This window comes from Lytechinus variegatus, chromosome 2, assembly GCF_018143015.1.
Source record: "Lytechinus variegatus isolate NC3 chromosome 2, Lvar_3.0, whole genome shotgun sequence".
Taxonomy (NCBI): domain Eukaryota; kingdom Metazoa; phylum Echinodermata; class Echinoidea; order Temnopleuroida; family Toxopneustidae; genus Lytechinus; species Lytechinus variegatus.
Genome location: NC_054741.1, coordinates 34,255,972 through 34,400,150, shown reverse-complemented (window position 1 = coordinate 34,400,150; position 144,179 = coordinate 34,255,972). Strand labels below are relative to the sequence as shown.

General features: G+C 36.9%; 2 protein-coding genes across 4 annotated transcripts in view; one reads left to right on the top strand and one right to left on the bottom strand.

Moving 5' to 3' along the window:
• Nucleotides 1-4,580, bottom strand: part of LOC121407928 (uncharacterized aarF domain-containing protein kinase 5-like) — a 15,870-nt gene extending 11,290 nt beyond the window's left edge. The window contains exons 1-4 of one of the 2 annotated variants that reach the window (XM_041599179.1): nt 4,419-4,580; nt 2,167-2,497; nt 1,542-1,671; nt 342-476 (exon numbers count right to left, since the gene is read on the bottom strand). In XM_041599179.1, the coding sequence (XP_041455113.1) occupies nt 342-476; nt 1,542-1,671; nt 2,167-2,399 (498 nt within the window). In that variant the 5' untranslated portion in view covers nt 2,400-2,497; nt 4,419-4,580. The remainder of the gene's footprint in view (nt 1-341; nt 477-1,541; nt 1,672-2,166; nt 2,498-4,418) is intronic. The other variant, XM_041599177.1, reaches the window with a different exon arrangement.
• A 60,956-nt stretch (nt 4,581-65,536) lies between these two features.
• LOC121407927 (protein phosphatase 1 regulatory inhibitor subunit 16B-like) lies at nt 65,537-131,000 on the top strand. 2 transcript variants are annotated; one of them, XM_041599176.1, is made up of 11 exons: nt 65,540-65,606; nt 71,240-71,385; nt 81,223-81,326; nt 82,522-82,646; nt 83,485-83,610; nt 100,123-100,198; nt 100,775-100,895; nt 102,993-103,086; nt 112,408-113,047; nt 126,255-126,361; nt 130,024-130,113. In XM_041599176.1, the coding sequence occupies exons 1-10, from the start codon at nt 65,571-65,573 to the stop codon at nt 126,329-126,331; spliced, it is 1,545 nt and encodes a 514-aa protein (XP_041455110.1). In that variant the 5' UTR covers nt 65,540-65,570; the 3' UTR covers nt 126,332-126,361; nt 130,024-130,113. The 2 variants fall into 2 exon arrangements, with proteins under 2 accessions (XP_041455109.1, XP_041455110.1); XM_041599175.1 differs by lacking the exon at nt 126,255-126,361 and having other exon boundaries at nt 65,537-65,606; nt 130,024-131,000.
• The last annotated feature ends 13,179 nt before the right edge of the window (nt 131,001-144,179 follow it).

The following is a 144,179-nucleotide window of genomic DNA, read 5'->3' as shown; positions in this document are numbered from 1 at the left end:
TGAAAGATTTTCTGAAATAAGAAGAAATTCATGTTCAATCTTAACTAAAATTGTTAGGTGCGCAGACTTGGGGCCCACCATCATACAGAGAAAAGTCACAAAATAAGAAATTCTAGTTCCAAAAGCCTGACATTACTCTTTAGTTACAACATCGTTCTACTTCCTGGCAAACAAGTTATCAGTCACTTTATCTCAATGCAATTCGATAACAGCTCTGCTACATAATCTGTAAAGATTATGCAGATCCTTTTTTTGGGGGGGGGGGAGGGTTATAATTTCTTCACAACAGTAATCACTTAATTCAATATAAATATTAGATACATAAAGGGTGAATGTCCTACCTCCTTATATTCCCTTGTGAGAGCTTTATCCTGAAGTGTTGCCAGCTTCTGAAGTATTTCCTTAGGTAGGATGTAATTAGCAGTCACCATGTACTGACCCAGCTTGATGTAGAGACCACCGTTCTTCAAACAACCCTTGGGATAAAGTCAATCAGCAAGAGCTCTCACAATATAGTTTTGAGAAAATTTGAATTACAAAATATCAAACCAATTCTGCAAAAATGCTGAATGCTTTGGAGTGTGCTTGCAAGAATTGGGAGATTTGATGTCTGGTGTTCGTTTGGTGTTGGAAGCACAATTTGGATCACATTTCCCAGCTCCAAACCCTATTCTGAGTTTACACAAATAATATGAATCAAAATATTGACAACTCAACACCTAGTGAGGGACTATTCAGGACCATCTTCAATTTCTGTTTGGTGTTATATTCCTGTAATAAAATGACCTAACACCCACACCAAAGGTCAACACTGAACTCGAAATCACCCATTGTGGTCTAGTGATTCTGACTGATACTTTTTAATAATAGGGTCATCGGTTTGTATCCCAGCAAGAAATTTATCAACAATTTACTTAACTGAACCCAGGTGAAGTAATTGGGTACCTGGGAGGACTACGAATTCCTTGAAATACTCAAGCACTATGAGATGACCAGCCGGCTAAAGCCACCTGGGATAATGACGGTTTATTTTCATTTGGTCCAATGCCAATTCGTCCAATTGCCAACTTGTCTACTATCATTTGGTCTACCATCAATTCGTCTACTATCCACATGGTCTAATTGTCATTTCGTCCACTCACCATTTCGTTTTAATAACCAATTGGTCCAATAGCCATTTAGTCCATATAATGTACCATTTGGTCTAATTGGACGTGTTAATTGGGCGAAAAGAAAGAAAATAAAATAGATATGAGACCAAATGCTTACGAGGTGAATTGTCATCAAAGAACTGGTGATTAGATGAAGTGATGATTGGACTAAATGGTTATTGGACCAAATGGTTGTAAGATGAAATATTGGTGGACGGAATGGCATTAGACTAAATGAAGGTAAATGGTGTGGAAAAATGGACGACTTGGCAGTAGACGAATTGACAATTTACCACAATGACAACAGCAACTCTGCGAAGTGGATACTTGTGCTATATGAGTTGCAGATTACATTTCAACAGCAAGACGGCGTAAGAGAATGATAATCACCTTCAATAATAGATCTCCCGTTCTTCTGTTACAAGCTCTAAAGGCTTCTTTATATTCTTGGCTACCATCTTCTAGTCTCCATAAACTCCATTTATAATCCAACGAGATTCTGGTTCCAATGTAAAATGTTCTGTAGACGGGAGAGCAATTTGAGATGGTGTATGATTTCATGTGGATGAGCAGATTTTAAGAGAAGCAATAAAACAAATTAGAAGTATACAATTTTTGAAGAAATGAAGAAAATTGCAAAATGATGAAATAAAATAATAACAAAGCTGCATGATTTGTCAAAAATTCATATGATCAATTTAAGTATAATTTTGCTATCAAAGGGAGAGGAGCTGTATGATAAGAAGAAAGTTGTCAAATAGATAGTGTGGTAGGCCTATACCATCATTTCTAAATTATATCATCTTTATCATACATATAAATAATCATTATCTAAAAATAGGAAGTTGTAGAATTAGTAGTAGTAGTGGTAGTAGTAGTAGTAATAGTAGCAGCAGCAGTATTGCAGTAGTAGTATAGGAGTAGTAGTAGTAGTAGTACATAGTAGTAGTAGTAGAAATTAGTAGTAGTAGTAGTAGTAGATGAAACAAAGACAACTAGAAGTAGCTTAATTTACCTGAAAAATCTCAGAAATCCTTCAGCAGTGACGTACGCTCTTCTCCGAGCAGCGCTATCCATGGTAGCATAAGTGACGCCCGCAGCTACAGCAGACAACCCTGTCACGCCCACAATCATCTTCCTGAATATCCTTCGTTTGGGTTTCACTGCCTCAACCGCATCTTTCGATAACATTCTATTCACTGAAGCATGGTTAATGCTTGTTCTTAATGCATACACCGATCTCCTCATACTTTTGCTGTATTACGTCAAATTCGAAAGGTTCTTAGTCATATGATGGCAGAGTCTTGTTACTCAGCCAAGATTTTATTTGTACTGACAACTGTATTCTGAGAGAAAATGCAAATTCATAAGAATTAAAATCATTCAATGAAGGGCATTATAATAATAATAATACACTTCATTTATATAGAGCCTTTTCATCAGATACACAGCGCATATGGAATAGATACGTTTTTTTCAATATGCAAAGAAACCTAAAAATAGACTAATTTTTTTATATAGACATGTTTTCATCTTCAAATCTACTAGCATACAGATGAAAGACAAGGGAAAGCCCACCCATGAGTGCATTATATGCCACCATGCACAGAGAAATCCCAGGCAAAGCACATGTAACACTTGCATAGGATTGCACGAATTTAAGAATACATATTGTAGCTCTTAAATAGAATAACATAATTCTACGAACTTACCAAACGATAGGAGTCAAATTTCCACTAATATTCCTGAAATACATGTACATTCATTTAAGCACTGATTTTTATTCTTGTTGACAAACAATAGACAATAAAATTGTGGTTACTTGCCGTTTCCGAATTTTTCGTCTAACGAGGGCGCACAATTTATATATTTATATCGAAGACACTACAAGGGAAAGACTTGGTATTTAAATTATTTTGGCCCATTTACATTAGATGGGGCTCAAAACCCTAAGTAAAATGTGTGATTTAAGTCTAGTTTCACCGTGGGAAAACCTATGTGTAGAGCAGTGGTATCCCGACCAAGGCTTCATGGAGAGTAAGCCTACGTATACCACTTGTTCACTGCAACCATCCTGCCTGTGGGGAATCTACAGGTAGGACTATGTATGCCAATGCTGTACATAGCACACACTTTGAAAAATCATTAAAATATCACTTTTGTGACCAAAATTACTGATTTCCATACAGTTGCAATTTATTTTTCATTAGTAATTTGGGAATAATTTTTGTATTCACCAGAGCGCTCAAAAACTTGAAGTTTGGGCATATTTTTGTGTACGCCCTCTATTGGTGGAAAGTAATATGGCAAGAAAATTTTCATTTTTCAATCTCTATATTTCATGAAGAAAAAAATAATTTAAAGAATTAAATTTACATAAGAGCCAAGTTATATGATGAATACCTGTAATGAAAACTGACAGTGTAAGAAAATCAAACATTTGTCCCATATAAAAAGAGAAATTAAGCCAAACACTGCCACCCTTATTTTGCCACACATGGAGATATAACTGAGAACAAGGTTATAATTATAACCTTGTTCATTGAATGAGTTATGTATACTATAGTAGATGACTTTTACTCTCCAAAAGCCTCCAGGCTACCCCCCCCAAAAAAAAAAAAATTTACAGCACAGCCAAAGATAGGAGACAAGGAAAGAAAAATATGTGAAATGCTGATTTCTGAACAACGGAGGAACTGAAACGAGAGATAGGACATACATAATATTTACCCTAATTACAATACATAAATTTATTACAAACATTCAATTTCTGTACTAAAAGAGTGAACTTTGACTTTTTTGTGCCCTAAGTTACATCACAGTATTCAGTCACTATTCACACATTTTTGGCCTCAAAATAAAAACTTAACTTGTTGACTCATTTCACATACTGTTTTTAGATCTAGTTTTACTTGTTCAAGTCAAATAAAGGGGAAAAATTACTCCTCTAAAGCAATTCTCCCTCACTCTCATAAAAGACCTGTTATATATACTGTATGTATATATATATATATATATGTATATATATATATATATATATATATATATATATATATATATATATATATATATATATATATATATATATATATACATATATATATATATATATACATGTATATATATATATATGACATAAATGACTTAGATTTAATAAGACCCTCATGCATTTGATTCTGAGATTTAACACAAAACATGACACGAATGACAATACCTGGGACATCATAATTTCAATCATTTTGGTAAAAACTTTAAAGCATACCGTACCTGAAACCGAAAGTTGCAGTGTCTAGTTTTCAACAAAATAATTTGACTATGAATCCGGAGTTAAGGCAGTAAGAATCGTATATACTCAAGTAGATGTGTGATGATATTCTTGGAAATATCACGTTTTTGGTAACCAAATGGATGCTTTCCTTACTAAGAAGACGACGTCGACGTGTGATTGCAAAACTTATGCAATATTGTAGCAGAATTGCTGAAAATAAAACACCCTCAACGCTGAAACGAAGACAGTTTTAATCAATAATAATATTTGTATAGCGCTTTATAATAGTCAGGCAGCATATGTCATCTACGTGTACTTCGAAAAATTGGCTAAGTCTGATTTTTCACTTTTATGTGATTGGTGACATCATAAGGAACAACTTCCAACTTGGTGACAAATTTCTAATGGTCATCTTGACCATGTGAGGAGTTAAAATTGGGTCAATAGGGGTCAATTTTTGGAATTGCCCCGATTGTGTTGAGTCATATATCAAATTGTTTGTCTGGCTATACTGAACAAAAAAGTGTACACAACCATATACTCTTGACCTCCCATTAAAAAGTTATGCCCGGAAATGTCAAGAGGTCAACGAACTTTCGTTACATTGTATATTTTTATGGCAAATTACACTGAAGGTGATAAAAAGTTAATATTTTCGTTTTTTCTGTTTTGCATGTGTGTACTTTTTTATTTTAATAAGTTCATCTTCAGAAGTCGTTATCCAGAAGATATTAAGGGTCAAGACAAGGTCAGGGAAAGGTCAAGAGGTCAACAAACTTTCATTGGTAGCCAAAATACACTATAAAAGCGGTTTGAATTTAGAAGTAGGTTCTTCATTTTGAAAAGTCTCTAAGAAGACATTATCCATTAGATAAAAAGGGGGTAAAATGTGCTCATTTAGGAACAAAATAGATAAACAGTGATAGACGTCGAATAGTTTGAGTGTGGTATCATGGTTTATTGCAGGAATACCTTGAAACGACTTGACAAAACCTATAAAAATCATATCATCTTCATGACGTTATAAGTGCAACCAGCTCTTTCCGAGTTGCTTGATTTAGGAACTCAATTCGATTCGAAGTTCTTTTCATTTCCAATTTACTGGTCTTTGATATGTAAAGAAACATTTCATCCATTTGCTTTGTACAGAATATTTTAATCAACAGAAAATATTGTAATGTACTGGGGTATATGTGTAATACTATGCTAATAAACACATCGATTGATCAGTGCTCCCAACTCCAAAGAAAGATGCCCAACATCTTATTTGACTTAACATACGAATAAGATAATGAGGTTAGGATTGAGGATGATATGATAAGTTGGGCTCCAGTTCCTTGATTCATTGGAACGAGTGACGGTTATATTATTTCTAACAAAAAGGCAACATTTTTCAGGCATGCTCACTGTAGTCGTTAGTGTCCATTATGCTGATGTGATATATTCTGACCATTTCTGGAGCCAAAAAGGACTGCACAATATTTCTGATTGTGCTGTCATTAACACGGCTTTTAGGCCTACTTTTTTATCAAGTGTTTATCAAGGTTTTTTTTCCAGAGCATACAACATGAATCTAAACTTAATACCTATTCTCACGATATGCATAGATGCTGATTGTTCTTTTGTCGTTTTTTTTTCTCCTACTTTGTGAACTACCTGGATGTTGCCAGAAAGAATAATCACATCAAATTTCATTGAAGTAAACCACGGCCATGCCGCAGCGGGCGGAGGTTGCAGCGGTCCCCAGAAATTGTGAAAACTTGCATATTTTTTTTACTGAAAGATACATAATAATTGACCAAAAGTATGCACGAAATCTATAAATTTCTCTTTACAATATGCAAAAGCGGCCCCGATGATTAGCTCAGAACAGCACAACACCAGAATTGTGTAGTCCTTCTTGGCTCCAGAGATCGAGTAATGGTCAGAATATATCACATCAGCATAATTGACATACACTTCTACAATACGCATGCCTGCATGATGTTGCCTCTTTGTCAGAAATAATATAACCGTCACACATTTTGAATTAATTAAGGAGCAATTGGAGCCCAACTTATAATATTATCCTCAATCCTAAGTTAATCCAAATGAAATGTTATGCATCTTTCTTAGGAGCTGGGGCGCTGGTCAATCGATGTTTATTCTGTTAACATAGTATTACACTTATACCCTACTACAATACAATAATTTCTGTTGATTGAAATATTCTGACAAAGCAATGAAGGAAATGTTTCTTTACATGTCAAAGACTAAATTGAAAATGAATTGAACTTAAATTGATTTCCTTAAAAAAAGAAACTCGGAAAGAGCTGGTTGCACTTATTACATCATGAAGATGATAAGATTTTAAGGGCATAAGGGTTTGTCAAGTTGTTTCAATGTATTCTTGCAATACCATGATACCACACTAAACGTATTCGACGTCTATCTCGGTTAATCTATTTTGTTCCTAAATAAGCGTCTTAACAGACTTTTCAAAATAAAGAACCCATAAAAAATGAGACTTCTACGATTCTAGTCGCTTTTAGTGTATTTTAGCTACATGTTGACCTTTCCCTGACCTTGTCTTGACCCTAATATCTTCTGGATAAGGACCTCTGAAGGTGAACTTATTAAAATCGAAAATAAAAAAGTACAAACATGAAAAAGAAAAGAAAGAACCCCCCGGAAAATAGCTTTCTTAACACCTTCAGTGTAATTTGCCATAGGCCTATATACAATGTAACGAAAGTTCGTTGACCTTTTGCTATTTCCGGTCATAACTTTTTTACGGGAGGTCAAGAGTATATGATTGTGTACATTTTTTTGCTCAGTATAACCAGACAAACAATTCGATGTATAACTCGACACAATCGGGGCAATTCCAAAAATTGACCCCTATTGAACCCATTTTGACCCCTCACATGGTCAAGATGACCATTAGAAATTTGTCACCAAGTTGAAAGTTGATCCTTGTGATGTCACCAATCACATAAAAGTGAAAAATCAGACTTAGCCAATTTGTCGAAGTAGCCGGTAAATCATGACATAATTATGCTGCCTGACTATAATGTCTCTAAGCGTTTAATTTCAGAGGTATGGTGCATGGGTGATACGATTAAACTCATTTTTTTGTGCACGATTAAGATGATTACTAAAAGTGAATAATTAGCTGTTTTTAGGTCTTAGCCCCTAAGCCTAAGAAAAAAATCAACTTGCGCTTCACGTACGCAACAATTTGATAGGCCAGTAATAAAAGTGGGGGGTAAAACGGACTACCTATACATGTAACTAATTTGGCTCGTCATATCTCTGTCATAGAAAATGCCACCAAGTTTTTAAGGGCAACGCCCAAATGCATGATAGGTTTTGGTAAAATCTAAGAGGAAAGAGGCAGCCCCCCCACACCTTTTTTTCCAAAACCATCATTTTCAAAACGTAAAAATTACCATACGATTGTGATTTTTTGCATGGTCAGCCCCCCCCCCCTTAAAAAACGTTCCGCGGCCCCTGTATCAATCCCGAATATCAATTGCAACTACTGGGACTATTTAGTTGCATCAACTTCATGAGTCACTGCAAACATACCTAGATATAAACACTTACCCTTTTCATGTCATCAGGTCATTATTAAGAATTTCAGATCGCATCGCGCTTCGCTCTCGCATTGGTTATGTATCCGCATTTTCTTTTGTATGATTACAAAAATTACTCAGAGAGTTCAATTTGAAGAGCTGAATACATGCATGACATGTCGAAAAATTGAAACTTGCGCTCGATCAAATTATCTGTTTATTGGCATCCAAGAATAAAGTTAAGATTCACTATTTAAAAAATCAGTCTTTAGTTAGCTTTTAGCGGCAGACCGATCGGGGTAAAGTGTGAGTGCAAATATTTTTGGGCCCACCGATGGCGAAAGCTGGATCCGAAACTATAAAAGGTTTTATAATTTTGAACCCCCTCGTATAAAAAAAAGTAAATAAACAATCGTGGCTGCGGGCCTGAACACAGATGGAGATTTCGGTTTATTCATATTTAATATCCATAGGCGGCGGAAGCGGGGGGACGTGTCCCCCCCCCCCTAAATTTGAGGAGGGGGGGACGGTCCCCCCCTAAATTTGTTGTTGATGACCTTTTTTTTTTTTTTTTTTTTTTTTTGCTTGTCAATTTATTTTCCTACGTCCCCCCTAAATTTTTTGGGATGAAAACCTTTTTTTTTTTTTTTTTGCTTGTCAAAATTTTTTTGGTTGTCCCCTCCTAAAATTTTTGGCTTCCGCCGCCAATGTTAATATCTACATTGATCATTTTTTATTTTCGGATACATGCGGCATGAATATTGAAGAATATTTAGGAATACAAAGTTTTTTAATCGTTTCTTTACAGTCCCACGTACCCCATTATTCTTCTGTTTACAGCAGCCGAGCAGGAAGGACGACCCTTTCCTCTGTAGCACGAATTGGACGAGTCATTAAATTCATATATACAACGTTTTACATCGAATTTATAATAAATCATATTTTACTGTATTTTCTTGTAAGAAATATTATTTAATTGGAGGGTGAGTTTAGGGTTGCAAAATTCCCGGGAATTTTCGAGGTGGAAACTTTCCATGGGAATAAACGGGAATTTATTGGGAATTTGGGGAATTTTCGGCAATATTCGGGAATTTTCAAGAAATGTTGGAAATTTTCAAAATTTGTAGGGAATTTTCAAAAAGTAGCAATTTTCTTATATTTGGATACAGGAATTGAAAGGATTACAATGGCAGATGATGCTTGATGGTGCTTTGTCAGCAAGTTTCATGCCAAATATTATGTTAAGACAGTCAGACAAGGCAGAATTTCAATGAGTTTCATGTAAAAGTTGATTTACTGTATTAAAATAGCTGAATGGTTCCTGCGATGGAAGTACGTACATTGCAAATGCTTTACACAAGGGCTTTACACAATGCTTTACATATTGCTCATGGAACGATGCCTATTGGATATTCTGATCTATTGATGAGAATAATTAATGATAATTATAACATTATATTGTTGTTATTAGCATTATTATCATTATCATTATCATTTTATCATCATTACTTTATTTCTCATTTATTTCTGCATAGCAGAAGTGAGAACTTGGTGCTGTTTGTGGCTTTAATTTTATTAGTATACATTGTAAATATACAGATTGCTGGTTCAAGCTTTAAGTTTATTTCAGTTCAATCAAACCTCTAAGAAATAAACATTTTTGTTCATTATTTTCAAAATAATCTCAATCAAGGTCAATAAGGTTAGGTCATTTGAGGTCAACAAACTTAGTGCACATTCTTTTTTCTCCCTTTGTGAAAAAATTATTCATCTTGATTGTTTTCAAAGTCAGCTATTATATTGACATTTCTTTTGGGGGGCGTCTCATAAATAATAGTAATGTTACATTTTTTGTTCCTGGACCTGCCATAGCTGCTGGTGGGAATAGTCTGCTGTGCAAACCTAGTCTGCAGGCACAGACCCTGATTGAAACTTTGATCAACAGGTGGGTCTTGATCACGCAAAGACTAGCACATAAAATCTTGCCATTTCCTGATCTAGAAGGCCTTAAGTACACAAGGCATGAGTAGGCTGCACATTCAGACCCTTAACTCGAGTGAAGGCTTTGCACAGCAGACTAGTGCGAACCCTTCACTCAAGGAAAGTGGTCTGAATATGCAGCCTAAGAATTCTGCCAATGACTTGTGTACAGAAGATTCTTGTGTTCAACAGAAAGTTGTATTTTGTGCTAGTCTTGTGTGAAGACCCCCTTGTGGATCGATAAGGATCTCTGCGTGCAAAGTACAATGTAGGGGGCAATGTTGTTATATAATGGCAGATTCTCACATAAAAAACCCTTGACATTCAAAGAAAAATTAAAAATAGTGTAATGCTAAGTTTTATTTTTTTCATGACTTGAAAAACTTCATTTTGTAGTGTTGTACATTGCTCCATCATGTTACTGGATATACAATCATGTACTATAATGTATTTATACAGTTCGGTGAATATTTTACATCCTTGGAAATTTAAAGAATGAAGTATAGTTTAAATACAAATGGAAAGTATGTTTGAGGTTATCAATTTATAATCTTGTATTTAAAAACAGAATTTTTCTCTTTTTGTGGAAAAATTAAAATTCCCGGCAGCTGAAAATTCCAGAAACTTTCCATGGAAATTTTCCAAAATTTCCGGAAAGTTTCCAGCCCTTTGCAACCCTAGGTGAGGTACAGCTTAGCTAGCCCATATAGATTATGAATTGTGTCCTCATCATTCTTTGACGGTTAAGGGGTTTTTATGAAAGAAATTGGCGGATATTTTTTCGACAATAACACTTTCTCAGCCAATCAAAATCAAGTAAAGTTTTCAGATCTGACCGGACGAGTTCTGATCTCAGACGCACATCATCATGGAAAATGCTCATGGGCGGAAATCCCAGGGGGACAGGGGGGACGCGTCCCCCTACCCCAAAAATAGTAGGGACACATAATAACAAATGTCCCCCTACTATTTTTGTTTTTTATGATGGAGCAAAATACATCAATTGAAAGTCACAATCGAAATAATACATGTATTTTGGAATAAATGACCTTACATTTTGGGTGAAAACCTTTGTTTTTTTTTGCTTGTCAAACTTTCCAGGCCCTGGTTCGCCCTACTTTTGGGGACAGATTTCCGCCCATGAAAATGCTTAACGGTTTAACGCCTTCATTGTTGCTGCATGCAGATCATGGGTTAGGTGAACGAGCATTGCGAGTAAACAGTGGAAGCAAGGAGCTTCTTGGTCGAGGATAGGGGAAACACAAAAGTGGCGCTGATCCTTCACACAGGGCCGTCACTAAAGGGGGGGGGGGCTGCGACACCTCCACTAATTTTGATATATCGTCGGTACATCCGCTGCCGTTGGAAAAAAAGGGGGGGGAAGGCGAGAGGGAAAAGAAGGGAAAAAGAGAAAGAAAGAAATAAAGAAAGAAAGAAAGATAGAAAGAAAGAAAGAAAGAAAAAAGGAAAAAAAGAAAGAAAAAAAAGAGGGAGAGGAAAAATGAAATTCACAGGAAAGCAAAAGGAAGGAGAATAATCGGAGAGAGAAGGGGACGGGGTAGACACGGTTTTATAAGGTAATCTTGTGCTTCGTTGTAATTAAAGGGGAATCCAACCCAAATAAAAACTTGTTCTTAGGGGAATAAGAAAATTCAGACAAGTTGATAGGTGAAAGTTTGAACACTATCTGACAAAAATAAGAAAGTTATGATTTTTTTAAAGTTGTGAATATTGGTAATCCCTAGATCCATGGATACTGCAAATTGGCCACATTTGTGATGTCACCGTGATGTAAGGCAAGGACTACTCTTCTATGTACTCCAATACATAAAATGGCTATTATGTCATTTTTTCAAATGTTTTACTTCAAATTTTATTTTTCTTTCATGAGGACATAAAACAATATACTACCAGGGTTATAATTAGATTACTGCCCCAGGGGAATAGGCAGTTAGGAGAAAACCACAAATCCCTGATAATTAAGTACATGGCCTATGGGAAAGTTGTCCTTGCCTCTTGTCATAATTTACTTACCCAGTTGCCAATTTGAAATCTACATAATCATAGGGATTTCAATTTTAAAGCAGCCATAACTTTCTTATTGCTGGTCCGATTTCTTTCAAACTTTCACCATTCTGTTTTATCTATTTTTCTCCTTTCCAACACTACATTTTATGACCAAGGCTGGATTCCCATTTAAAGACGCGGAATCTGAGATGTTGGAAAAATGATTGTCCGTTTCGAAAGCGCAGGGATGTTGGACTGCAGCCTGTTGGTTATCTTTGTAGAAAAAATGTAAAATTGCACACTTTTTGTGAACTTTTTTTGTACGGAGTGATTAGAAAAATAAATCTTAAAAAAATCAGGTCGCGTTTCGCGCTCGCATCATTAGTGAGATCCCTATCCTCTCCACAATTTCCTTTCATGTTGGGCAATGCTATGATTTCACATGGAACATAAAAAAAATCAGCTCGAGCTTCGCGCTCGCATTATAAGATACACAGGTTGTTCAATTACATAATGAGTTTGTTCTTTATAAAGTTTATATATAAACTTCGTGTGAAAATGTTCGGTTTTTAATTCAAAAGATCAAAAGTTATTAGCTTGCGTTTCTGTACCAACAGTAATTAGAATATCCCGGTTTAATGCCGAAATCTGTAAAAAAAAAAATAACTCTCGCTTCGTGCTCGCATCATATTTAGTGAGATCAATATGCTCTCCACAATATTCTTTCATGTTGGACTGTACTTAAACTTTCCCTCGATCAAAAAAGCTAAAATTTGAGCTCGCGCTTCGCGCTTCCATTAAGATACACATGTTGTCCATTTACATGTGTGGAATATGAGTTTGTTCTTATAAAAAAAAGCGTGAGAAAAATTACGTTCTTAAGACAAAACATCAAAAGTGGTTAGCTCGCGTTTCTGTACCGACAGTTAAGTGAGATCCATATTCTTCTCCATTCCTAATTTCGGGTAAGTATACCAAACATTTCAGCGAGATACAAAGCTTTCTTAGTTACAGATGGGGTAACTGAGTTTGTTCTTTATGTAAAACCGTGTAGGCCTAACCATGTTTAGTTTTCTAGTCAAAGTATCAAAGATTTTAAGCTCGCGCTTCTCGCTCACATCATTCATTGCTACCCTTCCTTTTCATAATTACAAGAACTGCATGAAATGCCTGATTTTAAGGCTAAAAAAAAACAGCCCGCGCTCGCATTACTTGTTTGATTAAATACTCATCGTGTTCATGATTGCAAAAAGTGGTCAGAATTTATAATATTTAGGTTGTAAATAAAAAAAAAATCAGCTCAAGCTTCGCTCTCGCAACAGTTGCTTAGTTCTATATGCCCACCCTCTTCATGGTTACATCGCTTCGATTGTCCCGTTTTGTAGTTTTAAATCTTCAACAACAACAAAAAAAAATGAGCTCGCGCTTCACGCTTATTCACTGTGTTCTATATTAAAAACGCGCTTAACCAGTCCAGTTTTCAGGTCGAATATCTCAAAATTTCTCAGCCCGCGCTTTGATTAGTGAGAAATGTAGTCTAGTAATGAGTCACTGCTGTCCCCCTTTTCAGCTCGCATCAATAATAATTGTTTGGCTACATATCCATTCTCTTCATGGTTACGATCGAGTTTTCAGGTCGGAATATAAAAAAAGTTAGGTCGCGTTTCGCGCTTGTATTTTTTGATTTGTGAGAAATGGATACATGGATCATTACGAACAGACAGGTATTTTTGAATGCGAATAATATTAAATATTTCAGCTCGCTCTTCGCGCGAACATGGATCGTTTATGGACATACGCATCTATTTTTTTACTACAAAAGCTGCTCAAAATGTTCTTGTCTAAATATATAAAAAATAAAAAAAAATGAGTTCGCGCTTAGCGCTCGTATTTTACTTTATATTCAGGCCACATGAAATACCTTATTTTCTTTCTAACCCGAAATCCAAAATGAAATAAGCAAAGGAAATAATCAGGTTTTGGTGCGAACGACGCAGAAAATGTGAATGAAAATATTTTCATCCCTCCCCCATTGATGAAAGCTTGAACTGCTCCTGGGCGTATATGACAAAAGAAAATGTGACGAAGGAGAATATGGAACACTCATATGGAACACTCATGGTCGCCAGACGTCGGTAATCAGGGCCTCTATATACACCACCCTACCCACCCCCCTCCCCTCCACTGGAAAAGGCCCAGCGACGCCCCTGTTCATGCACCGACTGCAATAGCAATGAAGTTGGGTTGTGATGTCTATCATAAAACCCTTTTTTCGCATACTGAAATTGCCGCCCACATGATTTATGTTCGATTTTCTTTCACATTAATGTTTAACCTTTTAAAACTAATGCAACTCTGAGTCCCGATCACGCGTAAGCGAATGGTAGTTTCAGCAATATAGAGGCAGGGGCTTGAAATAATGTGCGATTCTGAAACAGATGTGAGGAAGTAAAATACTAAGCTTTAGAACTTTTCCCTAAGAGGCTGCGGGACGGTGGGGGGGGGGGGTGGGGGCTGACCATGCAAAAAATAACAATCAGATGGTCATATTTACATTTTGTACATGACTTTGCAAAAAAAATGGGGGGGGGGTCTGAAGTCCACCCAGGCCCGGGTTCCGCGACCCCTGAGATTTGATGCACTCACCTCATGGGTGGGCGGAAAATATTCTAAATAATGGCCTAGTATTTCTATTTTTTTTCATTAAAGCGCAGTCGGGACCTTCACCCCTATAGCCCGTAAATAATGCGACTGCATTAGCGGAAGCTTCCCCTTTTTCCTGTGGAAAAAAAATGATGATAAAAAGTTGGGTTCCAAAAAATAAGAATATTCTTCCTGGCGAACCCGAACGTAAAATATAAAAGACCCCCCCCCACCCCACCTTGCAAAAAAATAAAAAATAAACCCGAAAATTTTTCAAGACAGAGGACTTTTAAAACATGAAAATAAAAATACTAGCTGCTTCTAAGTCGTTTTCGCAGGGCATTATGATAACTATTTGAAAACAGATTGAAACAAACTTCATCGATCTCTTATACCAACATATACTAGTAAGTCAAAGGTACGGTGGATAGGCAAAAAGTTGGGCAGTGGAGGGAGACAAATTGGCAAGGTGGTTGATTAGAAACCGGGATTAGATAAAGGAATAACCATCCTTTCTGGGGATTTCTGACCTTTTACGTTACTATCATGAGTGTAGCCAAAATAGTTCAGCAGAGCATGGACCTATTACGTAATAGGTCCATGAGCAGAGCAACCAGAGACTGAAACTCCGGGTGGCTTTGTGTGCATTGAATTTCTCTGTTTAATCGCAACCCAATTCAAACGCGTCCTTTGAAAATTGTGACTTATGATAATGTACAGTTATATACACTGATCTCTTCCTTAGTGGAGAGATCAGTGGTTATATATGGTATATAATGTAAAAAAAGGTCATTGACCTTTGAAAGGCTTTGGCCTTGAATTTAATTGGTGAATGAGCATTGTACACGGAGAGATCAGTGGCATTGTAGGTACTTGATTTGATCTTCATGTAAGGATCTGTGCATTTTGACACCAAGATCACCAACCTGCGCATTTTCATCTCAGATATACCATTATACCTTATATGGTATATAATTATTTTTTAAAAAGGTCAATGAACTTTGAAAGGCTTTGTCCTTGAATGTTTTTGTTTAGTGTGCATTCTGGGGACTTAATTTCATTTTATTTGATCTTCCTGTAAGAACCTCTGCATTTTGACACCTAGATCACTAACCTGTGCCTTTTCATCTCAGAGATACCATTATACCGTATATGGTATATAATGTAAAAAAGGTCATTGACCTTTGAAAGGCTTTGACCTTGAATTTCAACGGTGAATGAGCATTGTAGGTACTTGATTTGATTTTATTTGATCTACTTGTAAGAATCTGTGCATTTTGACACCATGTTCACCAACCTGTAGTATTTTATCTGGGAGATACCGTATATTTAAAAAGGTCATTGACCTTTGAACTTGAAAAAAAACCCTTTCCCCAACCCGTAGTCTTCCTAACTTTTTTTGGTAAATGTTGACACCCATACCTACTCAAATCAGTCAAAAAAACATTTACAATAATTCTATTCCAGATGGTTACTAATTATGGGATATAAGTCCAAACCTCCTCGGTTGAATCTACAACCAAAGTGTCTTCGGGGAAAAAAAGGTTTTCTGCAAAGAAGCAGTGCACTTGAGTGAACTCCAAGACATGCTTAGAGTATCAAAATATGATTTGTTAGAATATATGCAAAGTTGTAAAATGATATAAAAAACGAATGGGGATTAATGAAGTTATAGGAAATTTAAAAGCATATTATTTCTGAGAATTACATTTGTACTGTGACTGAACTAAAGATACCACATTAGACCATATCAAAATAATCTGGATACTCCAAAATGCAAAAATTACTGTAATGAAAATAGCCTATTAACAATCAGTTTTTAGGCCTTGACCTGTATACAGCGTTGTATTAGGTAACACATTTGGTTTAAGTGGTATCACATGGGTTTGGGAACCATGGACCCCCCTCCCCCCAAAATAATAATAATAACCAGATAAATAATGGTGTTATTTTCTGAGTAATAATTATTTAAAACAATATGAAAAAAACTATGACAAAACTGAGATTGTACATAAAAGTTCAATATTTTTACCCGCTCGCTTCGCTCGTTCACAGCTTTTCAGAAATTTCGCTTCATATGCCATGTCTGTCACCCTGCCCCCTCAAAATTTCCGGCCCATTAGGCCTCTGGGTGGGGCTTCGTCGAAGTTCTGCAGTGAATAACCCGTCTAAGTTATATTTAGAAATATTTTGATGCTTATGATTCTATTTCAAAATATCTTCTGTCATGCAGAAATGTCACCAAAATGATTATTTTGTGAATACTGACATTTTTTTTAAATTCTCCTTTGTCTCAAAATTTTGCGCTAAAATGCATAGTGAAAGAAATAATCTGAATTAAGCACACCTATGATGAAAATATTTGATATATTTTGAGTGATTTTTTTGCGCCATGACTGCAATATTTTTGATTTGTTGTTTGCTTGACCGAGGATGATTTATGTGTAATTGCCATAAATCTATCCGGGCATAGGCATACAGATGAAAAAGAAAAAAAAAATGGAAAAGAATATCAACGATAAAAAAAGAATAAACGAAAATGAATAATACAGTCCATGCGTGTCCATCGGTGCTCATGGTTTAGGGAGGGGGGCGGGGGGTGGTCAGTGGCGCACTATAAATTTGTAGGGGGCCATACATGGCTTAAAGGGAAAAACTTTTATTAAAAAAAAAACTGCGAGCGAGCTCAGCAAGGAACTATTTAAAAATCTTGTAAAGTCCCAAAATCCAACTAATGATATTTTGATATATTTTGACACGATAGCCTATTGAAAAATATATATCTATCTTTTTCTTTTCTTTCTTTTCTCCTTCTTTCTATGTCGTGAACCTTGTTTTTTGGGTCCATAGCCACCAAGCCCCAAATCTTTAGGCCAGTGAGAGGGGGGGGGGGGGTGATAGCCCTTAAGTTTTAGGTATTATGTTTGCTTATAATAAGCCTGGGTATTATGTTCTAGATCAATGATGCGAGCGCGAAGCGTGAGCTGAAATAAAAAAAAATGATATGAAAATAATACATTTTGAGGACTGCATGTTGTCCGTTTCTTGGGTTATTTTACTTTTATACACTCTTTTAAATTTCAATTCTCACCGTAGGTATGTTCTCCACTTCATAAAACCGAGGCCAAATAAAGAATACTATAAAAAATGAAGTGACATTCAAAACTGCTGGGTAAAGGGGGTATACTTAGTAATATGCACCCAATGCTCTTGGTTGAAGGGAGCTGGGTAAGTTTAAAAAGGACAATGTCATACTAGATATATATATATATATATGATCCTCAAGAATGCACAAACTTCAATTCAGTAGTTGAATTGAAACATACCATAAATCAAACATGCATTCGCTCTTTTTTTGTATTTTATAATTAGGCCCCATACAGTATATTTTGTTTGCAAGCATGACGGAAAGGTGTTTTTTATGTGGATAATTTACTGTACCGTATCTCTGATGCGAGAAAAACCCACGCATTAATATACAATGATATTTTGATAGCAAATCGTATGCATTATATTAACAAACAATGTAATTTTGACAGCTTTTTCCATAACTTTTTTGTGAACTGAGCAGCTTTGTGCATGTCCGATCGGCGCCTCATCACAGGTCGCGCGAGCGCTGGGTCCGGCGTCCGTCGATATCAGCTCGCTCGCGCGTGCGCGTTTCACTTCAAATTTGAGGCGTGATCTCTCGGACTGTCCGACGACTTTGCTGCTGGTTTGCCAGGTAATAATGTTATATTTATGCTTTAATGAATAATGTCATAGGAATTGAAAACTGTCATCATTTAAATTATTATTTTATGCTACCGGAAATTAGCTTGATTTTCACTGTTGAATGTAGCTTTTGCTTTGGTTTTAGATCGAAGCTCAGATTTACGCCCGAGTTCGCTGGCCCTGCGATGGATCAACACTCCCACGGCCGTGGCAGGCCTAGGGCCAGGGGCCATCCCCGATGGGTCCGGTCCCCGTGCCTGGACTCTTCACTCCGCTGTTTGCTCGAACATGCTTTACTTTTTGTAAAATAAGGCAGGGGTTTAGTTTTCATTAATAAGTTCAGCCTCGGACATGTCGGTCATGGCTTTGTGAATAAAAAGCTCTTTGATATTTTTAATTATACACGATCGAATTCCAAGTACGGTACCATATATGTTAAAAGGTGTCAATCAATCGGTCATGTCTGGATCTGTGAAGCCATATTGAAAATGAAATTATTTCAGTGTCACTGATTGTCAGTGTCAGACAAAATATTGCACATTCCAATATACATTAATTTACACATTATCAAAATTCAAATAAAATACATTCAACAAACATTATTTTATTGCCATTTCCCCATACGTTTTACTGGAAAATTTAATCTTTGTTTGGCTTTTTTTCACTTTGTCGCAATAATTACACTGATCATACCAACAGAAAGAACGTCAAATTTACTATCTGACAGTTTGTAGACGAGAATTTTTGTGTCTAGTATAAATTTTCAACAGCTCTTGGAAGCTAAAATTAAAATTTTCCATTTATGTGTGTCCATTTCTTAACTACACAGCCTATACCTATGGCAAGAAAATGCTGAAAATCTGTCTGATTTCATTATTTCTTTTGCAGCCGTAAGGTCTAGTTGGAATTTTTCATAGAATGTCACGTTTCTGTATTTTGAAGGTAATTTCTCTTTATTCCCACAAAGCAAATTCAATATTTTTTAAAAGTAGACTCTAAGTCTCGGCAAAATAATAATATAATTTTTTTTCCTACGGACATGCCCAAAACTCTTTAGAAGTTCAGTCAGACTCTTTCAGTCATTCTCTGTTTCGTTGGTTCTACTCAACTAAATTTAGGTCTAACTTAGGGGCTGAATATTAGGCCTTCTACTTAGTGCAGATAACCACTTAGTCTTTAGTTTGTCTTGCTTCACTTCATAACATAGGAGATATCAACATGCCAAATTTTAAAAGAAAAAAAAATGTTTTGAAAATGACTCCAAACAGATGCTGTATTTCAGCTGTCTAATTCCAAATATGATTTATAACACTGGCTCCATTATCAGGAGAGGTCATTTAAAATCTCTTTACCGGAAGCAACGATTGATGCATACAAATTCTCATATCCTTGTACCATTGCATCTGTAACCATCTACCAGCTACAACGGTTACTGCCTCCATCAGTTGATGTCTTCTAGGGGGCTGCCCTTCAATGTTATTAGAGCGTCGAAGTCTCCTGTAGGTTTGAGGATACTGTAAGCACTGGGAGCAAGGTTTTTACTAACCCAGCCAATGCCCGGGTGCCCAGAGTTCAGCATAGTAAATATGGATTTTCTTGACGCGGAGGTACCACTAATGTACCTCTTAACACACCCTAAATTATCAAATAAGTGGAAATCATCCACCCACTTCAACTCTGTTGATGTTGCCGGCCACTCAAAGATCAGCCGATGATTGTGTGGTGAATTCAAGATCGGCCAGGCGATTACTTTTATTGGCTGGTGGCCAGTGGGAGACCGATCGGGAATCGGTGGGTAGTTGGCTGGTCACTGCTTGACGCCAAGCAGAAAAGTTCCCGGATTTGGTAATGGGTAATCGATGGGGCACTGCTCGGCCACCGATAAGTCTTTTTACAGCCCGCTCGACTTCTAAAAATGTTGTTGGGCGATGCCTAAATTTCACCAGTGCCCAAGCAGGCTACTAATTGGTCGGCCGCTCTGAGTTGTGACTGAAGACTTAGACTTTGCGCGTGCACCCATCGGTACCTGTTCGCTATTTTGTGTCTACAGACATAATGATGAAATAAATATTAGACATATGTTTTTCACAGAAATTGGTGGTAAAATTGTTTTGTGAAAAATAAGTGTCGAACAAAATATTTTATGTCAAATCTTGGGCAGTTTAGTCATTAAATGTCATAATCTAAAAACTTTCGTCTTTGTATCCTTATTTTCTTTCTTGTCACACAATTTAAAAAGAATAAAACTTGGTTTTGTAATCCTGTAATTTCTTGATTCTACATTGCGTTGATTAGCAAGTCACTTGTAAACAGGTCTGTTTCTTATTACAGTATATCAATCGTGTACTAAAATACTAGTGTACAATCAGTGAACACAGAACCAGTCTTGTTCTTAGAACGTATAGTATTACTGCAATCATTTGGCATTTGGAAATTACAGAATAATCTTGCTGCTGATGCTCTGATAGTGCACAAAGCAAATACCTTGCTTTACTTCCTCATTTCATTTGATAAATTGATGTTCTTGGGTACCAAACTACCAATCTATCTTAATATCACGTCTATAAAACTTTGTACTGAAATATAAAAATGATCATAATGACAAACAGATTAACATTTACTTATACTGTTACAAATATATTGTTGATTTAGTTTCATATACATACATACTATCAACCAGCCCTGCTATCAATTTTGTTTGGTACTTTGATTGCCAAGATGTTCACATATATCTATATACATAGGAGTACCGGTAATGCAGTTTTTCATGAATTCTGGGTGTATACTTTTTATATAAATTCATGAAATTTTGAGGATCAGAATAGTTCTGATTATTTATGCTACGGGAGGACTCGCGGTGTATAGACGCATACATTTTGGTCATCTTTAGGGTCTTTGAATTCATGACTTGGGCCCCGTCTTACAAAGAGTTATGATTGTTACAATCAATTTCAACTGTATGGAATCCATTCACACCATAATTTTTTCTACAGGAAATTCATACAATCTCCTTAGTAAACAAAGGGAATCACACTGAATTTCAAAAGAATGCTGAATGTGTGTATATATATATGTACATCATATCAAGAAGTTATTTTGAACAAATTCAGATTTTAGATGTTGACATTGCTGGCCGCCCATAGTTGAGGTTGATCAATCGCAACTCTTTGTAAGACAGGGCCCAGGAATCTCAAGTACTAGTAGTGCAGACTCAATGATCAATTACTCTTGCTGCAGCATTGCTCTATGTACAAATGATTTGATCAAACATTAAAATTTGCACATATCACTTACATGGTTCTGTTACCATGGTGATAATCCACAATATTATTGCTGGGTCAGCACTATTCTGATCCAGACTATTTGGGGTGAATTCACGAAAGCTGTACATTTGGGATCTCATTAGGAAGAGCAATGCTTATGTGCTCGAAACATTAAGAATAACAAATCTTTTTTGAAGTGCTATTATCAGAGAAATATTAACCAACAGTCCTTTTCAGGACTAACGTGGTGTTACCACAAACCACACCTTAGACACCGTTCTCACTACCTTCCTAAAACTAGTTTAACGTATAATGAGAACGGTCGAAGTGATCTTCCAAACCGGTTCATAAAACCACCTCGCGATGTAGTTTTCAAGATCGATTTGCCTTGTTTTAACGTAAAAGTGTTTTTTAACGTTAAGTGGTTTTAACGTAAAAGTGAGGACACAACTGTTCTTTGGAAGTGATCTTCGCACATTTTGAGCGCGCTACTCCACACGACAGGTGGAGAATTCCTACGCTGCGGTTTGGAATTTTGCGCGAAATGTGTTGCCCCACTGAGAGCGTTTCCATAGCAACAAGATCGCTTTATGTGAAGTGATTTTGAAAACCTTGCGTGTGATGAAATGTGAATGCTAGCAAAGCGATCTCCCAAACTGGTTTCCTGAACCGGTTTCCAGTAAACTAGTTTTAGAAAGTGTAATGAGAACAGTGTCATACAGTCCTACCACCATTTAGGATACGGTACATCTGCTAGGCTCTATATGAAAGTGAACCTGTGAATAGTTTGACAGTTCATCTGTATGATAATTGAAGTGGAATGTGGTGTACCATTTTTAAAATGAAAACTTTGGAGTAGAAAATATTTTTCTGTCGAAAAAAAGACGATTATAAAATATATTAACAAATAGTGAACTTATGCTGTGTTGTTTATTGAGTCCTGGAAAGTCTGAACGAGAAAAGATTGCCAGATGTGGTCTGTTAAAAGATGAATATAGATGAATAAAATGAAGCAATGCAGAAAATAAAACTGTTCTGAATTGGCTGAAAATTTACATAGGGGAATGAGACAGGAGGTGTTGTACATGTTCTATGTTGAATAATTGTGGTTTTATACAAGTAGCATTTTGGCCTGCATTCAGGGGATGAAGTTTTTGGTTACATTTACAGAGCTACCACTTTAGTACGATTTCATTCTATTAAGGCCGTGTTTATGCTTCCACTTTTCAGGCTAGAATCAGCGTTTCCAAACGTGATTAGTCCAGAACACGGTTGCGTCCATGCTTACTTCCATTTAAACGCAGTTTCAAAACGCGAACTTTTAAAAACATACTCTTGCAGATTCTTGTAAGTTTCTCAGTTCGTTGATGTATTGTAGGTTCTGTGATAGGACTGATAGTGATACAGTCTTTGTTGGGTTTTTAACAAAAAGTTTTTTTTTCATTTCATTGGTGCTCTGCTGGGTACAGAATCTTTGTGGTGCCCTTATTTTAATTGATTTTATCTGACTCTGGTATAGCTCCTACAATTACCGTGTTTACATGTGATCGGCTTTTGGTTCCGAACCAAAAGCCGATGCAGAATCGGCTTTTGGTTTATCTTTCACTGCATTTACACCCTGTTATACATGTAGCTCATGGTGCAGAATTGGCTTGCGTGGCAAAAACCTGAAATGATACGCACACCAACAATATACTTCATAATAAAGACAACGCTGGATCTGTGCGCTTTGAAGTACGTCATAAAGGTAAAGTAAATGAAATGCGCACAGTAAAAAAGCCGACTCTGCATCTGTTCGCGGTTCTAAACCTACTACTTTGGTGGTGCAAAATTGCTGATTCTGATTTGAGAGCCGATGCAAGTTAATCATGGCTACATGCAACCAAAAAGCCGATTCTGCCTCGGCTTGAGGATCTGAACCACAAGCCGATGCAGTGTGTAAACACGGTAAATGTGATCTCTCGTACTGTATAGTCCATGGTCATATGGACAAGTACATACATGTACATGTATGATAAATGCATGCACATGTGCATTTAATCAGTTGATAACTCATATAAAAATACATTACATATGCTCAGCCTCAGATACACTTCCTGTTTTCATAAAGAAGGATGGATGGATACAGATTGAGATATTTATATGCTCATATTACATGTACATTGGAAATGTTTAAATGCAAACTGGACTGTTCATATCTTGATTTCAGTCATTCTCTGTTTAATATTGGTTTGACTTTTAAAAATCTGAGCTAGAAGGTCCCACTTGTCACCTGTGTCTGTGATATGTTACAAAAATGAAGCCCAGACAAAAATGTGTTCGAAAATAATTATTTAGTGCTTCAAAAATTGAAATATAAAGTGACCGGAAACACCATCTTAATTTCATTTCATACACTTATGTGTAATATTTAGGCGTCTATAAGACGCCCATTTACAAAATCGGGGTTTGCCTTGTAGTTTTAGCTTTTCATTCTCAATAATGGTTGTTTTCAGGGTTTATTAGTTATAATACATGCACTTGTACACATGTTTCATCTTGGTTTGAGAATTGTTTAAATCGGCTGCTCACAAAGTTAAACAATACCTTTAAGTCTGTATAGTGGTCTAGTAATTAGATAGACTAGCAGTTTTTTTTATTTCCTGCTAATCATCACTGATATGCCTGCATTAGAAATAATTCAGGGTGACCGGAATTTTCAACATTTGCATTGCCCAAATAGCCCCCTAAAATCTCAAACTTTTTTTGAAGCAGCATTGTTCTTCTGAGCGACCCCTTATCTCTCACGCAATGCAAAAGGGTCTTCTCTAATTACATGTATTCAATAGAGTCACAAGAATATTCAACAAAATAGTCCAAAAGATAAAGACCCATTTCTTCTTCTTCCCGGAGTAGAGTACTATTGTAGATCATGGACCTGATTCTTTGTTGTTGTTTTATAGACTACCTGTATGCTTTGAAAAAGTTACTAATTGCCTTTTAAATGCCAATATGTAGGTTGTTTTATGAAAATCTGATGCTTGTTTGTCAGTGCAGACTTCCTCTCTCCCCTGGCCCTTATGTTATCACTGCATGTAAACGAATTTCCTCAAGTTAGTACTTCTGAATCTGGTCATCCTGTTTTTGTAAAGATTGGTGTGTATGGTTGTTAGGTGACGATGTAGATTGGGGGAGCTGACTCACCCTCGATATGTGTACATGGCTGGGGATTGCTGTTGTTGATGATTTGTAAAACCATTTGTCGATCATCCATATTTAGAGCTAGTATATTAATGCTTCCTCTTGCTTCTCAAACACACTCGCAGACACACAGACCCTAACACATTTGATGCACTTTTAATTGTTTTTTAATCAATTGCATGACTTGAAACTAACAACATGTTGCTACATGTATAAAGAGGAATTAACTAATGAAATTAATTGATTGAATGCCAGTACATGTATGACTAGGGTTATAGTTCTAGCCATTGTAGACAAGTGCATACATGTAAAATATAACAGTGATAAATGTTGAAATGTAAATTAAATGCACCCCTGTTAATTTCTAGTTTCAGAAATTAGATTTTGTTGCATATACATGTAGGCCCATCTAAAATGTATCTCAAATTGAAAGTTTAACATCTGTTTTCATTCAACCCTTGAAACTCTGTGCACAAATGTAATGATAATTCTGTTATTGAGTCCTTTGTATTTCTTATAAAAGAGGAACTGTCTGCCAAGACATTAATGAAGCCCCCCACCCCCTGGAGGTAAAAGAAAAAGGGGAAGAAGATTTATTTTTTTTTTCCATCTGAATCAGATGTGCCACAATATCAGCCATGCATTTTAATAATAGGCAAATTGTTGACACCCTTTCTGTGTGTTTCTCTTGGAACAAAGTCCAAGGTGATTGAATGAAAAGAAGCTGAAGCGAGGCATGGAGGGGTTTTTGTCAAAGTTTTGTCAGCCAGCTCAATTCATGTTTATATATTGCTTTTGTTTCCTTTACAGGTCTCATTTGTGAGAGTGAACTCATAGTGAGTGTTAGCTGACTGAGCACACCCTTTGAGAAGTGCCTCCCATCGGTGATCTCACAGGCTCGATTGCGGCTCATGTCTACCCTGCGGCTGGAGCACCACTCCACCGGGAAACCACATGTGTATACCTACATGTATGAATGTAGCATTTCATTGCTGCTTTGTGCATCGGATGAAGTCTGTGTCACATAAGTTCCTACAAACTCGCCCGCCTTTTTGAGACAGGATATGCACCCCTGCGGATGGATTCTACCATGTTGAGGTCAAAGGACACTGCTCTGAGTGGCACTTCCTGAGGATATTGAGAGAGGAAACTCCATGGTGGAGTTTTAAAGTAGCGCAGGGAAGGTAGCACGGCCTTCATACTTTACAGAGTTCACAAGTGATTAGGCAACTCCAGCTTGTGTGTAATAGACCGATATCCTGGCTGAAGACAAACGTTCATTAGAATTCCTAGATCTGTGCTTCATTTGCAGTCTGTCAGGAAAGGACTGAGATTGGAAATTATGGACTAATATATGCAGATGTCTCATTGGTTTCTTCTCTCGTAATATACAAATCTACGGAACCGAAGTGCAGTCAAGAGGTACTAACTTGTCGGTACTTCTGGTCAGGGACCTGCTAACCCGTGAGCTCTCTGTCAAGGAGGCTTGTTTTGAAGTAGTTGTTCGACCAGCCGATGGTTTACAATTCTGCCAACATGACCTCGCATGAGGAATTGGTCATTGAGATGCCCACCCTGGAGAAGATGAGTGTCCAGGAGAGGCTGAAGCATGCTCGAAAGCGTCGTGCCCAGCAACTCAAGCGTTACCATCAGTCGGATAAGGAATTTACCAAGAGGCAGCGCAAGAACACCAACCAAATGAAGGAAACTCAGAATAGAAGGCATGTTACTTTTGCCAAGAACGTAGAGTTGCTAGAAGCAGCAGCAAGGGGGGACATTACAGAAGGTAAGATATCATATGTATCTTTATAATGAACTGAAAAAAGAAGGAGGAAGGAAACAGAGAGGGAAAAAATGGGGAGAGAGAAAGAAAGGGGGAGTGAGAGAGAGAGACAGACAGCTAGAAAGACAGTCATACATGTACATTACATGCTCTGGAATCTGGATGCTTATTCATCAAACCACTAACATACTGCTTTGAATATTGCACTCCTCTTTATACTTATGTTTGATAAATGCGGCTTAGCAGAGGGAAATGTCAACATCATTCTATTTCAGAATACGAGAACCGTGTCTTCAAATAATGGCTAACCGAAAGAGATATTTTGATAGTCAGCGTGTGGTTAGTATTGATTCATAGAATCAAGGAAACAGTCCCAGATTTCTTTCTATAACTTGGGCTTTACTTTTTACACGTTTACTGACTGTTCGTGTACATGTAGATATTATCTGTATGCTGTAAAAACCAGGATGAAGATAATGTTTTGTAAAAAGAAATGATATGATCAGTCAGGTACATGAACCTCTGTGGCCATGTACAATAAACTTGGGCTTAAAATCATTACTTCTACGCAAATGCACCAACACCCTTTTTGCACACACCCATGTAACACCGCCTACGCATTGGGGCATTGTGTGAGGGTGTTTCTGCATTTATGTACATGAGGCCAATTTTTTTTTGGTTTGAAGCAACAAAATTTATTGTATATCAGCCTGGACAGGAATGTCAAAATTCTTCTTTTTTTTACCCTCAACTTTTTGTTTGATAATTGTGATTTGTACATGGTTTGAATACTTAATGTGCACTTTACATGTTGGATTGAAACTGTATCTTTTTTCTTTAAAGATTTGAGCTCTTTAAATTTTTCGTTTTTGTTGAGCCATCAAAAGTGCAAAGCTCACAAACTCTGACACTTAATGTTGTGAAATAAATGAAAATCAGCAATGATAGAGCACTATCTTTTCAGGACAGTGCAGTATGAAGCTGTGATGGGTTCATTCCTACTGATATGATAGGATCATTTAGATAACAGAATAGTTATTGTATAAACAGACTCATGAAGACAGTGTAAACAGGGAATGTCAAGCAGCAGACAAACAAGAGTGGGTGTCATCCAAAGTCCATTCATGTACAAGACTCCAGGTACATGTAGTCTGCCGGTTCGTCTCTAGTGTTGGTCTTGGATCTGACAGTCGATCTTTGATCTGACATTTGACACCAATTACAGCTCCTAGAGTACATGTACGTGTGATTGAGTACTTTAATGAGTGTTATATGATAGGTGTGAATGGGGTATTGCCATTAATTGAGGTCATAAATGTATGCATCGTCTAGGGTTCATGTGCATGTACGTTCAAGCCTGGATCCTACTAGTAGGATCCATGGTTCAAGCAATTTTCCTATTATAGCTACATGTACATGTAGAGTCAGAATTTTCTCACCTCTGTCAAACTTTTTGAGCTTGTCTATTGTCTACAAAATTTTGCTTTCAAATGAACACTTTGGTCCTACCTTTCCACCCAATTTCATTCAAGTGCAATGTGCTGCGATATGTAGACATACAATGTACATGTACATGAGGCCTACAAGGCCAGAGTCGCTAGACTGACTCTGCCATTTATTAATCGAGGTCTCTTTCAGCTGGCTGTGAAACATGTCACTTTTAATACCCTGCCTGATATTACAGACACTTTCAGTGCTTTCACATTAAGATTTAGACCGGCCCAAATGATCTTGATATGAAAGGGGTACGGTAGATTGTGATTCATAGTGTTATGCTCGCCTCAAGGTGCAGTATGCTGACTGAGTGGGTGTTAACCATTGTGAGGAAACCATTTACAGTGTACAGAGGTACTGGAGGTTGGGCCTCCCTGGATTTCAATGCAATCTTCCACTCCTTCAGGTTCCTTGAAAACCATCTTCGTGATCCATAATTAAGGCAGAAACTGGAGACTTTCATTCCCTATGCACCGTATACTTAAAATCAGGGAAGCGGGAGTCTAACTCCCACTTCTCTGCGTAAATGTACATTATTTATGAGCAAACATTGTCAGCCTAGAAGTTCAATGCATGGGCAATGGCATGATAAACATGTACATGTACAGCATAGATACATGTACATGTACATGCAGGTCTAATACACATGTAACATTGCCTTTTCCATCAGAAAGAGACACAATTGGCTTATTAAAGCATAATTACTGACAATAGAATGGACAAGGATTTTGTATGCTTCGGTGCTTTCAGTGATATGTAATACCCCGGAATGCTGTGTACATATGTACTACTCTGTTATTTGCAAAAAAAGTGACAGGGTCCCTCCCCAAGTTTCACAAGTTTATTTTCTGTTTAGCCTAGATATGGTGCCCAATGAGTTCTTGCATACTACATGTACATGTAGTAGGCCTACAGACTACAATACATGTATGCATCATGCTTCGGTATATTTGACATAGGGCCTACCTGTGTAGGCCTTCATGTATTCGAAGTCATTGAAACTGGAAACTTGAAAATGCCAATTAACATTACCTTGTGGAATGCTGGTATTTGATAAGTTTTTCTGTCAAGTCATCTCCCTTTTTTCCTGCTGACTTCCCATACCACATACCCTATCCTGCTAACATTTGAAAACAGGAAATTGTTTTAATTTGGATGTAATCAATTACATAAAGCAGTCATACAGTCATACGTGTATGTTCATATGACATATCTATGCAGCTGATGCAGGGGCGACGAAAGCGGGGGGCTGGGGGGGGGTGGAGCTTCAGCCCCCCACTTTAAAAGAAAAACAAAACAAAAACATAAAAACTGACCATATGACTGTGGTTTTATGCATGGTCAGCCGGACTCAGCCCCCCCCCCCTCACTTTGAAAACCGTTCCGCGGCCCCTGTGATGTGCTCTTGTGGTAGTTGAATAGTACTATACATGTACATGTACAGGTAGGCTGTTACATGATTAAAACAAAGTTAAAGCTACATGTATTGCTGGCAGAAAAGCAATGTATCGATTTGAAACTATTAACTGACTCTGTGTCAAACCAATGGTCTTGATTCGAATGCAGGACACATGTCTGCAAGAACATCAAACATTCCAGTGAATGCATTCAATGCAAGTGTGCATAAAAAAGTCCTATTAAATCTTGTTATATCATTATACAGTGTATGTCACCCATAATTTTTTTCATTATAAAAAATGTGCTCTGCCAGTTGACCAAAAACATTTGGTGTACATTTTACATACATCTCCCAGTGCCTTGCACTATTTCTTTGGTTTATTGGGGGACTGTCAAAATAAATTGTTTTGAAACGGGGTTTGTACTGGGATTTTAACAGCCAAGAGAATGAAGAGTTCTACATGTAGAACTGCAAATGTGTTTTCCTCATGTAAACTTGATCAACAAAGAACTTTTCAGCTTTGTAGCATTGGTTTTACAATGTATTTTTTTTCGAGTACTAGCTGTTTCTTCATCAGACCAAGAAAGCTCACTTCATTAGCCCAAGTGGGGGATCCTCACTTGCGAATACATGTACATGTACCTGTGACTTTGGGCTAATTGCGTACTTTGGTCTCCATGTTTAACTGAATACTGTGGTGATGTGGTACCTTGAATTTGAATGAATTATTCTGAGCCAGACCATGCATGTATTACATCTTCATCTGTGAATGTACATGTAGTTGTATTATTTGTCACAAATGTGAGAAATTGCTCATTATTTTACAAATAATCCAAAGTTTTGAATTTGGATTGCAGTCATGAGAATAGTGAACAAATATACATGTATGCTGCTTTAAAGTGCCTTCCCAATTCCATTATAATTAATGTTGACATCAGGATTTGGGGGGTTTGCATGTATGTAGAAATACATGAATATATAGTCCTGAAGATAATGTGAAAACTAGGGTTGGTGGAGACAGGCCTACTGACTACTGAGTGACTACATGTAGCTACATTAAAAAGAAGAAACTGAAACAAATCAATTTTGAGGTCAGCAAAACTACTAAACTAGAATTGTGTCTTATTGTTTTGTTTTCAACCACAATGATATTAAATGCATATAAAAACAGGCTAGTGGTCAGCGTCCCTGTAAATAGTGTCTGATGTTGACTGTAAAAAATAAATTTTGTACAGTGTACATGGCTACATGTACAATGTAGGTCTACTAATCAAAACTTGCAGCAAACAATTTTGAAGTTTGTGAAGTTTGAAATGGTGTGCTGTACAATTTGAGAAAAAAAGTGAACTCCTGTTTTAAATCTCATTCTTATAGGAGTTTGGAGGGGTAAGATGACACCTTAAAGATAAAAGAAAGTAGTTGCAGCAAACAATTATTTCATGAGTCTTAAAATCTAGGTGAATTGCCACGATATTGTTATACATGTAGATCCAGTTGTACATGTAGATGTGGTACATTGAAATAAACTTATCTTTATGAAAACTGATAATGCTGATGATCACTAACTGCAAAAAGGCATACTTGGGACAGTGTATTAATATTGCTATGAAAAATACCTGACATTTTATGGAATTCCATGCTTTTTTGGGCTAATTTTCTCAGCTCTTTCTTATTTTTCTCAGAGCCATTTGGCACATATTTTTTATTCATACATAAACTTGGGTGGTCACTTTATTTGATTCTGTGTGAACTCATTTTGAGATCATTACCACAACTGGCATTTATTTTTAGTGCTTGAAGGCCTATACATGTACATGTACACATGTACATTGCCTTCATGTACATGTATTAGGATCCCAAAGGTTTAGGCCTACATAAGATAAAGTACAAACACGTTGTGGGGGGCACACATTGTATTTTTCTAACATACCGTAATTGTATCAAATCGAGTTTACCCCTCATGCAGATCAGAGTAAAAAAAGAGTATAACTGATCATAGGCCTATATATTGTTCATGCAACTGAATTAATTTGTTTCCTTCCCAAAATAAACCCCAAATATAAACAATTTTTCTGGTATTGCCCTTTGCAGGTAAAAATCAATAATCAGGCCTTCACGGCTTCAGCGTAAATTTTGCAACAGCTGTGTTCATGCATAGCAGTGCATGTTCATTGCTGTTTGTTTCCGAGGCCTATTTCTTGTTCATTTTAATCTCATTAAAGGATTAGAGGGTCCCTCAAGACAAGGCAGATGTGTATGATAATTGAGAGAGCGAAGGGTTGGGTAATTAATTTGTTTTGATCGTGAGCGAGAGAATGGTATGCACATGAGGAGGTAATTAGCCTTGATTGCTAAAAACGATGACATAGGAGATGTGTGTTGAGTGCTTCAGTCTTCACCATTGCCCCTCCCCCCTCCAAGATCATGTTTGCAAGCTAAAAAGAGAGTAATAATAGATCAGGTCCAAAGAGTCACGATCGATCCAATCAAGCGTAACTCTATTGAAATCAATCAGTGTCATAATGTTTCTACATGTACATGAATTTGCAAAATGTCCTTTGTAAACAAAGGCAAACATACCAAATTGTCAAGAAAACAATGAATTTATGTAATATAATGTACATCGTATCTAGAAAACATTTTGAACAAACATGCATTTTACAATTTACATGTGGGCATTGTTGGCTTTCTATAGTTGAGATTGATCAGATCAATCGCAGCTCTTTGTAAGACGGGGCCTTGGCATTTAATGCTGTTTTAGGTTCATCCATACGTACATGTAGATGGGCACTACAGTTTTAGAAGACTTGAATGTGAAATGTTTGAGTATATTAAAATTCACAATATTTACTGTTTCAAAATCAAAGTTTTACACAGATTTCAACACATCATACTCAAGATGTCCCCATACATTAGATATGGGCATGAAATACTGAAATGCAGTGCATATTATCACACTTAAAGTTTTAAGTGGAGTTTAATTTTAGCACCCTTTCTTTTGTCTTCCTGTCAGTGTTTTGTTTGTGAAGCCATTGTAATATGAGTGAACTATGAACAGACAGGGAGTTAATCTATTGACCATCTCCCTAATTGGATGGGGGTGGCGATGTAGACCAGAGTGGTTGAAACCAAACACCACAGGGTCTAGACAGGATTAGCAACCCAAATATAGCATTCTACAGTACATGAGCTTGGAGGGGCTTTCAAAATATATGACCTCGGTGAACTCAAATGATTCAGTCATAATAATGTTGTATTTGAATTTGTTTGGCTACTTGATTGATTGTATAATGTGTTCAATGCAGTCAATCATATTAAAAAATTGTTAGATGATCCGGAGCTCTGTATATATGTACATGTATGCCTGCCCTATGTGTATTTGTATGAATAGATAAATGTGCAATGTAGGTCTAAGCATGTGCTGAATTTCTCAAAGTTTAATTTCAAACTCAATTTTCATGATAAAGAACAGTATTTGGGGATATCAGTACCTGGAGTTGTCTGACTTTTTATGGATTTTTTTTGTAAAGGTAGGCCTACTTGTACAAAAACCCATTTTTGTTGTTGAAAGTCAGTATATAAGAAAAAGATTTTATGCAATATTCTATTGAGTTCGCATTATATACAGGTAAGTACAAAATAATGAAAATAATGATGATTATAAATAATAATCAAAACATTGATATATTTTTTCCTCTTTCCCTATTCATGTACATGTATTGTTTACATGTACACACATTGCAAGCTTGATTTTCACATTTTCCAATTATTTCTGCTGCCTTACTGTAGATGGCCTGACATGTTGGAGAGTTTTGTTGTGACCTTCCAGTTGTTGATTCAGCTTAGCTCCAATTTCCCAGAGAGTAATTTTAGGTGATCCTTGTGTTTGTATACAATGGTAGATTGCAGTGATGAGAGATTTCTCTTTTTAGAGAGAATGCTCAATGACAGATTCATGAGAACACATGTACAAGAGTATACATGTAGGAATACAGTGTAACAATTCCTTGGTAGAAGATATCAAAAGTTGTGCAGAGTCTGTTCAGATTTTATATACTCACCAGATCCTGACCATATCTGTTGGGACCCTGTTTGATTTTGTCACAAACTGGTGTGCTGAATAAAAATCATTGAACATTTTAAACTAATTTAGATCTTACAAATTTCACATTTTTTAAAATATACTTTCAAACCTGAAATGAACTAAACAGACTTTGAAAAGGTGATTGGAGTGCAGGATTTCTTGATTTTCTTGTTTAATTTTATCAGCCTCAAGTGTTGTGAACATAGTCCCATACTTTAATCCCACATTTTGCAGTTTCCACTTTGTCTCTGGCCTGAGATGTGTGCCATTTGCGTAACACCGCTACAGGATTTTTTTCTAGGAGTAAGACCTACATGTACTACTTGAGATTTCTTTTATATCATTTTGGTTGTTTCACAGTGTCATACTTGAAACTAAAGGCAATAATTCATGTCACATTAATTAGCATAGGTGATTCTGTATGGAATATAATCCAAGCAATTAAATGCCTGTATCCCCTGTGACTTTTCACGTGTTTGCCAATAAACTGAAAGGTGTCCAGGTACATGTACTGTCCAAGTACATGTAGATTCTCTCTAGGCGATGCTGCACCAGCACAAGTTTGCTAAATCTCGAGATTTTAGCCCGATTGGCCCTCTTCGCGTTTAGTCTTGAAATTCAAGAAACCCTGTCTCCACCATCCCAAGAAGAGCGATTCCTGCTTGAGTGAGGCATTGATGCATTATGGCCTGACGCCGTGAAATAATCCCAAGTGCGTCTGCACCTGAGAATTAGCGGGATAATTTGTAAAATAGTGGGCTATTTTGCAAATAATCCCAAGTATTATACTTGGGATCGCATTCTCGAGATTAATCTTGCGAACTAGTGCAATAATTGCGTCTCCATTACAAATAATCTCAAGATTGTTCAGATCAGGATAATTTGCCAGATCAGAAATAGCGCACTAATTTGAAAATTCGGGCTATTGCAGACAGCCCTTCTTGAGGTCTAGTTTCTGTAGAATGAATGAATTGTGTAGTATTGGTGAGTCCTGTTGCAGGGATCATCTACTCCTGCTACTCTTGGACATCGTGCCAGAGACAGGCTCGAGAGTGCTTGAGAGACCAATGAAGGGATGCTGAAAGGTGGGAAACAAGAGTTGGATTGATCCAGGCCACAGAGGAAGAATAAAAAAGAGAGTAATAGGAAGGATACAATAGACCAGTTCGTAGTTACTTCATGGACAATTTTGGTCAAATGACCTTTCATTTCTTTCATCATGATAGGCAGATTTCAAAGCAAGATATTACGTAAGCTTGCCTTACATAGCAGGATGAAGAAATTGAATAGACCAGGTGACTAGAATAGCACACAAATGAACACTTAATGAAGCAATTTGTTGCATTCATACTTTAAATGCATATCTTAGCATGTTGCACAATGTACTTTGCAAACTGTGAAATACCAGTCGTTCGTGGAAGCATTGTTGTTTTTTGTGGATGTAAATGAAAACGACAGTTCAAAAGAATATATGAATAATCAAGACATCAAAGTTGGTGCTTATCTCATTAGATTTTAAAGCACCATGTCACTTTAGTACAAATGACCTTCTTCTGATCATGCGTAGAATCTTTTGATCATGCGCAGAAAGGAACTACGAACTGGCTTATAGGCATGAGAGAAAGGGGGGGGGGGGGTGTAAAAATATGTATTAAAGAAGTAATGGGGTAAGGAAGATGGGTAGGGAATAATATAGAAAAAAATATAGAGTGAAGACATGGTGGAGATGATGATGCTGATAATGAAAATGATTAAAAAATAATAATGGTGATCACTAGGATTGTAATAATTGTGATAATTGTGATGGTGATGCTATAACAGAAGGAATGAGGATATTGAAGATGGGGTAGGGAATAATAGAGAAAAAACATCTAGAGGGAAGGTGTGATGTTGATGATGATGATGAAAACAATGATAATGTTGATAAATGGGATTCCCGGATTGTGATAATAGTGATGGTGATGATGATTATAAAAGAATATTGAAAAAATATTAAAGGAGGAATGGGGTATAAAGGAAGATGGGGTAGGGAATAATAGAGAAAAAACATCAAGAGGGAAGACGTGGTGACGGTGATGATGATGATGACAACGATGATAGTGATTGTAACTAATGATAATGGTGATAATTAGGATTGTGAAAATTGTGATGGTGATGATGATTACAATGTATAAAACTTGAAACAATGATATTAAAGGAGGATGGAAATAGGAAGATGGGGTAGGGAATAAAAGAGACAAAAAATCTAGATGGAAGGCATAGTGGTGATGATGAAAATGATAATGATTACACTAATGATAATGGTGATTATTAGGATTGTGATGTTTATGATGATCATAATGATTATAAAATCAATTATTATGGTGGTAATTGGGGTTGTGATTGTGATGATGTTTTAGAATAATTATTGTGATAATGAATGATATGATGATTATGATGATGATGGCATCGATAGTGATCATGCATTGGTTTGGTTGAAATGTTGAATTACTTGTATTATTAAACCCACAGAGAATGGCACTTTAAAACGGAATAAACCCCTTCTGTTTTCCAATCCTTGAAGATGAATTTGTTTGTACAGGGTCATCAGTATTGAAATAAGAATGGAACGAAAGGGAGAGAGGATGAGATAGACCTCTCTTGGGTATGACTGAATGGTTTGATGGGTTAATGAAGTGGACTTGATTATATTTGCTGTCCTGCAGACCAAAGTTAATAATGTTTCAATGAATGAAGGATGGGATGCTCTGCTCTGAGGATCCAAGGCTTGTGGTGTTTTAGTGAACCGCAGGATTGAGATCTGTCTAGACTGTACATAGCCGATATGCCTTAAATGGAGTTTAACATTCTGGGATAATGCTGCATTCTAACAAATAATTTTCAACATTTTGAACCATCTGACCTTTAGTCAAAACCAGTTTTCATTCAAATCTGCTCTTAGCTCAAGAAAAAAGCAGAAATAAAGATATTTCTGAAGACTTCAATCACATGGCTTCAATAGTTAAAATGATCAGTTAATGGCTTTCATTTAAGGCTGAGGCCTACATGTACATGTTATAAGTTTTTCAGTCACATTTTCAAAGATAATGGTAAAAACCCCAAACTTTGTCACATTTATGCACAAAGTACTGATACACATATACATTGTAGGTGAGCTCTGAATAGATCTGGAGGAACCAGGACACTAATTACAGGCTTTTATGAATCATTGACAATGAAACCGAATAGACCAAATTTGCTTGTTTATGTTTACAATTTCATTCGGAAAATTTAGACAACAGTGCATTTTCAGATCAAAATATGCTGATGCCTGATACATTTTCCAGTTTTGCCATTATTTGGAAGTCATGCATAGATTGTATAGATTGTGTGATGTGCGAAGTGTGATGCTTTCTGCCTACAATAGATGAAGCTCTACAAGTTCGTGTTGCTGATATACATTTGTAAGCATACATACATGAAGCATATTTTGGCAATCGTTATTATTCATAGATGGCCTTCTTTCCAGATCCAAGTATAGATAAAATAAACAGTACAGTCATAGAATTAATACAATGGTTTGGTAGAAGGGAGGGGGGGGGGGCATATCAAGCTGACATTGGAAGTTAATTCAATAGTTTCTTGAGCTTCTGTTTATGTATGAAGGCCCTTCATATAGCGTACAGGTAATTGACATTTAACTACATAACTTGAACATTATTTTTTTTCTTCATTGCTTTGCAAGTTGTCCTCAAAGGGGATAATGTAAAGGGGGGGGGGTGGGGGTGTCATAGAAAATGTTGTTTGGCATGTTATATGATAAAATGGACAAATGTAAAGGGCAAAGATAAATTTTTGGAATTTGGAAATATAAATGAATATAAATGAATTGGAGCTGCCATTTTGTTATTTAACATTAAGGTATTTTTTGACAAATTGCGGTCGCAGAACAATAAAGAAAAGTGGGAGAGAAAAATTAGGGGAAAGAGAGAAAAAGCTTCAGGATTGTACGTTGGTAGTCTGAATGGCAATTATATTCTCCAGCATGCGATATTATGATCAATATATAAACGTAGTACTGTATCGCTTCTGTGTATACACAGAGGTGGCAAATAAAAATTTCCTTGCGTCGGCACTTGCAAAATAGGTGAATGCATACATGTGGTATGTACTGTGTGCATCGGCTCATGATATTCACTTGTGCATATAGGGATCTGGGTTTGCAAACTGATTGAACATTGATTATAATGATATGAACATTTTCATGAATATGAATGAAATGGAAACAAACACTGAGACCTTTTGAATTCTTGATGCCTTTAGATACCTTTAATGTAAATATCAGATGTTGGTTATTCATATAAATTAAGGCTCCTTAATTATACTTGCTTATATGTATAGCGCTTAATACTTACTTTGTCAGAAGTCTCTATAAAGCGCTCTACAGTATATATGCAGCATAATTACCCTGGCTTTAGCAGTGCAGCTGTTACGCGCGCTGCGTTTCAAGGAATAAATTCCTGCCAGGTACCCATTTACCTCACCTTGTTCCTTAGTTCTGTTTTGTGGATTTATCCTGAGCCCCTTCAATCTCAACTTCTATATTTTTAATCGTAGGGTGATTCAAAGCATCAAATTGGAAAATTCATCAGGCAAGTATTGGGGACATGAAGGCCTACAGAGTAGTCTATAGGCCTACATATGTACTTTCTTCTTTGTTCCATGTTGCACAGAAGCATTGGTAAAATCGAAACAAATTTGAAATCTGACAATATTTTTCTATAGATGCTACATGTACTGTACGTGTTTGTGCATGTATGTTAAAGAAAAGTATACCAAATCTCCCTGCTGTGAAATATTGTTTACAGTTTAGGCAGGACCAAAGTCAAAATTGTCCTTTTCAATAGGTCAAGGTAATTTGAAAATTGTTTTTTGTATTCCTACAAAAAGTTCATCCATGCTGCAAATCCATTTCAAAATTACAAGTATACATGCGGGTCATTGTATTTTGTATTCTCTGTAATAAAACAACCCCCGATGCCACAGTTCCTTGAATAGAGCTTCAAAAATAATAAAGAGAAAACTAATTCTCCAATTTTAGACATACAGTGATAATTCTCTTCGTTTTCAACACTAACAGAAGGGTATATGGCCTACAGTAGTTATATAGAGCGTGTACTTTTTCCGTAGTATGTATCGACATGCTTATGTGCTTCAGCACCGGTTTTAGAAATCAAGAACGTCACCTCCGGGCAAGGTGTTAGACTCCAATTCATCACGTAACCTATAAAAAGGAAAAGGAAACCATCACCATCAAAGATTCACAGACACCATATATGCCCTGATCTGTTCTGATCATACCCCCCCCTCTTCCCATCCTCCTATTTTAGGGTGTTTTTTTTGCCAAGGCCCCCTGGAGCTAGAGGGATGTGTTGTTGTCACCTCCATCTTTCTGATAATTTGAAGAGGTTGGGAAATGATAAGAGGGAGGAATCCGAGCTGCGATTGGGGAAGGAGATAGAAACAGATCTTGAGACGTTGTCATCGGATCATGTGTTTGTATTCACTGCAGCTAGTGGATCTTCCCAGTGATTGAGAATGTTGCGGCTATTCAAGTGTGTCCCGATTCTACTAACATTGAAATTATGAAGTGCAGGATAGTGTTCATGGTGTAGGTCTATATGTATGATTAAAAATTCAGTCAAGTTAAATTGTAAAAACATGTTTATGTGATTTAATAAAAAAAAACTTTTATGAAATCATCTTTAAAGGGTATACATGTAGGAAGGCTGGGTAGTTTATTATTGGAGAAACAAAGGGGATGATTAGTCTTGTTGTTCTTCAAAGTTTTACCGAAAGTGAAAGTAATGGATCATAGATAATGGTATAATTTAGTTTGTTGGACTATCAATCACATAAGTCAACATGACTCGAGGAGAATCGGCCTGATACTGAAAGATTGCCTTGAAATTCTGGTGGAGATTCTTGCATTTAGGGTGTGTAAAAGTTAATTGTTTTATTAAAGAACATGTCAAAAATGACCAATGTAGATTTTTTAAAATGTTATATCTCTAAAAAGAAATCCCTCAATATCAAGGATTGGGGGAGAAAATTGCAAGAGAGATTATTGTATGTAAATGCTTGTATTTTTCGTTCTACACTTTACATGTAGCAAACTTGCATGCAAGCTTGTCCTTGTACAAAAATGTTCTGTAAATGTGGGATATGTTAAAAAAAAATGGGCTGATGATGCCTGATGTGGATAGGCCTACAATGCCAAAATACAAAACATAGTGTAGGCCTCATGGGGGCCTCCTAAAATAATCAATATTTTCAGCACTTCATAGAATCTCTGATCAATAGGAATTTGATAAGCGCGAGTTGGAGAGGTGTATCATGTCTGCATGTTTATTTTTAGCGTCCTCACACTATTTTGGACTCGGAGGTCTGCCGAAAGTCTAATTGATTTCTTCCTTCTAGATATTGTGGACTGGATGGCAATAATTGGCTGCTTGCGAAGCCTTCAAGTGATGCCTAATTTTCCATTCATTTTCTTTTGCTCTCTTACAATAATATAGAATTATACATTTTTTTAAAGACCGAGGACACACTTTTTCAGTATTCCTGCAGGGATGAATTGATAATGAGCTACATGTATATGTACCCGGGGAGCGTTTCATGAAAGGACTTGTCAGACCTTTTATCCGACAAGTACTGTTTTATCCAACAGTTACTATGGCAACATTGCGTCTCGGCCAATCATTATCAAGGAAAGTTGTCAGACCTGACAACTTGTCGGACGAAAATGTTGATGAAACGCTCCCCTGTTCACTACATATTCTGTCATATTAAAAAGACCCTCCTGTCAGTCCTGCTGGTTGCAATATTCAGATTGTACGTAATGGACTTTCTTGTTGACTTTATAAATAAATTACATGATCAAAGTCCTAATTTCAGCTTCAAGTCGATACATGGTTGGGAGCGTTCTTTATCTCTTTAGGTGATCAGATGGTTACGGATCATTTTAGGTGCGTGATAGGGCAAGCAACGAAGAAAAAAGTCCTTATTTATAGTGCTGCATGGTTTTTAGTACATGATTAATTCTGATCATCTTGGCCCATTCTGAATGTTGGGCAGAGTTGATCTTAATTGAATGTATCCTGCCCGAGGCATCACATGTTTCTTGAAATCAGATGCATCCGTGTGATTAGTTAAACATTCTACAGCAAGAAATCTTGTGATTACCTTCCATTCTGAAGGCTCATCCAATTTTCGTTAATTAACGTCATTGACTGCAATGTATAATTGAAAGCATGCGTACTTGTGCATCATAAGATAAGTGAAAATATCACAGAATCTTGGGTGCGTTCAATAGATTTTCTTAAAGCGAGAATCACAAATAGAAAAAGCAAGCACTCCGTTATCGGATAGTGTTCTATAATTTTTTTTTGTCAATGCCAATTTCATGTTTTTAAGCTCAATCACTGTGTATCTTGCTTCATAGAGACCCATGAAGGAGCTTTTAAAAAAGGCCTTTTTATAGTGATTGTGTATCAGAAACAAATCTTACAGTATGTATGCCCATCCAAAACTTGACAGACTGTTATGTATCAAGAAGTAATAAAAATATGCATTTATACATCGGTCAGGATCTTGACTAAAAAAGGTTTTCATGTAAAATTGGAAATATTATTTCACTTATTTTCATTTCTGTCCACACCACCATGTAGATTTAGAACACATTTGTATGCAACTTGTATAAAGTGACTTGGACCTTAATTCTCTATTTACATGTACATATTGGCTGCAACATAGTCAGGAAAAAAAATCCATGGCCTGGCTTCTGTGCATATCCTTAATCAATTCTATGTGCACATTCATTTACCCCAATGCCTAATTCAGGTTGGTGATGTGGGTTAATGAAAACAAATTGCCCACTTGAGATGCTGTAAAAACGTGCCTCTAGACGAGTCGAAAAAGGCCTGTATGATTAAAATTTCTGTCTCCTACAGTATCATTCTACAGTACATGAAACTGAACAGTTTCAGGTTTTTACTGTTTTAGGATGCACACTGTATATTCTCTCAGAAGCTGTAAGGATCTTGGAATGAAAGATTGAAACAGATATTGGAACACACTGTACATTTTATTGATCAGTTGATTATTTAGCAACTTTATACAGTGCGTAGCACAAAAAAGGGAACCAGAATTCCCATCTATATTTTCAACACAGCAAAATGATTTTATAAGATCTTTCATTACTCAATCATAAATTAAGCTTATTTAAAAATCAATTTTGATACCATATACGATTATGATTATTTCATTCATATATAATGTAGATGCTTGTTATCACATTTCACTCTAAAGAAAGTTTTACAAAGTATAGCCCACCAATAGTTCAATTATTAATGTGTTGATTGTTAATATATCAGGGGGTAAACTTTGCTCTTTCCCCTTCTTCTTTGAACATCCAAGTCCCCATATACATGTAGCCTAGGCCTCAGGATGCAAAAAATTATTTGTTCGTAATTTCCTTCAGTGGTGTATGAATAACACAGCCTGAGCTAATGACCAAATGCAACCTCGACGAAATAGTTGTTACAGCCGGTGTCTGGCCGCTTTCTCCCGGCATAAACCGTGGTTTCATGTTACCCAACTTGGTGTGGTTCCCTCTTTATTCTCCAGAGCTAATGGGCTTCATCTAATTTCATGGTTTGACATCATTGAAGTTAAATCAATTTCACGCAGCATTACTTCAGTTGCATGTCTGTGCATTATAATACATGTCATGAGAAAGAAAGGCAGAGCAAAAATATATGTATAAAAACAAGATTTGGCGTCTTGGAATTGCAACTTTGAACTTTCAATATTTATTAGTAATGGAACATACATGTACCAACACTAAGATTGTGGATGATTTGTGGAGTTCAAAGAAGGAAGTTTGATAAAAACATTTTAGGGAATCGATTCCAAACGCCCCATTCTTATGCTGGGAAATTTACTGGCTCCAGACAAGCCATTTTTAAATAGAATTTGTCAAGTCATGTTATTGATCAACTTTTTAATTGCATGGTAAGTTGTTTTTGCTGGATTTTATTGCATCCAAATGCTCACAACCATACTTCCTCAAAGAAGTTCATATACGACTTGAGGAAATGTGCTTTAAATAGGAAGTTAAAAATACATGTATATTATCTATCTACATCATGTATATTTGATCTGTTTCAAGTTGCAATACCCCTGCTTGATGTGATAACTGGCAGTTAGCATGCATGTGAAATGGTTTACATACATGTATAAATGCAGCCGTTCTAATTGGATTATAAGACAGGATTAAAACCAGAAAATGTGTCAAATGTAAATGGATTTTGAAGCCCATAAAGTCGTCTCTTCTCTAAATAGGATTTAAATTTGCTGTTTGTACATCAAGGTTGTAATGGGATTATTTACAGACACATGTTTTCAAGAGAAATACAAACAAATTGGATTAAGATTTTATAGGCTTTAACATTATCATCAAAGGAAATAGAATGTTTAAAATTACATGTACATGATATGATCACAAAGAGCTTGATTGTATACACTTTAAATTCCAAGGATTTGAAATTAAATCCAGATCAGCTATGAATATAGAGACCAGCTGAATTTTGAATTTATTATAAATCTTATGGATTAACTTTTAAATCTCAAAAGGTTTAAATTATCTTTTTTTTAGATTTATATTTAAATAAGGTTTGAAACTAATATTTGGCTGGTCACTATTCACAGACTACATGTATTGTGTTAAAAATAAAATATCAGCTTTCAGCTGAAAATTACTTTCACTGAATGCAGTTACATTTCATGAAGTGAAAGATGTGTATTCACTTTGAGAGAAACATGATCAAGTTCATCTTTTTGCACTCACTTTTCTAAAAAAAAGTCTTTGTGCAGTTGGACCTACATGTATTTTTTTGTAATAAATATGTATTTTTTTGCATGCAGTTTATAAAGAAGAGGAAATATAATCTGTTATTGTTCAGTACCCCAGATTCCCAGTGCAGAAGTTGAAACTATTTTTTTTTCATTCCAGGTCTGATTTTCCATGGAAATGATGCTTTCACAGTGTTGTTCAAATAATATTTTTTGTTAAATCCCTTTCATCTTTTGAAGTTGTGTTTTCACCATTGTAACTCTTTGTAAGTGTAGTGTGTACCAAATTGGATTGAAGAAAAAACAAGACATGTTCTAAAACAGTACATACCGGTACATGTAATATGAGGGGGCGTCATGGTCTAGTGGTTAAATTTCTCTTCTTTCAATCAGAGGGACGTGGGTTTGAATCCCAGCCATGGCGTGTTTTCCTTTAGCAAGAAATTTACCCGTATTGTGCTGCACTCAACCCAGGTGAGGGGAATGGATACCCAGTAGGATTTATTCCTTGAATGCTTAGCGCATATGGCGGCTCAGCTATAGCCAGGGTAATAATAATGATGCCAAGTATCGAGTGCAGTATGTAATTATAGTAGCTACGCTATTCAAATGGTGGAACATTATTATGGAAGCTTTTATAGATATTGATATTCAAGTGTAAGGTCACTGTTCTACAGGACTTGTTTTTTATAATATGACAAAAATGGGGAAACAAATAAAAAAGGCACAGCAAATCTCCAATGCCATGGAAAGGGACTTTGAGGCGATTCACATGTAAAAGGGCATCCAATGCCGTGCCTTGGATTAATTTAAGCTGTTGACATAAACATGGATTTTTTTTTCCTTTCTGAGATGATCAGTTGCCATTACAGTGCAAACTTGCCTAAGCTACAAAAGAAAGTTATCTGGTTAAATCATTAAGGATGAAACTAAATGTTACAATTGTTCAATTGAACTGTACAATTGTCACTCTGAGGCTAAACTGCCTTGAGTAGCGATTGCATAACGATGGCAAACACAGTTAATGAGATAACATACACATGTAATTACTCTGAAGCCTGCAGTGAGGAGAGTAAGGGGGGAGGGTGTCCGGGATAATGTGAAAGGCACCGTTCTGCGATTGGCTTTCACATCATGCGCTGTCGTCGCCAAAAGCCCTTGAGAGGAGAAGTCTTGTAATGAGGTAAAACGAAGAGTTGATGCACGGTTGCATTGAGCTGGTGGCGTAAACACTTTGGGTAGGAGAGGTATAGTGATGGGATAAACATGTGGGTCCTTGCAAGGATACCCGCGCCAAGGATGGGATTATCATTGGGGAAGGATAATGGTGATGTTACTTGGAAGGTGGAGTATACATTGTAGATCTTCCATCAACCTCTAGTTGATTGTTTGTTAACCCTGCTCATTGTGCATCTTTTGGCCCTACATGTATAATAATAATAATAATAACGGTATATATTCCCAGGGTAGCCACTTCAGTTCCGAAAACTGTTCTCCCAGCGGGCCCTGCTATTATTACCCCGGCTTTAGCTGGGCTGCCTAGGTGCTCAAGAATTCAAGGAATTAATCCTGCCGGGTACCCATTCGCCTCACCTGGGTCGAGTGCAGCACAGTGAGGATAAATTTCTTGCTGAAGAAAAAAACATGCCATGGTATCTGTAACATAAACATAAAATAGACACAATTTATGCATAAAAATGAGGAAGCAATTGCCTTTAAATAGGCCTACATGTACATTTTAATACTGACCCTTGGTTTTCTTGCTTTGTTTACAACTAATAATTATCATTGAAATAATATTCCCTTATTTTTTTTTTGCTTCCTGCCTCTCTCGCACCCAAACCCCTTGGGAATGAGTGTGCTCACTGTTCTCAAAATAAATCTCGACTTATTGAACAAAAGAAGTTATTATTTGTACAAAGTGTACAGTTGACCTACATGGTTGGGTTGATGTGAGATGTGCATATATGTCAGCAATATTTTGATTTAAAAAACACAACTAAATTTAGTTTACTAAATTCAGATGTGGCCTGAACTATGATAGTAATGATATCAGATGTGTAGGAGCTGTATTCTCCTTGCAGGTATTTTCAGTCTTGATAATGTACCTCACCAATCAATATCATGGGAAATTAATCTAATAGGGGCTCAATTTCTCCTCATCAATCGGGGCTTAATAACTTCCATTATAGGCCAGTAATAAAAGCCTGGCCTGATCTAAACTATCTCCTTTGCTGTGATAACAATAGCATGGTGCCCTTGAGAAGTAGGCTGTATAGGGCCTCGCATTGTCATGCAGATTAGCTGGTTTGTGTCTGTGGGCGTACAATACAAGACATTTGAGGCCTTGTTGTACATGCACTTGCAGACTGCGTGCCAAAACTTGGTTTTGACTCTGTCTTTCCCTGACAGTACATCCATAATGTAATCATTTTCTCTTTCAAGTTTTTCTTTGTTTTGTTCTGTGCAGTTTATGACCGCAAGACCATTCTCACAATGCTCCTCTGTATTTTCCATGTCTTTTCAAATGCTAAATATAATGATAATAATACTATGGTAAAAGCAATAGTTGTAAATTTATTTAGTTTATCTGCTGATCTGCATTATTCATGTAAGACAAGGTTGGGAGCTGCCTGGTTTTGAATGTGAAATTTCCAAATGAATTATTGTAGAATACTCACTTATTATCACTTTCTTTGCTCATTTGTATTTTTTCAGAATGCATTCTGCCCCATCAAAAGTTTCCACTTTATGCATGCCCTGGGGCAGAGAAATTGCATACATGTATTTATTGAAAAATAAAAAGTCATGACAAAACATGTGTTTTTCAGAATTTTGTGATTTTTTTTAGTCATGAGTTTTACTTGTATCTATGGGTACGAGGGGTGGGCAATAAATCTACCAGAAAATATAAGACTACCGGTAATGAGCCTCATCAGAAAGTAAAATGAAATTGTCATGTCCAACATGTATATGATAGTACAATGTAACATATCTCACTGATGGGTCTCTTTGTGTGTAAAATGCATATTTAGGCAGCCTGATGATGAAAGGCAGATACTGGATGGTTATTTACTTTCAACAAAACGCTGAAGGAATTCAAGACTCGGAGATATAATTGTCAGTTTTCCCCATACGACACCATGTAAATGTCACAGCGGAATCTGGGGTGGATCCCGCTGGCAAAGTTGACGGCTGCTGTCCAACCTCCCGTGAGAATTCTCAAGCTTTGATGCATTTTAGCACGATGGTGGATATGGTTTAGCGAGTAGAGCCTGTACCTGTTCACATATTTCCATGAAAGTGAGACAAACTTGAGAAAAAAAAGAAATAGGCTATATACCTCACCCATCTCATTTTTGGTAGATGAATGCGATGAGAGAGATGCAGAGGAATCCAGGATTTACATGTACATAGGAGAGGGAGGTGCAAGAATAATAGTCACCATCATTTGCTTTCTGCAGGGACCTGAGTCAGATACCCTTTTCATAAACCTATCCTCCAATTAGCCGCCTTAGAGTAATGCGGATAATTCAATAAAAATTGCGTTCATAAACTCCGAAAATAAGCCGCATTATTTTTACGAGCGTCCGTCCTGAAAAAGGCGGATAATCGCCATGACAACTGGACACGCCCCCTCCGATGCGGTTGTGTTGGAAAAGGGTGACCTTGTGACCGCACCATGGCAATTATCCGCATTATTTGGAAATGCGTTCATAAACTCAAAATCTTATCCCGATGCCGCTTTTATGCGGATAATAGCAGCATCAGAGTAATGCGGATAACTCTTGTCCTCCTCCAATTTTACGACCAAATTATGCTGCTATTAGCCGCCTAATTCATTTTAATTGGGTTTATGAAAGGGGTAAGAGTTGGAACTAGTAAATACCACCTCATTGGCTCGTATTCTGAAGTTGGGTTTAACTTAAACTCAGGTTTAAAGTGTATGGAAAGCCAATTGTTACATAAATCACTAACAGTAGAGAGATAATATTTCACCTCATTTGGCTTTCAAATCATTCATAATTATGTAGAAAGTATAAATAGATTATTGTGTGCACCATCAATGAATCAGGAAAGAGCACAATAAACATAAGAAACATACTACTTAATAACAATTTTGACACTATTGGCCTCCCATAATTTTAGCACAGAGTTATTAGGCCTCGGTCTAAGTTAAACCTGACATCAGAATACGGGCCAATAAGTTTAGGAAAATAGGAAATACATGTACATTATATTGATTTGAAATGCAGGGAAATACTTCAAAACGCACTTCTTGATTATTTTCAAATATTGCCCCCAAGCATGTTCTAGCATTTCCTGTCTTTCCCTGTACATTTACTTCCAGTATTTCTTCCTAGTATTTTCCCAGCATTTTCTACCTTGGCAGGAAATATCTAAATTTCCTGGAAATTACCAGCCCTGTTTTTAAAAGCTCTCTTTTTGTCGAAACTGTTATGAATATGAAAGCATGCAAGCAATAAACAAGTAAAACTAAGGGTCCATGGTCAATTTCGCTGATATGTGTTGGGTGGTCTTTAAAAGGGGGGAACAGTTTTTTTGATGTGTGATGGTTGTTCCTGATTTATGCATGTAGCCTAAAAAATCGATGAATATAAAATGTATACTCGATCTATTAATGCCGATACTAACCGCAAGACGAAAATTAATCACCAAAATTGTATTGAAAAGTGTTTCTGTTTATACAATTTAGATTACATGCAGAATCCTGTGTTTTCAGGGTTGTTGTTTGATGTTTGGCAATCCATTTCTTCTCCTGTTTGATCACGTAAGGTGTTTGCTTGACAAGATGGAGTAAAGCAAGAACTCTCGCAAAGGTCATTTGCAGCGTCTTCTCACCGAAGGCTAAAAAAATTGCTCATGGCACTGATGGAGTTCGCTTCGGATCTCTGCACTTTTCGTTGCCACCCCTTCAGACCGAGGTGATGCAGAAATATTTCAATCAAAATGGTTTACATTGAAATGAAAATGATTCACCAATATGATGTCAGACCCTCGAGATATGTAAAGGGGATGTGGTAAACAAAATAGGCCGAAGCAAGTTTGGTCATTATTTTTTTATTTCCTAATTAGGCATGCATTTATCATAAAGAACATGATTAAATCATCTTTTTATCTGTCTTTTGAAAATATGAAATCAATATAAAGCTTTAAACTATCAATTATTGTATTATGAAAACAGATTCCCCATTTTAACTTTGAAAGTTGGATGAACAGGTAGTTTCTCTGTATGGTCTACAGTAATCCGTCAGCTGGCACTAGTTTGTTTTTCAAATTCATGTCATTTACCACATTAACCATTGCTTTACGCTATCTTCATGACTGAATGCAAGGGATTGTTGACCTGAGGATTGCAAAGGGAGGAGGAGAGTCATTCAAGTAAAATTTTTGAATTACTTTCGGAGATGCAGTTCACAGGGAATTCACAGTGATTTAGCGTGGGGTGCTTCACATTGCGTTTTCGGGCAAAAGATTCCCTTGTGCCGATATGTTGAAAGAGAGGGAGCGGAGGGAAAGTTGAAAGGAAGATTTGAAAGAGAGAGCGAGAAAGAGAGGGGAGAGATAGAAGAAGTGGGAGCGAGTGATTTGAGATTGGTGGGATAGCGAAAAAGACTTAAGTACAAGCATAAGAGAAACGTGCACAAGATCATTAGGGGCTAAAATAGATATATTTACATCAAAATCTGCAAACTTGTATGCATTCCCAAAACTCTACTTTTGGCATTAAACTGCAGAGGAACATGTGCAGTAGGCATCTGATTGTAGAACTTTCCAATTTGACAGTGGAAGCACTAGCGTACCTACGGGGGGGGGGGGGGGGGGGGGGGAGGGTAGTCAGCCCTCCCTGCCGAGTCACAACCCATGCAAAGGATGTATCCCTGCCCCCCTGACGAGCTTGAAAACCTTATTGCCCCCTGATGAGCTTGAATACCTATTTTGCCCCCCCACCTATGAGCTTGAAGACTTTTTTTTTTATTGCTTGTCAAATTTTTGGGTGGACGGTTTTGCCTCCCCCCTGTAAAAAATCCTAGGTATGCTACTGAGTGGAAGTGTACATGTCCATGGCAATTCAAAGTGATTGATCTTTTAAAGGTAATGATTTAGGCACACAGAAAGGCAAGTTCATCCAACATTACAAATTGAGATGCTTCCTCCTCATGCCATGATGTATGTGGTGATTTTCAGAATGAATACCTTTGCTTGGTGGTGTATTTGTAATGGTTAATTTGCTTTTAGAGGACCAAATTGATGTATATCATACAAAGGTCAAGCTAGCTCAGAGATCAATGTCAGTTATACTCTTCTGCTCTTCTTTGTTTCATACATTTACATGTACATGTAATGTACCTTCTTAACGCAGTTTTAAAAAAGCTGATATTATGTATTGGAACTTCCCAGTTCCAGGTTGCCAAGGTCTTGATAATGCCCTTTCTTCTACAGGCATTTGATTTTGCCATCAGGGGTTTATGAACAATCTTCAGTTCCCTCTGTACATGCAGGAACAATGAATCATCTTCATGATGACTCCAGTTTGAAGCCTTCATTAGTTCCTTTTGTCCTGAACATTATAACACAACACCTATTTAAAATGTTAAATCATGAATTGAACATTAATTTGGAAGATTCATATATCTTGATGTCTCTCCTGATACTCTGTAGTAAAGCTGTGTTTTGTTACATTTATTTCACCCTTGGATTGTGAAAATTTACGCAACACTGAATCTGTTTACGCAAGTGAAATAAATCTGCAGGGCCCTTGTTGCATAAAAGTTTCTGTTATGGTAACTTTGCCTTCCAATGGTACGTAACTACCATGGTAACATGACCCAACAGCCAATCAAAATCAAGGATTTCATGAAAGATACCAGTGTATGGCAAAGTTACTGTAATAGAAACTTTTTTGCAATGGGGTGCAGAAAAAGATTTTCACAATGAACTTCCTTATTTTTTTGTTTATTCCTGATAAGATAACGCAGGGATTTGGTTTGAAGTCTATTACATGTAAAGTCAGAATTTCCCCTCTGGCTATTTATTGGTATTAAAGTTTTTAGGATTTTGATGAGAATATTATAGGGCATACTCGGAAATGGGATTTTAATATTATTATGACTTAGAATACAGTAGATACCTAGTCTGCTGGGCAAACCCTTCACTCGAAATAAGGGTCTGAATGTGCAGCCTACTCATGCCTTGTGTACTGAAGGCACTCTCGCTTTGGAACAGCAAGTTTTGTAAATGTGCTAGTCTTTGCGTGGAGGCACACTTGTTGATAAAAGTTCCAATGAAGGTCTGTGCCTGCAGACTAGTAGATACCTGCCTTCACACAATGTTAGTCCCTATTTGTAATGTGATGGTTTTTGTGTTTAAAATTTGGACACCAGTCGATCTTACTTTTGAGTAGTTAACATTTATTTTTTTATGCTAACATGATGTTCAAGTCCTTGCTGGTGAGAATGACATCACCTTCTTCAAAGATGGCTGATACGACCAGTCTTTACCCAAAATAGCAGAATCCCATACAAGTTGTAAAGAGTCAGAGGCATTGCTCTTGAAAATAACAGGGGAATCCCCTTCATTTTCTTTACCAAAATGGAAAATAAAAGAAAATTCAGATGAGATTGTGATCCAATTTCTTATCTTTATGAAAATCAGGTTACCTACAATCAAAACTACGATATACTGCAATCTGAAGTATGATACACTTTGAACATACACATTTAAATAATTCAATTTCTTCCAGTGACTGATTTTTAGCACTGATGTTTTTCTTATAAAATATGTTTCTTATTGAAAATTGAAAGAAAAAATATAATTGCAATATAACTTTTATTATCATCTTGAATTTAATTCATGATAGACAGAAATCAGAATGAAAGTTAGGAATAATGCATTCACATTGCAAAAAGCCCCACCCAAAACCAATAATTTTGAAATGGTGAAATATTGTAAAGTACATTGAACTTTTTTTGTTTTTAGTTATTGTTGCATGTGTCGACACTGCATACATCAATTTCTAAATGCAAACATGATACAGGCCTAAGGATTGCAAGTCACATGTACATGTAGTAAAGGCTTTGTGACTCGGCTTTAGTCTTATTCCGAGGGTTTATGACTTAAAAAGTGGGCCTCATAGGTCTTCTATATAGTCATGATTTATCAGAAGGCCTCAAAGTTTTTTGAAACAATGAAGATGGTACTTCCTGTAGAGAGCATAATGTATATGATCAGTCAACACAGTCAGGGGAAAGCTGTTGTCATGAGGCCTAGTATAAATCTACAGGTCGGAAGGATATGGGCCAGGTTCATTATCTCTTTCTTACTCTCGGGGGAAATAACACACAGTGAACAGCAATAGCAATATCCCAGTATGGCCTCTCTGAATCTGTACGCTATACACGTACGTGAACCACTTATAGGCTATGTATCAACTCAGTAGAGCCCGCCATTATAAAAGCCCTCTCGCGGTAGGTCGCCAAGCAATCTTGTTAGCGACGCATGTGAGCACCGTCTTGCTCACTCTCCAAAATGTATGCGATATTAAAATCCTAAAAACTAATGGAATCGTTAAAATTTAGTGAGGCTATGAATACTTATCATTTACATTGACTATCAGTGTATCAACCTATATCAGATTTACAAGCAAGTGTGGATAAGATTTCGAATTACCAGTAATTTTGATGAGTGATACAATATGCCAAAATTTATGAAAATATAGCGTAAATTTCATATAGCATTTCAAAATCTTGATTTTCAATATCTTCACAATTTTTCATTGTTTTAAAAAACATCTTATTACTTTAACTATAATTTTCCCGAACTGATAACGTTGGTAGGCTATTTTCTCCATCGCTTAAAATGGAATGTCGGGCTTTCGAAATCAGGTTAATTTTTGTTATATTTCTAAAAGAAAATCGTTAGATTCGAGCTACTATACCATTGTTCTCCCGAAGAAGGGTTATCATCTCATAATGTTGTGTAAATGATACATAACAATAAAACTTACGAGTGTAGCAATCCATGTTGGATAACATTTTTCAGTATGAGTTTCGTAATGAAGAGAAAAAATAGGTTCATTCTTAGCACGCGAGCCGCAGAATAATAAATTTTAGCGTGTGCAGACAGGGCTGATCGCCTTGATTGTCCGTTCGGATTATCCAGTCCGATACCGCGTCGGGTTGTATATTCCACGTACCTTTTCCCCTTGCGATGACCACTGTGCAGTTTTAGTGTTTAATTTTGATACTCAATCTGTGAAATTAATAGTCTACCGATATCTAAAAATGCTTGGAATATACCTGACACATAAATTATTTCATTTTCGGTAATTATTATTTCTTTCCTGAATTACAAAAAAGTCAAACTGCCTAGTGTCAAGAATGTGTAACATTGACTGTATAAAATTACAACATTATCAAGGTTTGGGAAATATCTTGTTAAGTTTGCCCAATGTCATCAGTATCTCACGGTATATGTTAAACAGAAAATATAGAACAAGTGTATATTTTGTAAATTCCACGGCCACCTATACCATCATGCGACATATATGAAACCGACGTGCATGGCCGCCGGGGGGGGGGTACTCAAATTATTTTAAAATCAAAGTAATAGCAATTTTATAGATCTGCAATATTCCTATCCATGCTCTCGTGATAATGACTTAAAATCATGGTGAGTTGCAATGGGGAGGGGTCGATGAGGGATACTGAAAAGGACCAAAATGAGATTGCAGGCCGGTAGAAATAAGAGGGGCAAATATTAATAGGTTAGTTTTATTGGAGGAGAGCTTGACCATAACAGAAGGGAAGGAATAATATGAGACGGTTGAAATTTAGATTGGGAGAGCTGATCTTTGAGATATAAAATGTCACAAACACAAAAACAAAAAAAGAGAGAACAGGGAGATAGGAGGAAAAGAGAAGCTCTTGCAATGAAATATATCAAACAGGCACTTGTCTGGGGCGAAATTGAGTGATGATAACTTATGCCCCCCCCTCCCTCCACTCCCTAGTCAATCTTGGTAGCAGAGACACCGAGAAGATGATTGATGAAAAAGGGGCTAATGGGACCCGCAGAAAAATATCAGTAATCTTTAACAGGACAGCTTGAAAACTTATAGTAGGATCCTCATATTGTATAGAATTATAATTATGATAAAAGGTAAAATTCCACGATAAACAACAGGAATTAATATTAGAAAATAAGGTTATTTGAAAGAGAGTGGGAAAAGGACCCCCCCCCCTTTTTTCTCCCGATCCGCTTGAGACACCTGAACCCGGCTCCCGGCCTTTCCTCTTCTTCTGTATACCATCTCTTTAAGTTCGTGAGGCGGCCGTGGAATTTACAAAAAATACAGTTGTTCTATATTTTCTGTTTAACATACAGTGAGATACTGATGACATTGGGAAAACTTAACATGATATTTTCCAAATCTTGACAATTTCTATCATGATTCTTGACCGATAAGATTGACGTTTTGTAATTCATGCAGGAAAGAAATAATAATTCTCGAAAATGAAATCAAATATGTGTCAGGTATATTCCGAGCATTTTTCGATATCGGTATTTCACAGATTGAGTATCAAAATGAAGCACTATATAACTCTACAGTGGTCACTGCAAGGGGACAAGGTACGTGGAATATACCACCCGACACCAGTATGGGACTAGATAATCCCGCGCGACACACCAGGGGATCAGCCATGTCTGCGCGCGCTAAAAATTATCGTTCTGCGGCTCGCGTGCTAAGAATGAACTTGATTTTTCTCTTCATTACGAAACTCATCCTAAAAAATGTTATCTAACATGGATTACTACACTCCTAAAATATATTGTAATGTATCATTTACACAACATTATGAGATGATAACCCTCCTTCTGGCAAACAGTTGGTATAGTAGTTCGAATCTAACAATTTTCTTTTAGAAATATAACAAAAATTAACCTGATTTTGAAGGCCTGCCATTTCCTCATAAAGCCGAGAAACAGTAATCTATCAACGTTATCAGTTCGGGAAAATTATACTAAATGTGATAAGATGTTTTTTAAAGCAATGAAAAATTATGAAAATATTTAAATTAAGGATTTTGAAATGCTATACAAAATTTACACTATATTCTCATAAATTTTGGCACTTTGTATCACTCATTAAAATTGCTGATAATTCGTAATATAACCGTCACTTGCTGGTAAATTCGGTATGAGTTTGTACACCGATAGTCAATGTAAATGATAAACATTCATAGCCTTACTAAATTTTAACGATTCTATTGGTTTTTAGGATTTTAATATCGCAGACATTACGGAGAGTGAGCAGAACGATGCTTACATGCGTTGCTAACGGGGTTGCTAGGCGCGAAAATCCGATTTAGCTCCGCCCACTTTTTACACTGAGTTGGAGGGATTCACGTACGTGTATACAGCTAGATACAGTACACCCTTGTTTATTTTGGCCTTTAATTGTCTTGACACTCAATGTGTACTGGTACGTGAATTAACAAGCCACATTTTCTGGCCAACTTTGATACCCACATACTCTGAAATGGGGCAGAAAATTTGACACTGAACGATTTTACTTCACTTAATTCTCCTCTCATACAAACAGAATGATATAATTGATCAATAACATAGAATCTTTGCAAACTTTCTACAATGTAGTGTCCAACTACTCAAATCCACTTTCAGATGGCCTAATAATGAGAAGGGGGGGGTGTGCTCTGGGCGCCACTAGAGGAAGAGCAGGTTTTCCTTGGAGCTGCCTTTTCTTTCTATATAAGCCACAAGATGTACTTGGCAAGTTGACATATTTATTGCCATGTCAGCGGATGAATGGGAATAGCTTTGAATATTCGATGTAATAAATGTTTGATTTCGGAAAATGAAATGAAGGTCATAGTTTATAGAAGCTTGAAAATTAACTCAGAAACAATGATATTGGTCCAAGCACCGCATAGTCTGCTGTGCCAACCCTTCATTTGAGTAAAGGGTCTGGATGTGCAGTCTATAATGCCTTGTGTACTGAAGGCCCTCTCTCTTCTGAATGTGCTAGTCTTTCTGTGGAGACCCACATTTTTTACCAAAGTGTCAATCAGGGTCTGTGTCTGCAGACTAGGCATCGCATGGGTTGCCATCACCAGTATGTACTTCATGGTGAGGGTCACTAAAAGTTTTAGGCAAGTCCAATATTCAATTCAGGATGTTCTTTATGTCAGTTTATTTATGATGTAGTGGTAATTTCCATACATAAAAAAGGAACTTTATGTGGTTGATGGACTTTGATATTGAATATTGCATGAATTGAGCAGAAACTGGATATGACACAGGCATAATGGATTCATTTTTGTCTTGCAGTATTATTTCTCCTAGTGATAAAAAAAAATATACATGTATATAGATATTAAATCTGTGTATCTAATGTGCGCCATTGTAAAACATCATTGTCAATTATGAATCAGTACAGGGTATGCATGACTATTACAGGCAATAAGTGGAAGCATATGGAAGGTATTATTCATCAAAATCAAACATAATTACCTTTGATATACCATAGTGAACTTTGATGTGAAAAAATGTGTACAAAGTTATTTTCTAGTGAGAAAAAAAAAGGTCATGTACCAGTGTTTCATTATTTCTACCTCATAAATGGTAGAAGTCCTTTTCCCGACCTTGTGTGTGTAGAAAGAAACACTGAAAAGTAAAAAGTTATTTTGGGGAAAAAGGGAATCACCGAATCTCCATGGCTGTTCATGTGTAGATCTCTTCCTTTTCATCAATCTATTGTAGATGCCCTGAAAAATGGCTGGTGATCAATTTAAATCAGTGTGTGGAGCAGGGATATGAGCAATGCTGCATGGCGTACCAGTATACCAAGGAGTTACCTCCTTGAGTTTACCAATCATCGATTTGATCAGGATTCTGCCTTGCTATATAGGCCCATCACCACCTACCGGATTTTTCAAATTATCTTGCTTTTTTCTGCTCTTGCACTTTTTCCCAAGTGGATCAATTATGAGATTATTTTGAACTTGGAAGGGAAGATGCAACCAGCAGGCAAATTCTCGGGGTGCTGTCTTGATGCTACAGTCCTGGGTCAACTTCATAGTTTTTCGGGATGAAATTTGGTTAATTCTACAACTTCTATGCAAGTAAAAAATGCATTTTGGGATGATTTGGCATGAGATAATGTATTCATGGTTCCGCAAGATCTCATGCTATTTAAACAAGGCGTGCAAAGTGCGCTTTAATATCCAAGGTCACATTCTTAGCGAGAATTCTCAATCTAGGATTTATTGGGTCAGAGTGTGTTTAATCTTGAGATTAATCCCAAAGAGGGTTGATTGAACTAGAAACTTCGAGATTGAGCGAGTTTGGTAGATGGAGACGGAAAGCTGGAGAGTGTTCAAACTTTCATGTAAAGCTTTGTCATACCCTTTTCATAAACCTATCCTCCAATTAGCCGCCTAAGAGTAATGCGGATAATTCAATAAAAATTGCGTTCACAAACTCCGAAAATAAGCCGCATTATTTTTACGAGCGCTCATCCTGAAAAAGGCGGATAATCGTCATGACAACTGGACACGCCCCCTCCGATGCAGTTGTGTTGGAAAAGGGTGACCTTGTGACCGCACCATGGCAATTATCCGCATTATTTGGAAATGCGTTCATAAACTCAAAATCTTGTCCCGATGTTGCTATTATGCGGATAATAGCAGCATCAAAATAATGTGGATTACTCTTGTCCTCCTCCAATTTTACGACCAAATTATGCTGCTATTAGCCGCATAATTGGGTTTATGAAAGGGGTATCAGTGATTTTCATTGACAGAAAATTTAAAGTTGCTGTGAATTCTCGCAGCTGAATGGCTGAGAGCAAATTATTAGATGATTGAGCAATATTCTTCATGCAATGTTCCCCTGTTGTGAAAGAGAGAAATGAAATCAATGTAAAACTCATGTCAGCAAAGTGTATGCTACCCCATCCAGTAAAAGAGGGGATTGAGCATACATGCTCAAACCAGAAATAAAGTACCCAGCAATATCATTTTCATAAATTTTGGAGCTTAAAGAATGCAGATACATATGTTCACTTTCTGTTATGTCCATGCAATACATGTACATATTGCTTTGAAATGTAGTACATGTAGAATCTAAAAAAATATAACAAGTTTGAAAAATACTTGATGCTATTAAGTCATGAAATATGAAAAGTATAAATTAGCAGCAGTCCTATGAATCTGAGGTCTGTTTCTATGAAATTTGTCATGAAGCAGAATTATATACAAAATTATGTTCAACTTTTGAATAATCTCTTTTGTACACTGTACAGTTGACATTAAACATCACGGGATACATTTATGCTTAATAGTGCTCTTATACCCTTTTTACACAGGCTAAAATTTCCTTAACCCCGTACTATAGGTGGGGCTAAATGGCAATTTAGCCCCACCTATAGTACGGGGTTAAGCTTAGCCCACTTTCTTTTTACACAGCATTTTTGCAAAGTGGGCTAACCCCACCTATAGTACGGGATTATTTGGCCCTGCAAAAAAGCAGGGTTATCCCACCAATTGCGGTGCTAAGAGCAATAGTACGGGGTTAAGATCGCATGTGTAAAACGAAAGTGGGCTAAGCTTAACCCCGTACTATTTGGCCCCACCTATAGTACGGGGTTAAGGAAATTGTAGCGTGTGTAAAAAGTGTACGAGTGAAGTACTTGTACTACGAATGATCGACAAAAACCACTAGTCCGGGGTTAGCGAGTTTCGTGTGTGAAAAGCAAGCATTCCTTATCCGGGGTTAGCAGTAACAATTTGGCATGTGTGAAAAGGAAAAAAAATAGTACGGGGTTAAGGATAGTACGGGGTTAGCGATAGTCCGGGGTTAAGAAAATCCTGTGTAAAAAGGGCATTAGGAAAAAGATCAAGCATGCACATTTTTCAAACTGTGCTTGCATTGTCATGGTTAGATTGTGCATTCTTTTTCGCCTGAGTTCATATTACATGTACATGTAAAACGGGTCATCCTAACTGAAAAAATAACATTTTGTAAACGTATAGATGATATATTTCTTTATTGCTAGATATTGATATTATGCAGAAATTATAAAGTTTTTTTTTACAGTAGATGAAATGTAATGAGTTTACATTGTAAAGCAGGAAAATGTAGCCTACATTTCCTTGGTAATAAATTTTGTACAACGTGTACAATATAGTTTATATCCGTAAAGTAATGTATCATATGGCTCTGAAATATGAATTCCCAGAATAGGACATAAAACAAAAATTCTGTCCGTAGAGGGGAGTTACATTATTTCATTAGCTGGAAAAAGGATGCTTGCATCATCAATGATTGGAATCAGGAATTGATCGGCAGGAAAATTGGAAGTGATTACTGTCGTTGCCAATCATCATCCGTGGGGGTATCTTATTGGGTTAGGAGGCTTTCAGTACTTCTCATAATCATAACAGATAGCAGTGATGTCAAGAATAGTTTGTTTTGACGGCAACATTGCTTCTTCGAATACTCCTATTGCAATATGACATTGTAATATACTTTTCCCTTCATTTTGTAAACCATCACTTCAAAGAAAAGGAGATAAACTCAAGTATAGGGAAGTATTAATATATGAATCATTTCCTCATACTTGGAGCTGTATGTAATCATTAATTTAATTCTATTGAAGAGCCTGTCTGTATGCTTATCCTGTCAAACAACCTGTTCTCCTACATGTACATTTAGGAGGGGTATATGTACATTTTCTTATTAAATTTAAACAAAACAAGCACAATATGAAAAAATAACTTTAAAAAAAGGAAGGGAGGTACCAGGGGGTTCATTTCATTATCAGCCAGTCCAGTCTTTCGACATTCGCTATTAAACTTTGGTGATTTTCCACACAATATTCTTCACCATATTTTGTCATTTTCCTCCTAAATTTGATTTTACAGTTTATCATCCACGGGAAAATGATTGTAGTGTAAAAAGCAACACTAGCAAGTTTTTGCAATTGCAATGGGGACGGATTCTACTACATAGAAAATCTATTGAAAATGCCCATCAAATCACGATGAACAGCTGAGAGGTCTTTGTCGAAATTGGCGAACTGGAACAGCTGATCCTCGCAAGATTCTGAGCTGACCGAAAATTGCAAATGTGTCGTTTGTCCAGAGTCTAAGACGAAATTGCTTCGTCACCGATATTTGACGAAGACTGCTTTGTCACGAACTCCACGAAGGGCTTTTGACAATATATATTGTAGAATTCGTCCCCGTTGCGATTGCCAAAACCCCCTACTATCAATCGCTTAGAGCAGACTTTCAAACTCTATTGCCAAACTGAAAGCTTTTTGCTCTTTCACAAGGTAGCACAAAGGTGCTTTTATAGAACCATTATGCCCCACAAGCGATCTAATGCCAAGATTGTAGGAGTGCATCCAAGCAGATGCTATCATGTTGAGTTATTGTCTAATCAATATACTTTTGAGTTGACCTCAAAATACTAATTCATGGTAGGGTTCTTTTTTTGCTTTAACCCCCCCCTTTAATGGGGATTAAAGAAAATAACTGACTATAATGGCAGGCACCAACAGTGTGCAAGTTTTTGTATATCCCCTATTTAATAATATTTTGGTAAAGTCCCATCGGGATTCTTGATAGACAGCTAAATGATAGGAAAAAAATTCAGTCACTATAGAGTGTTCCAGAAAAAAAAGGAAACACAATTTTCAGGGATATTTTGATGCAGGATTAACACAATCATCACGTCAAATCATTTGACTTCAAACTACATAACTTGGTATATTGAGTTTTGGTAATCATTCTCTAGTGTTTGAATTTGAATCATTTGATCGAACTCGGCATAAATATGTTAATTAAAAAACTTGATTTTTAATGCTATAGGCCTACATGTAGTCGGTCACCCATCAAGTATATTTCTCATACAAAGGTATGCATATAAAAGCTAACAAAGGAAACTTGAATTGAGAAAGACAAAGTTTTAAGAGGGAAGAAAAAGGGGGAAATGAATGAGGGAGAGAGATAGAGAGACAGAAAGAAAGACAGAGAGGGAGGGACATTGGAAAAGGTGGAAAATATTGTTTGGGAGTATCAATTACTGGAAAAGGTCGAAATATTGTTCGAGAGTATCAGTTACTATTTGTTATCAGCATAATGACTTTATTAGAAAGTAAAACCAAGTGAAATCTTTAGATTTACAGATAAATCCAAAAGATTGGAAGGGGGGGGGGGGGTGGGGAGGGAGGGGTGAGTTGAACTGGCCGAAGAAGCTTCTGGTAATAGTAGAACCAGGCAGCTGAGCTGTACAATATCAGGGTTATTGATCGGGGGCACCCTGTTAGGTCGGAAGGGTATCTAACCAGAACCTAGCTCGGTTTCATCACGTCTCGACCACATCGTCACACACCCAAATTAGAGCTCTCTCAAGTTCACGCTGCTAGTACAGAGTGCAACGGTTCATGCTAACACTCATGTTGAGTACGCAAATCATGCATCTCATTCTATTTTCTCCCCGCATTCTGCTGCATTACACAATAAGGTATAATGCTGAATGATGAATTGATGCCACCTCCTCTCTCCATTCCCGCATTAAAGCTTATGGGCGCATATATTTTTAGATCAGAACACTTCAGGTCTTGTGCCGCTTTAAAGTTCCAATACTATTGGCAGAAGTATGATAAATTGTATCCATTTTCGCGAATGTGTCCCCAAAGGTGAAATCTCTCTAACATCAAAAGGCTGTTTTCGATTTACTGAACTCGAGAGTAGAATTTACTGCTATGTTATATCGTAAAGTGCTTTGAGCATGTTCAATGGAAAAGCGCTATGTAAATGGTTAATGTAGGTATTAAACTAGACTGCCTAATTATGTTTATAATGTCACATAAATTTATAGATCTAAAGGTTTCAGTTGACTCCTTAGATATTGAATGAAAAATTTAATGCAATCACATACTCTTAGCTCTCCAAAATGGCCGCAAATAGAGAGCTAAGCTATTATTGGTTTCTGTCCACTGATATCGTCCTAGGATGGATCATAAAAATGATGAGGAAATAATAAAGCTTTCACAAGCAAGCACCATAAACATAGATGATTATACTATCGAGTACAAGAGAGACAATGGTTTGGCCAAGTGAACTCTAAACATGATCCATATTGGCCAAATGGTATCCATAGGAATAATTTTCGGTTGACAGATCGCTGAATTTCTAGAGTGATAATCTTCACATTATTCCATACAGCCTTGGTAGCATGCATGCAGGTCAAGTTCTTTTTGATATTGGTTAGAGAGCCCAATGGAAAATTACAGCATCTGAAGTATAGTAAGCTGTAAGGAAAAACAAAACAACACCAAATTTGTGGAAAGCAATCCATATGTTTTGAATCTAAAATGCATTATTCACATAGGATGGTTTTTAAACAAAAAGTTAATTACTGGTACACGTTTTGCTTAAATCTTGGAAATACAAGGAAGTTTGACCATTGGTTGATTGATTGCCATCACCAACTGTGGAAGAACAGTAGATACACATACACTACCCCAACCCTTCCTGTGCGTTTCTCATTATCAGCTGACCTTTAAAAATGTGAAACTATAAGCTTAAATTTGCCAAGTTGGCATTTTTTCCCCACATTGCCTGAATTTACAAGTTAGCAAAGATAAAATACAGCAACTTCCTATTATTTTTTTTAATAGCAAAGCCAACACCTACTTTGTTCGCATTGTGTATTGAGTGCAGACAGCTCAAAAAGACAGAGATTGGTAAAATATTTTTACACTGATAATAGAATTAATCATTGCTTTGACTTCAGTAAGCCTTTGGTTTATAGAGAGGACCCTTTTCTTTGCAAAAGTTTGCAGTATACATTGATCTGGAGAGCTTTTACAAATAAATGTCATTCAGATTTTTTTTCTGCTCTACATGTACAGAAAAAAACCCTTTCATTTTGTGGTTCCGTGATCAGAGGCCATGCTTGCCTCTGATCAAGGAAAGAAAGATTTATGCAAATTGTTGCCTGGAGCAACAGGCTTTCTAGTCCACTTATACAGCAGTCAAATGTAAGAATGGACCACAATGAAAAGCGGCTTTTATCGTCGGTGATTTATCGCTCTATCCCATCTATGGCTAGGTTCCATTTTTACCATAGAAAGATGTTTTTCAAAGATGTTTACTTCAAAGTTATAGGTTCAATCAGCATTTTATTGTTGGTCGAAATAATATGTAAACAAAAAAAAGAAGCACTGATGATAAGTCGTTTGAACATATCAGAGATCACAGTCATGATTCCACTACCTGTTTTCTTCCGGTTCAGATATATATTGCATACATGCCAAGGTCGAACTTTACTTGCTTGGGTCAAACAGACACTGTTCTCATTATACTTTCTAATACCAGTTTACTGGAAACTGGTCCAGGAAACCAGTTTTGAAGATCGTATTGATATTGTTCTCATTTGACCACCCGACAGTGGTTTTTAAAACCACTTCACGTAAAGCGATCTTGTTGCCATGGGAACACTCTCAGTGGGGTGACATGTTTCGTGCAAAATTTGAAACCACAGCGTAGGTATTCCACATACAATGTGTGGAGTAGCGGACTCAAAATGTGCGAAGATCGCTTCGTGAAGAATGTTTGTGTCCTCACTTACGTTCAAACCAGTTTTAACAAGGCAAAGCAATCTTCAAAACTACATCGCAAGGTGGTTTTCTGAACGGGTTTGGAAGATCGCTTCCAAGACCGCTTTGTCCGTTCTCATTACACTTTAAACTAGTTTCCACTGAACTAGTTTTCCAGTATTGTTTTAGGATGGTTGTGAAAACAATGTCTTATTGATCTGCAGTATGTGGTGGGTGGGCTTGAAAACTAAAAAGATTGGAAAACAGTCTTCCTTTCTCTTAAAATAACCATGTCTCGTGTTTGTGGGTGGATTTGTTATCCTTTTCTATATGATTCTTGAAAAAAGGAATCTGATTTAACTACATGTACGTACCCTTTCATACCATATTGTAGGGCCTGACATGCTGGCATTTAGTGGTTAAAACATATAGGGCCTATAATCTATTGTGCCATATGGGAGAAATTTGAGTGATTTCTTCCTTGCTATGTATTCACCATAATGTGGCTTGTATTCTGAAGTCAGGTTTTATTTTAATTCTTGTCTGAAGTTGTGGTTTAACTGTAGCCAGTTATGACAAATCTCTAACTCTATAGCATCAGTTGATGAGCTCATTTCACAATCAAATCATTTTTAACTGTTTTGAAAGGATAAATAGATTTGTCTCACCATTGAAAAATAGAATAGTAAAATCAACATAAAATAATATAATTTAAGCAACATTTTTACTGGGCATGGTGGCTCAGTGGTAGAGCATCCGCCTCATGAACGGGAGGTCGTGGGTTCGATCCTCGGCCGAGTCATTGAAGCCTTATAAATTTGGGACTTTCTGCCTTCTTGCTAGGCTCTGCATTTAGATTGGAGAATTATTTGCTTTTGAATTTTGCTGTGTGTGATTGTAAGTCTCACCTTTTTTTATATTCAAGTTCAAGATTATATAGTATTTATGTAAAGAAGTATTAAATCTGAATTAGCATTTTCCATCAAAATATTCTAATACCAAAGGCTAAGCTTTGAAAAGGCAATCAGCAGAAATAATGAACATTCCTGTTGATGAGTACCGGGTACACATACACGTATAGCACATGATTGTATGCAATATAATGTATAAAGAATTCCAAAGTAAGCTATATTTCCTCAGGGACTTATAAATCATTAGGTCTAAATAATCATTAGGATGATGAAAAACTGTTTGAATACTACTAGAAATCTGCGTTTGTTGAAAGGTCAGGCAATTTTTGCATGTTGGGAGAACAGCTCTCTCTAGAGGTTCTCCAACAGGTAGAGTATTATCGGACTGATCATGAATGCATGTGAATTCCTTGATCACCCATGATCAGTCTGCACATATATGTTGGAGATTGATGTGCATACAGTATGCATGAACAGTACATACGTGTACAGTATGCCAAAATGGTGAAAAATGCATATTCCAGCTCTTTCGCTACCAGTATATCGTTGAATGGTTGAAGATTAGTAGAATTGATTCGGTGTGGTATTGAAGTGGGAGTATATCTGTATAGTTACTATGACTGAGATAGATTTGTTGTAGAGATAAGAGAGAGGGAGAAAGAGAGAAAAGGAAAAAGATAACTTAGAGAGAGAGAGAGAAAGAAAAAGAAGAAATCAAAGAGAAAGATATAAAGAAAAGATATGAAAGGTTTCAGAGATGCATTGTGTTTGGAATAAAAAGAGAAAGAGGGAATTTAGATTCATTGCATACATGTATTAACATATTGTATGGAAAGGAAACTTGATTTTTAGACAAGATTGTCCCTGTGCTGAGACATAAACAATATAATTATATAATCATATACATGTAAATTCTATAGATTTTCCAGAACAATTATAGCTATGTATTTGATATTATTAAAAGGTTTACCACTGATTTATTATTACATGGTCACAGCATCATTCTACTATAGAACTAGTCAACTCCTCGATGAATCACCTTTACATATGTTTTAAAGGTTTTTCAGTTATAGAATGTTATGACATGACAGACATGATATGAAAACTTGTGCTTTATGACGACTATACTGTAGCCTATAATCTAGAATAAATTGTAGCTTTTTCCGTTGCCTTTGTGAGTCTGATGTTGTTTCACAAAGTTATGTCATCAATATGGCTGATGGGAAGACTTTGCAGCCACTGCCTACACTTATATGTTTTATCAATGAATGTCTGATGGCAGTTTATCATACGAAACCCACATCGAATCTTGGTCGATAAAAACAAAACAACAACTATTAATGCAAGATGCTAGTGCATAGGCAATTTTTTAATGAAAACTGAATTTTGTGTTCATACTTTTCATAAAATCTGCAGCTTTTTTTTTTTTTCCATTTAAAGTGATTTCGTGTTTGTATTTTAAAGAAAAACTGTATTTTTTTTAAATAAAAAGTGTATTTTGTGTTTGTTTTTAACAAAAACTGTCCTTTGTTTTTGTATTTCCTAATGCACAGTTCAACATCTACTGGAGAATGGTGTGGATCCAAACATGGGAAACGAAGACGGACTAACAGCTTTACATCAGGTATTAAGAAACTCACATTTTACTCGAAAGTTAAAGAAATCATCTGAGGATTATGGAACTAAAAATGATTGCCATTTTAGGTCTGAGTATTAAAATAGGCTGCATGCATTACAAGTATTTTCTTTTGTGGGTGTACATGTGTACACGTAGATGCATAGTGTTTTTCTATGCTCCTTTGTATTTGATTTTGTTGATTTACTAAAAATTTTAAAAATTAAAAGGAATAAAGAATCTGAATTTTTTTTTCTTCCATTATGAATCGCATGGTTGTTTGGTATGGTATTTTGGTGTTTTCATGTTTGTATACGATGACATTATGTATTTTAACTTCTTGAGTCATGATACAGGTTCTAATGATCTAGTAATATGCATCTCTTTGAATGGTGTTTATTGATTTTATTGCTAAGAAACCATACTTTCTTTCCTTTTCATCTTCAGTAAAGTGTATCATGCCAGCTGTTTCATTTTCCAGTATTTTGGAAATGGAAGGATATTCTTAATTCATTTTGTTTGAAGGAGAATCAATGCCTTTGTGGGACTCAACAAAACATCAGTTGGTTTTAATAGAGAACTTTGATATATCACTTTCACAAACGAGGGAGCGTTAAAGGGGCAATTACAAATCAATATTTGATATGAAAGGGGAAAATAATGAAATGATAATAAAGAAAAAAGGATGATTTATTGAACTGTTCAGACAGTTAAAATTCAGTTTGGAAATACTTGATAGCGTTAATAGTCCAGTCAATATAGGGTTTGACCCACCACTAATTGCAACACTTGATATTCCACTGCAATGCTTTCCAGGAAGGTCCCCGAAACAACATACTAAAAGTCCCAAAAAATCCAAGCAGTGGAAATTTATGAACGCAAATTAGCCATAAAAAGTTAGAAAAATAAGGAAAATAGTCCAAAAATTACAAATTAAGTCTCCAAAACATTTTTATTTGAGCAAAAAATCATGATAAATAACTTTAATCAATGTTTTTAATCAAAAATGCAATCAAATCTACCCCATTTGCATAATATGCAAATAAGCATCCTTATATGGAAAAAATGTCAAGATATTGTGATTTTACTCTTATTGACTGCTTGAAAATTTCAATGTTGAAATTACTATTCTGCTATCACTAAGAACGTTGAATACATTTATATTAAGCTTAGTGTCTGTAGTGTCATTTGCTAATTATCCAAATAAGTATCTAACATGTAATAAATATTCAAGAAAACACACTGGTGATACATTCCTCAAAAGTTATAAGTAGATTATCTATTGAAATTGGAATATGGCAATGCCTTACAGGAAGTTAACACCATATTAAAAGTCATTAAATAGACAAGCATAGGAAAATCACAAAATTTTAATTTTATGCACATTAGTCATAATAATTTGCAAATGAGGAAAATAATCAAAAAATTGGGAATCAAGTGCGGAAAACAATATAAATTGAACGGAAGCTCATGGTAATCTTTACTAATTTAATAATTCTTCAAATAAGAAATTGAAAATAAATCTACATCATATAATAATTATGAGCATCCTTGTATGAACCCCCCAGAAATTTTGATTTTTCTCACACAAACAGTTAAACCCCCATTCAACAGAGAGCAAGACCTCTGAAAGACTGCTGTAAGACCTTAAAACTTGCTTGATCTTTCAAGGGTCTTTCAACGAACTTTCAAAGATCTCTGATGTCTTTCACGATTCCTGATAGATCTTTCAAAGGTCTTTATGTTCCGCATGAGTCCCAAAACTTTTTGTTCAAAACAGTCTTTCAGTGGTCTTACAGGAAAATTGTTTTTTAATGATTTTTCAGTGGTCTTTCAATAAACTTTAAAATTTCTTATTAGTCTTTTTATGATCTTTCGGCGGTCTCTCAAGATTTTTTCGGAGATTACTGTAAGACTCATGAGAGATAATTGAAAGACCAGGCAAAGTCTATGGAAAGAATTTTGAAAGATCACTTGATGCATAAACCATTGAAATACCATTGAAAGATCTCTATAGGACAGGTGTCTTTCAGAGTTCTTTAAGGGGTCTTTCTGAGCCATTCCACATCAGAGATGACAAATTTCAGTGATCTTGGAGACTGCTGTATAAGACCTTGCCCATTTTTTTGTCTTTGAAAGGTCCTTCAAAGGTCTCCCCTCTGTGGATCTAGATCAATATATGTTTACTATTTTTATCAGCTTAATATCTGAAGTGGAATGTACATGTTATGCAAATAAGCATCCGGCATGTTATAAATAATCAAGGAAACTTGTGATATTTTCCTCTAAAATTCCACATAATTTTGTAACCTTGATGACCTTGCTTGGTTGATATTGACTTTTTTCATGAGCAGTTACTACCGGAGCAGATACCCCACTCAAATTGTGCAATGATGAGTCAGTTCTACATGGGCCCCACTGTTTGAATGCTTCATATTTCTATCCAAGTCTTGCTCTCTCCTTGACTTGGTAGAGTCTTTGCGTTTCTTGCTGGTATAGTCCACGCTAGCATGCTCCTTGATTGTCAAGTGATCAGCACAAGATGTCACACCCAATACAAATAAAAGCTCGTTAGCTTCGAATATTTGGTCCTTGTAGCAAACCACTTGTCTTAGTGGTGAATATGAGTACTTGCTTGAATCACGAGATCTCTGGGCATGGTTTATAAGAGTACCAATAAGTATTTGCCCATACGAGCGACATGAAAGCCATTCATAAAGTCATGGTAAAGGCCTAAAGTGTATATAGACATCTTTCCCAGATACAGGAATCATGATTAGACGTTCTTGCTGAATCAAGTTGCTGCTTCAGGATGAAGCATCCATTTTCTGTTCTTTCCTCTTTGATGAATCTCCTAAGGATGGCAACTATCTCCAAACATTGTAGCTATTCTAAGCAAATCGTATGCAAATAATATCAATTTCCTGATATTTATGGCAAATGGAAATTCCTCAGTGAGACAATGAACAACCAAGTAGACGTTAACAGATGAAGGACTAAGCCAGATTATTGCCTTTCCAACAAGAGGACACAACATAACGGAACACCCTTAACATCACCATCAAATACCATCCAACATTGATTAAACAGTGTGTACCCATTCTAGGATTTGTTTGCCACTTTGTGTTACTCATTGGTATACTGTGAGGGTATACAGAGGAATAAACCTTTCAGAAATTATGGTACGACTAAGGATGTTAGTCTGGAGGAATGCTGACATTTATAGTGTCATGCAGATGTACTTTGGACAATCATACAACTCTCTGTACTGAAATCTGACAAGTCGAGCATAGGAGATTGAATGTCAATCAAGAGGACTTTGACAAGAACCAAACCATTACCCATGTCTTCTTCCGACACAAGATGCCTCAATTAGACACTGGACATAAGTTGTGTCGGAAGAAAAGTTTTATAGGAAGGCTTGCGCATGTTGAGCTCCTAAAGCATCAGTAAGGTGAAGCTCAGAATTGCTACACTAGGACCATAGAATGGTTTGTAGACAAGCCTATATAATACACAATTTGTTGACCGGACTGGCAATGATCCCGGGAATGATCCAGGCTGTAACAACTAGCATGTTGGAAGCCCTTAATATCATGCGCTATGACTACGTTGGAAGACAACTGATTTTTAGTCTTAGTATTTACCACTGATCATGATGATGATGACGCTGCTCTGCAAGTCCTGGAACCCTGTTCTGACCCAGACATGGCCAGAAAACATGTTTTTTAGTCAAGCGGGTGTAGCCAAACTACTGAAGAAATTGTTAAAGAAAACAACCTGCATGAAGCTACTAGGCCAGATGGAATCTCTGCTACACTCCTTAATGAGACTACTCATCAGATCTCACCTTTCATAAGTTTGCTTTTCTTGGCCTTCCTTCTGTCGTTCCCATACATATAACAACGGGATGTCAGCTCTAACAAACTACTTACCAATTTCAAATACTGTGCTTTGTTCTTGCCAATCCCATCATCTTGTCAGACTAACAACATGGCTTTAGGACGTGAAGAACACATTTCCAGTATTTTACCTTAAATACAAATTATATTAGGATAAATATGCATGCTTAGTGATAGCAGCATATTGATTTGAACAACAGTCAATGTGAGAAACACAAAATTTCTTGACATTTTTCATATATGGTACTTATTTGCATAATATGCAAATGAGGCAGATTGGCTAGCTTTTTAAAATAAAAACATTGTACTTATCTATTCATCATAAAATTTTGTTCAAATTGCTTGCTTTTGACATTTAATTTATAATCTTTGTGTTATTTTCTATTTTTAATGGCTAATTTGCATAATATGCAAATTAATTTTCAGGCATTGTGATGAATTCTCATGCTTAGTGATAGTAGCAAAAATGTCTACATCAGTGAAATGTTTTCAAGCAGTCTATATGAGAACAATCACAATATCTTGACATCCAGCTTGACATTTTTCCATATAAGGATGCTTATTTGCATAATATGCGAATTAGGTAGATTTGCTGGCGCTTATGAATAAAAACATTGAATACAGTTATTTATCATTACCTTTCGCTCAAATTAAATTGTTTTGGACACTTAATGTGTAATTTTTTGGACTATTTTCCTTATTTTTCTAACTTAATTTTGTGGCTAATTTGCATAATATGCAAATTTCAGAAATTTCCACTGCTTGGATTTTTGAGGACTTTTAGTATGTTGTTAAGGGGACCTTCCTGGAAATCATTGCAGTGGAAAATCAAGTGTTGCAATTAGTGGCGGGTCACCCCCCTATTCTGGCTAGATTGACTGGACTATAAGCACATTGCTACCATGGAGCATGGAGTATCATCGGGGGGGGGGGGGGTTCAGTTCTAAAGCTTACTTTATACTTAAAGTAAGCTTTAGAGGTGGAGTCAAATTCCTTGGATGTTGTCTCGTAGAACCTTGCGATGACGCTTGGCACCACCCTTTCCAAGACTCTTTCCTCCCTTTCCGCGACCAGACATCTTGATGAATGAGAGCTAGTTGTTGTACGATACCGAAGATTCAATTTGATTGGCTGATAGTGACCTCATGAGCAAAATTATGCATTTATTATAATGAAAAATCTTAATGAAACTGGACTCGGCAGTGAGTATATCATCCATGAAACTGTGAAATCTAGGGTAGATATTAAACCACTGATACAGTGTGTTCAATAACTATAATCTCTTTCAAACTGAATCGAAATGGGAACATGAACAGCCATGTTGTAAAGCATTTTGACCCCCTTCGCCAAATCATGAATATCACAAGAATATAATGAATGATGGATTTGATATGATTAAAGAATTAAATAAACATGTCAAATGCCATAACTTAATTATTACTTGTCTGATTTACTATTTTTTGGGGTCAGATTTTTCTTTATCTGTTCAAATCATATCATTTTCAGCCTGGAGTACCCCTTTAAAAATGAAAAAAAATAGCATTGAATTTAATTCTTTATAGAAAATGAGTTTCTGAATGTATATTATTTTTTCATTATTAATTAATTGATATGTTCAGAGTTTGGCTGAATATTTTGTAATGATTGAATTTATTGTATTCATCAATAAAGTTATAGCAGGATCATTGCATCGGGGTTCACCCCATCATCTTATATAATGATTTCTCTTTTGCCTTGCAGTCATGCATAGACAACAATGAAGCCATGATGAGGATACTAGTAGAGAAGGGAGCAGATGTCAATGTTACAGATAGGGAATTATGGACACCCCTTCATGCAGCATCAACGTGTGGACATAAACATCTTGCACATTTTCTTATCCAAAAGTAAGTTCCTCTAGATACAGCCTGTCCTTGGGAGCTTTTCATGAAACAAATGGTGATTTTCATTGATTGTTGTCATGCTCAATGTCGACTTTTAAATTTAAGCAGCAAGATGAATCATGATTGAAATCTCGATTCCAAAACACCGAACACAAACACGATCAGCGGTGCACCGTTCAGTGTCGAAAATATTAAGCCGTTTATATGTTGATCGTCTTTAAATTTCCTGCTTTCGTTAGCGCAGCTTTAGTGCTCAGGTTGACCCATCGCAAGAAAGGCCAGTTCTGGCACCTGTTTGTGTACGCTTCCACTGCGAGAGTGAATTCAAAGACGTTTCAAAACGTGATTGTGTTCAATGTCACGTTCGCGATGCTCAAGGGCGTAAATTTGAGCTGACGGTGTTTACAAACGCCTCTTTTTTGACGTTTAATTTTTCTCAAAATTTTGATTTGAAAGACATTTACTTTTACGACGGGAAAAAGTGGACATTGAATGCAACTTTTTTTCTCATATCTGCGTTTTGTAACCACATTTTCAATCACGTTCATGTTGCTGTTTAAATATTGAAACTGACATTGAACACACCCTTAGATCCTTGTTTCTGATTGGCTCAGTGGGAATGACAGACCATTTGATTCATTTAACATTCTTGACATTTACAAACAATTTGTTGCCACCCATCTGAACTGGCGTGTCAGTGTTATGTATGAGTGATACATATCGATGATTCAATAGTTTAAAAACTGATTTCCAGAAAACCACTTCTAAACTTTACCTTATTTTTCCAATGATTGAGAAAGTCCATCTGAGAAACAAATTTCTTTAAAAGTACTTGATGGGAATGCAGTAAGTCTCTTATTCAATGTTGCATCTATGTCTTTTCCCTGCATCAAGAATTTATTTTATTGTCATTATTTGACATTCCAGAAATACTCAAGAAAAGTAGAAGTGCAAATTGCAGTGTCTCTTCTTTCATTTGGACATTGGCAGAAATTCACAACATTTTTTTTGCTAGAAAGCTTGAAAGATTTAATACTTTGTGTCCAGTAGTTGATAAGAGGGATCTTCAGATACAGGGACCTTCAATTTTATCATATTAATGAAAAGAAATTAAAAAAAATTAGTTCATGCACTGCAGTAATAACAATTTACCAAACAATCAATGTTGAGAGAAAAACTAAATCACTTAAAGCTAGATTTATGACAGAAATTTTTTCAGTCTTTAAAATGGCTGCTTTGAAGTTTTAGTGGTCTTTTTGAAGCATCATTCCTACAGATGTTTTTGCATGCCATGAACAAAAAATATGACTCTTCACAGCATACATGTATCTTGCACAAACTCTCCAGAGTGCTGGCATGTTTCTCCATGTAAACAGTGCATTGTATCTATAGCCAAGTTGAGATCAGTTTGTCTTTGATATCCATATACTTAGCATGCATAATGACTAAAACACCTTCATCTGTTTGCATAAAGGTTTGTTAGGGGCACATTTTAAGAGCATTTTAATTCAATTTATTGGTATGACTCACAGTCTAAATGGTGCCTTGGTATAATGCGAGTGGCATAATCTGGTAATTTAATACTTTACTAGTTGGGAATCTTGAGCCATTGTAGATTTCTATAGATTTCTGTGACTTGTTCAAGTGTCGTCATATATCATTACTTTGAAGTGATGAAAATGAATGAAACTGCTGATTTAGGTGTCCAAAAAGTTTTCTTGATCTAAATGAAATTAGCTATGCAAAACTCATTTTCCATAATAGTCTTCATTTAAATCAGTTGTTTTCTGCATGAGATTGAAAGTGCCACAGATTTAAATTGGGTGATTTTATTAGAAAGAATGGAGAGTTGTCCACAAAATCAGCAATTTTGAAGCATGTTTGCCAATTTAGGATCCCCATAGAAAGTACAACAAGACTTTTTAAACGTCCATAACTTGCTTATTTTTACAACCGATTTTGTTGAAACGTGTTTTTAATTGTTCCTCTCATTTTACTCTTTCCAGTAAGATTGCTTCTTTTCTTGGGTTTTTGTTTCCTTTAGTGTTCATCAGTTCATTCTTTACAAATTCTCTGGTATTATCTCACATGTAGGGCCATGCAGTATGTGTAGGTTTTGATATGTGAATAGATTTTGAATTTGCACTACACCAGAACAAACGCCCATTGAATTTAATCTCTGCACATATTAGGGCACGCAGAAGGGGATTTTATGGAACTGATCATTCTCGATTTTATACTTTATAGAAGCTTTAAGTGCCATCAACTTTTGGAGATGGCAAGATATTTTAGCTGAACTGTTTTTCCCCATGACAGGCTAGTTTGTTTTGGTCGCCAATTTGCAGCCAGTTGGTGTAAAAATCCTTCTTTTTTACTTTTGACTCTTCACTCCTTCTTAAACTTCTAAAACTTAGATTATATCTCATGGAACTGCACAACCATGTTGAAGACTGCATATCTTATGTGATTTTTTATTATGCTAGGAAGATCATACACAGTACTTCTCACTTATTATAAAGCTTGTCTATCCAGTAATTCTACCTCTTTCCAATATTTCCAGTAATGCTGGCATTCCAGTATTTTCAGTATCTTAGTCATTCCAGTATTTTCAGTATCTCATTCATTTCAGTAATGTCAGTATTCTCAGTAATTAAGTATTTTCAGTATTACTCATTCCAGTACTTCCAACACTTAAGCACTTCTGTTTTTTTTAACCACGCATTCTGTTGCTTCGTTAAAACAGCAACATAATGACAGGCACGAATGCAAAATATTATATAATTTTACATGCTTACCTTGTCGCGGCAGGTTCCAACAAAAATCTTGCAGAAACCTCTCACTAAGTGGTTTCAGACCGCCTCGAAGTTCGTCAGTTCCAGGTATTCTCTGATCAGGAAATTTACCCCGATCAGAAAATACCAGGTATTTTGGTAATGTGAAAGCAAACTACGCGTAATTTCCCCAAAAGAAAATACCCGCTAAATAGTAGGTACTTGGCGAAATTACGAGAACTTTCGCGGGGATTTTTCCAAGGTCGCAGGTATTTTGGCGATGTGAAAGCAAATTACGGGAACTTTTAGCCCAGCGTGTTGTTGGGTGCGGTGCCGTGGGTGGCTGCTGGGCTAGTGATTTTGAATCTGGCGCCTTGCCTGCTTATCAGACCATACTACACATGCTCGTAACTTCAGGAACTTATCTCGAAGGGTATGTTTCAGGGCGGTGTGAATGCAGGAATAATTAATGGGTATTTTTCAGCCTAAAAAGTTCTTGTAATTTAACGGGGATTCTTGTAATCGAGGCGGTTTGAAACCACCTGCTATCAAGCCTATTGCAAGATTACATCGATTAAGCTTATCGGTTCAGGAGGCTGCTTGTCAGGCAGTAAACTTTTAGCTTATTTTGAAAACAGTTTGTCATAAAATAAATCTTTTCAGCAGAGGCTGTGGCAATTGTCACTTCTATAACTTAACAGTAAAGGATAATAAATGTAATCATACAGTTGTAAACATTGTTATTTCTAGCAAGTAGTGCTTATTTATGTTTTAAAGAAAATCCACGATGGAATCGATTACAAGCGATCACTGAATTTCTCTATGCAATTATATTCGTGGATTAAAAAATATTCTATGCTCTTCACCATTCCAAAACCATGCTGAACATTAAATAAACCTTCTCAGTTTGTTGCAAATTACAATATGTTGTCCTAAAACATTGTATATATATATATATATATATATGTCAAAACAGTAAGAGACGATATTTCGCCAAGTTGAATGGAAAGTTATACATGTATGTCATCATGGCAAGATACATTATCAAAGCAAAGATATGTCCCATGTGCACTTATCTGTGTTGGTGATCTTCAGTGTGAACATTTTTTAGCGTAGATTTCAAGATTTCACAAAGTTCAATTTATGTAACTGTACAAGATCTAGATCCTCGATGATAATGGCAATTAAGCCTGGTTTTATAGACTTTCTCTTGAAATCAGTGTTTACTGCAACTACTGGAATTTCTCTTTAACTTATGAAAAGTTGAGTTGGCGAGATGAATATCTCACAAAGTTTACATACATGTAGGTGTACTGTTAGCTCAGTTCTTTCACACAGGACATCTCACTTGTAAGAACAGATATACTTTAAGGAAATCCTTTCCTTATGCTTTGCTGACTTATTATCTCAACCAAGGCCTTTGGTCTTTGTTGACCCAATTTCCATCCTATCTGTTGTAGGCGGGTCATGGTTGATTAGAATCCAAAACCAGGTGTATGTGTTGCCTTGATACGGGATAGTACACACTTCAATGGACTTCATCTTGATTGAAGCACAGACTTGTTTTTATCCTTTTCAGCAATGTCAAAGCATTGATGATATGGGTTTGTCTCTCTGGGGCCCTGTGTTTGATGCAATCAATCACAACTATGGACGGCAAGCAACGTCAACAAATACCACTCATGTTTGTTCAAAATATTTTCCAACTGTGATGTATATTCATGCTTTCATTGTTTTTTTTTTGGAAAATCTATCGTGCTTTTCTTTGTTGACAAAGGACATTGTGCAAATTTCCTGTTGAAAAAATTATGACACTGATGGATTTCCATAGAGCTACCATTGATTGGATCAAACGTATGGATCAATCGTAACTCTTTGTAAGACGGGGCCCAGGTGTACATTTACTTTTGTGGTCGATTTAATAGTTAATTTTGATTTGCAGTGCCAATATAAAGATCTTGGAATAGATTTTAAGGAGCTTGACAAAATTGGATGTTTAAAGTAATCTTGTATGCTTTTCACACTGCATTTCCTTAACCCCATACTATCCTTAACCCCATACTATCATTTTTCGATCGATCATCGATTCACACTGTCTTTCTTAACCTTATACTATCTGCTTAACCCCGGACTATCCCTCAGCTCATGAATATTGATGATTTTACCATACAGAGCATGATTAACGTGCAATTCGACTTCTGTGATTGGCTAATGCTTAGCCCCACTTTCCTTAGCCCTGTTTCGTTTTTTTTCACTGAATCGCTTAGCACCGCAATTGTGCTAGCACCACAATAAGCTGGCTAACCCTGCTTTTGTGTAGGGCCAGATAGTACCATACTATTTACTGTGCTAGCCCACTTTGCTAAAATGTAGTGTGAAAGCAAAGTGGGCTGAGCTTAACCCCGGAAAAATTGGTGGGGCTAAGACCCCCCTCCCTTAGCCCCAACAATTTCCTGGGGTTAAGGGAAAAAAGTGCAGTGTGAAAAGCATATTAATAAAATCAAGTCATTGCTAATAAGGATGATGATGACATTCTTTCAGATGGGTCCTTTCCATGCTTCAATCATACACTAAAGTTCCAGCTTTTCATCTCTAGTTACCATGTCCCCCACGTCATGTTGGTCACTTTTCCAGCTTATTGCTATAGTACATGTATGTTCTAGAATTAATATTGTGTGGATGGTCATGGTACACATTTTCTGGTTAAAAAAAGATCTTCTGTTGCTACTAATGCATATCGGTACATGCCATTGCTAGCATTGCTGGTCACAAGACACTGTCACTATATTATTAAGGGGACACAGACTGGAAATTCTGAACTTGAAGATGGTTGATTTTCAACCAGCTTATGAAAACCCTTATTAATGTCACCACTGCTAATTGTAACTTACATCAATATTTGAACAAGGACTGTAGTAGAAGTGTGAGCAAACATCAAGGTTTTTTTTAATGTGACCTTCAGCTGGGAATGTCTTGGGAATGCATTTGTTATTCATCAGCTATCTCGTAGAGCTGTCCCATCCATCATCTTCTTCCTCACTATTTATAAATTCAAATGCCTTGGCAAGAACAATGTTGTCAATACTTGGTGTACACATCTCTGATCATGTTGTTGAATGAATACTGCACCTAAAATATTTTTTTTGTTTCTATGACAAAGAAATCCCATCAACTTTTTTTTGGGAATATACCTGGAACTCCTTTTTGATCATCCGAAACTGAAAAAACACCCTTTTAAACATGTTTTTTGGTCATGCATGTGTACAGCAATATATTTGACTGCCCCCCCCCCCCCCCCGGGCTAACCATACACATCTTGGCTGGGCTTTCATTGTATTTCCAAGCCTTAGTTCTGGTCAGCCCCCCAAATTCATGTCACTATTCCAATTCATTACTAAATTATATTACTGCACATGCCCCACAGTGGTTATAATGATGTAAAGAATAACTTTATGGCCTGAATTCACAAAAAATGTAAACCATGGTCAAGGTTTAAATTTATACCCCTTTCATAAACCCAATTACTATGAATTAGGCGGCTGATAGCAGCATAATTTGGTCGTAAAATTGGAGGAGGACAAGAGTTATCCGCATTACTCTGATGCTGCTATTATCCGCATAATAGCGGCATCGGGATAAGATTTTGAGTTTATGAACGCATTTCCAAATAATGCGGATAATTGCCATGGTGCGGTCACAAGGTCACCTTTTTCCAACACAACCGCATCGGAGGGGGCGTGTCCAGTTGTCATGGCGATTATCCGCCTTTTTCAGGACGGGCGCTCGTAAAAATAATGCGGCTTATTTTCGGAGTTTATGAACGCAATTTTTATTGAATTATCCGCATTACTCTTAGGCGGCTAATTGGAGGATAGGTTTATGAAAAGGGTATTAGACTACGCTCTCGATTTTGCGATTCACAAGAGAAGTTTGAACCGCATGGGGGTTTAGACTATGGTTTAAAAAAAACAGTAGGCGGTTTAAACCAGGGGGGGGGGGGGTAAACTTCTTTTGTGAATACCGGCCTATATGTTTATTGGATACAATCTACCAATTTTACATCAAAATTTTATTTGATTTGTTGCCTGATGAAAAAAAAACATGTATAACTTCTTATGAAAAAAAATAAGTATTAATGGTACTTTCCTATTTTCATATCCCAGATTTTGGTGTGAAGGGTGTTTGTCATTGATGACTGGGGCTTTTCATAGTATGACTTGTCAATAGTTTTTCATTCAGTGGTGCATTGTTCAGGTTATTCAAGTGTGAACAGTGCACAACATTCATTTTGTTGAAATGATTTCTTTCGTCATGGGTTTTTTCAGATGACATTGATCTGGTTGCTATGGATGACTGCCGTTCATTGATGGCCAGTGAATTTTATTTGATTTTTTTCACCTTCGGAACCAGTGTGTGAAGGCTGGGAATAATTTATCCTTGTACAGTACTATATTATTTTACATGATTAATGAGAATGCACATTTATGGATGTAAATTGTGGTGATGCAGCGCACTCGAGAGTATGCGACAAGCACAAAGCACTTTAGCATAATTTTGTGAATACCTGAGATGCCTGCATCATCACAAACCTCACAAATTAAAAAGATGTGCATTATTTGTTTTATTAATAGGGTTGGCAAAAGAATTTGTATTCATAAGTGTCTGATAACTCTGATTCCACACTGTGTGTTGTCTTCTACAGAAACTAGTCCACATGCAGTTACATAGATTAATCTCTTTACTCGAATAAATAAATACATTTGTATTTATAGCAAGTTTTGTTGGTCTGACACATACAAACACAGAGGATTGTTTTTTATAAGCTAATCAAGCATTGAAGTCGTTGTTTGATGCACCTCCACAACTCTTAAATTACAGAGGTGCAGACGGTTAAATTGAATTTGGATGCCTTAAATGTGGCGCTCAGAAAGAGGTCTTAAGAGTCGCAAATTAGATTCCACTTGAATTAATTAATTGCTGCTGCTAAGTAGGTCGATATGCAGGTCTTGTTTTTATCTTCGTTCTTGAGATGGCGTTTAACGCTCCTTGCATGATTGTGTAATGGGGCAAATTAACAAAGCTTCTGGATTCACGTTGGTCTTCGAGACACGTGGGCAAGGTTAAACTAGTCAGAGAGATAGAGGGTAAGAGAGGGAAAAGGAAAATAGAGAAATTTAGAGTTGGAGACAGGGAAAAGCAAGATGGGGAAAGAAGGAGATGAACAAATGGAGAAAGAGAAGTTCGTGTTTAATGTTTTAAAAAAAAAGTTGAATTGAGAAGTTGGAAAAGGACTGCAACTTCAGCATTACCGGCAGATGATGTTTTGTAGTCCACAAAATTAGTCATCTGGAGATCTTTGTCATTTAACTCAAATATTGAATTTGTGTTTTCTGAGAATGAGAATGTATGTGTAGCGCAAGTACAGGTATGAATCTAACAGAATGGAATCCCCTCGCCAAAAACAAAGTATTTATTTTTTATTTCTAGGGGCTACTTTTCAAAACTTACTGCCTAATTCTGCATCAAGGGATAAGCTTTAATATCGCAGTGAATTGATATTTTCCAGAGCTCCTCTATTGGGTTTCCAGGGCTCTTCTAAGTCCCCATTCTCACTACATTTTCTAAAACTAGTTTTACTGGAAACCGGTTCAAGAAACTAGTTTGGAAGATCCTTTGCTAGCGTTACCATTTGATCACCCGTAAATGGTTTTCAAAATAACTTCACATAGAGCGATCTTGTTGCTACGGGAACGCTGTCAGTGGGGTGACACGTTTTGTGCGAAATTCAAAACCGCAGCGTAGGCATTTTACACACAGTGTGTGGAGTAGCGCGCTCAAAATGTGCGAAGATCGCTTCCCGAAGAACGGTTGTGTCCTCACTTATGCTAAAACCAGTTTAACGAGGCAAAGCGATCTTGAAAACTACATCGCGAGGTGGTTTTGTGAACCGGTTTGGAAGATCGTTTCCAAGATGGCTTCGACTGTTCTTATTACACGTTAAACTAGTTTCCACTAAACTAGTTTTAGGTAGGTAGTGAGAATGGTGTCTAAGTATTTTGAGAAAGGAGACCACCCTGAGCCCTCGTATATTTTTCCCCCTGCACTGACGGTATTGAAATGACATGTCATAATCCAATAGTAAAAAATAAAAAAACAAACAGTTTTGGGATGTCATTGTATAAAGCCTGTTAATCATCATTTGTTTTGCAAGTAAACAATTTGGAATGAATGATAAAAGTTGAAGTTTATTCATTTTGCTTGTTTTGTTATATTGTTTGTGTTCATTTTAATATTTGTTGTGGTTTTATTTATGTTTCCCTAGATCATGATTTTGTATTACATTCATATATATGTTGTAACACCTGCATTTTTCATAAATATAAATATGAATGTATTCAACAGGTATCAAATCCACACTATTTTTTTCTCAAAATTTACAAAGTTGGGTTATTAATATAAACTTGTTTATTAATGGGTAGTTGAACAGGGCATTGTGGCGTGCGCCTGTAATCTAAGCTGTGGGGCAGTTACAAATTGATGCATTGATGCAAATTGAGCCCTGGGGGTGTTTCACAAAGATTTAAGTATGACTTAGGTCGCACTTAAATATCGACGCGTACATGATATGCAACGCGCAATCTTATTGATTAATACGCAGTAGTGCGCGTCCTCTTGGCATGATCTGACCAATGCTGTCATGCCTTTTATACTGCGCGCAACTAGACATTTAAGTGCAACTCTAAGTCATACTTAAATCTTTGTGAAACACCCCCCTGGTCATGTCTTTCGGATGGTGACGTTAAAGGTCGGTCCCAGACCTAAATAATCATATCTGCTTGATACACGTCTAACAAAACTCAAATACACACACATCCTTATTGATGTTTGAAGGACTGAAAATGACAAAATATCCCCTAAATACTGTTTTACAGGACTTAAGTTAATGTATTCTTTGTCTTTCCTTGTAAATTATGTCTTTTTCTTTACGAGTTGCTCATCCTACAATTATTCCATCTACTGATTACTTATATCATGGTCATTCTAATATTTCCTTCCGATTTTTTTTCAGAGGAGCACATCTCTTAGCAATCAACTCTGACGGTAACATGCCTTATGACATATGTGAAGATGAAGAAACGTTAGACTACATAGAGTCACAGATGGCAACGCAAGGTAAGCTATCAAATAATCTATCGCTGTTACGGGTTATCATCACAGTCTTTTAAGGAAAGGAAGACATACCTCTCTATCATTTTTGGTATGTAGACAGAAGGATAGATGGAATGTTTTGAGTGCAAATGATAGGTAATTGCAGATAATCAGTCGGTTAGTCCATCCATCCGTGTCCGTTTGGAACACACAAGTTGCTTTACTTTCTACTGCAGTAATTACCCTTTGTGTTCAAATGGTAACCAACTGTACAATTGGGTATTGTGACATAATGATAATAATAATAATGATATTCATAGGGTGCTTAATACAGATGTTTCTAAGCATTCAGTTTTCTGCCTATGAATTACCGGGGAAAATAAACAACAGTCTTAATGAATTCAAAAAAAAATTTAAAGAAACAAACGAAAGGCAACTAAGATGTGCTCTTCCATTATATAGACCAACCCACAAAAGGTGGGTCTTCAGCAAGGACGTGCACCCATTTTCTAGCTGTTAAACAGTATATACATGACCAACTTGGTAATTGGGTTGATTCGTTGATGCTGATGATTACATATGATTGACTCTTGTATATGAAAACACAATTACATATATGAATATAGGGATGGGCACATGCTCACATTTGCTGATGATTAGTATTGAATTCAAACATGGACCATGGACCAATCTTATTTAGATGTGAAATAACTTGTCATTTCTTTGTGTTATAATTAGATTAGATTAGATAAGGTTATATGAGATAAGATTAAATTATGATTATGGTTAGAACAGTGAGACTTTATATTGCTGGAGTATGATTCAATTTTCTGAACTCAACTATATAAATATTGGCCAAGCTTTGCTCTACTTACGAATGTTTCCTATTGAGACATTTATCTTGGCCTATTATTAAATTGTAATGCTTATTTTTAATTTCAAGTAGCAAACTCATAAACAAAGAACTAACTGGGACATTACTTTTGCAAAAACTTACAGTAAAAAGAAGTTAATCAATCTCATATTCTCTGAAAGATATTAAAAAGTAATGTAGTTAAATAAACAATAAAATTTTGTAATCGGTAATTTCATTCCTAACACATTAATTTTCGGTTAACAAATTGATCCATTTGAAATGGTGCACCAACATTTTGTACATCCCACACTTATCTTACAATTCGTCAGAATAACATTTTGATATTTTGCGGTGTAATTGCAGGTATTACGCAAGAACAAATCGATGAACTAAGAGAAATTGTACCAAATCAGATGCTGCAAGGAATGCAAGAGATCTATAAGAATGGAGGTGATTTAGAGATAAGAGACAATGTAGGAGCAACACCAGTAAGTATAATTGTATAAAAATGTCATCCTTAGCTTTTGCCACAATGTTCATTTTGAATCTTTTCAATTTGAACAGATATTATTTTCTCTGCTGTAGAGATACAAAAAAAAAACACCTCCCAAGACTAAAAAGTAGTTTTTTTTTTAATTGATTTTCAATTTTGATTTTTAATAATGATCAAGATTTCCACTAAGGTGCTTTTATATCCAGTTGATTACCAGAAAATACCTTGTGTTATTTTAATGAGAATTCTATCCAGATTAGAACATACTTGGTGGGTGTTTCATAAAGCTGTTTGGAAGTGACTAACAAGCAACTTTGTGAAAGACTGTGATCCTTTCTTAGGTGGTATTTCTATTTTGGCACGCATAATTTACCTCAAGATAGGATCACCAGTTGTTCATGAAGTCTCTCGTAACTCATGAACAGATTTATGAAACACCTAACAGGTACTTTGCTAATGTAAAAGCAAATTACATGTAATATCCCAGAAAAAAAATACCACTAAGTTTGCTCGTACTTTTCAAAATCCGAACTTAGGTAGCTCTATCTCTATGGCCACATGGATTTTACAGTATGAAGGCAAATTATGTGATACAAGGCTAGAAGAATGCATATCCTGTGTAAAGTAATGCAAGAGTCTTGTAACAATTCATACAAACAGTAACTGTATCAGGTTCATGTGTATGAACTAAATGAATTGTTAATTTTGAGGCCTTAAAGTTCTTGTAATTAAGTTATTTTCGTGGATATAGAAGCACCAGTCCATCATTGCTGGAATAGTTACTTTTTTGGTAAGTTTTATTAGCCCTTGTTGCATTTTCTTTCTGAATTCAGCTCCACATCGCCGTAGCCAATGGTTATGAGAAGGTGGTGCAGTACTTACTAAGCCACAACGTAGACTACGCTGCTCGGGATAACGATGGTTGGCAACCAATACATGCAGCAGTTTGCTGGGCACAGGTAAATATCATCACTCTCAGAACTACTAATCATCCTGCCCTAAAGCAGCTTTCACTAATTGTTTTCCCTATTTTCTGCAAGACGCACATGTCTTGCAGAAAATTCAACTTCCAGTTCTTTTCTTTCATCCTTCAAATACTGCAATTCAATAACAGTAATGGTTTCCCTGAACTACAAAATAAGCACCTCTCCCTTTATATGCATGCTATTGATTGGTTGAAAATCAAGATGCGCATCATATTTAGAGTTGCAATTAATTGCAATTCTTTCTGCAACGGGCCCCAGATTTTCCATAATCTGTACTAAAGGAGGGGCTAAATGACAAGGGAGCCCCACCTGTAGTCCAGGGGCCCGTCTTACAAAGACTTGTGATTGATTTGATACAAAGACTCGTGATTGATTTGATCAATTGTAACTATGGAAAGCCAGCAAAGTCAACATATAAATTGGATGTTTGCTCAATTTTTTTTTCTAGATATGAAGGCATATCCATAAATTCATTGATTTCTTGACAATTTGGTGTGTTCTCCTTTGTTTACAAAGGACATTTGCACATTTCCTGTAGAAAAAATTATGACACTGATGGATTCCCATAGAGTTACGATTGATTGGATCAATCGTAACTCTCTGTTTAGATGGGGGCCCTGGTTCAACTTTATCACAATAAGTTTGCAAAGTGGGCCAACCCTACCAATAAGTATAAGTATTTATTTATTGTCCATGAATGTAAATTGTTCTTGTTTACACACTGTGCAAATTCATAATAATGACAACAAATTATATCAATTCATACACAATACATGAACAATGAAATCTTCATTTGGAACATGGCAATAAGCATAATATTACTTACATAATAACTCATAAAAGTGTTTTTTTTAATAAGAAAGGCATTTGGTATAAAGTTTATTGCAATTTGGGAGATATTAAAGACATTATCGGATTGAATTAATTATGAAGTAAATGATATATGTAGTATAGGATACTCTGAAGCTGCAAACAGGCTGAATTAAATTATTTCTGCTCTTACGGCGAACCAACACATGCAGGGCACATTGGCCTTTCTTTGTAATTCCATTTGTAGACTTCACTTCTTTTTAAAAACAATTATATCAGGTTTGGTTTTTTCATAAAGGGATAATAAATCATCAATTCTATTCAACTGAATGAAATGATATTTGCTCAGAGCTTGCCGGTTTCCAAGAAATGTTTATATTGAACAAGAAATGCTTCACTGGTATAGCGCTTTGTGTGGATTCTTTCATAACACTCCACAGCAGCAATACTTAAAAATGGGTTAATACACTGCCGTGGTCTTCGAATTCGCTGTTTGAAATTTGCTTCCTTGATTAGTTTTTGTGTTTTATGGGTTGAAAATTATGAACGCAAATGTTAGAGTAGAAGAGAATGTAGAATTATGCTAACATTCGTTCAGCCGAAGGGTTGTAACTTAAGTTTGAAACAAGCTAGTTATTTGATCATAAATGCAAAATCTCTGGTGCTTGTATCTGACTAAAGGTGTTTCTAAATACCTGCGGATGTCAGCTTTTCCAATCGCTCTTGCGTTGGAGGTAGTTTGGAGATGATTAAATGTTGGTGCAAATATCTTAAGACTAAAGTTTAAATGTTATGCCACAAAGGGAAGAAATGTCGGGCACCCTTTATGTCTGATATGGTCTTCTCAAGATCAAGCCTACAGCATAATACCCCTTTCATAAACCCATCCTCCAATTAGCCGCCTAAGAGTAATGCGGATAATTCAATAAAAATTGCGTTCACAAACTCTGAAAATAATCTGCACTATTTTTTACGAGCGCCCGTCCTGAAAAAGGCGGATAATCGTCATGGCAACTGCACACACCCCTCCAATGCAGTTGTGTTGGAAAAGGGTGACCTTGTGACCGCACCATGGAAATTATCCGCATTACTTTCGAAATGCGTTCCTAAAGTCAAAATCTGGTCCCGTTGCTGCTATTATGTGGATAATTGCAGCATCAAAATAATGCAAATAACTCTTTTGATTTTCAAACTGCCTATGGAATTAAAACTGTGGTATAATGCCTGATGATTGTTTGGAGTCCTTTAAATAATTCTTCAGGATCTCCTTATTTAATAACGTAATGATAAAATAACCACAAAGTGACTTCCTTTGCCCATGGGGTTTGATAGAAAATATGTTGCAAGGGCACATGGAGTTCATAGATTGTAGGTTGACCTCAATAATTCCAAGTAATGCAATTGTGTTCTTCTTTCCACCTACAGTCTGCAATTAACATTCATTGTGTAGTAAATGTGCTTAACCACAATAATGATATCATAGCTATATATTATAATGACATTCTGAAAGTATTGTAAGCGAAGAATCTTTTATCATGGTAAATTTGACTCTGCCCATAAAATAGAAATCAAGATTGAAAGGAAAGGGTGAGGTTCCATGAATAATACTTCCTGAAAATATTTGTCACATTGTTATTGATATAAACACTAGATCCTGAAAAAATTTTCCAAACAATTGTTCTTAGGATTAGGAAAGGCATTATCTGTAGTTATTCCTAATTATTATCAACGTCAGATAAGATGATTTATGTGCCTTGTCAAATGTCTGTACCACCTCGTGTAGCTGGAATTCTGGACCCTGTCTTACAAAGACTTGCGATTTATCTAATCAACCACAACTATAGAAAGCCAGCAATGTCCACATTGAAAATTCAGATTTGTTAAAAACATTTTCTAGATATGATGTCTGTTCATATATTCATAGTTTTCTTGAAAATTTGGTGTGCTCCTTGTTTGCAAAGGACATTGTACAAATTTCCTGCGAAAAAAATTATGACGTTGATGGATTGCCATACACTTGAGGTTGATCGTATCAATCGTAACTCTTTGTAAGATGGGGCCCAGGAGTAGAGGTGCTATGCATTATTTAGTAGTGGTTTTCCTGCACTTACATTTTTTTGTCTATGATGAAATATTAGCATTGGTAATGCAAAGCCACATGATGGGTCCCTGTGGGAAACATGCAGGTATATGACTTCTGACAAGGTATCTAAACTTGTTTATGGTCTGAAAATGATATAAAAAAGAAGAGCATTTATTTTTTTTTTAATCTGGCCAAAGATGAGGTGTTGGATGTCCTTCTCAGGCTTTACAGAGTTGTGGAAAGAAATAACAGATTTCAGTAGAATAAATACAAAAATAGGTAGTATCATAACATTTTGAAGAAATCTGCCATTTCTTTATGCCCTAATTCCATTAAATGCATGTAGCCAGCAACGTTAAAAGAATCTTCAGATCTTCTACCAGAGAACCAGAACACTGCCTCCTTTTACTTACAACTCTTGAACCCATTTCATTAAGACTTGCAACTAGTTAGTTTTTATAATAACTTTTCAATCATCATCAAGTTTCCAAGGTAGACTGTGCAATAATGATACAGTTATCATAGTTTTAATTCCGTATAAAACAGGCCCAAGGATCCTGTATCGTAAAGACTTTTTATAATAACAAATGAACAATTTTCATGACAACATTACTGTCACCCAATCAGGTTGCAGGATTTCAATAGCTTTTAACTGTTGATTCACACATTTTTTTTTATTAAAACAAGTTTTATGAAACAGACCCCAGAAGTTTTCCCTTTTCAGGCCATGAAAATTGATGGTACCACTTGTTGCCATGTTGTTTGGAATGATACTGGACACAATAGCTTTTAACTATTATTGTAAATTTGTTATTATAACAAGTTTTATGAAAGGGGGGGGGGCAGAACTATTCCTCTTTCAGATCATGAAAATTGATGGTACCACTTGTTGCCAGGTGGTTTAGAATGATACAGGATACAATAGATTTTAACTGTTATTGTAAATTTGTTATTAAAACAAGTTTTATGAAACGGGGGCCCAGAACTATTTCCTTTTCAGATCATGAAAGTTGATGTTTCCACTTGTTGCCAGGTGGTTTAGAATGATACAGGATACAATAGCTTTTAACTGTTATTGTAAATTTGTTATTACATGTATAACAAGTTTTATGAAATGGGGGCCCCAGAATTATTCCCCTTCAAGTTTCAGGCCATGAAAATTGATGGTACCACTTGTTGCCATGTGGTTTGGAATGATACAGGTGCACAGTTAGAGGCAGTGATGTACCTACATTGACAAAAGCATGATAGAGTTTTTGATGCTAAAAAATGGTTGGAAACTTGACTGTCGGACTAATCGCTTACATCGCTCATGTTCAGCATAAGAGCAAAAACAATTAAATAATAGCCGCAGTCTTCGAGTAAACGTAGATTATAGGCGAAAAGTTTGTAGGAATCAGTGTTGAGTTCTGTTGATCCATTGTATTGGATTGAACCATTTCCTCAGTTTTCACCTAATCTGTCTTGAAGTAAAGACATACTAGGAACATTTGCTTTAACATGGGTACTGCATTTCCATGGTAACAGTATTTATAGCAATAAATCAGGGGAAAATCTTGCGGAGTGAACCACTTCCTTTATTTAGTTTTCGTCCAATCCTCACAAGACTTGGCACGTGCATTGATCTTAAAATAAAGGCATGTAAGAAACATTTTTTTTTTTTTAGGTATGTGCGGTACTGCATTATCATTGCATTGACATACATTGTATATGGCAAGAAATCATCAGGAAAAATGTCATTTCCATTTTTGTGGGCCCATATTCCTCACATGCATGTACAGCTTGTTCAATAGGATGAGGGTAAATCACCTTCAGTGACTAATATTTCTACCTTTTTTGGTCTAAATGCCATTCTTTTAGAATATTCTGTTAATAAATCATGAGGGAAAGAAGTGAGACTGGATAAATCATGTCAGATGTACATGTATGATAAACGTAAAACAAATTTTCACATTTTGTTATTAGGCGGTGAGCTGTATCATCATTGCCGGTGTAATATGAATGTACAGTTTCTGAACTAAAATATTGGAAAGATAGCTCTCTAGATCATCTCAGAAGTAATAGTTGGTCCCATTACCAGCTGTTAATTAGTTCTACCTCGGATGCTCCATGGCAGTTCGGCAAATTGAACCACATACAGGCGCAGTGCTGAACCCTGATATGCATCTGATTAGCGACCCTTGTATTTGGCATTCTTAACAAACTTCTATGAGAGATAGAGCATGTACCCGATCAAAGTCAAAATCTTGATTGTGTTGTTTTGGTGGCCTTTTGTGGTCCTGAACCTTTCCAGAATATATATCATTTTCATGAACTTGTTCTATATGATTGAAATATCAAATGACATGGCATATAACTTGAGATTTTATCATGTTTCAAACAAGACCTCACCCATGTTTTATTGCACATGCATTGTACGTGATAAGTACATGTCTTGACGCTTCATTTCATGTATTTTAGCAGTGTCTGCTTCGCTGGTCTTGTATTTTGAGAGAAGTTCATAGTTTTGTACAGGCCTTGACACTCAATATTGTACTCAGCGAAAATCAAGAATAGATGTTGTATGACACATGATACCTTTGTTCATAATTCATTTATGCTATTTCATACCATTCAGCTACAAACCATGTGAGCTCTTGAGAGATCACAAGACCTGTAATTGGGGGTGTAGGACTGTGCCTGGTATAATGACATATTAATTAGCTCTTACTGGTGCTCTTTATTGATGTCTAGATTGCAAGGCATATTAGAAAATGTCCTGTTTATCATTCATGCATGCTATGTTCATGCTATACAAATGAATAGATTCGAAAGAGAGGTGAAATGATGTCTATATGAATGAAGTTAGGCTTGCATGATCGGACCCATTGTGGAGTACAAGGTCCAAACTTTTCTCTTCAATTTAACCTCTACATTTTAACAGCTTCCATTCATTGCTGAAAGTGGTGTCATACTGACATATATAGAATTACCTCATTGCTGAATAAGAAAAATGCATGGTAGGCCTGTCACCGTAAAGCAAATATTGTATTTTAAGTCAACATGTAGGTTCAAATGGATATTCACCAATTATTAGCCTTTAAACACACATCACCATTTAAATTTTGTAATGTGTCTCCAAACATACATTTAAATTTACTGTCAATATGAAATCATTAACCTGATCGTTCTCAATGATAATTTGCTCATGGAAGCAGTCTCTACACAGAGTGAATGCTGCTAAGTATTGTTGCAACTAGTCTCAACTTGAAATAAGTTGTTTACGTTATGAATTATATATACCAATAGAGTAGTTCTTACTATAAATATGTGTTCTTGTATTTAGATAGCATAGCGCATATCTGTATGCTAATACTGTGCTTTCTTAGGCTGGGAAGTGTTTTGTAATAAAGCGAATAGTCTGTAATTTTCACTGAAAAATTTGCTCTCAGCCAATCAGGTACGTGGATTTCAGTAGCTTATGATAGATGTCCTAGAAAATCACCAACTGTTTGCTTTATGAAAAGCCCCCCTGGCCTTGTAGGGTCTATTCATAGTAAAACACATGGCAGGTTAGAATGATTATAAGGTACCGGGGGGGGGGGGGGGGGGGGGATAATACACGGGGCTCGGGGTGATTTCACCCCTGACATGCTAAAAAAGAGCCCTGAAAAAGAAAAAAAAAGGAGAGCCCAAGAAAATCCCCATTCATTCGCATGTAAAGCTATAGCAGATTAATGGGACGTGAAAATTAGCCCCCGGAAAAAAAAATCTTTTGCAGGGAATAATTTTCCTGGTATCGCATCGCAATTTGCTCCACATTTTTGAAAGACTGCTATGCATACTTTTGTATAGCTTTTTTACATAGGACTGCATATATTACTTGAGAGCTTAGCTTATGACCAAAAAGCTATTCAAATTTGTAAAGAAAAATTATTCCCTGTTTTTCCTGTTAGGTACACTGCCATTGTAAGCCACCTGACTCATACCATAGTCCAGAGACCTAACGTTTTGTTACAAAAATAGAGGAAACTAAAACAAAGAAAGGGGAAAGTTTGGCTAATTATAATAGGAGGCATCGTGAGGGGTACTAGTGGCACGTGCCTATGACTGGAGCATTGTCGTCTGCATAGCATAGCATTACTCCCTCTCAGACACGGGACTGATGGCTTGATAGTGTTATCGCCTTGTTGCTTATATTATCCTGGCCTCGCTCCTTTTAATTTTTGTAAAGAATTGAACAGTTCAGCATTACTGAATTTGAATAACATAATGGAATCATGATGGAATGTCCCAGACTTTACAGTGCACCAGGGCACTCTAAAACCAATGGGGGAAACTATTCTTTACACATTAAAATGAGTATAATGGGGGAAAATTATTAAAATTTGATGCATCCACATTAACATTGAATGACCGAGAAACTGTGGAGATGGAAACGATTAACTGAAATAGCCTCATTATTTGATTATCGATCGGCGAAATAACTAATGTGGAACTTTGAGCTGATTATAGAGCAGATGATTTCTTTTAATGAAAATATGCCCTTTAAAATGAGCTCACATTGTTTGTGCCTTGAATATTCCCGTAAACATCCAGTACCTTTATACATATTATGATTAACAACATTCTACTGTACAATGAGAATGTAGAATGAAAAAGTTTGTTAGTATATAATTGTGAATTAGATGGAAATGCATCTGATTTGTAATGTTCACTGGTAAGTGAGACAAACCCTGATGTGTCTCCTAACTTCTGTGATTGTTGATGTGAAGTAGACCCCGTTCCCATCTACTTTCTTAAACAAGTTTAGTGGAAACCAGTTTAACGTGTTGAAGCGGTCTTGAAAGCGGCCTTGAAAGCAATCTTAAGTGGTCTTCCAAACCGGTTTGGAAAACCACCTTGCGATGTGGTGCTCAAGACCGCTGTGCCTGGTTTGAGCGTAGATGAGGACACAGCCTTTTTCGGGAAGTGATCTGTGCCGGGAAGGATGGCAGTGTGTGCATGTCTGGCATGCTGCTTGGTACACGTGGTGTGTAGAATACGGCTGATGCTGCGGTTTCAAATTTTGCGCATAATTTGTGACCATACTGAGAGCTTTCCCATCTCAACATGATATCGTTTTACGTGAACTGGTTCCGGAGATTGTGACGAGAATGGTCGCAGAGCGATTGTTTTAACTTGATTTCCTGAAATGGTTTAAGTCAAACAAGTTCAAGAGAGTAGATATGGGAACGGGGTGGTAAAATTAGAGCATGCATATGGTTTTGGTTTGTCTTCGCCGTGTCAGTTGTGTTTTGGGGGAGGTTTCCCTACCATGTAACAGACTTTAAGTGATCTTGGAAATGACGCATCCCCTTGCTTCCTGTGTAGAGAGCTGTTTCAAGATCCAACCCCTTGACTGATATCATAACAACAATCCTCGATCTCCTCCCTCTTACAGTCTCAATCCATGGCTAAGTAAACCACTTTGTCTAGTTTCCGTTTGGTCTCAATCCATGTACATGGTCTAATCCCTAATTCATCTACAACTGGTTCATCTGCATGTACATGTACATCCATTTGGCCCGATTGCCACTCTAACTGAGCCTCTTATATACCATTTTGTCTAATTCCCAGTTTGGTTAAAACTATTTCTTCTAATATCCACTTGGTTTAACCATGGAGCTAACAGAGATAGCTCTATGGTTCAACACTATAATAGATGATCTGAAGTGTTTACAAACTGGGGGTGTTTCATAAAGATTTAAGTATGACTTAGACTCGCACTTAAATGCCGACAGGTACATGTATGTGATGCGCAACACATAATCTCATTGTTCAATACGCAGTAGTGTGCGTTCTCTTGGCATGATCTGAACAATGCAGTCATGCCTTTTATAATGCATGCAACTTGGCATTTAAGTGTGACTCTAAATCATACTTGAATCTTTGTGAACCCCCCCCCCCCGTGACGTCATTGGACGATCTGACAGTTAGCCACAATCAGGCAAAGTGAATATTTGACCAAGTAATGGTTTGACTAAATGGTAATTGGACCATCTTGATAGTAGATCAAGTGGGTTCAGCAGTGATGGGCCTGTATTCTGAACCCTGGTTTGAAGTTGTGGTTTAACTATGGAGAGCCAATTGGAGCACAAATCCCTAACAGTACACATCCAAATTATTAACTCATATGATATCCAAATTGTTCATAATTGTTCGGGAATGATAAATTAAGTATTTTAAAGTATTTTTCTTCATTATGAAAGCAAACTATTGAACATAATATACAATAGAAACAAAGTTTTTGAATATTTTGCTCCCCATAATTTTAGTACAGAGTTAGACCGTGGTCCCCTACAGAAATTTCCAAGCTTGCGGGAAGCGTGCGACTAGCTTGCGCAAGCTTGCGGCATGCTAGTAACTAGCATGCGGCTAGCTTAATAAGCGTGTGATATACGTGCAGAGTAATAGTTAAGCGATCTTTTAGCGAGCAGGGACTGTTCGCTAGCAGGCACTCGCTTATTAAGCGAGCGCCCTGCTAGTCGCATGCTAGTTACTAGCAAGCGGCACGCTTAAATTTCTGCAGGGGTCTAAGTTACACCTGACTTCAGAATACGGGCCATGGTGTTGAAAAGAGGATTTGAGAATTAGGTAGTACATAGACCAAGCAAATTGATGCAAACCAGCTAGTCCATCGACAAGTAAACAAACATGTTTTCTTGAGACATCTTCCTCACGTTATCATATTATATTTGTATATATTGTTTATCTGAGCTCTCATTTTCTTGCTTTATCTTCTAAATTGACAGTGAAATGTCTGCTCAGTTATTTCCAATTTATTGTTATGATTTTGATAAGAATTGTACGTTAATTAATTGTATTAATGATGATATTAAATTGTAAAATAACTTTGAAAGCACATTAGACTTTGAAATATGTCATTGTAATAAATTCAATGCCTAATGATATATTTGATTTTTGGAAAGTGGAATACCACCCTAAAAAGTCTTATATTCTTTTCAGATAAAGATTATTTCTTAATGAGGAGATTCTCACCAAATACGTGCCAATTGCAGTGATTACTGCCATAGCACGTTCTTTTGAGAATAAAAGATTAAAATTGGCCTATGTATTGAAGCACACTTACCCCCCCCCCCCCATCGTGTAAAGGTGACAATAGAATTCAGTAGAATTTTCACTTATGAAGTCATCAAATGACTCCCAAATGGTGTACTAATTTAGCACATCCTGTTCAATGTTATGCAAGTATCAGTACATGTAATGCAAAAGAATCTGGTCTTGAAGAAGAAAAAAAATTTATTTCCAAAATGATAATACCCAGACCTCAAAGTTAGTCTATTGAAAGGCTGTCAAAATCATCATTTTGGGAGCTATCGTTATTGCATAGAATGTTAAAATATCATTTAAGGAGTGATTGCTGTTGCATAGAATGTTAAAATATCATTTTGGGAGTGATTGTTATTGCATAGATTGTTGAATGTATCATTTTGGGAGTGATTGTTATTGTATAGAATGTAAACAAATATCATTATGCGAGTGATTGTTGTTGCATCCTGTTTTGTAGAATAGCCTTCAGATAAAAAAGTCTATATGTGCTCTCTTTAATTATTGGCAGTAATTATGCCAATATGTTCTTATCAGTTTCTTGACTTTGTGTGTGATTATAATAGAGAAGTGTTTTAAGTATTCAGCTGTCATCGTATCAGCAACCAAAACAGGTAAATCGGACACAAATTTCTAAATTCATATCATGAAAAAAAACCACATGAATATATATATACAGGATGCGATGGCTGGTCAAATCCGCTTTGCTCACAGGATTTCCCTCCTTGAAAGCCTTAAAAAAACATGAAGTGACATTTTTTGACGTAAAAAATATATTTCCTGTGAAAAGGGAATGTACCATGAAATGTTCGAATAAGCTATTTTGATTTCTATTAATGAAAGTTACAATCTGAGCTCACACATCCAGTGACAGTCATGGAATGTTTGAATAAGCTATTTTGATTTCTATTAATGAAAGTTACAATCTGACCTCACACCTCCAGTGACAGTCATTTCGTTGAAACAATCTTACGAATCGGTGAATGTTTATTTCATCCTTGCACACAAACACAATTCAGATCAAAGATGTTCCTACTTTTCTTCTTCTTTGTTTGGTATTTTTTTCTGGCTGATGATTACCAGCATCAGTGTTGCACACTCTACATGTATGACTTATTTGTGAGCTTTTAAGAAATGAAAAATACCTTCATTCATTTTGTGTCATCAATATCTCAGCCACATTTGCTCTATGGTAGCAGTACGGCGAGTCGAAAATCGAACACATCCATTTTAACATTTTTTTGTACTCACTGCATATAGGTGGTTTGAATAAAAAAGAAGGCTGTTTTCGACTCGTGGTATGGCTGCGGTAGAGTGACCATAGTAGGTCCATGGAGTGACTGAGGTATTACTTTCACTCATTTTCATAACACACTTTTATACCCCTTTCATAAACCAATCCTCCAATTAGCCGCCAAAGAGTAATGCGGATAGTTCAATAAAAATTGCGTTCATAAACTCCGAAAATAATCCGCACGATTTTTACGGGCGCCCGTCCTGAAAAAGGAGGATAATCGTCATGGCAACCGCACACACCCCCTCCAATGCGGTTGCGTTGGAAAAGGGTGACCTTGTGACCGCTCCATGGCAATTATCCGCATTACTTTCGAAATGCGTTCATAAAGTAAAAATCTGGTCCTGATGCTGCTATTATGCGGATAATTGCAGCATAAAAATAATGCGGATAACTCTGGTCCTCCTTCGATTTTACGACCAAATTATGCTGCTATTAGCGGCATAATTGGGTTTATGAAAGGGGTATTAGTGGCCAGCTCATCTTGCAGCTATTGCGCAATGAAACTTGATAAATTTGAAAGTTCATGATTCATTCAATTGCATGCAAGTCAAATGAAAACAAGGAAACAAACAAAATACACTGCTCCAGCTGAATAGATTTGATGCCTAGCTGAAAATTCAATAATGACTTTTCTTATATTCACAATATGCATAAGTACAAAGTCTGTGTATATCATTTCCATCATTCAGTCGTCTTGAAGTTTAAGATAATGATAATGAGAAGATGAGTAATCACTTTAGCTGTAGAATTGTTTCTTGATAAAGGCCCTTCAAAGTTTTTATGAAGGTTTTTTTAATTGTAGAATTTTTAAAGGAACTGAACTGCTTTAAACTTTGCTTTCAATTTTATTATTGCCCTCCTCTTTTCCTCCATATTTTAAACTTGTATGTTAAGTACCATCCTCTTTTTAATCTTATCTCATTCAAGTTTTGTAAAAAGCTCTCATTGTATTTATGTCTAAGTTATTAAGATGTGTACTGAAGAATTGAATGTATTTATTAGTACTTTATTTGATGCTGAAAGTCATGCAGTGGGAGAAACACATGATTTTGTTTTTATTGAATAATATAACTTGGCCCATGAGATGAGGTGATATTAAAAAAAAAATAAACTAGCTATTCAATAATTGGCCAATATGTTATATTACCATTCTTACTGAATATGATCTTGCATATTTCCATTATGAAATGTCCGGTTTTTCCCACCCAATTTGTTTCAGGACTATTCTCCATATTGTATTGATCTTCAGGCAAGTTGGTAACAACATAAAGTGCTTTGTAGTACAATGTACGTGCGATAGATACCGTTCCATGTTCTTGTACAGATATGCAGTGTGTTTACGCTTTCCTTTTTCTGGCCAAAATCAGGACATGGTTTATAATGCATTTTTATAGGTAACAAGAAGGTTGCATCCTTTCTAATTTTCATTTACGCGAAGAGCGTAAAAGCCAAGATCATAATCTCACAAAAGCTGCATTCATGATCCAGGATTTTTTTTATTTATCATTTTTTATAGATTTTTTTGGAAAGCATGAACATGATATCAATTCTACATGTATTTAAGTGACATTAAACATTTTGGCCCATATTCTGAAGTCTGGTTTAACTTTGACCATGGTCTAACTCTTTGCTAAAATTATGGGAAGCCAAAAGTGTCAAAATTTTTATTAAGTTGTATGTTTCTCATGTTTACTGTGCTCTTTCCTGATTCATCGATGGTGAAGACAATTATCTATTTATACTTCCTAGACAATTATGAATGATTTTAGAGCCAAATGAGCTGAAATATTATATCTCTACTGTTAGTGATTTATGCAACAATTGGCTATCCATACTTAAACCACAACTTTAAACCCGAGTTTAAATCAAACCCGACTTCAGAATACAGGCCTTTGGGTGTGAGTATGATCAGGAAATACCCATTAAAAAGTATGCACCCCAACTTGACCTTTCCTTCTGGGTCAGTCTAGGAGACATGAAGCATAAAAGTACTTTGTGGAAGTGCATTTATTATATAAAAACGTTTAAAAAACGCTATATGGGGACTTTATGAAGAAAGTGTAAATGCACCCATAGACAACGGAAATAAGTGGAGGATTAAACTGTATCAATCAACTATAAAAACTCCTCACCAGAATCTTGCAGGTTTTTTTTGAGGTATATCATTTTGCTGTTTAAATAAATGGCCTTCGAACATTGCTGCTAATGAGATCTTGCAGGTTTAATTTAGACACGTTATAAAAAATAGCAATGCACTCATTAGAGTAGTGTAAGACTTGTTTCAGATATTGTTTCTGTGCAAGCACATTTTATGTTTTATGTTTGATCTGTCTTGAATGTCTGATAGGATTTTTGAGGTTAGTAATAATAATCTTTTAAGATTTTGTTGAGGCACCTTACCAGTCTACTCCAACGTTCGTCTTTTGATTACTCATCATCGCATTAATCACAAAAACAATGGGGGATGTGGAAAAGTGGTATAAAAAGGGGGGAAAACACTTCTCAATCTTGCTACAATGGCACTATGACTCTTTCATGGTGGCTTTCCTCCATTTCCAGTTTTTCTCTAATTTTTTTTACAGATTTGACAATAAGGGCCCTCTTAAATTGAATCACAATAGTTTACAGTAGTGGCAATTCCATATGTTCAGGAAGGAATCCATATTTGTTTCACACTGTACTGTTCATGTTCAATTGCAAAGCAAAACAACAACTGCACGCACTTAATGGAAATACGCATTCAGCAAACTGCCGCGTCTGCCTTCGTAGTCTGTGCATGTTAGAGAGTGATGTAACAGTTTGATTGAATTGTGCAAATCGAGAGTGCAGTCAGCGGCATTGTATTATTTTTTGCATTTATGTGCAGTGGAAATCCACTCTTTTTTGAAATGACAAGCATGTATGATGTACCTCTATTGTGATATCTCCTCAAATTCTTGTGCAAATCTGGGACATCTGCACAAAACCTGCGTTGAGAGTGTCCTAGAGGCCGTTCTCATTACGCTTTCTAAAACTAGTTTACTGGAAGCCGATTCAGGAAACCAGTTTGGAAGATCGCTTTGCTAGCATTCCCACTTGATCACACGAAAGTGGTTTTCAAAATCACTTCACGTAAAGCGCTCTTGTTCCTATGGAAACACTCTCAAATTGTGCGAAGATCGCTTCCTGAAGAACGGTTGTGTCCTCACTTACATTAAACCAGTTTAACAAGGCAAAGCGATCTTGAAAACTACATCGCGAGGTGGTTTTCCAAACTGGTTAAGAAGATCGCTTCCAAGACCTCTTCGACCGTTCTCACTACACGTTGAACTAGTTTCCAGTAAACTAGTTTTAGGAGCATAGTGAGAACAGTCTCCTAGAGGCCTAGCTGCCCTTGAATCCTCATTTAGGGTGCTTTTTTCAGGATGATTTTTGCGGATGTTGTCCACTCTTCAATGGCAGTGACCCCCCCTTCCCCTGAGGGGAGAAAATGAAAATATTATAATGGAATACAAAAGAAACAATGAGTGGGTGACATCAGTCCCCTCATTTGCTTACCGACCAGGATGTTCATATAACTGTTTTGTGAAAATGAAACAAAACTTTAAAATGTCCTAACTTTCTTATTTTAGTCCTGATTTAGATGAAATTTATTCTTGGGTTTACTTGTCCTTTAAAGTCAGGGTGATGTTCTGCTTTTGAAGAGCAGGCTTTAGATAAAGATTAGGCCTATGATTGTTTGCACATTTATTCATGAACCATTTCATTTTCTCTATTTTTTATGATCTACATTAGTAATTGACTGTTATGTTCTTTAAAACCTGTGTTTTTTTTGCTTTAATAGCATACTTGCATACATGTAGCCCATGAAAATATTGTTGTCTTTTAAAGTGCACTATGGCTGCTAAAATGTATTTGCTCACCTGTAACTGTAACGTTCAATTTTATATGCTATGCATACAATAAAGTCCATGGCAGCTAGTGGTATATCATGAGAATAAATTGAAAAACACTGCTTGTACTGCCATCTTGTGAAGTAAAATCCATTTGTAATGTTCTTCTATTTTGAAATCACATGAATGACTGATTTTGAAAGATGAAATGTTTTTAGAATTCTAATACGCTGAATAGTAAAAATCATATTGGCCGATCATTCATATGTTTATGTGCTTCATTATACACTTTTTTAATGTCAATATTCCTAAATTGTCAAGATTTGATATTTTCCAAAGCGGCTTTGAATGGTGACCAGCCAAACTTTGGATCTATTTTAAGTCCTAAGAAATCCAATTTAAATGTTGATGCTTTCAATTCAAATCCAAAAGGTTTTTAGATAGAAATAGTAACTGTTGATGCTATAAACATGAAAATGTATTGTTTCTTGTTATTATATACCAGCAGTTAAAATCAAATGATATTGCAAGATAAATATGATGTAAAAAAAATTCATTGTAGCATCATTCTCATGTATTACCATGTCAGACTGCTCTTTCATCTTCAATATCATCATCATTATATGGTGCATTTTTATATAATCAATCTTATTTCATTGGCTTCCGCACTCAATGGTTGAAAGTACTTATTTTTTTCCTTCAAAATCAAGTGCTGATCTCAGCAGCTCATCATGACACCCACATTTCAAAGGACTACTGAATAAATGCAACATTGACACGAGACAGGGGCCGTAAAATAATTCAGTGAGGAAGAGGATTATCGAAGATTTGCGTAGTGATTTTGAGCTTTGGAAGTGCCTCCTTATTGAATATAGCTCGTGTTTTATTCAGTGATTAGTGCCTCTCACTGCTTTCAAATCGTGGCAATATCTCAAAATAGAATTTTCCAAACAGACAAAACAGAATGTAAATTTAGAACACATTATACACATTACACAGAGATATACATGTCTTCCCTGTTTAGTGTTGGTTGGATAACATTTTAATTAAGTACATATACATGTATATTATGTGCAGATGTGAAATGTTTAAAGAGTTAATAGTTGATTATGTGGATGTGATTTTAAATTGAATTAAGACAGTGCTCGAAGTCCTTTCAGAATGTGGTCATTGATTAGTGAATGGCAGCTGAATGATATAATCTCTCTCACGTGCCCCATTTGACCCTTATTTCAATTCACCTCTTTATTCCAGTATTCCCATTCCTTTCAATCAAGTCCTTTATAGACAAAAATGTGTGATTTAATATTTTGTACTCTTTGTCATTTCTACAGACCGACATCATCACTATGTTAGTTGAATCAGGAGCTGACCTAGATGCAAGGACTAATAATGACGAAACACCTTTAAGTAAGTAGACGGACCGTTACATGATCGTGAAGGTAGATACATGTAGGGAGTAGACTGAGGGATAAATTGATAGATAGATAGATAGACAGATAGATAGAAGGATGGAAAGATAGATGGATAGATAGAAGGCTGGATGGAAAGATAGATAGATAGATCAATACAATGATAGATAGATCTAGATAGATGAATAGGTGAATATATTGGTAAGTATGTAACTAGCTAGCTCGATATGGTAATACTACTGAGGTCCAAAGACATTGAATGACTAGAATAGGCTGAGGGTGGGGAGAGGGGAGGGGACGGTTATAAAGAATAAATCCGGCTAAAGATCACACTTCAATTTCCAGATGCATGTGGTATACAACACATCACCTCATTGGTCGATCAGATCATGCTTGTGGAATGTGCTCTACCAAAAATTCATCTTTGAAATTATGTGATAAACAAACAAAGGCACTGGCACTTATGTGTGCATGACTACAAGTCACGCTCAGTGCTTTATGAAACATCCTCGCAGAATAGACCGCATCATAAATTGAAGTCATATGTCAATTATTATTGTTTTGTTCCATTTAGGTATTTGTGAAGATGACGAGATCAGGAGTTTAATTCAGCAGCTGAAACAGGAGATCCAATCCAACCGCATTAAACCCACAGGAGGCCTTGTTAGGAGAAGCTCTAGTCGAAATAAGAGAGGGTAAGAATCAGTTTCATGAAGTGTACAATCACCTTCAGCCAATCAGATCCATGGATTTCAGTAGCTTGTAACAGATATTTGAAAATCACAATTCTATTTGTGAAAGCTGGAACAGGAGAAGCTCTAATCGAAGTAAGGGTAGGAACCTGAGGAACATTTCATGGAACAAATGATTTTTGTCGCCTATTTGTTATAAGCTACTGAAATCTTTGCATCTGATTGGCTCAGAGCAATTTGTCTTTGAAAATCAGAAAAGATTCCTGGTGAAACAGTTCCCTGGAGAACGTGTCATGAAGAGTCTTGCCATTGATCGATCGTCTCTCATGTATTGCATTCAGCCAATCAGATCCATGGTATTTAGGAGCTTTTAAACAGATATGTTTGGAAAATCACAACAACCCTATTCATAAAACATGTCCCTGATGCGAGTTTAGACAGAGACTGGCTGATTATGGGATAACACCCATTTTCCAGATACATATTTAAAGATATAGCGTGGGTGGTCTGACATAACAGGGCTATAAATCAAGCACGATGCACAAAATCTGCAGAAATTATGTTTTCAGACCACAGATTGAAAATCGGCTGTTGTGAATCTGGTTTTGAAACAGTGAATTAACATTAGGAAAGTGAAAGAAGCCTGGAATCTTTCAATGAAAGACAGGGTGCTTGACTACTTCTGGCTACAAGGCTACAAACGGAAGTCAACGGTTGCTGAAACCCATTATACATCTGAGGTCCAATAGATTCCCTACAAATTGGCAACCTTTTGATGTCGAGTGTGACCTTCACATATAATTTATACTTTGAAACGAGAGCCGGAGATATAGGTGACATATATTTAATTGGAGGATGAGAGATATACATTTGTCTGTTTCCTGTTTTATTTGGTGAAGAAAGACAGGTTCAGACATTGGTGGGTGTTTAATGGAAGTATGTTTTAAATGATTTTCACCAACAAATTTGCTCTTGGCCAATCAGGCACAAGGATTTCTGTAGCTTATAACCTAAGTCAGTAAAAATCACTATTGGTTTGATTAAATACTCCTCGAATGTGTTGTTCATATGGAGCCATAACACACCAATGCCCCACCCTTATCCCTTTACTATAATTTTTCCTCTTCTCACAAGCCAAATCTCTTGAAAAGAGATGTACAGTAGTAGAATTGCATGAATAAATATGTGTACAAGCCATACCGAATTATGATGAAAGTGAAACTACAAACTATAATGACAGTATCTATTGACTCTTTAAGTTGAAAGTTTGGAGTTATATTGTGCTTTTGCTTTAAATCATCAACAGTACTCAGCCTACCCACATTCAAGATTCAAGATTCAATATTAAAAATATTGATTGTCCTTATATAAAACACAGAAACATTACACAATGAAAGACTTTAATAAAACAAATATAAAATCAGCAATGCATTTAAGTCTTGCATTCTGTATATTCTAGGTGTGGCAAGAATATGTTCCTGTTTTATCTTAATGATGAAGCAAGAAACAAAGTTTTAGTGCAGTTTGTGCAGACATGAAAGCAAATCATGATGATAAAATTTGTTAGAGCATGAAAATAGTAATGATGAAAAAAAATACATGTTTATTTTCTTGGAGCAGGTCATCAATAAGGAGAAGCAGTTTTATCTTAATGATGAAGCAAGAAACAAAGTTTTAGTGCAGTTTGTGCAGACATGAAAGCAAATCATGATGATAAAATTTGTTAGAGCATGAAAATAGTAATGATGAAAAAAAATACATGTTTATTTTCTTGGAGCAGGTCATCAATAAGGAGAAGCAGTTTTATCTTAATGATGAAGCAAGAAGCAAAGTTTTAGTGCAGTTTGTGCAGACATGAAAGCAAATCATGATGATAAAATTTGTTAGAGCATGAAAATAGTAATGATGAAAAAAAATACATGTTTATTTTCTTGGAGCAGGTCATCAATAAGGAGAAGCAGTTTTATCTTAATGATGAAGCAAGAAGCAAAGTTTTAGTGCAGTTTGTGCAGACATGAAAGCAAATCATGATGATAAAATTTGTTAGAGCATGAAAATAGTAATGATGAAAAAAAATACATGTTTATTTTCTTGGAGCAGGTCATCAATAAGGAGAAGCAGTAAACGGGAGAAGGGCGAGATGAGGAAACTAGATGCTAAAGGAGAGGCAGCTTACATGCAATCAAAAACAGAGGTGTGTTCAAGTAATGTTTTTTCAAACACAATTTTTTTAGTAACAATTTGAGCTAGTGTTCAATCAATTCACCATCGACATTGATTCTCTTTTCATGCCCACCCACTGCACACTGCACTTTAAATCAGGGTTTGATTCAAACCCGAGTTCAGAATACGGGCCAGTGAGTTTGGTCCCGGAAGTACTGAGCCAGAGGCCAAGTGTATGCTGTGCATGCCTGGGGCCAGTTTCATAAAAGAGTTGCAACTGTTGTATCTCTGTCGTTATGGCAACTACCACGGTAACAGGGCTTAGTAGCCAATCACAATCAAGGTTTCCATGGTGTTGACAATAATGGCAAAGTTACGATAGTTGTAGCTCTTTATTAAATGGGATCCTGATTTGGAAGAGAGTCCTGTAAATTGAGAATCACAGATTATTAAAGTGATGCTGTCACTAAACTGCCCCTTTTTCCCCAATTCAGTTTTTTTTTGATTCCATAGCGTGGTGTAGAATGACACAGCCCGAAGTTGATAGAGATAGGTCCATGGGAGCCCAAGATGTGGCCTTTGAACAGCCTTCATTGCCCCATTAAAATCTGTAAATTGCCTTGAGTCCAGTTATGAACCTGTAATAGCCACACAGAAACTTTGTTAACACTAACAGAGAACTTACAGTAGGCCCAGACACAAGTATTGGATTGTGATGTCAAATGTCGTTCCAAGATGTATATCTTGTTGTGACATAAGGCATCACTACGACGTTAATGGTTGTAAAAGGGCCTCTGTTAGTGTGTTGTTAGCGCTAACGTTTCTGTGAGGCCAATTTACACTGATTGAACTGAGACCCTATGAGGTACTCATTTGGCCATTAGGCCATCACGCTCTACCAAAATATGGTCACAAAAATGCATATATGCACAAAAAAAAATATTGATGTCACTCTTTGGTACTTCATTGTGTTCAGTCAATATCTAAAAAACTTGTTCTGCAAAATTGCCTTTGTTAATGCATGTTTTTAGCATTTTATATTGCAATTTGAAAGACATTTACATTTGCAGCCGATAAAAAACATTGGCTTTACTTGAATTTCTTTAAAAACTATTATGCTAGGGTAAAAAGTTGTAGATTGAACGCTTTACTGGGAAGTTCACCCTGCAACAAAGCTTGTTTGTGATCTAAATTAAAATTCCAGCCGGTTTTCTTTCATTTCACAGACTAGATACTATCAGTTATTAGTGCTCCTGGGACTTGTTGAATAAAAGTTCCTTATTATGGTAACTTTGCTATCCAATGGTAACTCGCATGGAGTCCTTGATTTTGATTGGCTGTTGGGTCACGTTACCATGGTAGTTACCATTGAAAGGCAAAGTTACTGTAATAGTTTTTTTTATGCAACTTGGCCTATGTCTGTCTTTCATTCAATAGTTTATCAACCTCAAATATTCCAATTATATCTAATTAATATTATCTCAGAATGGAAAGAAGAGAGTATTAAAATAGAGTGAATCAGTAAATGATGCTCCCTTCCTCTCATACACTGTACATGCGGAATGAATAATATATCATAATGAAATTGACCATCCTCATTATTTCTTATACTTTTCTATTTAGTATTGTGTTGATCTTCCCACTTATGTGCCATTAATTAAAAAAAAATCCCCTGCATACTTCAACTAGTTATAATTGAGTTCATTACCTTTTTTCTTCTTTGTTTCATTCTTCTATGCATTCATTCATTCATTCCTGTATTTGTTTGTCTATCTATTGACTTAATAATATCTCTATTTACATATCTATTAAATGTTCATTTAATTAAGTGATTAATTAATTTATTTCTTATTTACTGATTGATTTATTACTTATTAATTAATGAATTGATTGATTAATTAATTAGATTGTTCATTTGTTCGTTCATTCATTTATTTTATTCATATATTTACATCAATAACTGGGATATACCCATTTGATTTGCTAGTTCATTACGATGAACCTGCGTGCCGAATATAGAGTACACAATTTTTCCTGCGCGCGCGCTGCATCTCCCTACCAACGCACTATCCCAAGATCGTCGCGCAATTTGGCGTCCATTTCCTCTTTTACTTTCGCCTGCGGTCGAGTGCAGTCGCAAGCTAAGTACACTCTCAAAATTGCATTTCTGTTTTCCGTTTGGATACTTTATTGTGCAATTCTTCCCTTATTTCAATCTTATTTTCTCTCATCTAAGATTGTTATAGGATTATCACGTCGCGCGGAGCTTCCGTGATATTATTTTAACGTTTCTTGTCCCTCTTCGTGAGTTTGTTTTTTTAAAGATACGTTTCTCACAGGCGGGTTGTCTTCACCTCTCCGCCCCATAGCTCCGCGCCTTCCTGCTCGGGCGTTGTCTTCGCTCCTTTTTAATCCTTTTAATTCTTTTTATTCACTGACTTCTTCGTTTATACGACTCGTCGTGAATTTAATTGATTTATTTCTCCACAGATAGGTTCTGTAGGACGTTAGGAGCGTCGTATTCCAGCCTCGTTTCAAGTTCTTTGTCTCTTGTTTCGAGTTAGTTGATTGTTCTTTTGTTTCAATCAATCCTTTGCTCTTGTATTTATTAATTGAATTAATTGGTTAATTGATTAATTAATTAATTGATTGATTCTTTTAATTCTTGACTTGCTCCTTTGCCTCGATTCAAGTTCTTTGTTTCTTGTTTCGAGTTAGTTGATTGTTCTTTTGTTTCAATCAATCCTTTGTTCTTGTGTTTATTAATTGATTAATTATTCAATTAATTATAAAAAAAAAAAAGAATATTTTCTTTCCTTCACAAGAATACTTAGAATTTTTTTTAGGAAGCCGTCTCCTGTCAGCGTTCGTCGCCTTTGACTCGGCCTTCCTTCTCGGGAAAGCTATCTTTGTTTTTCCCCCCTTCCTTTTCAAGTCAGCTACCGGTCTCTGGACTTATAATTTTTTTTTTCTTAAACTTCTTGTTTATAAAAAAAAAAAAAAAAGAAAGGGAATCTTGCCCCCCTTTTTTCCTTAGCTGATCCTCACCTCAAGAAAAATTATTATTTTTTTTCTTTTGAACAGGTGGACACAACAAAAAAAAAAAGAAGAAAACTTAGTGTTTTCTTCTTTTTAGATGCTTCCCCCCTTCCTTCTTTTCAGAATTTTGGCGGAAGCAGATTCTTGTTGTGATAATCAAATAATTAATTTTTCTAACGGACTTCAGGGACAGTGTCTCTTAATAATTCTCAATTATTACTGTTTCCTTTGTTCTGGGATTTTACCTTGTATCATCCTTGTGAGATCCGTTTTTGACTCTCAAAAGTCCGCTTTTTGAGGTCCTTGTCTTCTGGGTTGGGGTTTGTTCCCCCCCCTACCCCCTTTGCTTCTCTTTTTTTTCTATCTTACTACTAGATCACCCTACGGCAATAATGAGCCTTTCGGACTCTCTTTCTGAAGAGCCTCAGGCGGCTGCTGTTTCGGGGCCCGACACCGGGGTCTTATCCCCCACCACAGGTAGTATAGATAGCGAGAACAGAGTCAGAGCCCCGTGGGCTCTCAAAGGGGTGGAACCGTGGACGCGCGTTCACGTGTCCCGCTTAATAAGGGTGGAACCGTGGATTTGCGACCACGTGCCCGCACGGTGATGGCCAAGGCTTCCGTCCCGGAACCTGAACCTTATTGGGGAGCGTCGCACTAGTACAGAAAACGGCGACTCCTCTAGGGCTGTCAGACCCACCGGCCATCGGGTCACCTAAAGTCCGGGGGGAGAGCACGGGTCTCTCCACCCGGCAAAGACTAGGCTCGATGCCGTGTAAGACCCCTCTAGGGAGCGTCGGCAAAGGGCTACCAGCCCCTAGTCGGAAGAGGCACCTGAGTCCGACCGTGTCGGACTCTCAATTCAATCTGACGCCGTCAGATTCGGCCGACGCCTCCTCTCGCTCGGCTAGCTCTCCCCGTGGGAGAGCTAAGGAGAGGAAGACAGGCGCAGCCCAGCCTCTTGTCCCTTCTTCCGCTCCGGCGCCGGAGCAACCGAAGAAGAAGAAAAGAAGAAGAGGAGAACCACAGACGTAAGCCCCGCTCCGTCGGGCGGTCTGTCCTCTGATTCTTTTGATGGCCAGGCCTCTCAGCTTCTCAAGCTAATCTAGAGTGCCCTCCAGCACTGCGGGTTTTTACCCCCAGGCTTGCCTGCTTCAGCCGACGGTACTACCAACCGAGCGGATCAAGCAGACACCGGCCATCCAACACACCTCGGAGAGTCACCGGCAATATCATGTTTCGCCGGCTCACGCACCTGCAAGGGAAATTCCCGCTAATACACAGGTGCTATCGACATACGGGCGTCGCCCGCCATTATGTCACCAGACTCCCAATCATTATACCCTCTTCTGCCCCCCGGCGGGGGCCGCATAGAAGAGGAAGAAGAAGAAATTCTAGGTCGCTAACCCCGCTGTGCGGGTAGACCTTCCCTTCTGATTCTTGTGCCGACGGCCAGGCGTCGTAACTTCATGTTACAACAGAACGCCCTCGAGCACCACGGATCTTCATCCTAATGCTCTCTGTCAGCTAAAACCGCCGTGTCGAGCACCAGGCAGGTCAAGCAGACAGTCGCCGTCTCGCACCTCGGAGAGTCACCGGCAATATGATTCGCCGGCCCACGCACCTGCAAGGGAAATCCCCGCTAATACACAGGTGCTATCGACATACGGGCGTCGCCCGCCACTATGTCGCCAGACTCCCGATGATTGTTCCCTCTTCTGCCCCCCGGCGGGGGCCGCACAGAAGAGGAATAACAAGAAGAAAGTCTAGGTCGCTAATCCCACTTTGCGGGCAGACCTTTCTTTCTGATTCTTGTGCCGATGGCCATGCGTCGTAACTTCATGTTACAACAGAACGCCCTCGAGCATCACGGATCTTTATCCTCATGCTCCCTGTCAGCTAAAACCGCCGTGTCGAGCACCGGGCAGGTTAAGCAGACATTCGCCATCTTGCACCTCGGAGAGTCACCGGCGATTTCATGATTCGCCGGCTCACGCACCTGCAAGGGAAATCCCCGCTAATACACAGGTGTTATCGACATACGGGCATCGCCCTCCATTATGTCACCAGACTCCCGATATTTGTGGGTCAGGCGTCGCACATACTCCCATGAGCAGTGCGGGTAATTCACCCACGCTTCATATCAGCTTCAGCCGCCTTGCTAAGCACTGTGCGGCTCAAGCAATCACCTGTCCTCTCACACCGGGCATTTATTGAAACGCTGTTCACCTACACGGTGACCCCCGTTTCTATGCAGGTGCTTCCGACATACGGCTTTCAAGCATCAATATGTCGGCAAGCTCTCGGTGACCGACGGCTGGACTTTGCATCCGTTCAGGCTGCATCTATGCGTCCCCGAGCATTACGGGTTCTTATCCTCGTGTTCTCCGTCATTATAAGACCGCCGCGGTCTTATTGCTGGCGTCGGGTATTGAGCGGATTGAGACTTCTCTCGCCAACCCGCACTCCGGGGAGCCATCGGCGAGTTACCTGCATGGGTATTCCCCTTTTTATGCAGTTACTCCCGAATTCGCCCTCTACGTCAAGCCCACGTACGGCGACGACTCCTTCAGGGGTAACTCTCTCCATTCTACCCCCTAAGCGGGCCCGTAGATTGGAGGTAAGAATCTCTTACATACCGCATGCCGCACTTCTCTCGTGAGAATGTTTGGCTGCTTTGAGGGGGCAACCTATCACGTCCGCGGTCTGTCCGCCCAGGCGACGGGACCGTCGGTTTCTGGCCTGAACCTCACTTTCTATTCGAAAGTAAGGGTGCCCTGTCTTACTTAGCTCCTACCCTTGCAAGGCCAGAGTCAGGGCTAGTACAGACACCCGTCCTCCAGCGATCGCCGCTGAAGAGAGGGCGACTCCGATATGAGCACCATCACCGCTCAGCGGTATGTCTCACTACCTCATAGCTCTCCGAACTTATGAGTATGTATATCGGATCTGAATGTCACGGCGATTTAAAGTTCTCCTGTGCTTAGCAATCGCTACGCCTTCACCACCCGGTGCATTATGGTTATGTTAACCTATTGTCTCGTATTCGGGCGGCTCGTTCGAGCCCTGCCCGAGCTGCCATCACCGGTCGTCCAGCCGGACACCGCCGAAAGCACCCGCACCGAATACCTGGAGGGAATCAGCTTTTCATATGCTAGATATCCCTCCTGTTGACATTCACAGCTGTTCCCCGAGTCCTTCCCGGTCGGGTAAGCATCATCTCGGAGGAAAGAAACCGCCGTACATCTCATGAGATTATTGGCTATGTACGTGCGTTCAAGCTTGTTTAAAGCCCCAGACTTCTCTGTCGGCATTCTATGCCTATTTTCTGGGCACACCCACCGTACCGGGTCGGCGAGTTTACACCAAACAGTACGCCTTCAGACCATCGGTCGAGCTCTAACAGTCTATGTTATAGACTGCTCTCTATGTGGGTCAAGCTTGCGGGCGTCTCCGCCGTTTCCTCCTTGTGTGGAGTGGTCTACGGTGGATGTCTTACCGTGCCCATTTGTCGAATCGTCTTCTTATTTAGAAGCTTTTTCACTCGGCACACTCGAGTCACCTCGCATGCTGCTTTCATCCTCCCTCCATGCAATGCATGTGGCCATGGTCACCGCACGACCGAGGATGATGTAACCGTGGATGCATGTATGCTTATGCCTACCTAACCACAATCACTACGACCCGCTTTTTCTCGGGCCGACTGCGGATGAGTCTCTCCATGTAAGTGATTTACTTCACTGGAGTTCTTCTTTTAGAAACTTAGATGCTCATCCCCCACTGCTTAGGGCGTCATTTTTGCCGCCCCCCCGCAGCTTTTTGGAACTCCTTATTCTCCGATATCGGACTGTTCCACGCTGCCGCAACCGGCGCCGGCGGTGCTTGCTCTTACGATCACCTGAGAGACCAGGCCTTGTGGCTGTTTTCATAAACAACTGGTTCTCACCGCAGACTGATGGAAATTTTTGTGTTTATTTTCCTCAAGTCTCCCTCCTTCGCTTGTTTCTTCAAGCGAGGACATCGACACTCTTAGCCAGTTTCCGTCCCTAACTTGATAGGACAGGGCCGTTGCTACCTCATTCGATTCCGTTGGGAACGTACTGTTGAGGTATCATATCTGGCGATGTCTGTTCGTTAGAACATCTCTTGATTGTCGCCTTCACGTATGATCATGACAGAGACTTTTCGCCAGCTCCCTCTGGCGTACACTTGCTGCTGCTAGGGATTCCCCCGCCCGGCGGTCATCCATCGCAGCCTAGCCTCACGGGCTCTCTCGGCAATGGTGGCTTGAGCCAAGCCACCTCTTCCACCGCGGGCACTGCACCCTCAGATGGGTGCTTCGATCAGTACGGGAGAAAGGGGATCCTGAGTTCTCTCTCGATCACTCGGTCTATCACACTTTTGTCGTGATGTGTACCGCGCTGTTTCTCTGACACGCCCGGTTGAGCTATTTTAACCAGACTGCTTTATTCTACATAGGCAGCAGGTCCGCGGTATTTCTTATTAAAAGGATGGCACTCAGTCGCTTTCTCGACCCTTGACTGCCTTACGAGTGGTTTTCTTAAATCCCTACTCTTCGTCGTTCCTAGTCCCCTTCGGACCGCTAGTAACTTCCTGCCACAGCTCTCTATCAGAATTCTGCAGATGTTCTGCCCTCACGCATTTGAGACGGATATCGAATTCTGGGCGCTTTCTCCCACGCGGAGGCTTCTGAGATCTCTCGCCTTCTCAGATTGTTCGATGGATCACTTACTGAGCCTTAAAGCTACAGTTTTCCGATCACGATTCTTGTTGAAAATTTCAACAAATTCCGAATTTTACGCTCTAGTCAGCTGGTGATGTTGTTCTCCTGACACTAGGCCGAGGGCCCATGATACTTAGTATCATTCTTCTTGGGCTCTTTCTTGGAATCGTCGTTCACGACTTCTCGAGGTCCGTCTATTGACGCCCCTCTTTCCTTCACTCCTTGCTCTTAAGGACTTCTTCACATGAGGCTTTATCGCCTCCCCTGTCCGTAAGGCAACGGCCTTTGTGTCTTCATCTCCCTATTTTAACGCACTTCTTAGTCTAGACATGCCTCCCTTCACGTTGAATCCGTGTTGGTCTAGCAAATCAAATGGGTATATCCCAGTTATTGATGTAAATTATGAAAATACTTACCATGATTTTCTTATTTACGAGATAACTGGATATACCCATTTGAACCCTCCCTCCTACCCCTCGCCTTGTGTGACAACATGTCTTGCCCGCAGGCTCATGAGAGGAAATGGACGCCAAATTGCGCGACGATCTTGGGATAGTGCGTTGGTAGGGAGATGCAGCGCGCGCGCAGGAAAAATTGTGTACTCTATATTCGGCACGCAGGTTCATCGTAATGAACTAGCAAATCAAATGGGTATATCCAGTTATCTCGTAAATAAGAAAATCATGGTAAGTATTTTCATAACTTATACATTCATTAAGCTTATTGATCTTGCCACTTCATCTTTAGAATGCATGATTTTGTAAATGCAGTATGTCTGCAGCAAGCTTTGTACCCTACAGTACCTGTTTCATATGAGAGAGAAGCAAAGAGAAAGGAAGATTTTTAATCTTAAAAGTAATGAGGTCATCCTACCCCTCCAGACATAGCACAGCACAATCTTCTAATCATGACAAAAATCCTGATTCTGACAAGGCAATCAGCCCATCATTTCTGTTTATCTTAGTCTGTGTCCAGCTGCTATGTAATGAAATGAAGGAAGGAACTGTTACACAATCCTATTAGCTGGTCTGTGAAGGATTTTGCTAAATCACCAGAGGCTTATAGTGACATTAATTCTTCATAGCAACCAGTTAATCGGCCTTAATTCTTGAGTTCTTGTCAATTTTATAGAGAAAGATAATGAATTAAAAATTGATGTCGTTAGCTGTCTGCAAGAAGGCCGTTAGCGATATGGCGTGTGTCTGAATGCCATCTTGCAGGCCTGTGGAAGATCAATGTATGCTTGTGTCTTGCGTCATCACATCACTTCATTGGTCATTTATGATATGTTTATCATATTTTCTCATGATAGCTTGGATGAATATGCAATGAGCTATCACATGCCAACATGTACAAACAATTTGAGATTGCAAGAGAGCCGCAAAAAAAAAATTGGGGGATTGCTACTAAAAGTTGTTGAATCTATGTTGAAATAATTTGCCTGTCGTTATGTAATTACTAATGTGTTGCTTCTTGAATTTGGATTGGAGATGAATCCAAAAATTCTTTGTAGTTCACATAATCCAACTCTCAAATACTAATTGATCAAATCATTTCTTCTCTCTGCAGGAATTAGAAAACTCTTCCGATGGCAGCCCAGTTACAAATATTGACGATGTTAAAATCTCAGAGGAAACAAACGGACACATAGAACAAAGTGAGGAAGGGAACACTGAAGGTGATGAAAACGGTGAGGGGGGTCGGGTTACACCATTGCCTGTGATAACGGAGGAACATCCAGACCCTGAGAGTCCCAGGAACAAAAAGAATAATGGGGATTTGGGTGGGGATGCAACCCAGGAGAATGGGAGGACCGAAAATGGGGACTTTGATGAAACGGAAGGAGCCCATCAAAAGCGGTTAGTGTCGATCCTGAAGAAGCCGCGGTCGGAGGGCGAGGGCATCAAGAGCCAGAAGAGCAAAAAGGAACAAAAGGAGGAGAAGGAGAAGATCAAACGGGAGCAGAGGGAGAAGGAGAAGCAGGAGAAACAGAAGCTGAAGGAGGAGAAGGCACGGAAGAAGGAGGAGATGAGGAAAAAGGAGGAAGAAAAGAAGAAGGAGAACGCGAGACCTGCCGGTTCACAAGGTGACGGTATGGAGATGGATGATCAGTACTCGAGCAAAGGAGAGACGTTGGCTGATCTGAAGAGGCAGAGGGCTAGTCAACATGGCTCACCTACAGCAGGCGGGGACAATATTGCAGAACTAGGTAAACCTCATTCCCTTCTCAATTCAATCCACAGTGTTGTACGTATGGCGATGACTGCATGTGGCATTCAGCATTCATGAAGCTGACATGGTGTCTCCATTGCACAAAGCCCAGCATCATTCAGAATCATTTCATAAAATGAATGCCTATATTTATAGGAGCGCCTTGAGCACCTAACAAGGTGGATATGTGCGCAATATAAATACCCTATATTATTATTATATTATTTAAAACAGAAGAATCTGTGAAGTTTTGTTCATCGTGATTCACATCTCACAGGTGATGGTAAATTTCCATGCAGTGTGGAACATCCTTGAAACTCACATATTTCAATTGAAACAAATTCATGTATGGTGATAGTAATGGGATAAACTTAAATGCAAATGCAGGGTTGCTTCCCCTACATAATGTTTAGGTGAATACTTTGTACAATTTGGTTGTAGGCCATTAATAGGGACTTGAAGAAGCCTCTACTACCATACATTCCGTGGAAAACTCCATAGAATAATGAACAATATTTCTAAGGCGTCAAATCCATCTGAACACAAATTCTCTTGGAAGTTTCATGTGAGTTGACAAGAAAGCAATGAAAAATTATGACAAGGAGCAGGCAAAGAAGCAGGTCCTATATTTTACTTTGCTCCCTGCATGAATACATCACCTAAAAATAATAAGCTTTAACAAAATCCTATTTCACAATTAGTGGGTTCACAGTATTGTAGGGCTCTAACAGAGAAGTTCTTGTAAATTTAAGCATGGTCTATGTTTGTATTGCATGGTTGTCGGCTTGTTGGATGTAAAGCTGCTATGCGTAGTTGTTCTCACTATCAAGGGGTCTGTTTCGTAAAAACAGTCATACTTGCCTTGTGACCATGTTTAGAGAAGGACCACAAAATTGTCCTGGCCCTTGGCATGCTAATGTTGCAGTTTTGCACATTTGTACAATTGAATTCAACAATTGGAGTAATTAGTTTTCTCCCTTACCTTTATACTGGAGAAGCTGTAATACACCTATCAATTGTAAGACGCACCCCTTGACCCCCGGGGATGGTGCGTCACTTGTCAGATGTGAGTCGGATTTCCATGTACCATGACGCACCTGTGTGTCTCGACTGTGACGGACCTTTTCTTACGATGACTGTGCCTGGACGAAAAAATATGACGCACCAGTGCCAGATTTTGACTGACCATCGACTGTCTCCATGACGCACTCCGTCAAGTAAATCTCCGACTCCGCGGGCCGGGCGCGGCACCAACGTGCCGCCGCTGTACTGTATACGATACGACATCCGCGTACATCTCTCGCGAAGGAACCTTGCAAAGTACTATGGAATAATAATACCCATTCAGGGGGCGAATGCACGAGAGGGTCTTTGAAAGGACCGTCTTTGGTATCGCCCATTTTATGAGGCGCATTTTAATCATGAACTACCGTATTTGCCGGCGTATAGGCAGCACTATCTTTTGATGAGAAAAAGAAGCAAAGTCGGGGTACGGCCTAAAGCGCGAACGCTGAATATGCGGTCAAAAACAGCACGTATGCGTACGTTTGGGACTACATACAGTGACGCTTCCATTGTAATGGTAGTTAAAACAGCGCAATTATAGGATGAAATAGTAAAAAGCACGACTTAACTAAGAAAACATTTCAGTACCGGTACGTGATAACTTACTTTTCAAATTAAATTCTATTTGGGACTAAATTTGTTTCCATAGAACGTAACAGAGCTCAGAGACCGTGCAACTCACTGACTCTGTCTGGGGCCGGCATTCCCGGCAATAGCATGTGTAATAAGTACGTTTGCAATATGTTGGTAGACTTTTGTCAACACAACCTAATTGTAATGAATGTCATTACTTTTCATGAAATTATGTGGAACATTGATTTAACACGTTATCATTTTTATCTTCCTTGCAGGAGCCAGGGAGATTAACAGCACCTCGCTCTAGATTTTTGAATTTATTTTTTACATCATCATCGATCGTAATGGAAAATAAAATGAAAATATTTACCTTTTGATCTTTTCTTTTGTTTTGCATCTCCAAGTCTCATCTCGGCCAATAAATAATAATAAAATCCTACCTTGCGATGTGTGCTGTGGTCTGCTGCGGGAAATGGCGGCAGTGGTGATGATTGGCTGGTTGGTTGTGAATACAAATTATTTTGGATGAATTATGTGATGATAATGGTGACAATAATGATATAAGTACGATTGTGTCAATGAATTGCCATAAAATGATAATTAAAGTTACAACATTGAGATGAGTGATTTAGATTTTTACTTGTTAGGCATTATGGATTATTATGATGGCGACGAGGATGATGATGATAGAGCACGTTTATGTTGACAATAGTAAATGATGATGCACGATTTGCGTGCGACGATAAAGATGACAAGGTGATACACGAAGTTTGCATGAAATTTGATATTCTATTGCAGGTGGAAAAATAGCGTAAGTATTAAAAAGAATCATGCCGCCTTCAATATTTTCCCGCTGAAAGAGACCGAGGGAACATGACAAGGTATGTCAATTAAAATTGCTTTGTGCGTGAATTAATAACGGTCTTTTTCAAGACCACAAACTTCCAAGAAAGATTCAGTGTTCATCTCCGGGGGGGGGGGGGCACTTCCATTCATGAGTGGATACCATGCGCGACCATGGGGTTTCGAAAAGCACCCTAAACACGTAATTTCCATATTCTGAAAATGCACCCCTTAACAAGTATTGGCGTGTGAAACCCTACCCTTAACAAGTATTGGAAAACGATACTCTTGGCAAATATTCCCTTAAACAATTAAGTACAGGAATGTTTTATTGTTACAGGTCCTTTGGTCGTCGGCTTTACCTAATTTGGTTTAGTACGACCCCACCTCCTACACCTCAGATCAGACTCTAAACACGAAGTGTTGGGGCAAAAAGGACATCCTTTACAAAGCATTTTAATTTTGTTTTATCATCCCCGCAAATTCGACCCTAAACACGTAATTTTCCTAGCGAAATAGATACCCTTTTTTCTTATTTTTTGTGTTTTTGACACCCTTGTACGTAACGTGCCCTATCGTGAAAAAGACATCCTTTTTACATGTTTTTTTTTGGTCGCGCATGGTATCTACTCGTCAATGTAAGTGCCCCCCCCCCCCGGGTTCATCTTTATTCATAGGCGGCGGGGGGGGGGCAGGTCCCCCCAAAAAATTGAGATGGTGGGACGATCCCCCCTAAATTTTTAATTGATAACTTTTTTTATTGCTTGTCAATTTTGTTTCCTGCATCCCCCTCCCCTAAATTCTGGTGGACCCCCCTAAAATGTCTCTTGTCCCCCCCCCTAAAATTTAGGTTGATGACCTTTTTTTTTGCTTGTCAAATTATTTTACTTACATTTGTCCATCACTAAGGTAGACACCCTCTAATTCTTTGGGCTTCCGCCGCCAATGTCTTTATTTCACTTGGTCTTTACCTCTCTCTCACTCTTTATTTTTTCAATTCAATTCAATTCTGGTTTTATTGTGAAAATGATACATGACAAAAGTCCGAAGAAGCATCATATTTACAAAGTAAAAATGTACATGTATATTATTAAAAGATTACAATAACAAATAAAGCCAGAAAAATTAATTTGGACAATCTCAAAAAAAGATTATTGATTGAAATTATAACATTGTAAAACTATCATCGTCAAAATCACATCAGCAAGGTTGCGAGTATTAAAAACATATATAAATAAACATTTACACTTTTAAAATATCATATTTAAAACAAGAAAAATAGGCATGTATACAAAAAAATTGTAAATAGCAAGACAAATAAAATAATATATAAGTCCTATAAAAATATAAAACAAATCAATGTTGTGAATAATTGCAATTTCAAATTAGTTTGAGCCTTGTATGACAGTCATAAAACTAAAGCGATATAAATACGATGTTACAAGATTGGTATGAAGTCTGGAATTAACCATGTGATATACTGTAGATAGTACACCACCAGTCACAATCCCAATTGACCACCCGTTTACCTGCCTAAACCAGAGAATAGCAAATTCAGTGCACTGAATCCAATGTTCTCCGGCCGAAACAGGCAAATAGGTAGTCAAAGAAATGTGACTGGTACATTATATGCTTTATAGTAAAAAAAATAAATAAACGAACCAAAAAATATTGAAGCCTGTGGGCAGAATTACATATCGAATAGTCGTATTACATGTAGGTGGAACTCAAGTAAGTAAAAAAAGAACATTGGAATAAAAAGGTGACAAACCTAACATAAAATCAATAAGATTAAAGATAAACAATAAAGGGGAGTACAAAAAGTGCCCGGGGGGGCCACTTCCATTCACGAGTGGATACCATGCGCGACCATGGGGTCTCGAAAAGCACCCTAAACACGTAAATTCCATTTTCTGAAAATGCACCCCTTAACAAGTATTGGCGTGTGAAAACCTACCCTTAACAAGTATTGGAAACAAAACGGCACTCTTGGCAAATATTCCCTGAAATGAACCCCTAAACAAGTATATGAATGTTTATTGTTACGGGTCCTTCGGTCGTCGGCTTTACCTTATTTCGTTTAGTACGACCCCAACTTCTACACCTCGCTCAAATCGGACTCTAAACACGAAGTTTTGGGGCAAAAAGGACATCCTTTGTAAAACATTTTAATTTTGTTTTATCATCCCACATATTCGACCCTAAACACGTAATTTTCCTAGCGAAATAGATACCCTTTTTTCATTATTTATGTGTTTTTGACACCCTTATCACGTTACGTACGTAACGTGCCCTATCGTGAAAAAGACATCCTTTTTACGTGTTTTTTTTGGTCGCGCATGGTATCCACTCTCCAATGTAAGTGGCCCCCCCCGGGAAAAAGTGTTACAGTTGCTAAAAAAATAAAGCTGCATATAAAATTACATTATATTACAGAGTTCAACAATTGCACAAAGTGGGGGATTAGCGACTGTTGGTATCTTTTTGTTCTAGTCCGAGGAATCTCAAGATGATGTGCATTTCTTAGGGAAAGACCAATTCTAATCCTACGGGTTTCAGGCAAGAAGTGGTGATGTCGTTTCGATTTTAGCAACGAGCGTGCAAATCCTTCAACAAGTTCACTCCGTCTGTCTTTAAGAGATGTCACATTCATACTTTGTAGAAGTTCAATGTATGTCAAGACATTTGGCCAGGCAGTGATACGCAGAGCCCTCTCCTGAACCCACTCAATGCTAGCGGATGTTGGCAGGTAATGCTAAATGCCCAAACAGGCACGGCAAACTCAATCAATGGCCTGATGTACATCTTGTAGATTATTTATCTCATGAGACATCACCGACTTCAATAAAAAAAAAACATTGAAACACTGCCCGTGCTTTTGTATTTATTTAAAGGACAAGTCCACCCCAACAAAAACTTGATTTGAATAAAAAAAATTCAACAAGCATAACACTGAAAATTTCATCAAAATCGGATGTAAAATAAGAAAGTTATGGCATTTCAAAGATTCGCTTCATTTCACAAAAAAAGTTATATGAACGAGCCAGCTACATCCAAATGAGAGAGTCGATGATGTTATTCACTCACTATTTCTTTTGTTTTTTTAGTGTTTGAAATATGAAATATTTTGATTTTCTCGTCATTAATGTGAAATGAAGTTTCATTCCTCCCTGAACACGTGGAATTCCATTATTTTAACATTTTGTGCTTCAGGTAAGGAAGTCCTAATCGTCAAATTCGTAAAAATTGAAATATTGTATAATTCAAACAATACAAAAGAAATGGTGACTGAGTGACATCATCAACTCTCTCATTTGGATGTAAGTGGCTCGTTCATATACATGTAACTGTTTTGTTAAAAATAAGCGAAACTTTGAAATGTCACAACTTTCTTATTTTACATCCAATTTTGATGAAATCTTCAGCATTGTGCTTGTCTGATTTTTCTCTATTGATTAAAATCAACATTTTCTGAGGTGGACTTGACCTTCAACTTTATTTGTACGAAAAGAAGACGTTAATTGAAAGAAATAAAATATATTCGCCGCGATTGTTTACCGTCGCAGCGCTTGTTTATCTCCGCCACTCTTGTTTACCTCCGCAGCGCTTGTTTACCTCCGCAGCTCTTGTTTTCATCCGCAGCGCTTGATTACCTCGATCGGCCGTTTCTTCACGTCGATGGTGGATTATTTTCCTTGCGTCGCCTTGGCGAAAAAGATGAAATAGTAAGAATTACAGCATGTGTGTTTACTATTTCCCATTCCGCGGCGATTGTTGAACAATATTCCAACCAAGATTTTTCCGACTTCGCCGGGAATTCTGTCATGCATTTTTTTTTAAAAAGATGATTCGCAAAACCGGTGCGGCCTTTACGCCGGCAAATATGGTATTATTAAGCAACGGTTTTTGTTCACCAACAAATGAATAAAATATGTTGGCAGGCATTAAAGAAAACAATGTCCTACGGCGCATCATAAATAAATCCGCAACACGAAAGACGTCCTTTGCAAAGAACACCCCCCCCCCCATGAGAATCAGTTTTTGATCTGAGAGGAACGACGTACGAGACGCGCGCTGCAAGAAAAACTTGTTTTTCATCTTGAGCCATCGTGCGGGCTTGCGGGCTGGATATATAAAAATGGATCTAAAGAAAAGTGAAATAACTTCTTATGCAAGGTGACAGAAAATTCAAGACAAGATTTTAATCCAAGGATGATCGCATGCAGGGTTTAAATATGAACGCCCGACGACGTGAGTAAAGTGCGTGGACAGACCCGTTCGTACCATGCTGAGGCTTTATGACGCACCCCGGTAAAATGACCGACTACGACGCACCTATTCTCCATGCTCTGACTGACCAATTGCCTCCATGACGGTACCCTGAGTCACGAATTTGTTGGTAAATGACCCACCCATGACGCACCATTCCCGGGGGTCAAGGGGTGCGTCTTACAATTGATAGGTGTATAATTCTTGGTTAACACCGAACAATAATCAGCATCAATGGTGCAATATGGAAATCTATATTTAGATAAAATATCACTATTTATGTCCCCCCATAATTTAGTGGGTAAAGAATAGGTGGTTTATCTTGTCTGTTTAGCATCGATGGGGGAGGGCATTGTTTCACAAAGAGAAAGTCAATAAATATTTGACACCTGTTGCCATGGTTAAGTACGCTTTTTTATTCATGAGTCCACTGTTTGAAGAGTGGACTCGTGAATTCAAAACAGTAGACTCATGAATAAAATAGCATGGAAGACCACGGCATCAGCAGGCATCAATTTGGCACACTGTGACAAAAGCGGGCATCAGCATTGGACATTTTTTTTTAATATACGCGATGAATAAGCATAATTTATACAGGAAATCTGCACAAATCATGGGTTCAACCGATGGGTTTGAAAACAACCTTTGTGAAATTGGGTCTAAGTTACTCTTAAATCTTTGTGTTTAAATCTTTTTTGAAACACCCCCCCCCAGGTCTTTGAGTTTTAGTATTTTTGTAGACGCCTTGGGCATACTGTACCCTCCTTCTATCAACTTAAGTTTATAGTTGTCTTTTTTTGCTTGTGTTGCAATTTGCACCCTCTTCTTCCTTTCTCCATCAAAAAGACCCAAACTAGTGCTGCAGCCGAACCGCCGAACCGAACGGAAGTTCGCCGAACTTGGCACTTCCGAACCGGACCGAACCGAACCGAACTCAAAGGCCTGGTTCGGAAGTTCGGTAAAAAAAAAGTATGTTTGTATGCAATGCGTGAATGCGATGACTACATAGATTTACGTATAAAATTAATAAAATATATATTGGTTAGTGATTGTGCACAAAGAGAATTCCACTCAATATATTTTTAAAATCCACTATGATAGCTCCCATCTTGTCTTTGATTGAACTGTTATCAACTTAAGAATATTTTATTAACATAAATATATTTTTTCTTGATAAAATGAGGGGGCATTTTGAAGCTAAACTCGGTATAAAAGTGTGGTGTAATTACGTATTGCCGTAATCGATCGTGATCGTAATCGGACCTAATCATTTTTTATTTAATAAAGAAAAAGAACCAGACATAAATTCATTCCTCGTAAATGACAAAGTATGACAGTTTCAGTCTCGTGTTTGATTAAATTTTTATCATTTTCAATTTTTTTATAAACATGAATAGGCCTGGGAGTAAACATCGATTGATCGAATGGTTCGATTGGCATGCCGCCAATCACCAATCGATTAGCAAAATTTACACTAATCGAATGTTCGGCAGATCCCGATTATGACGTTGGGATACCTCTAATACCCAAGTAATAAAAATAAAATGACAAGAAAACAATGATGACAGCTGTTTTTTACAGGTTTAAAAATTATGTTACCGAGGCAATGTTTCAAAAATTATCAATGATTGTATCACATTCACAGTTACATACCAACATGATAGCGCTCCGAAAATGTTAATCCCACCCGACCTTGCCCTCATACACAAAATAAGTCATTGTGTGCGTGCACAATAATAAGTAAACACATAACCAGCTCACTTGAGCTGATTGGACCTTCGGATAGCCAATGAAACTTTGGGAAACAAAGAAGCGGAAGGCATGTGGTTCCCTTATCAGGAAAGGTCATGACTTCAGAAATAAATTGACCCCTCCCCCATCTGTGTGTGTGTGTGCGTGTGAGGGAAAGAGAGAGGGAAGGATAGGGGGTGGGAGCCGGAGAATTTCTTTCATGTTTCAGAACAATGCAACCTTTTTTATATCCCCCTCAACCAATGAAAACTACATTCCAACACGCGCCCGCCTTCACCAGTACTTTCTCGACTAGTCTCCAAAAATAGACCCAGTTATACATGTAGGTTCAAATGATAAAAAAAATCGTTATTTTGAAAGGTATTTCAAATGAAATATTTTTTTAATACATGTGTAGCATCGTGGGCAGTGCCACAAGTGGAGGCGGGGACATGGTGTGGGCAAGGGATGAAAATTTTCAAGTGAAATGCTCCACCTGGGCTCAGTCTCAAAGAATATACTTCATGAATGAGTTGTTTACGTCTTTGGACTCGGCGGGGCTGATTCATTTATATGCAGGGGTGTGGCACTTGGAGGGATGAATGCATAATACCAGGGTACCAGTATTAATTTAGGAAAGATTTTCATTGGAACAATAAACTGAAAGATTTAATCTCATTTCATGAAGTTTCTTTTGATATAAAAAAAATCATGGAGAAGGGGGAAAAGGGCCTCATTTATGCTAAACATGTGACTTTGATGGAGATTTCTTCATGGGGGGGGTCACCATTAAGTAGGACAACTATTGTGACTTAAAAGACGTGATTCCCGACGAACAATCGAATCATTCAATTATTTTTCCAGGAAATAATCGAATGGTAATAATGACAATCGTCCCAGGCCTAAACATGAATATATTTTTTCCTTATAAAATGTGGGGACATTTTAAGCTTAACTCAGTTAAAAAGTGTAGTTGAATTACGTATTGCTGTAATCGGATGTACATTTAATTGAAAAGACATAAATTAATTCCTTGTGACTGACAAAGTAATGGTAAAGTATATATATTCCACCTTCTGAAATTTCCATATTAATATAAAAGATAAATAAATAAGAGATGAAGGAATGAGGGTGAAAAAAACAAAAAAGATAAAAATTCAAACCAAATCAACGCATGTTCCCTGATCGATGTTCCGGAAATGGTTGGTAAGGAAAGTTGAAACAGGAAGTCCAAACAACCTGCTCTCGGTCGCTATTATACAGGTAAAATTCGTATTCCAAACTTGAAACGTTTTTCCATTGTCAATATTTTCTTAAAAGTGGTTTAATCTGGCCAATTACTGAGAATGAAATGATAAATTATCAGTTCCGTCTTAGTTCTGACGATCAACGCCGAGTGATTTCACAACACTAAAATACGCAGTACAGTCCCATGTACTCATTTTCGTGTTAGAAATATGTTTGAAGTCACGTAGCGTCGATCTTTCTGGACCAAGAATGGACTGATATTTTATCTTTTTAAAGTAATTCATTGACCAGATTTTACCACTTTTCAGAAAATAGGGACTTTCTAAAACACTCATATTCTTTGGAATGTGAATTTTACCGGTATAATAACAGTTGAGTGGAGGTTGTTTGTCTACTATTTCGACATTCCCGATCAACACTTTCCAATTTGAGAAGCTGCGTTGGCAATGACATCGTAATCGATCATGATCATAGCTACATGAAATAATCGTGAAAAAAATATTCTGATCTTTGTAATTCTGTTTCTGTCCTGATTCTCTCGTTATCAATATTTTTTTCTTTTGATTTTTTTATTTTCATTTTAAAAATGAAAGTAGAAATGACTTATTTTTTGTTAATTAAAACAAAAGAAAGTTCAACAATTATCTTAACTATTCTTTTTAGAAACAAAATTTATTATTAATACATGACGGAGCATGCAAGAGATTATTTGTATGCAGGTCGGCAATCTTTATTTTTTATATGTTAAATTTAATTTGGCATTTATTGCCGAACCCCGAACCGAACCAAAGTTCGGAAAGAAATTGCCGAACCCTGCCGAACCGAACCGAACCCGAACATGCCGCCTGACTTGCAGCACTAACCCAAACTCAAATTGAATTTGTATCCAGCTGCTCAGATGAATCTAGGCACGTAACTGTTTTACACATATGGTTGTTTAATGGATAATTCATGAATGTGATAATGAATATGTTTTTTTTTTTCAGTATTACTCCCATTATACATGCATACACATTCCACATTATTTTCATTGCAATCAATTCACTTGACACAGTTTTACATTTATGTGTTTCAATTTATATTGAATATTATTGTGTTCATAGTCCCCAAAGTACTGTAGGCCTACACATCAAATATAGGCCTACACAACAAAATCCACATTATTACCTTCCTTTCAATACCTTTCTACATATACATGTATTGTACCACCCAAATTTACCTTGTACCGTTACACAATATCTGTACATTACAGGCTTTATATTATGGTGATATTGTTACCTTGTAAAATCATTATTCCAGTGTTTGTTCCATTACCATAGAGAATGATTATTCAGATTTAATTTGAGTTTATTGAAGTGCCACTGAGGATTTCTGCTCTGGTTGGAGAGGCGTGGGGCTAACTTGATCAAACAGTCTATGGGTTGTGATACACATAGGCTGAAAGTGGACTGAGGCTGGCGTCAGAGGCAGCTCAACTTCAGTATGTGTATCCCCCCTCCTAGTAGCGTATCTAGGATTTTCCAGAGGGGGGGGGGGCAAATTCGTCCGCCAAAAAATTTGGCAAGCCCCCCCCCCCAAATAAAAGGTCTTCAACCTCCATGTAAAGGACATTTTGCACTAGAAAAAAAATTGATAAGCAAAAAAAAAGGTTTTCAACCTCATGTTAAGGACATTTCGTACCAGAAAAAAATTGACAAGCAAAAAAAAAAAAAAAAATCGTAGTAGGGGGTCACTTGTGGCTCGTCAGTTATGACTCGTCGGGGGGGAGGGGCAGGGATATGTCTCTTGCATGGGTTGTGACTCGTCAGGGGGAGGCAGTCTGCCCCCCTCCCCCCCCTTTGTTTTGAAAGCTGGACTGGCGCCGGCTCGGACTAAGTCCATCTTTGGTTGTACATGTAGCTTGAAGCATGTGTCACGTCTTCTTCAGTCCTGCAATTAGTAATGTGTATCACACTCAAGTAAACTCAGGCCGGCTTGACCACTGACCTAGAAATAGTGAACAATAGTTATAGCTAGCGAACAATTGTTATAGCTAACGAACCATGCTATGGTGCACTTGAACAATGTAAAATGTTGAAGTGAAAGGTTTGTCATGTGAATAGGCCACGTGAAGACGGCTTATGCATAGATGCACAATCGCAGGCCTCAGCCCATGTGTATCAGGAGGACAATGATCTCGAGGTGGCTTCATATTGCAGGCTTTTTGGATGTATAATATGTGTTTTGCAAACAATCTATCTCAAAAAATAGCCCACCAAATTATGAAAAAAACCCTTCCCATCCATCCCTATCCAAAAGAAAGCACTGCTTGAATGAAATATTACTGTGTTGTCAGCAACAGGTGCATATTATGTTATTTATAGGAAAGATCCAAGAAGTTGGAGGGTCTTTTTTCATAACATTTTATTTGGGGGAATAAAGTATGATAAATAAATTACATGAATGAATAAAGGATTTGTAAATGGGCATAAATAAATGTAATGGGGGGGGGGGGGAGATGTCCAGAATACTTTACAAATTTCCTGTGTTTGAATATTGAAATTTCTTCCATTCTTTATTATGCATGTGACGTATTTATGATAAATGAGAGAATTTCAGCAACCAGCATGATATGAAGTCAAGATCTATCACTTTTTTTCTAATGTAAATGCACATCATATCCTATTTGAAGATGAAGTGTAGGTCAGTGTGCAATCAAGCTTATTTTTAGGAATTGAGATAGCCATTTGTTCAATTTACATGTAACTGCACTTTTATTGTGTGCTTTATCTGTTTTTAAGCCTCCACCCACTGTACATAGGTGGCTAGATATTATGTTTTCAGGTAGTACAGTATGTACATCTGTCCGGCTGTCCATCCTGTTTTCGTTCCACAGTATTAAACTAAAGAACATTTTGATGTAGTGCACATATTGCAACATTAAACTAGGACCAAATATGCATATGAGGCTTACATTGGTGTGTGATTACCTTTTTCAATATCAAGGTCAAAGTTTAAAGGTCACATTCATCATTAATTGAATTGAACTGAACTCTACAGGCCTACACATCAAAAGATCTTGTTCTCATGATAACTGAAGAACCATTTGTGTGTTCTTTAAACTTGATTCATTGTACATATTGGAAGAATAATGATCGGAATAGATTTTTGGGTCACAATTTCAGAGTTCAAAGGTCGCAGATGCCATTTATTTGACAATTTTAAAAGTACCTGTTGTGTGTAATATTTTCTTGATTTGGCAATGGCAAGGGAGTAAATTTCTTCTGCATGCATTTGAGAATCCATCTATTTTTTCATACTATATAGTGTGACTTTTTCTCCCAATTTTAGTTTATTATTTCATATAAATATGAATTCAGGATTATAATTTTTGAACAGTGTTGATCTAGAAACTGTATGTAAATTGGAGATATGCTGGAACAGTTTTACTGATCTTGTGTGTTATCTTTTAAATTGAATGCTTTGTTTAACAGATTCAGATTCAGCTCAGTCACCCAGTGGCAGTCGTAGTGTAAGAGACAGAAAGTGGGTTCGTTGTCGAATCTGCTGACCGGCGATATGTGTGATTTCCTCACGCAATGTAAATACTTCAATGATCTTTTTTCTTGTTATTTCACATCCTGATCCTATGTATACATGTATGTATGTATAGCTGGCTTGGGTTTGTGCAGACATCTCTAACAGAATCAATCATTTTCTGCTCAACATTTGTCACATATTTTATAAAATGTTAAACCTTAAAACATTATTGAACCAATTTGAACCTTTATTTTTGTTCATGTGTTCACAAGACTGATTTCAAAGCTAGTTCTCATTTCTTGGAGTATTTTCATTATCTCCAGTTTGAAAAGCCTCAATGTCTTTTCTTTTTGTATATATCTGGGTGGTTAGGACTTTTGGTTGATATTTTTGTTTCATCATTTCTTCAGACATCTAATCTCAGTAACTCATTTATTTCCCCACCACATACTACTAATAAATGACTTGATGTTTTATTTTATTTTTTTGGAGAAACATCTTAGTATATTAATATCCAGTTATTCTACACCATGTAATACAATGGATATAATGCACAATGCAAAGTGACACTAATTTTGTAAAAGTGAAAAATATTTTCTTTTTAAATACTCGCATGTTTGTACATTTGTATGGAGCTTTTTGAATCCTGTCTGAACCACTCCCACTAGTCTTATCAATCCATAAAACTTACATTTTACTTCTCTAATAATATTGTTATAATTTTCCTCACTTACAATTTCTGGTATTTATTTCTCCAAGATACAGAATTATAGATCATAAAAAATTAAAAAACATGAAAGTATTATAATCTATAAAAAAAAAATTTCTCTGAATATCTAAGTCTGTATTCATTTGTTACTTTTGTTTACCATGCTATGTTTCTATCTGATGGAGTCTTTTATTTTCTTTTTATATAAAACCAACCCCGCAAAAGCAAAAAAGAGGAACAGAAAGATGATTGAGACATGATATGGGGGCGGAAATGTATTCACAGAATATACTTTGTGAAAATGAAAATGAAAATTTGTCAAAGTGTGTGCATGCTTTGTACAGTAGCATGCTAGGTTAACATTCTAATGTGTACATGGGTTTTGTATAGATTTGAGTTTAAGAATTTATTGAAAGCCACTGAAATCCTCGCATCTGATTTGCAGAAGATAGGGGTCCTGGTTTCAACTCTCATAGGAATCTGCCATCATCAAATTAAATGCCATGATTTCAGAAGCTTTTCACAGTTTTTGTTTTTTTTATGATGATACAGAACACTTGTGGAATAATAATTGCTAGTGGTCACCAGTAACAATATTTAACAAGTTTATCAAACCAGTTTACTGTACCTAATATTATCTACCATATGCCAATTATGTATTATTAGTAAATTACTAGGCACACACTAAACTAATTGCACTTATCTGACACATCCACAATACATTTGAAACATTATTTTGTCTTGAAGCACCTTATTATGCATAATCCTGCATATTTATTTTCATGTCACATGATATGTATATCATTTTATATTGACATTGTGATAACATTTGTTATTTAGTTAAAGATTTGTTGACTGGTTTCAAATTGTTTTTAGCTATCAGGTTGTATGGTTGTGATACATGTCTTTCCATATACTCGCACATCCCATTTTCATGTTTTACATTTTATTTACTTTTCAAGCCATCCATCTTATCCTATGTTCCCCCTGCCTTGCTTCAAATAATCTTGCATGGATGGAGTGAAAATTGATTTTGAACTTTTTGGGAGATTGTCTAGGGGTGAAATAATTATCTACAAATACATTGTGTGTTGCTCATATCTGGGTTGATAAATATCAGAAATCTTTTCTGGATGATGTGTGAATATGGGGTGATGTATACTGCCCAGATTGCTAATACCTTTCACATTTACAATCATTTGTAGTTTTATCTTCATAGTTTTCCATCTCTCATAGGCTTAAAAATACAATTATTTATTGGTGGGCCCCTTATTTTTTTTTTTATATTGACAAAATGAGTTAGTTTCACAAAATGTTGAGTTTAGTCCACTCAACCTGATATGGGCTCTTCAGACTTTCCAGCAAGCCTACAGGCCACACCCGTTCTCCTTTTACTTTCATTCTCGTGTATTCATCATACATATTTCAAATCCATTTTCCCCCTTTTTATTTACTAATTGATGTGTTACCCCTATTTACATTGTAAGAAACCACCCTTAGCCCAATATCATTTTATTCTCTTTCTCTCATACCCCTTTCATAAACCCAATTATGCGGCTAATAGCAGCATAATTTGGTCGTAAAATCGGAGGAGGACCAGAGTTATCCGCATTATTTTGATGCTGCAATTATCCACATAATAGCAGCATCGGGACCAGATTTTGACTTTATGAACGCATTTCGAAAGTAGAGCAGATAATTGCCATGGAGCGGTCACAAGTTCACCCTTTTCCAACGCATCTGCATCGGAGGGGGTTTGTGCGGTTGCCATGACGATTATCCTCCTTTTTCAGGACGGGCGCTCGTAAAAATAGTGTGGATTATTTTCGGAGTTTATGAATGCAATTTTTATTGAATTATTCGCATTACTCTTAGGCGGCTAATTGGAGGATAGGTTTATGAAAGGGGTATTAGTCTCCCTTCCTCATCTTTACCCATGGGTTGATTCTATGGTTTATTTTCTATGTATAGTGGCTATTGCACCGACCAATGCATACCAGTGTAATGCATCGGGCTCTGTCACCATTTGCACAGTCTCGTACTTCTTTGAATTATTCATTGTTTTATTTTAAGTATATTTTGACCGAATTTTATTAGATCTCACTGAAAGACAGATTCAGGGTACCATTATGAATGTTAATGCACACATGTATCACTGTATGTCATTATCACAGGATATATAGAATCATATTGCATGATATCATGATAGCCAAGCCCGAGTATGATTTTCTTTTTGGAAAAGACAAATAATACACCTCAAAAGTTGAATTTATAATTGAATAAGAAAAACAGTATGAGCTGATCCACAGCTACTGTATTGGGCAATAGACTGTATGCATGTATTATACAGTATTCAGTATAATATTTGAACATCATATCTTAGTATAACATTACAGCATGATTCGAAACGTTCTGTATATGATTTTGCTTATAGCTATTCACTGCATTTGTTTTCCTTTCATTTCTACGGTATGCATTATATGCACACATGCCTCGTTCATGTCATTTTTATGCAATTATAGAGTTGCTGTTTTATGCAGATCATCATACATGTATTGTACATGTAGTTATGCATATTTGAGTTTCCATGCTGTTAACTCCTTATAGTTCATATATTTTCAGCAAGAAGACTTGATTAAATTGATATTTGTAAATCTAATCAACTTTATGCCAATATTTCATTTTTAATATTAGTAATGATATTAGAAGTATATTATAGGTAATTTAGTAGCAAAATTGAAAGCTCTCCAAAAGAGGAGATTTTGGAACGTTTGTGAAAACTTTTTTAGTGACGATATGAAAGGCAGATAAGAGTCAATATTGGATATCTACTTGTAATTGATTCTGAAAATTTATATCTTTATAGTGCATTTTCTGACATGACTGATTTATGATGACAATGATAATGATGATGCTACTGCTGATGATGATAATTATTATATTCACAGAATTACATACTCATTGAACCCATTATTAATTATTTTCTATCCTCAATCTCTCCTTTTTTGGTTCAGCTGAAAGCAAACCCTCCACTACTCCTTCCACTCAAGACCAACCCAATGTCAAATCCAACAAGGGACTACACAAGCTCCGCTTCTTTCGTCCCCCTACTACGTACGAGTTCAACAACCCTAGCAACATGGGCCAGAACGGTGAAGTCGCTCTCGACGACGGCTCGAAACCCTCCAACGTTTCCCACCCCGAGGGAGAGATGAAGAGGTTTTCGGGAGGCGTCACAGAAGTGATGGGCCCGGATGATCATAATAGCAACTGCTGCGTCATCAGTTAGAACTTTGTGGCTTTTATATAAATTTATATTTTTAGATATTTTATCTGTGGGGAATACTTTTTTTCTAAAGAAATAAGTTTTTATTGGATTTGATGGACAAAACCTTATTATTATTATTGAATAGTAATGAAATTCAATGAATTCTGAGAATCATTTGATACGTATAGAGTAAGAATCAGATTGTAATTTGTTAAATGGGTTCCATGTAAAGTAATAATTTGATTTTTTTTTTAAATTACAATTACGGTGCATCTATTTATGTAAAATTATGTAATCAGATCCCCTGAATTCAATGTCATTGATCAATACAGTATTTACTCATTTCTAAAATGAAAAATAAAATCCAGTTTGGTCGTATTAACATATAGTTTATGATTTTGTACTTAAAATTGCACATGGAATGATTATGTCGAAATAAATTATATTTGGGATTTATTGAAATGAATGAATGTACGACGTTCAATCCTTTCGGATCAAATGAATGCTGGCTGCTCTGTATTGATCCTTGCAAACACATTTGGTAATGGTTTAAATTTTCATTCCTGTGCATGGTTTTTTGCTACATTCCTATAAGAATTCTCTCTGCATGCTCTTTTCTGTGTCAGTGAAGTTTGGAGGGAAAGAGAACTACATACATTTGGTAGAAGTAAATCAACCAAGCAACTCTTCAATTACACTACATGGCAACGTTAACTAATTTCACAAAAAGAACAATATACACACATGCAAGTTTAGAAGTGCATCATAATTTTACATGTAATGAGACCAAAAGTCATATAGGAAATAATTTTAAGATAAAAAATGAGGCTTTGCATAGATGATGAAATCTCTGCTTGAATTTATTGATTATTTAGATTAAATGTGGACAGTGACAAAATTAAAAGAATTGAAGACTTTGATTTGACTTGGCCTGGAAATAACACAGTATGAATATGTGAATAATAACAAGGATTTTTTTCTGTTTAGTGTAAGAGATGGAGGTAAATGGTAGAAATAATTAGGAAGAATATACTGGTACTCAAAATAATGGGTTGATCCTACCACATTTCAAGAGATAAGAGGCTACGACATGTTTTCCTTGTTATCGCACATATTTCCCCTTTATTCTTCTCACCTGATACAGTATGATAATTCACAAGAATCCACCAAAACAAATTAGGCATAATTAATTTACTTCGCACACTTATGATCTTAATAGTCAGCTTCAACTTTTGGAATTTCTTCCTAAATCCACAAAATACTACTTTAGTGAATGACTTGTATCAATAGAGAGATATTGGTCTGTATAGGGACTGTTGCACCTAGACGTTTCAGCCAGCCTAGGCAGACAGTACACACATGACAAGCTATTCTGGTATCAAGATCTTGCCATTTGTTAATGAAATCCTAATTATTTATTGAAATCTAATTATTTCTTGAAAACAATAAGAAATGGGACTAATTGATATACCGCCTTGCCATACACATATCAATTTAGGCTTGCTAAAACTTCAGGCATACTCCAGCCCCTTAAGCATATGAAGCATTTATCTTCATGTTGCTTTGTAGTCAGTCTTGCTTCCACGCCAAACTGAAAATGCTTTTTCCAAGTTTGAGAAATTTGAAGCCTGTAAAATATCCTTTTGATACTATGAATATGTCTTCCTAAAATGACTACACTTTGCCATTTCTCCAAATGTTCATTATTCTTGGATTAAGAAAAAAAAACTTGTGAAATATATTTGCTGACAGTCGACTTTGCATTTAGTGATTGTAAATGTTTCAGATCCTTGGAACAGCGAGCCTGTCTTCAATGACCAATTCTCAAATCAACTTTCTTGCATCCGAACGAACTCGTAGAAATTCATAATGAAGATGCAATAGACAGCTACTTTGCACAATTCATCTCAAAGTGTCCAATCTAACTCAAGTTCCATTTTATTTATGATGAAGCATGCTGTATCATATGATTGGTAGTAGTCCAATATTCGGATTAAGAAGCCCGCAGGGTTAGGTTTGTGATAATAGATCGTGATACCAGACCATTGTATGCAGCTGGAAATCGTAGATCTCCAAGCATACTTGCCTCAAGGACACAATACTCGTGGCTGATGTCGATATAGAGGTTATAACCCATGTTAAACCAATGGTTTAGAATCTTGAGAGTTAATAAACATGGGCTGATGAAGAACTACTCCGACCAAATACATGGCTCCTCTGTGAGCCAAATTCAATTCAATCTTCATTCCAAACCAAAAAGTCTGGGATCTTTTTATCTATCTTCCTGTTTATTTTTTACATTCCACTATCAAACGAAAAAAAAATCATAGACATGTATATGTATTTTTTTTTAAGATGTTGAATTTAAATCTTTTAGCAATTTAAAAATGATTACTTATTTTCATGTTTTTATATTTGTATTTCTACTTTGATGATCTTAGTTTATTTCTGAAGAATGGCAGATGCAGGGTAATCAATTGTCCCTATAAAAGTTGTTCAGCTTGAAAAAAAAATCTTGAGTTATTGTTATTGTAAAGAGAGGGAGCAAAACTTGTCATCACTTGTATTTATCATGCTGACCTATTGGCTCACTTGATCACATGTATAAAGAATATGTGTAATACTGACTATAATTTAATGATGTCATGTGATTGGTCACATGACCAAAGGTCAGGTGATCTAGAATAGAATAACCTACATGTAATTTACTTGATAACAGTAGTGGTATGATGACATTATTTTATATCTCCTGCTTCGAAGAATTTATTTATCCTTGCAGAGTTGTATTAATGTGCTCTTTGATGTTATAAAATGCCAGCAGGACTGGATAGTGGTTTTGAAAATATATGTTCTGCTCTATGCTTCTAGTAAATGTATGTATGAGTCATCACATTTTGTTTTGTCTTAAAAATACTTCATAGGATTTATTGAATTTTGATCAAATTTGAATGAAAAAAGGGGATTTAATTTTTTTTGAGGAATGCACTACAAAAAGATTGTGGTGCAAATTTCTACAGTTGAAAACATTTCTGTGACATTTTATGTACATTTTGTTTTGGTAGAAGGAAGTAATATTTGAAGTTTTATTCAATAACCTGTTGAAGAAATGTACTCCTTCAAAATGGTGATCAAATTCTCTGTTTGTAATGTAATTGATAAACATAAAAGAAACTGTAACTAAGTGCAATTACCTTTTTAGAGAAAAAAATCTTAAATCCTTAGGTTTGTTATTTTTGTATGTATCATGGACATTCATTTATTGATATGCATAATGTCTTGATTTGTTAATCTGTTTGTTCTGTTTACATGCAATATTGCTTGTAGGGGATATGTGTGATACTGACTGCTTTGCATTGATATGCGACATAAATTATTGGTCTTTCTTTGGGAAATATCTTTTTAAAAAATGTGCTGCTGAATTTCAAAATTGCTTGAAACTGGCATGCCTTGCACCGGTAGGGAGAAAAAAAATGGAATATTGCAATCTTGTTCAGTTCTCTGTGTTGCTTTTAGTCTTTCCAAATAATTTGAGTACATGTATTTAAAGTACTGTAATGAAGTGTAGATTTTGATGTTCATATTCTTTGGGGCAATATCTTTATTTTCTGCACATCTTTAAAATAGCATCTTCGTGATTGTGTTTGCAATGAAAATTGTCTTTCAAAATTTTAGTCTCTGTTCTCAATTTGGTTTGGAAATAATTGAACTCAATAAATCACTTGTACAGGGTAAATTTATTGGGGCTGTGTTGTACAAATTTTAAATTGTATTGAAATTTTAAAAAAGAAGCTAAGAATAAAGAGGGCAGATTGAATTTTAAGGGGCCCATATGTTAACTTTTTCAGTAAAATTTTCTTTCTCTTCTGCACCGATTTCTGAAAAAGTGATTTTACTTTTAAAAAAATTATAAAATTTCAAGGAATATGTTTTACTGTTCATGAAAAAAACCCAAGCAATCCAATATGAAAGTGTTATTATATTATAAGAGAAGATGGAAAATTGCCTAACTGAAACCTGTATTAGGACTTATTTATGTATGTTTCTATTTTTCTAATTTCATTCATATGAGACTAGATTCTGAAATTTTCATGTGCAAAAAATCACACTTACTGGCTCTTAAGAGAAAAGAGATAAGGGGAGGACATTTATGATTATAAAAAATGTTGATTATATTCTATGATTAAGAAACATTATAGTTTATCTATACATGTACATGTATATTTGATTTGCATTGAATTTACTTACAGGCAATTAACTTAATGAAAAAGTGACATAATTTATTTTTTATTCAATTTTGCATGATTATGACCGATCGTAATTCTATAACAAAATAATATATGTATATCTTGAATCTAATTATACTGTAAAAGATGCAATTATTTGGCATGGATTTGGCTGAATTATAGAATATATATGTTTCAACTTCTATGTATGATGTATCAGTGAATGTTATATTTGAAGTTGTTTTTTCTCGCACGTTAATAGACAATTCTGGTAATGACATTCGTATCCCATTTATATGCACCGTGTATGTCACCAATTGTGAAGTTATGCAATTTATCTGTAATTGCTTTCTTTTCTTTAAAATGATATCCTGCTTTGAGTTCGTATCAAACCAAGGAGTTCAAACCATCAATGTGGATTTTATTTTGGTTAATATTACAGAACACATCAGGAATCTGTACTCGTATTTTTATGGTCCAGTTTCATAAGTCTTGTTAATGTTTAGAAATTTGTGAGAAATTTGATCTCAGCCAATGAAAATGACAGGATTTCAGTAGCTTATGACAGTAACTTGCCAACTAGTAACCGGATTTGTGAAACAGGGCCCGTATTATGAGCAGAAAGTCACTGCAAATAACTCCTGAGATTGTCAAGTGGGAGTGTTAGCTCAGTGACAGTGTACGTGTCTAAAGGATTCTGGAACAGATTGTTTTACTGGCAAATGACCCAAGATTCTCAAGTTTTTGTGTCAAAAGTTTGAGAACTGCAATATCGGTTTCATCCTAGATTCAAAGTGAATGATTTGTTTGTAGAATTGTCTTCTGCTCTGGCAAGGGAATGTTCTCAAGCAGGTTTATAGTGCTGTTACGGGGAGAGTGTCGTGAAAAAGACTTATTCAGTGATTTTAACCGATGAAGTTGCTCTGAGCCAATCAGATGCAAGGATTTGCAGTAGCTTGTAACAACATCCAGTGAAAATCACTGACTGTTTGTTTCATAAAGTACTCCTCCGGCTCACCAATGCATGCTTGAGAGATGTCCTTTCTTATATGGCAATACATTGTTTTCTGTTCTTGAATCTTATTAAAATGTACAACACAATAGCATAAAATTGAATCATATCACAAACGGGACAGTTTATGCATGATGCTCAACAGTATTTATCGTTTACACGTCAAACCTGTGCATAAAAAGCGATGCAGTAGTCAGTAAATAACCACTTTATTTTTGTCACAAGTTAGCATGTACAGTCTTGTTGTATTTCAAACAATGTTTTTTTGTTGGGATTTTTGTTTGTGCGTAATATTATGTTTTCTCTTTTCTCATGGATTTACAGATATATGCAACCTTGTTTTGTATTTGAAATGAAAATGATTCATGATAAAGTTCCAATGAAACTGAAGGCACAAGCCTTTGAGGACAGAGAACTTAAATGACCAACTCTTTAAGTTATGAAGAAAATAATATATTTCACCCTTCTCTCTTTTTCTATTTTTTTTCCTTGGTCTTGAAAAATTGGGGGCATGAGCCCCCCCCCATCTGTACGCCACTTCTTCTAATCAAATGATTGGCTGGAATCTATCACATGACCGGTCATTAATTTTACCTAACAGACTGGTACTAATGACTACCGGTAGTTCTATTGCCTTCGGCTATGCCTGGGCATGTAATAACTGTTCCGAAGGTACCTTGTGCATTTAATTCTTATTTATGCCCTCTAGTATGTGTATTTTTTGTATACTATGAGACAGGCATATCATCTCACCTCATATGTAACCGGCCACCCCAAAACCAACAATAAGTCGACCGAAATGAATATTGAGATATTCATTGAGCTTGAAAATTCATTTCCTAAGCTTTATAATGATATGTAATATGTTAAATTTGACCAACAATAACCATTACAGGTACTTGATTGAATGCAGAGGAAATTCAGCAAGAGCTTAAAAAATAAGGAGAAAACAAGGTTTGAAGTTTGGGGTTCACTCAAGCATGAGATGTGCATACTGTGTTATCTCAGTGAAACTTCCATGCAGTCCGAAAAAGTAGTGTCCAAGAAACTCTTGTATCTTTTCTTTTATTCGACTTCAAAATTTCACAGTATGAAGAATTGCTCTTTCAGATAAGCTACCGGTATTTTTTCAATTTTGGGTTTTTGGAGACTAAATTACTATTCTGGCTATTTACGGAGAACCTTACCTGGCGACTTATTGGTGGTTTTGGGGTGGTAGGTCACATAAAAGGTGAAATACTATAAAGTGATTTTCCTTCTTGTTCCCATGACAAAATCTACTGTCAATGCGAGTCCTCTATGAATTTTAATATTTTATATCATTCCAACTCGTGTTGTTTCAAGCTTGTATTGATAAAAATAGATGATTCTTGAACTTTTGCTCATTATTCCCACATGAGTTAGGACTTCACCTCTTTCTATTAAGTAAAGCCCGACAGTAAATTTTGAGTCAAATGTGAAATTTGATCATGGAATTTTGTCAATATTATACATGTACGTGTTACAAAAAAATATGTTTTTCCTTAATTCTACCCAGAAATTTGATGTACTTAAGTGAATCAATAATCCATTATTGCCTTTTCTTGTTAAAAGATTAATGTTTGTATCTTGTATTATATTTAATATATTGATTTTATGATGGTGGAAATCGGAGTTGTAATGGTTGGGGAAACAATGGCTCACCATACAGATTTGTATTAAGAGATTGAATTGTACAGTAATGTAAATAAGTATATATTGATATATTGTCACAGAAAGATCGAGAAGAGATAATGATTCTAATGTAGAGCTTTTATGATTATAATATGGCCAGAAATGATTCTAGTTGACATGTATGCCTTTTTTTAGAAGTTGTAAGAATTTTTTTTCTACGGCTTGTTATGTACTTGTTTATGAACCTATACTAACATAACATGTATGAAATGTGTCGTTAAAATATTTGTATGAAAACGCAATTACAAGAACAACTTCAAAGCTGTGCGTATTGCATGCCTTTATACTAATCAACAATGTTCTTGTACGATTCATTTTCCCTTCAGTACCAGGCTTGGAGCAGAAGATTTTGACCACTTTTATAGCAATATTCCACATTTTGCATGTTTATCAGGAAAAGTACATTTTTTTTTTAGATTTTGAAGATGATTTTAATGTTTTTTTCTGTTTGGTGGTGTTTGGGAGAGATGAGGAAACTTAAACGTTTTTAATAGACTCATGCTTTCCTTGTTATACCGTATCACATTGAATTTATATACTCCTGAAATGTTTTCCTTTTCAAACAGCACCATTTTATATTATGATTTTACGATTCTCAAGAAGTGGTTATAACATGAATGAAAAGGTTAGGGGTTCAAGCCTCATTTGATATATGGAATTATCATTTTGATCTCCATTGAGTTAATAAATAAACAAGTCATCATGATGAAATGTTTAAAACAATTGTGTGCAGTTCTCTTTCTTTTCTGTGTGATAAGCGTGAATGAGGTGAATGGGTACCCAGTAGGATTTATTCCTTGAACGCTTTAGCGCCTGTTAATATGGTGGCTTAGCTACAGCCGGGGTAATAATATGGTACCAAGTATCAAAGTGCAGTTGAGTATATGCACATAGTAACTGCGCTATATAAATGGACATATTATTAATATCATTATCAGCATTAAACATGTGATTATTAGTAACAGTGTGTGTGTTTGTGTTAGAAGTATTATGTGATGATTCTCTCCTGTTTAGGTGATGTAGTGTGTCAATCTTAATCCTAATAAAGCCAGGGGGTGTTTCACAAAGATTTAAATGTGACTTGGAGTCACACTTGAAATCCAAGTTGCATAAGGTTTTAAAAGACATCTGTTTGGTCAAAGCAAGCTCAAAGGATGAGCACTACTATGTATTAATCATTAAGATTGTGCATTATACAGTGCGTATCAAAAAAAGTTAACACAAAAGATCCTGTAAAATTATTGATTTATAATATCCTGAAGATTTTTTCACATTCTAACATTGGTACAGATCCATTTAAGCAAATGACGATATGACTGTCGAAAAATATTTCCGCTTGAGTGAGCACCACTTACTTTTGAAAAGTTAGTGAAAAATGATTTGCGCAGAACTTTGAAATAGTTATGCGAATAAAAGTAGACCTTAATCATGAAGAACACGTGGAATTTAGCTAGTAAAATTGATTTGAAGATATCTTTTACCTTTTTAAACTTGTTTCCTTGCCCAAAACACTTCGAAGGGTGCATTGCGCCCCACCCCACTCCCCCACACACTGAGGCCATCGTGACGATATTTGCTTTACATTTTAATGGCGTAGGCTTGATTTTCATTTTGTTAATTATTGTCAAGCTTGGAAAAAGTGTGTATAAACAAGTATTAAATGAAAAATGAATTATAAAACCACTTCGTATAATAAAAACCTAGTGAAAAAATGCTGGAGATGTCTGATATAAACTTTTGTTCAGATTTAGTTATGTCCTCAGATCCAGCTGGCACAAAGAGGATAAAGGTTGTGCTTTCTACGGTGTTGAAATTTCATTTTGGGTTTCAAAATTGTTACAAAATGCTTGAATGTATTTGTTTTATTTCAATTGACTAAAAGTGCAAGGGAAATGCATGAGAAATGTTTGGCAGGGTAAGTTTGACTTTGCCCTTTCCCCTTGACACAGCGTGAAAACAAGCATTTCTGAGCAAACAGATTTCTACGAGCTTTACAAAAATGGACAGTGCTCAATCAAGTGTAACATTCTGTAAAAACTTACTTTCATAGGATAGATGAGACCAAAACCCAAGATTATATTTGAAAAAATTACCCACATATTGTATATTTTTTATTCCCAGGGCTTTTTCAAAGTGTAAACTTTTTTTGATACGCACTGTATATCACATGCACACCAAAATTTAGGCATGGCCAAGTCACTTTTAACTTTTTGTGAAACACCCCCAAGGGGACCAAAATACCAAATCGGCTCCATCCCCAAATATGCTTTCCGGCCATTCACATTTGAAATGTCAGCCTGACCTAGAAAACTGACAATGTAAAATGTTGAAAGTGAATGGTGTGAATTCCATCCCATTATATTACCACACTGATATCGAATTATGGAACAGTACACAGAAGTATGAACAGCTAAAATGGTAATGTATGTTTTATAAGTAATTTATTCCAAAATAGACATTACCCCACATACAATTAAATGTCAATAGTAGTTAGGATACTGACAGAACATTTACATCAAATTACATACGTACATGTATGAAAGAAAGCTACATTCTTCGGGTATTAAATACAAAAATTACTAACTTTTAAAAAGTGGGAAAAGGTACTGGAGAGAAAACTGATCCAATACAAAGGACTCTGGTGGAGACTTTGGTATGAACGTATACAGGTTTATTATACAGGCCAGCTAGGCAGGTCAATCAACAGGCATGGTATCCATGTTGCGGGAGGTGTATGGAGTGCTTAGATATCCATACTGATATCGTAACATCCCCCTTCTTCTGATAAGATTGAGAATTTCAAATTTCAATGATATTGTTTTCAAACAATACTTTTGGTAGTCTGCAAATTTTGGTAATTTGGCTTGGTTATGATTTATCAGATATAATATAGAAATTGTTTGGTTTGTGGAATATCAATTTGTGATAAACTTTATGCATCTTCAATTTTACATAACTTCAATCTCGTGCAAAACTGAAAATAATTTGGATAACCGGATTGATCCTGAAATCAATATTTCCAAACAATAAGTTTTTTGGTTATAGTGTCTTTTTGATAATTTCGTGAACACTATCTTGACATACCAAAAATAATGTACAATGTTTATACATGCATATAATAAACTTAAAACTACACTAATGTCTTCAGTGTTCTTCTTCTTTCTTCTCTTTCTCTTCTTTGTTTGAGAGTTTAGAGTGTTCATAATGTTTAATCGTCAAACATGAATCTCTCTGGTTTGCGAATAGTGCGTCCAGACCTCGTGGTTTGTGAGTGTGTCTGTTGAGATTGATTAGAGTTAGAGTTGGACATTGGTGTTCGTTGGACGTTGTCTTCCTCCGGTTGAGTTTCTGTGGAGTGGTCTTCTTCGAACCTCACACGCTTTGGAGTTGGGTTGGTGGATGGAACTTCCCTCAAGTGAGATCTATTTCTCCTCAAGATTCCTCCATTCGGCGTTGAAACTTCATAGGATCGAGGTTCTTCACAGACTTTGGATACTTTGGCTGGTATCCAAGTGTTGTCTCTTGGATGCAGAACTCTCACTGGCTGTCCTACATGCAGTGGTGGCAGATCAGAACTTGCATGTCGATCATGCACTTCCTTCATTTTGTCTTGCCTATTCAAGAGAAACTCGGTAGCAGCAGAATCTCTCGAAAGATAGTGACTTGGCAATGTGGTTCGGATGGGTCTTCCAAACAACATCTCTGCTGGTGATCTCAAGTTATTGTCAACTGGTGTTGCTCTCAGGTGCATCATGGCTAGTTGACTGTCTTGGCTAGTTTGAGAACACTTTGTCAACAGATTCTTGATTGTACGAACCATTCTCTCAGCTAATCCGTTGGATCTTGGATAGTGCGGTGAAGAAGTGATGTGCTTGATATTCCACTTCTTGCACATGTCTTGGAATGGTTTCCCGACAAATTGTGGACCGTTGTCGGACACAATCTCTTCTGGTGGACCGAACAGACTGAAGATTCCCGTCATCTGTCTTGCTATAGCTGCACTGGATGTATCGGTTAGCTTAGCAATGATCGGATACTTGGAATAGTAATCAGTAACGAGTAGATACTCTTGTCTATTGAGCATGAACAAGTCAGTTCCCAGTCTGGTCCATGGTGCTGGTGGTACATCATGGGGATGCAGTGGCTCTTTCTGCTGTCTTGCTTGGTGTTTCTGGCATGTTTCACACTGCTTTATCAACTGATCAATGTCCTTGTTGATGTTTGGCCAGAACACTGTCTCACGAGCAAGTCGTCTCGTGCTTTCGATTCCCATGTGTCCTAGATGAAGCTGTCTAAGGATGTCATTCCTTAGTGTCTTCGGTATGATGACTTGACTTCCCTTGAAGAGTACTCCGTGTGATACTCCAATTTCATCTCTGTAAGACCAAAATTGACGAAGGGATGTCGGCAATTCTTGGATGGTCTCAGGCCATCCCTGAGTGACTATTTGCCATAGTGATCTGAGAACAGGATCATTAGCCGTTTCTCTCTGAAGCTCTGTTCTCTTGTGTTGTCCGAAGTATATCAAGTCAATCTGGTGCGAATCTTCGGCTTCAGAGCAGATGGATTCCACTCTGACATCTAGCGGAACATCGCGTGCTTCCTTGGGATTAGGAAGTCGGCTCAAGGTATCGGAAAGAATCATGTCTTTTCCTGGTCGATACTTGACTTGAAATCGGTATCCTTGGACTTTGATAAGCAATCTCTGTAGACGTGGTGGTGCACTTCTAAGAGGTTTCTTCCATATCATTTCCAATGGTCTGTGATCTGTTATGATGGTGAATTCCTTCCCGAACAGATATGTATGGAAGCGGTTTATACCAAACACTAGGGCTAAGGTTTCCCTCTCTATGTTGGAATAGTTGGACTGTGCAGAGGAAAGACTTTTGGATGCAAATGCAACTGGTTTGCCTTGCTGGAGCAGGCATGCTCCTAGCCCTTTCATCGATGCATCTACCTCAAGAGTTGTCTCTTTCTTTGGGTCATAGAATTGTAGACATGCACCTGATGATACTGCACTTTTCAGGCTGTTCAAGGAATGTTCATGATCATCGTCCCAGATGAATGGTACTTCCTTGTGTAGAAGTTCTCGAAGTGGCGCTGACTTCTCTGAGAAGTTAGGAATGTATGCTGCTAGGTATGTGAATAATCCTAGGCATCTCTGAACATCTTCTTTGTCCTTGGGTGATGGCATTGATGTGATAGCTTCTACCTTGCTCGGATCTGGGTAGATACCTGATCTAGTGTACTTGGAACCAAAGAAGTTGATGGCTTCCTTCTTGATAGTACATTTGGAGCTGTTGAACACTAAGCCTTCTTGCTTTGCCGTCTCCATGAGTAAGTAGAGATTCCTATCGTGTTCCTCCTCCGTTCTTCCTATGATCGCTATGTCATCTGCGATGCATATGCAGCCTGGCACATTTTGGACAATCCTATCCATATGCTGCTGGAAGATATCCTGACTAGTACATAACCCAAATGGTAGTCTTTGGAAGCAGTACCTTCCAAATGGTGTACGGAATGTGGTGAGATCCTGGCACTCCTCTGCTAGGTGAACCGACCAGTAACCAGCCTTCGCGTCTAACTTAGAGAAGTACTGAGCTCCTGCGAAGACAGGTTGGACCTCTTCCAAGGTTGGTACCTTGTGCGGGCATCTCTTCAAGGCATCATTTAACCTCCTGGGGTCAAGACAAATCCTGATGGATCCATCTTTCTTCACAACAGTGGTCATGGAGCTGCACCAATCGGTGTGGTACTCAATTTTTCTGATGACTCCTTGCTGCTCCATTTTGTCCAGTTCCGCCTTGATTTTGTCTTTCAAGTGTACGCTGCACTTGCGGGGTGCGTCTATGGTAGGTTTAGCATCATCCTTGACATGAAGCATTGCCTTCCCTTGGAAACTACCAATAGCGTCAAACTGATTTGGATATGCTTGTTTGAGATCCCTTACACTTGTGATAGGTGTTTGTTTAGGATTGGTTGTAGGTGTTTTGTTGTCCATTGAGTGAATTGTGATAATTCCAAGGTCAGTGCAACCTAACAACCCTAGGATCGCTGGACCCTTGACATCTGCTACATAGAATGTATGTTTTGACCATTTTGTACTCTTGTATCTACACTTTATGTCCAGTGTACCCTTACATGGAATTTGTGTCTCTCCGTAAGCTATAAGTTTTATTGTTGTTTGTTTCACTACTGATTCCCACTTTGGACCGTAAATTGCTCTGGCGGTACGTACTGTGATAGTGTTAGCACTTGCCCCCGAGTCCACTTTTAGGTAAAGCTTATGTTGACCTACTCTCTGTGGGCATATTATGTCAATGTTAGCAAATGCTACAGTACCTTCTGGATTTACAACTGTGTGTGGTCCATTAGTGTGTATGGTGTCAAATTGTGCTATGTTGAATGGACTATCTGTAGATTGATAATGATCATGATCTGTGGTAGTATCATGTGTTATGTCCATTTCGCTTATTGGTTTACTCTTTCGACTTTTCGACTTTGATCGTGATTTGTTTTGTCTTGGTTTCCGGTCATCAGATACCGTGTCTGATCTTTGGTCATCTGATCTACGATTCTGTTTACGACTACGATCATTTTTCGATTTACGACAGAATTTGGCCCAATGGCCCTTGGTGCCACAGGCACGGCACTCATCGTCATACGCAGGGCACTGACGAGGTTTGTGGAAACGTCCGCAGTTACCACATGCTTTTCGTCCCTGGTTACGCTTGAACGAATCGATATTCTGTTTAGGGTCTAGTGTCTCAAGACATTGTCGGCTCGCAGCGACTGCCTCGTATTTACGACCTTCTACCAAGATTTGTTCGACCTTGTAACCTTTCGGTTGATCTAGCAATGACTTTTGGAATTCGAGACTTGGAGTTGACGCAATCACTAACTCCATGATTCGCTCATTTAACTCAGCTTCCTCGAAATCGCAATTTTTGGCTT

Bases quoted from the DNA above. Each gene is read 5' to 3' on its own strand.
- LOC121407927 (XM_041599175.1), top strand. From the start codon at position 65,571: ATGGGAAACGAAGACGGACTAACAGCTTTACATCAG. The intron at 65,607-71,239 runs GTATTAAGAAAC...TTTGCCTTGCAG, and splicing joins GACTAACAGCTTTACATCAG to TCATGCATAGACAACAATGA. The intron at 113,048-130,023 runs GTAAACCTCATT...TTTTTGGTTCAG, and splicing joins GGACAATATTGCAGAACTAG to CTGAAAGCAAACCCTCCACT.